Source organism: Cydia strobilella, chromosome 9, assembly GCF_947568885.1.
Source record: "Cydia strobilella chromosome 9, ilCydStro3.1, whole genome shotgun sequence".
Classification (NCBI taxonomy): Eukaryota; Metazoa; Arthropoda; class Insecta; order Lepidoptera; family Tortricidae; genus Cydia; species Cydia strobilella.
The window spans coordinates 11,501,013-11,620,013 of record NC_086049.1 but is presented as its reverse complement, the minus strand read 5'-3'; the positions used below and the strand labels follow the sequence as shown (position 1 = coordinate 11,620,013).

General features: G+C 37.4%; 3 protein-coding genes and 1 long non-coding RNA gene across 5 annotated transcripts; 3 read left to right on the top strand and 1 right to left on the bottom strand.

The window, feature by feature from the left end:
* Positions 1-11,882: 11,882 nt before the first annotated feature.
* LOC134743900 (large ribosomal subunit protein mL62) lies at positions 11,883-14,732 on the top strand. Its single transcript, XM_063677533.1, has 5 exons — positions 11,883-12,146; positions 12,434-12,535; positions 12,796-12,879; positions 13,417-13,586; positions 14,161-14,732. The coding sequence occupies exons 1-5, from the start codon at positions 11,991-11,993 to the stop codon at positions 14,252-14,254; spliced, it is 606 nt and encodes a 201-aa protein (XP_063533603.1). The 5' UTR covers positions 11,883-11,990; the 3' UTR covers positions 14,255-14,732.
* Positions 14,733-15,604: 872 nt separating this feature from the next.
* On the top strand, positions 15,605-22,732 carry LOC134743899 (clusterin-associated protein 1). The gene is made up of 12 exons (XM_063677532.1): positions 15,605-15,672; positions 16,351-16,547; positions 17,201-17,368; positions 17,563-17,658; positions 17,827-17,895; positions 18,123-18,271; positions 19,275-19,407; positions 19,558-19,642; positions 20,043-20,138; positions 20,447-20,566; positions 21,666-21,764; positions 22,600-22,732. Exons 1-12 carry the CDS (start codon positions 15,651-15,653, stop codon positions 22,719-22,721), a joined length of 1,356 nt encoding a protein of 451 aa, XP_063533602.1. The 5' UTR covers positions 15,605-15,650; the 3' UTR covers positions 22,722-22,732.
* Positions 22,733-26,969: 4,237 nt separating this feature from the next.
* On the bottom strand, positions 26,970-112,184 carry LOC134744300 (uncharacterized). 2 transcript variants are annotated; one of them, XM_063678073.1, is made up of 7 exons: positions 111,707-112,184; positions 93,734-93,875; positions 81,370-81,666; positions 79,952-80,143; positions 27,775-27,882; positions 27,345-27,514; positions 26,970-27,177 (listed from the first exon to the last, which is right to left on the bottom strand). In XM_063678073.1, the coding sequence occupies exons 1-7, from the start codon at positions 112,105-112,107 to the stop codon at positions 27,054-27,056; spliced, it is 1,434 nt and encodes a 477-aa protein (XP_063534143.1). In that variant the 5' UTR covers positions 112,108-112,184; the 3' UTR covers positions 26,970-27,053. The 2 variants fall into 2 exon arrangements, with proteins under 2 accessions (XP_063534143.1, XP_063534142.1); XM_063678072.1 differs by having other exon boundaries at positions 26,971-27,177; positions 79,952-80,146.
* Positions 112,185-114,013: 1,829 nt separating this feature from the next.
* LOC134743926 (uncharacterized) lies at positions 114,014-117,997 on the top strand. The gene is made up of 3 exons (XR_010128059.1): positions 114,014-114,082; positions 117,489-117,536; positions 117,912-117,997. It is a non-coding gene; the product is annotated as an uncharacterized LOC134743926 (long non-coding RNA).
* The last annotated feature ends 1,004 nt before the right edge of the window (positions 117,998-119,001 follow it).

The window sequence follows — 119,001 nt, the reverse complement described above, 5'->3', positions numbered from 1 at the left end:
ATAAAATCGTTCGTCAGCAATTGAACTGTGGACCAAATATACAGGCGACCGTAGAAGAGCTGGCCTTTGATTTTTTTAAAGGCTCCGCGGAGCACACTTTAAATAGAAGTTATAGAAGCTTAGCTAAATAACTAAATAGCGCTTCGAATGAAACATTTTTCTTAGTAATTCTTGTTTCATACAGTTTTGTTTACGAATTACACAAGAAATCGCGCTACCTATAAAGAGTTTCCTTGGGATTGTGATTGTGACATGCTCTGTATTGAGGGGAGCTTTTACTGATAGTGATAAGTCAAAAACATCAAATATCATACAATTGAAAGCGCGCGGTCAAATGCGACGATAATGTATTTGCCAATATGGGAGAATACAAAATACGTATAAAGGATGACTCACGTTAGACCGGGCCGTGTCCGGGCCGGAGCTTCCGGCGCTTACTTTTCTATGACATGACAGGTGATCACGTGGTGCTTTCCATAGAAAACGAAGCGCCGGAAGCTCCGGCCCGGACACGGCCCGGTCTAACGTGAGTCATCCTTAAGTATACTAACACCAGTCCAACTATAGACAAAGACTATAATGACTTCAATATCTATCATACATAGTAGCGTTAGTCTGTCCGTCTGTCCGCTTTCCATCCAACGGTACGCGCAATTTGTATTGTTGCAGTAATTTATTCGCTCCTTAGTGCCTCATTGACTTCTGGGAAAACTAGAAAATGTTAGCATAAGCACACATTGTACTGAATCCAACGCCACGGGGAGCCCGTTGGCAACGTAAGGTGCTTTCCATGGCTTGTGACTGTTATCATTTACCATGGGCGCCGGCAGCAGAGCCATCAGGTAGTGCACTTTCACCCCCGACATGACATTATATAGGTAGTTTAAGTTGGCTCATTTATATTAGTCAATATTATATTGTGTACCTATATGCAGATACGCCTTCCTGAAAGTAATTAATCCTGACGGCGTCTAACTACTCTAACTTTGTTTACCATTTTGTAATAAATTAATAATATGTAGATACATACTATACCAACGGCCCACGGTGAGGTGACTTTTTCAGGTCGCTTGAAAACGAAACCTTACACTGTACTTACCTACCTTGTTAGTTTTTATTCGCGAGTAGTTTTATTCCTCTAATCACCACTAGCAGGGCCAATAAGTGGACATCAAGTTAAAATTAAAAGAAATAGCTAGGTATATTATATAGCAATATAGCTGTGTCTTTAAACTTGATGTCAACTTCTACTTAAATATCATTGAGAGATTTGAGAGGCTATGAAATGGAATGTGCACAGTGCACAATGATGATACCTAATGACAGGCAATACTTACGTTAAATGCAAAAAGCTTATTACGAATGGTTATAAGCACAAAAAATATTTATAAGTATTATTCATCGAGTAGGTATACAAACAGACAGAGGCTGTTTTGCGTGGTTCGTCTGATTCATGTAAGTACAGCGTGCTACTTCATTACACACTACTTGACGCGCGTGCCTCCGCACAGACTAATGAACTACCATTGCTAACCAAGCCCAGTCGAACATTGTAGCTGTTTGTTACTTGTATGTTACTAAAAACTAAAAGTAAACTGACTATCAGTCCGCCGGACGATATCGGCCTGTCAGTTGTTCGGAACATAATTTTTTTAGGGTTCCGTACCCAAAGGGTAAAAACGGGACCCTATTACTAAGACTCCGCTGTCCGTCTGTCCGTCTGTCTGTCTGTCACCAGGCTGTATCTCATGAACCGTGATAGCTAGACAGTTGAAATTTTCACAGATGATGTATTTCTGTTGCCGCTATACTAAAAATAGAATAACATAAATATTTCAATGGGGCTCCCATACAACAAACGTGATTTTTTTTGCTGTTTTTTTCCGTAATGGCACGGAACCCTTCGTGCGCGAGTCCGACTCGCACTTGGCCGGTTTTTCTAACTGACAGGGAACGCGAAGCGAAGCGGCGCGGCGGGCCCATGGCGTTTGCGTTCGCAACCAGACCGCCCACGTACTAAGACACTTCTATTCTATGTATCAAAAGGATAGATTCACCCCGCTCCGTGCCGGTGCCGCTTCGCGTTCGCGTGTTGTTCGCATTGCGATGGATGGATTCGACTCTCCGTACTTTGTGCAAGCAATTGAAACACGAGCAGAATAAGTAATCGGTACACCGGTAGGATGATAGTAGTGATGGTTCATGTCTTCATGACTACAAACCATTAACGGAGGATCGTCACGCACTACTGACATGTCTAATATATTATATCTTGAATCAGATCTTGAAGCTCACGTCAATGTGACAAATTCTACAAATAGGGGTGTCATGAACATGAAACATGATATATTTTTAATTCGTAAAACACTACAAGTACAAAATTATCTTCTTGTATCATGGTCACGCGATAATTTGTATATGTCATTCAGACCGCTGAACGCCACATGCGTGCAATACATTGTAGATGTAGGTAGGTAAGTAGATAGAGTTAGACCAAGATAAGTCTACAACGATTATGATAGCACAGTGCGTTTTTTATACATCATAATTTCATAGAAGTTTGAACTTTGACGTTTATAATAACACTTGCACTGCGTGCGCTATCAAAATCGTTGCAGGCTTATCTTGGTCTTTCTAGTCTCTACACATTTTTGCTTCGACTATGAATAATAATAATAAAGTTAGGTACTTATAAAATATTAGCTACGGTTCATACTCATGTAATAATAGACTAGGTACCTACGTATAGCAATGTTGGATGGTTTTAAGGGCATGGTCGAGTGGAGCAAAATTAATAGTTGTGCTCGAGCGGCGGGCGCGGCTCATTGCTTCTGTTTTCAGCACGCATAGCACACCTTTTTGCTGACTGTAAATTTTGTATCTGTTTTTTTTTTCGGAAATCAAAATCCTAGTAAGTATAGTTAAATAATTTAAACCGAAAAAGAGTGAAAAGGTTTTCTTTTTGTAATAGGGTCTTTTGCCGGGTAACGTTGAACCCACCAAAGAATTGAATTGATCGTTCAAAAAGCGCAATGTTTAAAAAATCGCATGCGGTTATCGTTGAGGTGAGTTGAAGCCCTTAGAGTACTTTTATTGTTATACTAAGTATCTAAGTAAACATAAGGTTTTTTTTAGTAGGGCAACACTTGCGTCTATATGATCGGGATTTACGTCTTGTCGAAACTACGAGATAATCACAGCACAAAAAAAAATCTTTAGACCTTCCGATCTCACTTTTTTCAGTCAGAACCTATAAGAAAGGAAAACGGTAAGTATCATAATACTTTTCAATCTGCTTCTATGGCAACAAAGTAAGAAGTAATTACATGTAATTACCAAAGCACTCTAGTAGTAAAACCCGTCCTCAAGCAACTCTGCACTCAGAACAAAAACAGTAGCATGCAACAGATCATCGAATATATAATTAACCTCATTTGCATGCCCAAGCGCATATCTCGCGGCAATTATTCTCAGAGTTATCTACGCAAGCCGAGCGAAAGGCGATGCGCCGGCGCCGATACCAGGTAATTGTTTGATTGGAGTCATTTAACACTTAGTTTGTGGTGTTGCTAAATTTTATTGTACCTATTGGCTATTCAGGGTTGCTTTGTTTATTTACTGCGTAAATTTGTGTGCTATTGGCTACACTTATTGATGGTCTGATTACTCTGAAGAGAATTAGTATTAGGCAAGTAGGTAAGCTGCAAAGATAATTGACCCCCCCCGCATAGGAAATTATTTGCATGGGATCAGTTATATCTGCAGCTTACTGCACTTATAGGTACTAGTAAATAAGGGGAGATATATCCTCAATTTTTGCTTAACGCCTTAAGCAAATGTTGGACGTGGATTCAGGTTCTTCTATTTCTCTCACTTGAACGTAAGCGTGAGCGGGATGGCTTATTTGGGTGCCTGGGATCGCGGATATCATGTTTCAGACTTTCATGTTTTAATTTATTGTAAGTTTTAACAAAAAAAAGTAATCTATGCATTTGACAAAAAAAAATGTGCGTTATAGAAGTAATTTTCGACGAAGTTACTAAAGAAAGGCCCTAAATTGCTAATTAAATTTTGGGCAACTGTATTGTGATGTAAAAAAATTGCACGATTTTTCAACAAGTTCAACAACTCTGCTGACTGAACATAATGCACCTCAATAATTAAATTTTACTTCTACTACTTATAAATAGGAATAATACAAACATACTAAATTATAATATTACAAAATTAAAACTAAAGTTAAACCTAGAAATAGAATAAAAACACAAACTATAAAATATAAGTACTTACCTATAAAAACAAAAGCAATTACAAAGAGAATCAACTAAAACTAAAACTAAAATTATAATATGAGGAAAAAACCTACTTAAGAGGATACATTATAGTGGCCATTTTTCCATAGTTCTCAACATTTTCCTCTCTGGACTTTAGCCCTAGATGAATATTTATTTCTATATGAGTTCAATATTACCAGTACCTACCCCGTCAGCGCGACGGAGATATTTCCTCTATACCCACGACGACAAATAAACTTATATGTTTGCTAAATCTTCATTTGTTTTTGATAATTTGTTTGTACCAATTTAGCAAGGCATTGTAAAGATGGACACATTGAATGGTCGATGACATACATTTGACAATGCAATCAATGCAATTATTTAAGTAGGTAGCATGCGTTGTGTGACACAACTTATTGTGTCACAAGTGTGAATGGTGAAGTTTTATTGTCCAGAATAAATAATTTCGTGAATTAAAATAAATAAATAAATATTATATCAAAATTTTACACTGATCGACCTCATTCCACAATAAGCTCAATGTGCTGTTGGTACTAGACAACGATATATAGGGCGTATAGACGTATAGACGACGATAGCTGCGAGGCATATCATCTCATCTATGAAGAAATACTGATCTATACTTACTGTTAGAATGATTTTTCAGCGTAGCCCTAGAAAGACATCACATCACGACCTTATCCTCAGGGACAGCGGAGTACATTGATATTATTATTGGCAATGTGCAGACTGCAGAACGTACCATCAACGCACCGTAATGACTGTAAATCAATCTTAATCAAGGATACGAAGGAAAACATCACATACGAATGTTAACGGCCTGAAAGTCTCTTGCATTAACCAATTAGCAATCTCCGCCTACCGTTAAAACCATAAAATGTGGCATTTTAATTTAATCTTACATCATTACCAAGCTAAGAAGAGCCTTCCCTGTTTTACCATACCCTAAGATCTGGGTCTAGGTACGCTGGTAATTAAATTATAGGCCAAAGAAGAAGAGCGTGAAGCTGCGAGCACAGCAGTGTATTAATAACAATTTTTGGCTGCAAACGATTTAATTAAGAAATTTTATAGCGTGCTATTTGAATTTTATATGTGTGCTTTCACTGAGTATGAAATAAATATACCTTCACACATCCACCAACCGTGGAGAGGAACATTTTGTCCATGGTTCTTGGTTACATCAATGTTACACGTGTGCTTTCACATGGAATGTACCGTCACACTTCCACCAACCGTGGAGAGGAACATTTTGTCCATGGTTCTTGGTTACATCAATGTTACACGTGTACTTTCACATGAAATATACCTTCACACATCCACCAACCGTGGAGAGGAACATTTTGTCCATGGTTCTTGGTTACATCAATGTTACACGTGTGCTTTCACATGGAATGTACCTTCACACTTCCACCAACCGTGGAGAGGAACATTTTGTCCATGGTTCTTGGTTACATCAATGTTACACGTGTACTTTCACATGAAATATACCTTCACACATCCACCAACCGTGGAGAGGAACATTTTGTTCATGGTTCTTGGTTACATCAATGTTACACGTGTGCTTTCACATGGAATATACCTTCACACATCCACCAACCGTGGAGAGGAACATTTTGTCCATGGTTCTTGGTTACACGTAACTTACAGTTGTGAGGAAAATATAGAAGTTGAAATACCTTATCTAAGTATAGGTAGGTACCGTTAATTTTGAAAAGAACTTACCTATGAGTTTCACGCGCTCTTAAAAATATTTATTTAAACATACTGAAACCCAAAAGAAAATAAGAAATGTCTAGTACCTCATCAAATATACGTTTAAAAGCTCCGTTTTAAATAGCTTGAACCAATTAGCCCCAGTTATCAACAAATCTAATATTACAGTGATTTTCTCGGCCGTTTATCGATCAACTGCGTTGAAGCGTTGTTATCGGCGCAGATTGAATCTCTCGATCACAGCTCTCGATCGAATCAGCGAAAGTTTCTACGTGATTGAATTGCTGTGAAACGGGCCAGGTAATATTTAACGGTCCTTTCGGAACAAGAAGCCGAGATGCACATACCATTCAGTGCGGGACTAATCGCGTTCAGAGAAGTTATTTATATACACCGGCAATCTGTACAGTACGATTCGTACTCTTACACACGCATAACGCAGCGTACTACGTTGGCGAACAATACGCGAAGGCAAAGCGAAGCGATGCGGCGCGGGGTGAATCAATCCTTTGATACCTATAGATGTGTCCTACGTTGGGCGATCTCGTTGCGAACGCGAACGCCGTGTGCCCGCCGCGCCGCTTCGCTTCGCGTTCGCGAGTTGTTCGCTTACGTTTTACGTAAGACGCAGCGTTAGCCTCTGAAGTTCGTAAGATTCTTAGTTGTGCTTTTATAGTCAAGAAAATTAGGTTCCACATTGGGATAAAAACAGTAAGACTCCCCTTTGTGATCCGGTCCTCTGAATCTTTGACTAATGCATCATAAAACTGCTAAAACTATAAAGCCTCACAAACATCACACACACACAAACATCACAGCTAATCCATGGTGTGATATTGGTCCCATCCTTGGCTACTACTTCGAAGCCCGAGTGAGCTTTTAAGCATTATCTCATCCACTTCTCATGATTTGGCATAGCATGGTATTTATAACATAGGGCAATCTTTGAGGCCTTAGCCTTGGCAACCTATTGCTCTACGATGAAACAGGAAAGCGCTAAGATTTAGAGAATCTCTTCATATAAGGAAAAATAAGTCAGAAATATAACTAAGACGTTGATTTAAACTGTTTCACGTCTGAGTGATGTGTAACACTGTTTCTTGCGGAGCAGGTGCACCGAATGCGGGGAATTCGGAAAGCCGACATACTCGTGTGGCGTGCGCCGCGACGCATTATCATAATTGATGAAAGCAGCCTATCCATGTGGCGATTTAGTTTTATGTAGTATGCGCTAAATGCACAGTCTATTATTAATATGAATAACATGGCTGGTGGTCGATAATTAACCAAATTTTATTTTGTAAGTATCATTACATGCAAAAAATGTGCGACAGAGACAGAGAAGAAATAAATTAATTAAATGGTATATCAAGGAGATCGTTCATCGTTCACTTGGGTATGTGAACTACCTACTTCAGAAATAGGTAATACAATAATACATATATATAAGGAGCAGAGAGAGGATACACATAGGAGAGAATAATATATATTTGTTACACCTACTAAAGAAGGCAGCACAGGACCGTGGAGTGGCTAATGGAAATCTATTCTGAGAGCCCTATGCCCTATGTCCTGTCTAAAGTTGGATAACATACCTACTTATTTATGCAAATAAGTTAACTAGATAAATACCTAAGTTTTCAACAAAATTCGTCTACCAGTGTATCGGAAATTGTTTAACTTCAAATCTTAACTGCTGATTTTTAAACTGAAAGGGAGTGTTGAGGTTTCATCATAGGTCCTGTCTTGTCCGAACTTTACATAGACTAAAAAAAGGAGACAAGTGCGGGACAAGGGTATTTTTATCTGCCAATTGAACAGATACTACAGTAACACTAATCATCGACAACAACAGAAGGCGCGGCTTTCAGGTTGGTCAACAAAAACCAAACAATTCTTAGTAAAACCCACGAATTCTGAGAAAAACCGGCAAATCACGTTTCTACTTAAGTACTGCAATAGGTACATTTATTGTCAACGTATGCTGAAGTATCACGTCACATCACGTAAACCGTCTACTATATTTCTTTGATGTCAAGATTTGAGTGTGTCTCGTTGAGACATTGCTTTTGAGTGACCAGTGACCATGAATTCGCTTCGCCGTGTTTCAGTCATTTATATCTTGTCTTTATTAGGGGAAGTAACATTCTTGGGCATAAGTAAGTTGGACTTCTAACTAGCTTCGGGCACGCACCAGTCACTATGTAAGTGTATCACTCGTAAAATCAACAATTCTTCTTTCTTCATTTTGAGCACATCGATGCCAAATTCTGAATAAAAAGCGATTAACTGTGTACAGGCGGGTACTATATGCACAGATAATCCTACTGCGAAATCGAAGTATCGTTTCTGCCTCACTTATATACTTACGATACTCTTTGGCCTCACTTTAACGCTCTTCTTGCATATTATATTTGAGAGACAGATAAAGAAGTTTAGATTTTTGTTTTCCCTGGTAGCGCTTGATCCAGATTCTCATTTTTTGGCACCATAGTATTGAAATTTGGGATTCCGAGATATCAGAAAGATAACTTGGAGAAAACTCTCTTCTCTCATCAGAAGATATAGTCCGACATATAGTCAACATATAGTCCGACAAGAAAGTGTAGAAAATGATTGAGGGCGCCACTTCCTACGTAACTGTCACTTTTTTGACGTAAAATGCTTAAATATGGCAACAATTTACCTAGTATGGAAAATTTTTAGTTCCATTTTATTTTATTTCACTATAGTACATACCAAAGTCAATACCAAAGCAAGAAATATGATGTGCAGACAGCCAGATATGACCACACAGCGTGCTCATAAAGTCACACTATCGCTCCGCTCAATTACTTAATTAATAACCAATAACAATCCACAAGATAATACAATAACAGGCATTATGCGATGCAAAAAACGTTTTCTAAAACTGCTCCACACAATGTTGCTGACGATGTACTTAATTGAAATGTTAATCGGTATTGTACTGTTTCTCTGTGTTTATCTGATGTGGCAACACTGATTGGGGGCTGGACCTGATTATTTATTGCCAGGCAATTGAATACGGCGCAGAGCAAAGGATTTTGCTAGCCGCTCTAACATTACTTACTGTCTTTAGATATCCTAAGAAGTGATAAGTGGACGCCCCTGTTGCGTTCCCATACACAACCAATACGTGACATAACAATTATGTCAATAATCGACTTTTCGGTCTCTTAGAACCTTGTCATTGTAACAATACCTAGACTATGGATGGTATAGAAAGGATGCCAATCTCTTATGAGTCTTATGGCAGAATTGTTGCAAAAGTGACCGCTTTCAGCTTGAAATAATAGTTCCTAATCTCTCCGGTGGCGCTAGTTAGGCTCTGGAACATGAGTATAACATGAACCATATAAGGCAACAAATAACCCGACCAAATTACGTAGGTTGTTTTTGGTAGTATTTCGGTGTATGGTGGCGCCGCCTAATTACTGTTTTTTGATGGACACGTTTCATACATAGAGATTTGGCTCCTTTATATAGTCTCCATGACCTAAACTAGCATAAAATTTCGAACAACTTTCAAATGTCACCATGACAACTTCAACATGCCCAACGAGTGTTTTTTTTAAAAATAACATTTAGTGTGTTATTTCTACATTAAGGCAATGTTTACAAGAGTTAGCTAATTTTAATTAATGTTGTCAAAACCGATTGAATTATTTGTCTGGAGCGGAGCAACGGTAGATGGCGCTGCGGTGCAGAACGGTCCTAATTAAACCAACTGGAGCGTGAAGAACCGTCTTCGCTCGCTGCGGGTACGGTGTAAGTATTATTCGCAGTACTGCGAATAATACTTCATTGCATTGATGGTTAACTTAGTTATTTTTAACTAAGTATCCGCAGCGAGCGAAGACGGTTAACTAAGTTAACCATCAATGCAGACATACGAGTCACCGTAACGTATTAGGCCGACTGACGGGAGCCGGGATATAAGATTGTATTCTGATCGCGGATCATGTATGTAAGTACCACCGCTAACTCGTTTAAAAAGGGTGCTTTTTACAAGAGAACGAATGAAACAAAACAATATTTACATTCCCGACCCTTATAATATACACCCGATAAGAATTTCGTTTCGTTAGCGAGATGACGCGGTCAGATCAGGGCCATCTGGCGTTATATTCGATAAACCTTTCTTGTATTAAGTTATTATACCGACGCGAACAGAGGGCCTACCGCGAACCACGTTCGACGTGTTGCCTCCCTGTCACACTTACGTACGAATTTACAAGTGCGATAGGGAGGCAACACGTCGCACGTGGTTCGCGGTAGGCCCTCAGATCATATTGCCATTCGGACGAGTTTAAACATTAGATATGACTTATACACCTATACCTATGCTAGTTTTGTTTGGGTAGTTACATGCGCGTATTATTTCCTATAGGTTATGGGCCCAGCACGCTTTGACTCCTCTTCACGATTACTACCACTCACTGGTCGTTTAGCATAATTGGTTTTGTTAATTAAATAATATCTTTGAATAAATATGATAACATTGATAACTGTAGATCGTATAACCTAAAACTTACAAAGTATTATACAAACAAATTAACTAAACTAAATTCAGAATCTAAGAATGGACTCTAAGAATGGACCACAGTATAAATGTATCCAAATTTTTAATAAAATCCCTAATGCTATCAAATACGAACTAAATGAGAAAACTTTTAACTCTAAACTGATGGTGCCTTTCTTACGACATAATTTGCTAGTTGGGTGAAAAGCCTATTAATAGAAAATTGTTATTACACAGTCGAATCATTCCTGGAAGATAATACGTTAGATAAATATGACACCGAATTAGTGTAAGACTGTTAACTTGACATATTGCTGCCATCACTTTAATATTAATTGACATTCATTAAATAAATAATAATTATAATAATTTGACAAGTTAATTCAATCAGACATTATTATATCGGTGCATTGTTGACGTTGCTATTGTTGAAGTTACTAAATTAATTTATGAGACTAACTAATAGGTTACTAAACCACTGATACGCTAATATGTTAATTTTATTATGTTACCTTAATTACAATATGTAGATTAGAATTAATAGAATAGAAAAACTGTACTATTGTGTGCCCTTACAGGGTGTCATATGAACTGGCTATATAAAATGTAACACCTTATTATGTACATGACAAAATGCAATATTGAATAAATGACTAAATGACATCTATTCAAGATGAAATACTGGGAAGCATATTTTAGTTTAGTGTTGATTACAATCAGCGTGTTAAACTGACCACAAAAAAATAGAGTTTTAAAAAGTTGCATATTCATTCGCACTCGTAGTTTATCTGGCGTTGTCATGAAAAATATCTGGAGATTTTCGTAAAATTATTTTTAGTTTCCCTTTCTGCATATTAACTAAGTAAAAATCTGTAGATCAGATTCTTCATTATCATACACAATAACCGTACATTGATTGATAATACTTTTCTTGGTCTAACTCTAACTAATTAGTGATTTAAGTACATATGTACTTAAATGACTAACATATTATTTGGTTATGCACCTTCCAGAATTAATACACATTAAATACCTATTGTGTAACATCCTGTACGAAAGTGGAAAACTAATCACAAAAATACAAGTAAATGTAGGCGCGAAGGGTTATCGTACCATAGAAAATTTTAATTTCGCGCCTTTTTCTACTAACAAATTTGTTTGATCGGCTATATGTTGTTTACATTCTGATCGTGTGTAATATCCCTTATTCTGATTATTGGGGAATAGCTATAAAATCGCGAAGTTTTTACTGTTAACTCAAACAGCGCACTTGACAGCTGAGGAGCTGACTGACATTGACGTTTCATTTTTAAGGTTATAATTAAATGTCGCTTTGAATCGGTAATCAATAAATTTCAATTTATGCTTAGTTTTAATTAGAATTAGTATAAGACACAGTAAACACAATCAATAGTTTGTGTTATTTCGGCATTATGGCGTTCACCCCGTTGAGAGTGGGTTTTATACAAAAAATTGTTCAGAATGCATTCTATACTACTATGATGAGACGACCGATGGCTTACAAAAGCGCTATTTCTTTGGAGACATTGTACCCCAACAGTTCTCTAAAACTCAGCACTCCGTCGTTTGTAAGTAGTCTTATTATTATAGATTAATCTAGCATTATTAAACTATCTTACAATACCGCCACGCAATAACCTCTAGTTAGCTAAAGTGGTTGTAATGGGTAATAGCATAGATTAATTTACTTTATTTCTTTATTTAAGACAGTTGCCTTTTCTTTTGCGCAGAATAGTATACATATAAAAGTCTTTTCTTATTTATTTATTTCTTTGTCAGTTTATATAGCATACCTTCTCTGTGACTGTATATATTAGTCAGTGTGATTATATTTGGGTCATCCAATGAATTCCAGAATGCTGACCCAAAGGAGAAGTTTACTGGTTTCATCCCCATGGAGAAACTGGACATCAAATACAGTGCCAGCTCCGGACCGGGGGGACAGAATGTAAACAAAGTGAGTAACATACAATCATTGTAGGCATCTTACACTGGGTTACTAAAGGCTTCTTTAGACAGTGTAACTGGCAGTGCATGCCAGTTTTGTTATATTCCAGTATTTAATAGATTGACGGAATTTGTTGTCAGCAATGTAAATATACTTGCACCAGTAAGTACAATAATAAGATTGATGACAGCTCCTGTGTTCCCGCCATGTATCTATCTATCATAATTAACCCCAGGTGATTTTATTTGGTGTCTTTATTATTTGTTCAGGTGCACACCAAGGTTGACCTGAGATTCAAGCTGAGTGAAGCGGACTGGCTGCACCCAGAAGTGAAGGAAAAGATGATTGAACTGGTTAGTGTTCATTTATTAGGGTTCCATAGTTCCAAACTAGGAACCCTTATTAATAATTCCAGATGTTTATTCCCCATTATTTTGGCTCTTGTGATTCTAGAACACAAGCAATCAAGATCTATTAAGAGATTAAATATAATCAATACTGCAGTGCATTAGAATGTACACTCCATTTCAATCATTAATCATTTTATCATTGCTTTCTTTAAACAAACAGTTGTGGTTTGTTATAACTATAAAGTAGCCTAACTTCCAAACTGTGTATGTGTGATTTGTGAATGTTATGTGTATCATTGGACAGCTTGATGTTGCATTATAATAACATTAACTGGAATTCTCAAAGCTTATTGCATTGTCAGTTAAGTGTATCCAATAGTTCTACACTCTGCACATGGGCTCCCAGGAACTGTAGCAAAGCAATTGTGTGGCATCTCCTCGCCTTGGTTTCTTGGCTCATAAATGCACAGAGCTTGTGCTTAGGAATATGCGTTGCATTGTGATTTATGTTTACAGGTAAATCTTTTTCATATATTTCAGCATGAGAAGAAACTATCCAAGGAAGGGTACCTGATTATCCGCTCGGACGCTACGCGCTCGCAGCAGCTCAACTTAGCAGACTGTCTCCAGAAACTTCGTACTCTTCTGAGAGATGCCGCTGTCACGCAGCGAACGCCTTCGCCGGAGACACTCGAGAAAGTTAGGCAGAGGTATGTTTCAAGTTTTTCTATTCCGTTGGTTGGTTGGTTTTTCTAAAAGAAATACATTTTGTTGTTGTAACCTTATTCTAGAGAAGGCAGAGGAGCAACACATGAAAATTGCTCCATCGACAAGAGTCTTACTCTTAAATATATGATGATGAACCTTATTCTAAATATTTTGTGCATACATATTTAAATTCATATTAATAAACGCCTGTACTAATTTAACGAGCAATTTTTTACAATTGTTACATTCATATTTCGTTCAACAGACGTAACTTATACGTCTCATGTCAGTAAAGGGTCCCTTGCAAAAACCGATTGTAACCAAAATTGTTATGATTATAACCTGACGCGATCGCTCATGATTTTGCTCCTATGGTACTCCTGTGGTACAGAGGGCCTTTACACCACGCCACGTCTCTCCATACCCAGCAACGATTCTAATATAACTCCGGAAATGTCAACTTAGAATTTTTATTGATATCAATAAGAATTCTAAGGCAATCAAACCATGGGGTTTGATTGCTGTGTGTGTAGGTATCCATCTTTCTTCTAATTATTGACAATATTTTATTGACAGACACCTGAAAGCAGCGCGTATGCGAGTGTCACTGAAGCGAGAGGACGCAGTGAAGCGCGCGCAGAGGCAACCGCCGACCGTCGTCGACTTATGATTCTTCCACTAATTGGCCGCGTTGCCCTAGGCTGCAGTATTTTATGACAATGGACTAACACATCTGATATTAATTGTGTTGTGTATGTATATGTAATCAGACGCCTAGCAAAAGCTGCTGAGGATAGAATCCCATGTTCTTTATGAGAGGATCAGAAAACTGGGTAAGAGGGGACTGAAGACTTCTCTTTAAATGTTCTATTTAGTGTTGTCCATTGCCATTCCGTCTGTAGGTCAGTGTCCAAGAAAACCCTCAGCTATTTTGAAATTCGCATTGCGGTCCCTAGAGAAGAGAAGAAGTCCGTTAAAATACCAGAAAAGTGGCAAAATGACTGTCAAAATACTTGAGAATTGGTGGCAGTCAGCCTGTTTTTGGCTGCCAAACGCGTCCAGTTACCAGTACCTTTAGTTCTTTTACTTTGAACGTAATGTATTTAGATTTTAGATATAATATTATTAATAAAGTTAAAAATTGTTTATTTGTACTGTTTTACTTTTTTAAGGTTGGTATATTCCACCTGTGCCATTTCTTGGTCCAATGTGCATTGCGTCATTTGCGTCTCACTCTCTCACTAAGCAAAATGTGAGACGCAAATACACATTGGACAAGACAAGTGGAATTCCACCATAAAAGATTGGTTTTCTAAAACGAATGTACTTATGTTTATGTATCTAAAATAAAATCAAGCCTTAAAATACTTCAAATACAATTCAGAAAGCTTTGCCTCACACATTCCGATTGATCAGTTGTCTCACGAACGTCTGTTTCACTCTCTCCCGCAAATGTCAATGGCAAATTCATAATCTGATTCGCGTGTGTGTGCTCGTCGCTCTTAAACGACTCCAGTTATTAAATGCTATAAGTTACAGAGGAGGAATATGGGAGAGGCCTATGCCAAGGGCAACCAGACAAGACGTCTGCGGAGAAAGGTTAGCAGTAAATATAAGTTACAGATCGACCTGAGAAATTCATAATCTAAAAAAATCAATGTGTGTTTGTATAGAATTCCGGACTTTCTGAATTCAGTTGATTTCGAGAGACATTCCGGACGTGTGTGGCCGGCCTAACGCACCTTGGACTTAACCGACCCAATGTGGCCAAATTAACAGTAACCATTGGTTACCATGGCAACGCATGAAAACAAACAGTGAGTTCAGAGCATATAATCACTACTAGACTTATATTGACCGGAATATAGACCGTGATTACCTTTTGTATTATTTGTGAGCTCTCACGGTCTATATCCCGTATAAGTCTAGTGAAACTAACCGTGAATCATTCAAAACTCTAATTATTATCACTACGTTCTAAGTGAGTTGTCATTTGCAAGTGGGGAGGATAATCTGGCAATCAACCGAATTTAATTGCAGTAATTTTGCTATTTATAAGTGTTATAATGTCGTATAGAGATCTAAGAAGTAAGTATTTAAGATTTAAGGAATTATTATGTTTAAGGTTACCTAAAAATATACTTAAATGTAAGAATTTGGTTTAATATAGCACCGATAAATTTAATTTGTTTTCGTCTTACAGTACTTTACCTATTTATAGCTTAAAGTACCTACCTAAGGTAAGTAGTACCTACTTATCTGACAGATCGGATTTATATTATAATTTATATACTTACTATTACAGACGTGCACTGCATAATAAAATGGTTTTCCATCGTATTTTCTCGGAAACGATCGTATTTTGTCATGTTACTTCACTTATTTCAGTCAACCTCAGTACTCTTTACCGAGACTAACTGAAATAGCAAGACACGTTCATACGTTTCCGTTAAAATACGATGGAAAATTATTATGCACTTATGCACTACATCTGTTCCTACTACTATTCGGTTAAGTGTAAGGCCTGAGTGGACGCTCGAGTTGAGCGTGCAGCGGGGCGGGGCGTGCGGCGTGCATGTTAAACAAATGCAAACGTATAAGAGCGGCCTTATAGTGCACGCTGCTCAAATCACTTGTGAGCCCGACGCCACGCTGCACGCCCCCCTGAACGCTCCGCTTTGAGCGTCCACTTAGGCCTTACACTAAAACTTCAAAGGGCATTTGCAAATTCACATCGACTACCGGTTACCGTGTTAAAAAACTTAGATTTCAGCGAAGCCATGCGCGCTCTCGGCTACCCCCGCCAAATCAACATGGAGAGTTTCCGCAACCCCAACTGGGAGGCGGTTGAGGAGTGCACTCGCTGGTTGGCGGCCAGGGTTGAACCTGATGTAGAGCTTCGTGGTGGCCGCGCCGATGCCGAGCAGCGGGTCGCGCTCGTCACACATGCAATAGCACTCTTCGTAAGTTGTACAGTCGAGGTCAAAGATATGCTTACACTTTTGCACCTTCCTCCTTTGTAATAAGGCGAAAAATGTAAACATATCTGTGACGTCGACTGTACTTAGAAACCTACTATCTACAAGTCTTATTAAAGTTGGTTCCATAGCCCACGGGTTCAATTGGTTAAACTGGTGGTTGGTTCAACTGGGAGGGGGTCGAAGAATACACGCATGTGGGTAAGTATGTTATTGAATATGTAGGTGTCTGTATGTGTTAGTCAACTCCCCACAGCCTCCTGGGAGCATAGCCATTATGACAATCGTTAGACGAACGAAATGCGTAACTGTCACTGTCGCACTAATATGGAAGAGTGATAAAGACACAAAGCATTTCGTTGTCGTAGCGCAAGCGATTGTCACCTTGGCTAGGCACCCTGATCCAATTAGTTAACATGTGAAGCTTTGGCAACCCCTATTGGGAGGCAATTGAAGAATGCCTACACACTGTGTGGCCACCGCGCAAGTTTGGAACTTTTTCTTGTCAACCACGGCTTTTCTTTTGTGTCGTGAATTTTCATTTCATTTTAAACCGAATGACACAAATGGTGTGTAAACCTGTGGAGCTTAATCCATCGTTACCTAATTATCTGTTTACTTTCGTTTCTTTCTCCTAGCATTCCCGAGCGAACCTAAAGTTGAATGGCAAGCGCCTGTACGGTGCTGACGGCTGGGCGGTGCGCGAGCTGCTCAAAGTGGCGTCTCTGCTTCGCGACGCCCTGCAGGCGCCGCCGCCCGACGAACAGCGCCCTGACGTACCCTTGACTTATGACGTCACGAGTCGGGTAAGCCATCCATAGCTGTTTTACTACCATTTTGTGTAATGTTAAAAATCCATGTTGGAATTAGGCCACGTTCAATTGAGGAATTAATCCTAGGTCTACGGTTGACGCCATGTACCTCTTCACTTTCAGTAGGAAATGTTGTTGTTACAATAATGAAATATATAAGTAAGTATCTAATATTGTTTCTGTTACAGCTAGGCGAAATCAAACAAGCAAGAGCTCTAGCAACTGACATCACAGCTCAAGGATCGTTTTTATTTGACCTGCTTGGTAAAGAAGCAGAACGTAAGGTGAGTCTAACTTGGTTTTAACTCATTAAATTATATGTCACTAAGTCTTTTGCGATATAAGTACACTCCATACTTAAACTATGTTACTCGTAGTTTCCATTCCCATTCCTGCTCGTTCTAGCAATTTCATTTTCATATAGGTTATTAATGATAACAATTGGTTCACAGGAGCAACGTGAACAGGCCCTCGCTCGTCCGCTGGACATGTCGGCCATGGAAGCATGTCTTCGCCGTGCGGTAAGTGCTACCGATGTAGCAGTTGATAATGATAGCTCATCTCAATACGATTAATTAAAGCGTGTTGGTGTTCAGTGTATAAAAATATTTAGAATCTTCGACAACCCCCTAAAGAATCTCAATTTGGGTGCACGGCGCGCATTCTAAGTGGGTGGGTAATATGATCAGTGGAAGAAGTCTAGATGTCTCATGAATTCTTTACTTTTATATCTTAATGCAATATTTAGGTGGAGACAGCGGCAGCACGAGTGACTGACGCGCGCGAACGTATCGACAATGTGGCGGCCTCCGAAGCAGCACTGGACGCGAAACTGGAGCGCAGGCGAGCGGAGCTGCAGCGTGCCGAGAAGCGCCTGCTTACCGTGCAGAAGATTAAGTAAGTGTTTCTGTGAATAGGTCAGTTTGTGCAAGTACCTACCTATAGGGCGCGAGTTAGATGGCAATGCGGCGTTCGGCAACACACCAGACCTTGTCGGGGTTCTTGCTCGTGAGGCTGTTTTCTGACTTAACGATAAGGATTCGGGGAGACGACAGTACTGCGGCTTAAATTGGCGCGGACAGAAAAAATACGGAGCACTATACCGATTCCGTACTATTAAGTTAGCAAAGGACCTAAGGCGCAAGTTTTAGCAGTTGAGAACGGCAACAAACTAAGTACGGTAGGTATAGTAGTGTGAATAGGAAGGGTGCCAAAAAGCACCTAAATACGGCTATATATTGAGCATTCTACAAATACTGTTCTAATTATGAGGACTGGCAATGATGGTAATGTTGACCGGTCAGATTTAATGGTTTTTTTCTATAGTAATACTTCATTACAATTATTTTTAATGTGTCACTAGTAACGTATTATCAATGAGGATATAATAAGATAGAGCGGTACTGTCATAGTACATTTTGTAACCACTGTAAATTCACTGCCATCTATCGACATACTTTAAAACTAAAAATGAAGATTTAAAAAAATACGTTAAAATGTATTTAAATATGGATAAATTATTTTTTGATTTGCATTAATTATTTTTATATGATTTTGACCCATGTTCTTACACTGGTATGCGCTAAAATTATAAATAACAAACGAAACAGTCAACGCCCTCTATACGAGTGTAGGCCAAAACTAGTGGCGCCATCTGATCGAGAGTCAAATTTTCGTGATTTTCGAGGCACGTTTTTTCCTTAGACTGTATCCATCTATTACGGAGTTATATCTATCTTTGGTATTATTAAGTCGAATAAACGGTCGACATGTTATGATGCGTTTTCGAGGTTCTTCGATTGGGTGTGGTGCTCCTCATCCTCCCGTTTAAACTAATTTTAATATGTTCGATTCTCATTGTTGTTTTATAGTTATAATTAATACTTCGCTTGTTCTGCAGGCCAGCGTATCAGGGCGAATTGACAGCTCTGGAAACCGAGATCGAGCAACTATGGGACCAGTACGTGTTGCGCTACCGCTGTGTTGAAGCGCTCAAACACCAGTTGAGCGTGCTGGAGACCGCTCAAGCTGAGGTCAGTTAATGATGGCGTGCAATAAGAGTAATTTTATAACGTTTTAGAGCGGCATTAAGACTTAAAGAGCCCTTGAACTTTAGGCTTATTCAATGTTCAATGTGACGCAGAAATTATTTGTCTTACAAAAATTATTATAATTTGTTCCAGGCGGCTGAAGAGCAGCAGGCGGCTATTATGCAGCTCATACACAAATACGAAGCGGAAGATGTGCTGGGGAAACTTAGCGAATCAGGTGCAAAACATTAAATTCATTAAATAATGCCTTTGTATTTTTACAATGGCGGTGCAAGACCAAAATTTTATGTGGGTAAGGTACAGATTTAGCTGCAGAGATGGTTGACTCCCCTGCAAACAAATTTTTAACCGGGGGGTCAGTTAACTCTGCAGCTGACTGTACATTTTGCGACGCCCTCTTGTGTCCGAATTATGCGTAAACCATTGGGGCGCGAGGCCACTCGGACCGCGAGGCCGTAGGCTGTGGCCCACATCGCCTACGCCTAACACCGCCCCTGTTAATCTTTATTGGTAAAATAAACACAAATTGGGAATACCCATGTAAAAAGAATGACTGAATTGTTCATCAAATATGATCAAATCACACAAAATTGTTTTATATTTATTTTTATAATCAGATGAGCTGTATTCAAGCGACGACGCAAAAGAGTTTGAAGCGAAGCAGCCACGGCCGGCCACGAGACCCAAGACACGTCTGCGTATTAAAACTGCAGGTCAGTTCAGTATACCTAATACCTGCCAATGTGGTGTTTTCTCAAAACATTGTACCTACCACTGGTACCAGGGAGGTAATGTTGGGTACGTCAATGTACTTATTTTTCACTGCTTTTCGTTTCTACTCAGAGAAGTGGGTGAAGCGGAGACGTCTTGCTAGTGCTGGCAGTTTGGGAAAGTGACGAGTTTAGAGAACAACGCCCCCAAAGTGGAATCAATGCAATAGCCACGATCAATTTGCCGAGATAAGAAAAGTCGAAAAGCAAAGACAGACAACTTAATTATATAAATTTGTTATTGTTTGCAGGTACAGGTGCCGCGGAGGCTCGGCGGGCATTCGGCAATATGGCGGGCCGCGACTCGCTCGACGAAGTGCGGGATGAGGACGACTCGCGATCAGACTCCGATTCGGACCGCGCGCTCTACGGTAAGACTAAACACATACACACTATACACTGACGAAAAGCAGTCTGTCAGTCTAATGTTGTACGATAAGATCGATAAGTATCAGAAAAAAACCGGACAAGTGCGAGTCGGACTCGCCCACCGAGGGTTCCGTACTTTTAAGTATTTGCTGTTATAGCGGTAACAGATATACATGATCTTCAACTGTATAGCTATCACGGTTCATGAGATACAGCCAGACGGACAGTGGAGTCTTAGTAATAGGGTCCCGTTTATACCCTTTGGGTACAGAACCCTAAAAAGTTTCATGTACTTTTTACTCATTCAATGCAAAGCTACGGTCGTAGCGCTACGTCGTAGCCGGTATTTAGCGTAAACACGTCGTAGAGGTGAAACCACATTCGATAATGTGCGTTTTTGCTGTTCGTTATGGTTCGGTATGTCAGCATCAAAAAGGTAGTGGCCACATATGTATATCGTAACCACCTTTGTTATCATAGAAACGAGGATGTGTTCCTATTATAATTGACCACTTTGGCCGTCACTATGTAAATGATGCTTACTGCATCTGTAACCTATGGCGGCCAGACCAAGGGCGTTCGCTAGCTGGCGCGGTTGCACGAAGCGGGTGAGCGGGTTAACAAAAAATAGTATGAGCAACGCTAACTGGCGCGGACGCGTGCGACGAATTTTACCTACAATGGCACCCGCGTGCGTGCGCCCTCTCCACGCACCCGCGCCAGCTTGCGGACGTTGTTAAATGTAGGTACCTACTTACTTATGATAACTGTGATAATAAGGAATATTACGCGAAACTCTGCGCAGGGGGCGCCACTACCACAATCTGAGGGTCTACCGCGAAACAAGAGAGTCGAAATCTTGTTATTTAACTCCTCTATCACTTGCATATTCCAGCGATAAAGACGAGTTTAAATTTTCGCGTTTCCCGGCAGGCCAAAACAAACGCCTTGATGCATCAATGTCATATTTTATTGTCTGTGAAAACTTGTCAAAAATTAGTTTGGCACAGTATGTATAAGTTACTCTATGGCTTATGGGTGCTAGTGCTGCACTCTGGCGGCAGAACATTGCAGTAATACCCTCTATTGTGGTATGCTTAGGTCACGATCACGATGAGCCGGCGTCGCGCTGGTCGCGCCCGCGCCCCGCCACGCGCACCATTGCCGCAGAAGACGATGATTTCGCTGATTTCATTGAAGGTGAGCTATTAACATATTGTGACTAGGTACACCACTAGGTACTTTGAAAAAAAAAAACTCGTATCTCGTTCTGTCAATCAAAAGAAAAATATGGTAACTATAACGTTGTAACTTTGAGTAGCAGTGCGAGATACGAGATATTTTCAAAGTAGTGACGATATACCTAAGTACCTATATTATCACCGCTGCGGCAATGAATTAACTTCGTAAATTAAGCTTACTTACGTGGGGTGACGTGGTCGAATCCACCCTGGTGAGCTTCAACAAAACTTGTCTGTTTGGTTTGGAACTATAGAGAAGCAAATAAGTAAACGAACTTATTGGAACGAACGTATTGGTTCGAAGTTACCCTTTGTACTTTGTACCTCAGCGAACGTGACATCAACATCTTCCTTCCTCGCGTTGTCCCGGCATTTTGCCACGGCTCATAGGAGCTTGGAGTCCGCTTGGCAACTAATCTCAAGAATTGGCGTAGGTAATAGTTTTTACGAAAGCGACTGCCATCTGACCTTCCAACCCAGAGGGTAAACTAGGCCTCATCAGGATTAGTAGTAGTAGTAGTAAATCACTTTATTGTACAAAACAAAAATTGTTAACATGAATTGAATTGTTACATGATTAGTCCGGTTTCCTCACGATGTTTTCCTTTACCGGAAAGCGAGTGATAAATATCAAATTATATTTCGAACATAAGTTCCGAAAAACTCATTGGTACGAGCCAGGGTTTGATCCCGCGACCTCCAGATTGAAAGTCGCATGCCCTTACCGCTAGGCCACCAGCGCTTCACGTGGCATCAACATATCAAACTATTTAAAAAAAAAAAAGTTTTTTTAGGAGTTGACGGCGGCGAGGGTGGCTCGCTCAGCAGTTCTTCTGAAAGCGAGCTGCGACTGACAAGCGCGCGACCCACTGCTGCACCCGGCCGCGCTTCTGTGCTCAGCGACAATGAATTTTGAATTCTGATTTGTAATATCCATATGGTATAATATAGACATTAAAGGATTGGTTGTGTTTGTTTGGGGGCACTAATTCGGGTCTCTATTGTTTGACATAATTATTGAAAGTCATAATGTAATGATTGGCATATTATCATTAGTCATAATTTGGTTTTTCTCAGAAACGCGTAACTTTTCATGATTGCCATTAAACAAACCTAACCTAACCTATCTATAGGATAACCCGAGGTTATGACTTTCAATAATTATGTCAAACAATAGAGACCCCTTATTACCAACTGTCTCAGTTAAACGGTAAACCTTTGCCTTTTCCTGGCACAGAACGATTTATCGACCACATACGCACCAATAGAATTTCGACTTTAGTAACCCGATTTAAGGTTCAAATGGATCTTCAAAGCAAAATGCATGTGGATTTTATTGAGAAAACTGTGTGTATTGGTGCGGCTTGGAAATCGGTTTAAAGAATACCTACCGCGCTTGGATTGGCTTTTTGCCCAAGATTTTTTGTAGTAGGTGTATTAATCATATAAAACAAGCATATTTATTACGAATTTGTATTAATGTCGATTTACACGTGGCAATATACCCAATTAAATAATTTCGTACCTATAAATAAATATTAATTAGTCTCAATTAATTACAAAATAATTATAACTTTGACTCCAGTAACACTACTATTACGTTGTGCAGTAAATAAGTATCTACTGGAATAACTAGTAAAAAATAATATAGACAAATTGTATGATTTACAAGGTATTTACACAATCTACTTATGCTAAACTAAAATATTGATCTAAGTATCTAAGTACATATTTAAAAAAGATAGGTAATCTATGAGTATTCTACTTATATTTTAAACAAGGGTGAATTTAAGAAAATGAAATAAAAATAAAAAAATTACTTAAATTATATAGTACTGCAAATTATGTAGTATGTAGTAAATTATATAATATGCGAGTTACAAAGCTGAAGACTGTGGTTAAGTGTTAAGGTGACGGAATTTTTGAAAGATTCTCGTACAAAGGGAAATACGGAACTATAACAATATTACATACTCTCCCGGTTGCAAAAAGGCTAAATCTAAACTTAGATGTAAGTGTAATAATACAATACAGTAATAATGGTAACAGTACAACAACGTTAAACTTATACCTAAGGTCTTGTTGATTTATCAACAAAATATGTATCCTTAGCACGAACAAGCCGCGAGAATTCTCAAGAAAACTAAATCGTTAACTAAGGGCTCATTTAGACGGTGCGAAGGCTGCTGCTGAAGACGGTGCTGGTAGAACTCGCATGCGTCTGCAGTCTTATTACATTGCAATATTTGATCGGTCGGCTTAAATGAGTGTAACCTCAATAGCCCGCAATGTACCTAACTATAATCGCATGCGAGTTCGCGCGCCGTCTAATGAGCCCTGAGTAGGTATATTGTCCTTATGTCTTTCTTTTTTGATGTCAAGCAAATACATTCGTTTAAAAGAAGAACTATGAACAATATGTTCCAGCCATAGTTCATTCTCGAAGCTCGCTCGCGGCTGAAATTCAGCTGACAAGTCAGTTTATGCTATTGCATATGTTTGTCGATATTTCATAACCTCTTCAGTGGAAAACGACAGAAGATGTCAATAATATAAGCTGACTTACGCTAATTACTATATTTAATAAACCTTAGTAATAAGAGTAAAATCTAGAGCAAACGCAGACGAATTGAGCAAATTTAGACGCACTGTATATATATATTGTATATACAGATACAGACCGATTGCTCTGTGCAATTTGGCACCGCTTAGGTACATAGGACTTCAGTTGAAATATACAAAATAACATTAAATTGATTGTTAGAGATATCCTTGATTAAGTAAGATAGGTATGCTAATTGAAATAGTTTATTTTATTGAATTTTTATTCGCTTAGAAAACAAACACCAAGTACCTACTTGGTTTGGTTTGAAGCTATTATGTATCATATCGCAATGCTAAAAGCAGGGCGTTGTTGTTTGTGGAATACGATGTGGAAACTATTAAGTATGCAGAAGTCACCTGATTGATGAAGCGTCTCTTTTCTAGCAGCTGCTTAAACAGCTGCCAGCAAGCGATCTAATATAAATAACTACATTATTTTGCTTAGCTATTAGTCCTTAGTTAGGTTTCAGCAGGTCCTCTGACTAAATAACATAAATTTAAACGCTGACAATAATAAAAGGTTCCGTAGGTATCTTAATGCGTGGCGGTCATTAATGGTTTATTGGTCATATAATAGCATTCAGTCTTAGTTATCAATCTAAAATATCTCTATCAATCAATGTGTAACTACGAGCTAGATAAATAAGACTTAAATATAAGTATCGTATAACACAGACTTTTGACGAATACACACAAGTATATAAGTATTGTGCGCTTGTTAGTAAATCGAGGCATAGATCCCATCATGAGTTTACCAAGGTAATGTATTTATTTAGATAACGCATGAAATTTCAATTTAGGTATCTAGTGCAAAAAATTAAAAAAACATATTATGCTATCAAAGTTTTATTGATAAATACTTAAATAGCTGGCAACATTAAATTAATTCATATCGTTTGCTGCTGTTGATAAAGATAATTATGCATCATTTTGCACTCGCATAACTTGTTTGTATTCGGATGGCGGATGTTTTTTAACGATAAAAATGCTAGATTTTAAAGACAGGATCTTTGACACAGTGTGTGTGTTAGTGTGGTGCGTCAATGAATACATAATGTCATCGCAGAATATTATTATAAATAACGTCTCAGTAAAATGTATCCAAATGGGTAACTTTTGTTTTGTCCACACGAAAAACGCCAGTTTTCCCGAACGTTTTTGACACGCATTTAAGTTTGTCTCCGATGATAATCTATTTCACGTAGGTAGCCGTACCCAATGTAGAATTCTAATGAACGTAAACCTGCTAGGAAGGTTATTCTACGATGACAGATTAATCGTTTATACTATGTAGTTTAGTGATGTGTAGTTAGTAACATTATATGTACAGTCGTAAAGCTATCGGGTTTAGTTTGGTATGATATGTATCGCAAAGGTTACGCAAATTTTTGAGTATAACAAACAATAATTCTTCTACATCTAATGACAATTTATATATTGTCACTTTAACTGTGTCAGCACGAACAGGCACAAACCATAACTGTAAAGGTGCTACGAAATATACAGATATTATTTCAAATAAAAAAGATCTATTTACAATTTTTTTGAAAAAATTGGGTGTGAGTGATCTCGAGGAAAAAAATCCCCAACAAAATTATTTATACTGTTAATTGACAGGCACTTCGAGAGAAAATTATGGTAAATAACAATGTATATAACTCAATTTATATGTGTAAGAATTATCAAATGAGTATTTTAAAAGACATTTACAAAGTTAACATTTAAACTAAGTAGTTACTAACGTAAGTACAAAACCAAAATTAAATACTTTTACCCTGTCGCGAATTTGGAATTCTTTCAATTTTTAAATAGTAAAGAGTATTGTAAATCAAATTAATACCTATAATTTTAGTACTGGAGTCGTAATAATTATCAAAATTACAACTTTTTTTGTCAGATCTAACTTTCCACAACTCGTTCGTTATTTAACTTTAAGATACAGCAAAATAATTACATTACTCTACGATATAAATGTTGCGCCTTGAGCACCTAGGTAATGCCTAGGTTAAGTATTAGTTTCGTCATGTTGTAAAAAAGGAACGATTTGATAAGAATAAAAAAAATACCAAGGCACAAAATTTAAACCGTATCCTCTTTTGTAGAGATTTCAGAAAGTTACCGAACCTTGTCAGAAACTCTTGAGACCGTAAATGCCGCAAATAAACGCTTAATCTTAATCAAATAACAAAATTAAAGGACACCTTGTAAGAACAATCGATAAAGGTATAGAAATTGTTTTAAATACATATTAATCAATCCCAACACCAGGCCAGGGCCAACAGTTGGCTAAGCCATTTAGGGCATTTTCTATCTATTACGGGTCATATATATAATCACTCACGCCAATCGAAAAGTATATAGTATATGATATTTTCCATTTGACTGAAGTCACCAAAGCAACATACAAAATAGATGTAGTAAACTCGGATTCCATAATAAAAAGTCGTCAGTAGACAACGACAACTCACTAACGTATTTGTTACAACACTTAAAAACCTCTTCGTATTACCGTATCTACTAAAATAATTGAGATACGCGATTTTAACACTCATCGAGTATTACTTAAATGTTCGTCCCATTCGTCTTGTGGCGTCAACGCAACGAACAATACACACTTGTGCTCGTGTTACGCTACTGGTGCTCGCTACATGGATTCTCTGTGGGAATGAGATTGGCTGGAGTCGCTGGTGGTGCTGGGCAGCGAGTCGTGTCGCTCGCCGGCCTGACGGCTCTCGTCGCACACGGCGATGAACTGCTCGGCGTATGCCCTGGACACATATATAGAAAATTTTATAGCTATGCAATTTTTCCTGGACCAGCAAACCTAATATAGGCGATTGTCTTTTTTTTTTCAAAGTCCAATAAAAATATAGAATTCTAAAAGCTACTCATTGACTGGCTGATCGTGAAGTCTCGCTTGCAGCAGTAAACTCACCTATCGAGCCCGGTGTATGTCCTCTTCAGTTGCTCGTCGGAGACGCGGTCGCGCTCAGCTCGTCTCTTGCGATGAATGCGCTCGAGTGAGCGAGTCAGCTGGCTGTCTCGGTCTCGCTCGCGCCGCCTGCGCTCGCGCGGGTCGCGAGGCGAGCGTCGTCGTCGGAATCGCTGGAATAAGTGATTGAACATTAATAGTCATATCAGCCGAAAGACGTCTACTACTGGGTAATTGCCTTCCCAAGGATCTCATCATTCATCATCATCAACGATCGGTCAGGCGCTGATTGTCCAGTTGTTTTCTGCGATATAGAACAGAACGTCGGTCTGCATTGTCAATAACTCGACTATCTCCCTACCTACCTCTACTAGCTAGCGTGGAGCACTTGCGGCTGCTATAGCTGAAGAGTTTGAAGACGTAGTGTACCTACCGCGTCGTGTACGGGGTAGAACAGCGGCGCGGCAGCGTAAGGTGCTGGAGGAAGCGGTAGCGTGGCGTAGCGCGGAGGCACCATCACGCTCACTGGCATGCGGCCCAGCTGTGGACAAAGAGATAATGATGGTTATTAAACTATAATAATGATAAATAAATATAATAAATTTTATGTCCAACTCTTTCGCCGTTGAGGCAATCCGTCTCTGGAATTCCCTCCCTCTCTCGATTCGACAAGCCCCAAGCAAACCTGGCCGCGTAGCCAACATGCCAATCGCTTATGCTCCGTAGCGATCGAACCGCAACTGTCACTGTCGCACTAATATGGAAGAGTGAGAGACACAAAGCGTTTCGTTGTCGTTTGTCGTAGCGAATTAGCGATAGCGATTGTCACCTTGGCTAGGCCGGCTGTTTTTCTAAGCGACTACTCCGCAAGCATCTTGTGTTAGAAGAATTTAAATAATGTTCTCCATCTTGTATCTAATGTAGTAATATGTATTACTTTATCTTTTGTATATTATATAAATAAGTATTAGTATTTACTCATAATTTTGTAGGTTTATTATATTAAATATGTTTATATGTATATAGTATTTTGACTTTTTTGGTTCAATTTCTCGTTATAATTTATGAATCTCTCCAGCACCAACATTTATGTCTCGGTTTGACCCAATGGTTGACTGGTAGAGAATGCCTTTTGGCATTAAGTCCGCCATTTGTACATTTTTCTTTGTTTGAGCAATAAATAAGTAAATAGGACAATGTTACACAAATCGACTTCCCCCACAGTAACCTCCTAAGTCCCAGCTTTTTTTTGTACCGAAATATGTACTATCGGTGTTTATTACTATAGTAACTTACTTAATGCTGGGACTGAAGGGTGAATTTTATTATGTACAAAATTTGGTACCGCACTTCTTAGGAGGGTAAGCTCAATAAGGCTTGTATTGTGAGTACTAAACGACGATTTAGATATAAGTATAAGTACAGATAAATACATAGAGAACATCCAAGACTCAGGAACAAATATCTGTGACGTAAACAAACAAATAAACCCCTTACCAGGATTTGAGCCCGTACCCAGGTTTGAATTCGTAGGCAGGGCCGCTACCGACTAGGCTATTAGGAGGCCATTATGCCTCGTAGCGAAATGTATTTTTCGGTTATCCTAAGAGTCTAGAAGTTCCTATAGATTTTTTAAGTCAAACATCGAAATTTATTGAAATTTATACTTTGGTATAAATCGATTGGCGTAGAAAATGAATTTATTCTTCGCCAGTATTCTATGTACATATATAGAAACCAAAGTGTTATTGCCCATTTAGCTTCAAAGTGCTGCGTAAAAGCATCTAGAACAATGATCTGATAGCAATTTTAGCGACAGGAGGCGTCCAAAACCATTGTTCAAGCCTAGCTAATTAAAGTACACATTCACTTTCAAGATATTCGGCTGAGAAGCGTGTCTGTGTGTCAGTAGGAAGTGCCCTCCATTCAAATGTGCCTGACGAGCATTTTAAGTTCTTGGATAGAGATTAAAGTCTGACAGTGCCAGGCTGCATACGTAAGTAAATCTCCCAGATGTCACGCCAGTTCAGAGGCACCGTTAGGCATTAGAATAGAACTTAGACGGAATTTGAAATTGTTTTTCGCTCCGCAACTCTTGAGAAGTTGATTTTTGTTTTGATCATTCGATTTAGCGCACTGATTATCAGTGCGCCGGACGACATCAGACTGTCAGTTAGAACAAAAAGTTTACAGTTCCGAACAACTGACAGGCCGATATCGTCCGGTGGACTGGTAATCAGTGGGCCCCATTATGGTGTCTAGGTATTTCATTTTCTAAAATTAAGGAAAGAGGTTGGAACGCGAATATGTAGGCGAATACGGCGATATAATACATAAGGCCAGCCCGCGTCAATGACGGTTATCGCGATTAAAATGTATAAAAATTTAATGCTACAGTATTACTTACAGCAAAGAGGATATACCTAATAAGATAGAGCGGTACTGTCATAGTAAATTTTGTAACCACTGTAAATTCACTGCCATCTATCGACATACTTTGAAACTAAAAATAAAGATTTATAAAAATACGTTAAAATGTATTTAAATATCGATAAATGTTTTTTTTTATTTGCATTCATTATTTTTATATGATTTTGACCCATGATCTTTCACTGATATGCGTTAAAATTATAAATAACAAACAAAACCGTCAACGCCCTCTATACGAGAGTAGGCCAAAACTAGTGGCGCCATCTGATCGAGAATCAAATTTTCGTGATTCTCTAGGCACGTTTTTTCCTTAGACTGTATCCATCTATAATCATCTATTACGGAGTTATATCTATCTTTGCTTACAGAAATCATTTGTCGTGTAACAGTGGTGTGACAAGTTATGCTATTCCATTTTCAGACTAAACTATTTGGAACATGACACTTATCCAGCCGGCTCTGACATCACATCATTCACAGCAGATCGTGACCGTTGCCGTAACAAGGCAATTTGCAAGCACAACAACTATTGGGAATGTAGGATTTCGCCAATCTCACTCGCATGGTTTAAATTATTTAAGCTTGCCACGAGTTTGTTGTTTACGAAACGCTAATTGTAGGTAGTTTAATATTTAGAACATGTTAGTAATTGGTCAATCATCCCTTTCATTTAGCCAAAGATAGATATAACTCCGTAATAGATGGATACAGTCTAAGGAAAAAACGTGCCTCGAAAATCACGATAATTTGATTCTCGATCAGATGGCGCCACTAGTTTTGGCCTACACTCGTATAGAGGGCGTTGACTGTTTCGTTTGTTATTTATAATTTTAACGCATACCAGTGAAAGAACATGGGTCAAAAACATATAAAAATAATTAATGCAAATAAAAAAATCATTTATCCATATTTAAATACATTTTATCGTATTTTTATAAATATTTATTTTTAGTTTTAAAGTGTGTCGACAGATGGCAGTGAATTTACTGGGGTTACAAAATTTACTATGACAGTACCGCTCTAGTATAAGTTACTCTATGATTTAGCCAATAAGTAGGTAGTAGTAGTAGGCAGACGCTAATTTTATGTGGGCCCCTTTTAAGAAATGAGAGCAAGGGTATATAATTTCCAAATACTTTCTAGGCCTCCTTGCTGTCTCTACCAACCCCTAATTAGCATTATGCTGAGTTGGGTCCATTTCGTGATGCACACTTGATGATCTCTTCTTTTCTTGCTGTTGTTGTCTGTACATGTTCGTACTTGTGTTGTGATCGTCACGAATAAATGTCTTTTATCTTTATCTTTTATCTTTAATTCACAGGATAAACGGCTTAACAGCTCAAATGGATTGTCAGTCTTAAATCGGCTTAATCAATTTAATCATGACATGACATAACTGTTAGTCACTACTTTCTGCATTCAATCGCATGTCATCGGAACTCCCGATGTCTTTCCAATTCAACTCATAGGTCGTTAGTTCATGTCGTGCCGGCGGTCATCGATTTCTATTTGATCTTAACATTATCATTACTTTATCATCCCATCCGTATTTGAAACCATTGCATCCTACGGTGAGCTGTCAACCAATGGATGACAGCTGATTTATGCCGACTTTACATTTTCAAGGAGATCGCATTATGCCGGCTAGGGAGGGGACACGTCCGTCACTTCTGTCACTAGTGATGCGCCGTCTTATGCTAATACTGTTGTGTCACTTTAATTTGCTGCATAAATTGGCATGGCTAAACTTCCGGGTTGTTCGTTTATTTGTTTAAATTTCAGTAGTTGTATAACTGCCGCATAACAGTTTTTAAAAACATTAATGCCATTAATGTTAATAATCATGAAAGGCAATTATTAGCAAGTTTCGTAACTTTCACCGTAACAATGGCCAGGGAATGGAATCTTACAAAATATAGTGTTTTTGTAGAAACAGAATAAAAGTTACAAATCAACAATAGTTTAATTTAAAGTTACTAAATGGATTTGGTGAGTACGAAACTGTCAGAATTGATTGACAGACGATAGTTCATTCGTTGATTTGTGCCCCCCCCCCCCCATGATTAGCTCTGGGTCTCAATTTCTTGTCAACCAGTCGAATCAGTAATAATTTCTCAAGACTATTTGAAGTAAAAAAATAAACAGGTTATAAGTATTTTACGTTGCTGCGTTGTGCATGTTTTTTTTTGCAGTATCTCTGATTGTAAATTAAATATACCTTCGCACTCTTGTAAACTTTAGAATGTTAACCTGAATTATAAATAAATTACTTAATTATGAATAATGATGAACAAAAACATTTATGTAACCTATTTCCAACATAAGCTTTAGAGTGTTTGGTCATCGATGTTTAATGTACTATGCAATGTCTTAAGAAGTTGACCTTAACATTGCTTCGCACAACCACATTCTCTTTAAGATTATTATTTTAAACTAGCTTTATTTACAAAACAGATCAAATAACGATTAACCTTCATGGGAAAGATTAGATAAATATTGCGAAACATGAGGTTAAATGATTCTAAGAATTGTTGGAGCGATTGGTATTGGGAAAGCGAGAACACAAGCTTAATTCTTTGTTTTAGTTTAAATATGATATGACTTTTGAATTTTGATCATGATTAATTATCTGATACGTATAGCCTACATGTAGGTACATAATTGCAAAAGTACTTTGAGACTTGCATACAATCGTAACAAGTAAACAAACAAGCACTCTATGTACAAACAGCGGTGCATAATTATTAGAAAAGTTATCAGTGTTGTTTAAGTAATAAATTATAAACTGTCCTAACATTGGCGTAGCCAAAGGGGGATGAGAAAGGCAGCTACCCCTAAAATAATAATAATAAATTTAAAATTGAAGCCAAAGGAAACCATTAAACATATTGTTATGATTATTTTTGGATTTCCCTGTCCTGAAATAAACCTACCTAATTGTGACAAGGCGACTATGGCCACTGTTCAAAGATTTACTTATTTGAGAATGTTTCGATACAACTATATAATCTGTGATACAACTTACTTGGAGCAAATATAATTTCGCGTTTCTTTTGTTTTTCTTTAACGGCAATAATTTTCGGAAACCTAACTAGTAAGTTATGTGTCTGAAAAACTCGACCGTAAAGTAAGTTACAGGCCTGAAAAGTCGAATGTTGACTTTGCGCAACAAGATGCGCAATGTTTTGGCATTGCATAACCGGAGTGTTTGTCTAGTTCTAATGGCATGTACCTGCGCCGGCTCTCGAACGTTCGTGCTAGAACCGAACTGCCTTGATACGAATACGGGCGTTATTCAGCTAAATACCAAACCCGTTCGCGACATTAGACTGGTAATCGGATGGTATAAGCGGGTTTAGACTTTAGGTACGAATTAGGTAACTAAACATAACCAAAGAACTCGTCAATTAGGTAGCTGATCTTTTCATACCCATACTATTTCAGATACCTATCTACTTTACAAAGCGTACATCGTGTTTTTTGCTAAAAGGTGGTTGGTTTTGGCAAAAGGAAGGTTCTTGTTTTATCTACACGAATTCTTAGTTAAAACAGTATTAATGTCGACAACTAAAATATTTTCCTTAATTCAAAGAAATAGGTATCGCTATTGCTTCCTCATACGACTACCTACCAAATCACCCGAAGGAATTTTCATTATTTTCCTAGCCACGCCTACGGCATTCCTGCTGTTGTGGTTCGTACTTTAGACAGGCAGTGTATGCGTTAAGATACTAGAAACAATGGAATCGCTCCGCTTATCTCTATGTACCCTTGTTTGTATTAGAACTGTAGCAACCTTGACGCAAGGCGGACCGCCGGAGACGCCCTACCCTACCCGGCCAGCAACAATAGGCACACCGGGCACACCACAAAAGTAAAAGGGCATTGTACATTTTCCCTTGTATGGCTTGTACGTCTTTCTGATCCTGGGCTACAGGACTGCATTCACAACTCCGTAATCGTTCAATCAGGCTGTTTGTTCTTTGTTCGATTGACTAAACAGCTTAACAGGTTTAAATCTATGAATGCACAATTAAGGAAGTTTTTTTCTAGATATGTAGTGTAGTTTAGAACTCCTGCTGTAGTCACTTTAGCTAATGATAAATAATATGTCGACTGTAATGTGAATGCCATTGTGTGTGTGTGGGGGGGGGGCTTATAAGATCTAAATACATATACATAATTATGCAAACTACTGTAGCCAACCTGAGGTCATCGACCTGCCTGCCACTTGACCCTAAAGGCTAAATTGCAAGATTAGTGCACAAGTTAGTTCTAGACCGAGCCAGTTGTACCTACATACATGGAATTAATAAATAATCTTATCTTGATATCGTATTTTTTGTGCGTAGGTACCTAATTCATGCAAAATATTGAACTCAGTGGATCAATGTTCTGAATGATTATTTTACCGGAACAGAGCCACTGAAAGAAAAAGTTCTTTTATACGTAACTAAGCTATACGAAGAGCTTTCGTAGAATACCTACTTACTAATTAAAATATTTTGCGTATACGAACACTGCGGGAAACTTTTTTTAGATTTTATAACACTTACAGCATGGTAAGTTGCTAATCCAACATTCATTTGTAATTGTAAATTGCTGCGCGATAATTTGGGCATCTAAGCTTTCTCCTCCCTGCGTAAGCATTGATCATGACTCATGACAATTACAAACGGCCATCTAATTAGTAATTAGTAATCCCATCTCGTTTCCTCTTATTGTCTCATCAGGAAAGCGACCCGCTTTCCGGCTGACCTTGTGCTCGTGCGCACATTTACTTGCGATTTTATTTCCCACATGCATAACAAACAAATTTCAACGTTCAATGAATGTGAATAAAGTTTATTTTAGGTCGACTGCAGCTTGTATATTCTTAGATGTACAAGATAATTAATGCCTTTGTACGGCGATTAGCGTAGTAACTTTTTCGGTTACGTACTTAAATTAGAACCGTTTGTTTAATAGCGTCAAAGTTCATTGCAGGATTATAATTGGGAGAAATTATGAATTTGTTATAGATTTTCACGTGTCTTGAGCGAGTGTGGTTCTTTGTACTTGTAGGTAATTAATTTTATTGATAAACATAGTTAATAGTTATTTACGATACAAGTGCGGAAAAGAGGAAATTCGACACGAGTTTCGAATTACCTATTCGCACGTGTATCGTACAACGTTTTACAGTACATATGGCCCTTTAAACTTTCGACATATGAACGAAAAGTGCTATTTTACGCACTAGTGTAGATATCTTCGTTAACAAGGTCAGTAGACAATCATTTACTCTTAGTTACGAGACCTTACGGGTCACAATTATAATAGGTTTGCTAAATAAATTAATAGATTTATCTATATATGTCGCGTTTTCAACCAAAAGGTACCACATTGTCGCTTATCGATAAGGTTGATTTCTAATTGAAGCTATATGGAAATAGCGCCTTACTGACAAGCGACAAAAAGTACCCTTTTGGTTGAAAATGGCACATATGCCTGTGGTTATTACATGTTTCAAAAGTTATATTTATTTGAGAATATCTCTTTAATATGCCAGTAAACGCTAGTCAATAAACATAATTTAGCCTATATAGGCTATACTAGCAGCAGTGGTGTGTATACAGGGTGGCAAAAAAATAAGTGCATTCCCGTTGCCAGGGAGGTTTTGGGATTATACTGAGCAACTTTTACTATGTGGGACCAACCACGAAACCGCGAAAAATTTTTTTACCCTCCCATAGAAAAGGACCAGTCAAAATGCATGAAACAGCCTAAGTTTTTTTCGCGATTTCGGGATTGGTCCCATAGTAAAAGTTGCTCACTATAATCCCAAAACCTCCCTGGTAACTGGAATGCACTTATTTTTAAGCCAACCTGTATACACACCACCTCACTGCTGGGCACAGACTTCCTTTCATTCACAAGAAATATATACATAAATAATATACTTTTATTGTTTTCCATAATTGACGTAGTGGGGTAAAGTAAGTACTATAAATATTATATGAAATTTCACAAAATATTATAACGGTTGACTAGTAGAGGGTAGAGAACGCCTTCTGGTATTAGCAAAGAGGATATAATATTATAGAGCGGTACTGTCATAGTAAATTTTGTAACCACAGTAAATTCACTGCCATCTATCGACACACTTTAAAAATAAAAATTAAGATTTATAAAAATACGATAAAATGTATTTAAATATGGATAAATGATTTTTTTATTTGCATTAATTATTTTTATGTTTTTGACCCATGTTCTTTCACTGATATGCGTTAAAATTGTTAAATAACAAACGAAACCGTCAACGCCCTCTATACGAGAGTAGGCCAAAGGTACTGGCGCCATCTGATCGAGAGTCAAATTTTCGTGATTTTCGAGGCACGTTTTTTCCTTAGACCGTATCCATCTATTACGGAGTTATATCTATCTTTGGTATTAGTAAAGATTAACCCCCTTATTCATAAAACTTTACGGGACTGATTTAGTTAAAATATGTTGTATCCCTTTCTCCAACAAATACAAGTCAAAATTACAGATAAAGACAAACGATTCATAGTTAATTCAGGCTTGTAACGCGTTTATGAATAACGCCATAAATAAATAAAGTAACGAATGATTGAAACAGTAATTTATATCAACGTTATAAATGACTCCATTATAATAACATTAGAATAGGCCTTATGATTTATTCACATAGCATGGACAAAGTCTGCGTGGGGTTCGGTTCCCGGCATTAGCACACGAGGCGGGACAGCTGATTTATGAATGGCTCGATTTGACAGACACTTGACAGAGTCGCATTTACATTTGTTCCAACTGTACTCCCTTCCCTTTACAAAATAAAATCAGATCTTGTCAGTGTAGTTAGTTAACTTTAATATATAGGTAATACAAAATGCAACGTACAGTCGTACGGTCGAGGAATTAAATTTCAGTACCATGTCGTACTTTGTCACAGTGACAATAGTATGAGGTCACTAGCGACTTTCATATTGCTTGTCACTGTGACAAGGTACAAAATGGTACTGAAATTAAGGGTCCCGGGCAAGCTCCGTTCTCCATACAAACGTAGTAACGCTCTCATTTTAAAACGAGTAGGTAGTTTGCTCTGAAACTATTTACAATAGGATAAAAGGTATATCTATGTCTGTAATTTGTTTATGTAGCTTCAGATACCATAGTCAAAAAATACAGCGTTTTTAAGTTTTTCATACAAAACTTGTTTTTGCTCTATTTCGGTTGTTTTATAAACTGGAGCTATATAAACTAATTTCAGACCTAGATATACCTCATATCATTGTATGTGCAAAGTTTCATTACAATCCAACACGTAGTATCAGAATAAGGATCCAGGTCGCCCAAACGTTTCTCAGACAAACCAAAGGCCCTACATTACATTATTATACCTTTTAATGCTTATTAGACAAAACTTATGTACAAAACTTTTCGCTCAAATAAAGCGAGTATAAGACGCACCTAAAACCCCTTCATAAATTCTTCAGTTTTCTTGCAGAGAAATAAAATTTTCAGTACACCAGCTGGTAAAGGCCCTCTTGATTGTTCAAAAACTAATGAGAACGTTGCATTTTATCCACAAGTGTGGCAAAGTAATCAAATGCAAATTTTGAGTTGTTTCCTTATAGCTGGCTACCTTATTGCTGGTAGAATTGACTTTTAAATGATGATTTTGAATGTTAAATATTTTATAAGAGTTTGTGAAGTTTGGGCTTGTAAATTTAGAAGCTTGGCTCTACAAGAGATCTGATAACAGTGCGGTCAGTGCGAGCCTTAAGGGACCCACTGACTATCAGTCCGCCGGACGATATCGGCCTGTCAGTTGTTCGCGGAACTGTCAAATTTTTGTTCTAACTGACAGGCCGATATCGTCCGTCGGACTGATAGTCAGTGGGCCCCTTTATGGTTTCGTCTTGGCAACATTTTACATGAAAATGTTTTTGGTGGGATCAATATTAGCACGAGAGGTTAAACAATAATTTTGCCCTCTTGTAAAACAAATAACTATTAGTAAGTTTACGACAACACAGGTGATCCTGCTACGGCGTAGGCGACGTAAAGGCGACGTAGCATTAAGCGTAGCGCCAACGATAAATATGCCCTTACAAGTATTGTGATGTGATGCAGGATAAATATGCCAGTTAATTCATTGATAATTTTACGCATAGTTCTTTTATAAACAGTAGTAGGCACAATATTTACAGCTTCTAAAAACATAAGTCAAATTTTATAAGGTTTCGAAAAATTAAACTACTTATGTATTAAAATTTCAACATTTCTGACTTAATTAAAACTAACAACCCAAAACTTGTATTAAAAATATTGTAAATGGCAGATTTCATTGTTCTAGTGACTGACTGATTACACATTACACAAGCAAACAGCACCACCGTCTACACTTAACAAATAATTCGAAAAGATAATTGCAAAAATATAAGGTCCCAATAATACTAATGGGTAAATAAAGATTGTTGCTGTTATTACCTAAGCGATGCACGTCAAATAACCTCTAGCGTTCCATATCGTCCCCTAATGCTACGAGTAAATAACCTCTAGCGTCCCATATCGTCCCCAAATGCTACGAGTAAATAACCTCTAGCATCCCATATCGTCCCCAAATGCTACGAGTAGTACTAAAATCACCTACAATTAAATTATTAGTTATTTACGATACAAGTGCGGAATGTCGAAAATTCGCAACGAGAGGCGAATTACCTATTCGCACGTGTATCGTACAACGTTTTACAGTACATATGACCCTTTAAATATTTTCGACATAGGCGCGAAAAGTGCTTATTCCCGCACTAGTGCGTGAAAGTAGCACCATATGTAGTTCGTTCGATTTTAAAATAAAAGAAATCCAATTCTATTTTCTAATACCATTGATTTAAAATTAACTGCCAATTTTTTTGTACGGTGGGCCGCTAGAGGATAAAATAAGTGTGTGAATGTTTACCATGAAAAATAGCGAATGACTGACACCTGAAAGTAACGGTTAGATACGCGCTAGCTATTGTCTAAATCTCTTGCTTGACGTTCTTCTCTCGGGCTGATGTCCATTGTCCAATGCCAATAATGAATAAGGTAATTAGTATTGAGATATTGGTACAATGAGCTACTCGTAGGAGATTTTATTTGTAAATGAAGGCCTTCACACGTCTTTGCATGAATAGATTCACATGTCATAACCTTATTATGCTATAAAATATTTGAAATTCATTGAAGTAGCTCTATTTTTTTGTAAAATTCTGAGACATATAGGCTAGATAGCAGTGAAATGCTTAGGAAAAATGTTAAAAAAACAAGCTGTAAAATTTGTAACATTCGATGTTTTCTGAATTGATATTACATATACAAAACATATTTTTAAAATAAAATAAAACCGTAATAATTATTTTATTGTTAGTATGTCTCACGACAGTTTAAATTCGGGTATTGTTTTCCTTTTAATCAGGTACTTGCAAAATTGCAAAACGCAGTGGCGTTGTGGCCACATGGATCGTGTAGTTATCCACTCTTGCGCAACACGTCCGGTTGCGTCGCTTTCTTCCCCCGACCTGTCAATTAGATAACAACACGACGCCGATCAAGTGTTAATCGTGACTTGGAACCCCCGCTTCAGAACGCAAACGCGAACGCTCGTCACGCTATCGAAAGAAAAGGGTGTGTAAATTTTTGAAGAGGGTGTTTCTTCGACATTTGTATGGAAATTTTTATTTTCGGAAATTCATATTTATAATTATCGTTTTAGGAAGGGTTATATAAATATAGTGTACGAGGCACCACTACTTTTTACAGTTAGCTTTTTATATGGACGTTTCCATATCGACATTTATATGGCACTATTCAGTAGGGTGTCCCGAATTTTTTTTTTTAGTTTTCACTAACGCAAGACCTCTCAAAAGTTGCGTAATTAAATGTAGATTACAAAAATATACTTAAAAATGGTATACAAGTACGGCATTAGGGTTCTACAGACGTTCAAAGTTTTGAAAAAATTGCATTTTTTATTCTATATGAAATGTTTAATCTTTAGCTAATTTTTCAAAACAAATAACCTTTTGTGTTATTTAGTTGTATAGCATACCTGATATTATGATTTGCGTGAAATGAAATGTTACCAATGCATTAGCATTTGTCAGGTTTTAACTTAAAACTACCCTCAAATTTCAACTTTTGTCTAGTACGTTTATGACTTGACTCGCGAGTGTTTTCTTTCTGTCGAAGTTATTATTTGTGTTATAAAAGTACAGTTGTGTTCATTAGTTTCGATTTATAAGTATAAGTTCAAAACGTAGTGGCACTAAATGTGCTATATTGGCATCTTTCAAAGAACTTGATGCGCGACAGCTACCAACCATAAAGGACGTCATTCGATTTATTTTGTTTGTCAAAAATAACCTGAAATCGAACTGTAATGGAAAAGATTCATCAAATTCAGATGTATATGCGATTGTTTCTGAAGAGATCCATAATATTTGGACCAAAGCTTCGGTTCCAACTGTCACGAAGGAACGAGTTATTCAATTACTGAAACACTATTTCGTAAAATACTAAAATTTGAAAAGATATCCCAAAATCAATCAAAATGAAGTTTTAAAAGCAGTTTTAAAGATATGTTTAATCATCTGTGAAGCTTTTTGATGTTGCTGCTTGTAAATGCACTTCATTTGAATCTCTTACTACTCTTAATCCATCCGAAGAATTGAAATTGCTTGTCAACTTCTCGGTTAAAGTATACGCACCTATTTAGTTCCTAATAAAGAAAAATCCGTCTTTTATAGATGGATCCAAACATATTTTTCAAATAGTTATTTATTCTCGATTTTTTTCCCGAAAATCTGAGATTTGTTGTGGATTCATTCTTTCAGTCACATTCGGGACCTTGCATTGCAAAGAATACTAAATGCCAGAGAAGCTGAAAATGGCACTAAACGCAGGATATTTAGACCACCTAAAATAAACTTTTCTGTTACTGTTTACACCGATATTATTATATGGCGAGTGTAATGTTTCAGCACCACCAGTTCTTCGACATGTCTCTAACGAGGATCTTAAGATCATGACGAAAGATAAGTTTACTTAAGCAGTTGACTTTTCTTGTCATACAAAATCTGTAGAAAGATGTATTAAAGTGGTAACAGAGGTCTCACAAAGTGTAACAGACGCTACTTCTAGAGATGGCTTAATCAGAAACAAGTTGCTGTCTCGTGCAGAAATGCCTCATTCTGGACACAAAAATTAGTCTAAATTCTAAGGGTTTGTCATTGATTATAATAGCCATTTTGTTTATTTCTGTTACTTTTGACAATTCAATACCCTTTGACCATTCTTTTGTATTATTTTAGACGTACGGTATATTTATGTGAAATCGAAAAAATAATAAATATTCAAAGGCGGGTAGAGCCCTCAAGATAACACGTAATTCAATTTTTTTTAAAATTTTCGGAATGTTTGTAAATTTACGCACACACCTCTTGCATTAGTATACGACAATTTTTTTTTTTATACAACGTCGGGACACCCTACTATTCAGCCATTTGTAAGGCGCTTTTGACATGTAAATGTAATTTTTTCGACATTCTATGGCAGTATCAAAATTATTATGCCACCATTTATTATTTTTGTGGCATTTGTAAAACCCTGACAACATTTGTATTTGTATGGCACCTTTTCGAAACTTGAATGGCACTATGTCGACATTTGTATGCCACATTCGACATTTGTATGGTCAAAGTAGCCGTATATGTAGCCATTCAAATGTCGACAAACATGTTTTTTGGCCATCTTTCGTCCATTATGTACCCGATTCACGTATTTAATAATCACAATATTCTTCCACCATATTGCCAACTGTTATTATAAGGAAACACATTTTTATGTCAATTGTATATCAATAAATAAGAGCCCATACAAATATCGTAGCGACCGTACCAAAATTCGTAGTTCAAGAAAATTAATTCTTTATCGATCAAAAATACCGTCATGGCGTCCACTACTGTTGGAGATCGAAGCCGAAGTAATGTTCTATTGTATCGTTAATTAAAATGTAATGATAGATAAATAGACAAACCAGATTTAGGGAGGTATCCTTGAGTCATAACAAAAACAGTGTCGCGTGGGACAATCACAAAAAGGCTTTCCTGGTTTTAATAAATAACGCATTATTTTTTATAAATAATAAGTAGATCGGCTCTCTAAATAATTCTCTACTTAAGTAAAGGTATCAAGCACTTGATGATACGTTGCCTATTACATCCAAACTTATGATTTTTTTGTGGACCCAAACCGCACGTGGTACACGCGAAATAGCGGTACATTTCGCCGATTTTAGGGTTTGAAATTCGATTTTATTACAAACGATACATGCATACTTAAGGAACATTACAACATTAGCATATTTCTTATATACAATGAAAATTTACCCATAGCAATACTGAACAGTGTAATATTGAACGAACGTTCAATGTATATTGAATTATAGCCTTGGGAGAGGAAAAAATGCTCATTTGAACCGAGTACAGTACGAAGTGTACATTTTACGAACATATGGTGCTTATACCTACTGGTAGATACATCACTTACCTACTAGAAAACGAGACATTATTGAAATGTCTAAAAACTATTTACGTTCATACTATCTACGCCAATTACCTAGTCGGCTCATAAGTTCTGTCACTGGCCTTTAAAATTTAAATTTGGAACTCCTAAAACAAAAACCGTTCTGCATTTGAATTTCGAATCTTTATTAAATATTTGAGTAGTATAATTTTGCAATTTTCTGCTTTCTTCAACATGGAGTGGACGCTTAAAGATAGCCGTACCGCAATAATTGCACTATATCGTTGTTGTCACTCGCCGACTAAATTTTTTAAGCTACTTGAAAATTTAAAATTCTCTCTAAGATTTGTGTATCGTACCATAAAAAGATACAGTGAGGTCTCTAGTTTAAATGACAAGAAAAGAAGCGGTCGTCCGCGTACAGCTAGGACTCCAGCGGTTGTACAAGCAATTAGGGCACGCATTGCCAGAAATCCCGCTAGGAAACAAAAAGTTATGGCCCTCCAGATGGGTTTGAGCAAAAACACGGTGAAAAGAGTGCTTAATCAAGATCTGAGACTTCGTGGTTATAAACGAAAAACTGGCCATCTTCTCAATGGTCGGCTTAAAGCTTTAAGGCTTAAAAGATCTAAAGCTTTATTGAAGAAGTACGCTAAAAATAAGCACCGTTGTATACTGTTTTCGGACGAGAAAATTTTTAGAAGAAAACTGTAATAAACAAAATGATAGAGTGTACGCTCGCAATAGTAAAGAAGCGTCTAATAGCATTCCCCGTATTCAAAGAGGTCATCACCCTTCATCTGTGATGGTTTGGCTGGGAGTTTCTTATGCGGGCGTCACTAGTATGCATTTTTGTGAGAAAGGAGTAAAAACTAGTGCCAAAGTGTACCAAGACACGGTGTTGACTAATATTGTGAAACCACTATCCCATACGATGTTTCTAAACCAGCATTGGGTTTTCCAGCAGGACTCTGCTCCAGCCCATAAGGCAAAGTCTACACAAGCCTGGCTCGCCTCCAATACAATCGACTTTATACGGCATGAAGATTGGCCCTCCTCTAGCCCAGATCTTAATCCTTTAGACTATAAAATATGGCAGTATTTAGAGGAAAAGGTGTGCTCAAAACCTCATGCAAATCTAGACTCGCTGAAAAAATCTCTTGCTACGGCAGTGGCCAATATCGACATGAAAGTGGTGCGTGAATCCATTGACGACTGGCCACGAAGACTTCAAGCCTGTGTAGATAATCATGGCGGTCATTTTGAATAAATGTTATACATTTAGATTCTCTAGTTTATAAGCTTTCAAACGCTGTACAAATTATACGGAATAAACTTAAACTTTTGATTTTATTTGATACTATGTATATGACAGAACTTATGAGCCGACTAGGTAGTTTTCGTGCTTTTCCGTATGTCCTTATACAAGTATGAGAAATCATTGGCATATTTTATACTGAAGTATGTTGATGACCGGAACCGGAACTGACATGGCTATGATCCCCAGTGACGATTAAAAAGAGACTACTTAAACAGTAAGAAACGTCACAACACTTTAGTAATTGAAAATAGTACATTATTGTCGAGGCTCGGAAGTAGCTACTTGCTGGCTGAGGATTCGTTTTAAACGGACGACCTTGGGAGTCCGTTTAATTTAATCCGAAGCCAGCAAGTAGCCTTCCAGCCAAGTCATATATAGTGCTTTTCTCAAAAATGGCGCAATAATAACAAATATAATATAAATATTTTACAGAAGCAACGTCCTTATCTATACATTTTCACAGATAAAAGTAAAAAGATTTGCTTTGCCGCCGTTTTATTTTTTTGTAATTAAAAATAGAAGTGTATTTTTCTGCTGAAAATACGCCAACCTATTTGAGACACCTAAATAGTCGCGGTACCAACATTATAATAATAAGTACTGATCATCTGTTTGGTTGTTTAATGGACCTATGCCTTCATTTGATATGGCCACTTCAACTTTTAAAAAGTTTGGAACTCTACAAATAATGGAATTTGTATGCAACATTGCAGTCCCGAAATCGACACTGCAATGTTTTTAACTTTTTAATTTTTTGACGGACCATAAACTACGCACTTCGCGACCTACTTTTTAACCGACAACGTCGACTTTGCCGTCCATTTTTGAGAAAAATATATTCATTGACTTATTTTCCAGAGCTTACGACTATAATGATCAAATGATCATATATTAAAAAATAGCGACTCAACATTGGACACAGAATAAAGTGAAACAATTAGGTATGCTTTACACCACGAAAGCCTTACATTGATTTTGCTGGGAATTACGAACATAGCTCGAAGAGCAGGTAATTGTTACAACACATGTGATAAGTTGATAACTTTTAACGAAATTCAAATTTGCTCTTACGTCTGTTTCGGATTCGGATAAGGTAGTCAGTCGCTCGAGGCGGAAAGAAAGTTGTGAATTAGTGATACCTACAACCAGCTTGCGGTGACCGCTGACCGCACGACGCGACCTCACAAAACACAACCGGTTGATAAGTCTATTCTAATGAGGAGTGATATTACAATCGCCTAAGCGGGCGAGGTAAAGACAGACAAACCAGTAGAAGTGCATCTTTGGAGAAGGTTGTTACGGATCTAGAAGTTCGTTACACTGGTTCGCAAAAGAATTGGGCACGTACAAAGCGAGACTAATGAAAATACAAGGCAAGCTCTTACCGGAAGATTGTCAATTATTCGACATTAATGTATTGCGAATAATATGCAACAAAATAGAAAGATCTCAGTTTGGCGCATTTCTCTCTCGCACAAGGAGAAATAAAAGTCAATAATCGAGAGTGCCATACTAATCAACCATTTAATTAATTAATCCAAAAATGTTTTCCGAAGTAGCTAGTGACTGACGGTATACATGAAATAATACTATATAGTGCCTACATAAACCTACCTACCTATTAGTAGGTAGGTACATAAATAACTGGAAAATTTTCAAATATCTTTGTCTAGATTTAGCATACTTTGCAGCCCAAACTTCTTGAAGGATTTGGATTTAGCTTATGTCACTTAAAACGTCGATCGTTTCCATCGTCTCATTGGTGGAAGTAACGTGTAGTTGCTTCTCTGAGATAGGGACGTTACCAATACTCTTCAAGTAAATAAATTCTTAGTTCCCCGACATAATGTAAATGTAGGTCATGATCATTCTTGGCAAAAAAACTATTCAGCTACTGTAGCACATGTTGAATACCGAGCAGATTGTCTGCGGTACAGTCGGCGCCGTTTACCAGAACGTTTACATAAATTCTAGTTTTCTCTGCAACGACTGATGATGTTGTATGTATGAGCTTTCTCCGCGGATTCCTCGCCGAGACTTGCCCGACGCGTCCGCAATGATTGAGATGTCGGAACATCGGCATTTATAATGTCGCAAATCCTTTTACAATAAGTAATCGCTCAAATTTATGATGGATATTTGTTTTTCTTTTACGACCAAAAACTAATAAAAAGACAGAAAAAAGACATTACCTACAACTTTTTTACACGTTGCTAATCCGGTAATGGCCCTTCAAAAGACTATGACTTATCTTCCTGGCATTCTTCGGCTTATTGCCACGGCTCATGGGAGCCTGGGGTCCACTTCGTAACTAATCCCAAGAAGTGGTGTGGGCACTAGTTTTTACGAAAGCGTCTTCCATCTGACCTCCCAACCTAAAGGGGAAACTAGGCCAGTTTCCTCATGATGTTTTCCTTCACCGATAATAAGTCCCGAAAAACTCATTGGTAGGCACGCGAGCCAGGGTTCGATCTCCGGATTGAAAGTCGCACGCTCTTACCGCTAGCTAGGCTACCAACGTTTACATTCAAAAGTAAGTAAAACATCCATCATAATCATGACTGTATTGATAAATCATCGTATATGTTCTCGTCCTTCTTTTCACGATTTGTACCTATATAAATTAGAACCGTGTAACTCACACACATCGCAAAATGCGCTTGCGTCAGTCTTACTTCACCGTTGACAGGCCGTGCATCAGATGCGTGCGTGCATCGGCAACGTTTGCGCAACGACACTCGGACGAGGCTTCAACTTTAGCCTCAAATTATTTACCTATCATTATACAAGCGAAGACATGCAGAACTGCACATTGCAAGACCTTAGCGTGGTAGTAAAACTTGCGATCGGTTTCAACTGTGTCGTCGATTGTTCTGTTCTATAATGTAATATACCTAATAGGTACGTAATGTGATACTAGGTACATATAAAATATCATTTTATGGGCATAACAAATATCTAATGCCGGTTGAATTATAATGTATAATACCTATAGGCCAGTTGCTACAACGGCCCCTAATATGAGGCAAAGAGGGTAATGAAAGTTAAGAGTCACTTCCACTTGGGTACATTTTTTCTATGTATCTGTCTGTCTAAAGGAGTTCCTCATCTTCATAATGTGCCTTTCTTTGTTTTCAAAATATGCACGATTTCCCCCACTGACCTTACTACAATAATAAACAGTGATGATATATGAATTATATTCTATGCTCTATGTTCATCAATCATTCCCACAATGAAGGCTATGAGGTTATGACCAATGTTTTGACCGTTTGTAATAATGAAAGAACCATCATTACATTTGTGTGGCGGCCATGTCGTGGAGGCAATGCTGTGTAGGTAATTTATTTGAATTGATAAGTAAAAAAAATACCATATCCTCTCACTCTCACCCGCTGATTACATGTAATATTGTCTAGTAACTCAATTTGCCGCTGACATGACGTGCTGCGGAGGTACAGGGACAAATGGGACAATACTTACAATACCAATAAAATCGTCGTCACTACCACATAGAGTTTTTTATATTTACAAATTATGCTATGAATTTCACAATGACACGAATTATGATATGAATATGTAGATTGCTAAATATTAGAGTTATTATAATTTTGCGTGGATGTTTCTCGAATTTATATTAGATATACGTTCTGCTTTTGTTCATTTTGCAATAGATTAAGCCAGGTTTTTGGCCAGGTTGTTTTTACTGGCAGCTAATTTGCAATCTTAAGATTGTAAAGTAATCCTATTAGTACCTATCTCAAAAGACAATCCAACAATATCCAGTATTATGGTATCTATATACTTATACACATCTTCAATGAAAGTAGTATCAAACATAAGCGCCTGTCGTACAAATAAATAGCAATCCTTAAATTAAAGGCTTTTTGAAAGCAGGACCGTTAGCCTAATAGAGCACCACTAGCAGCTAGGCTTAGGCTTTTGGCAGTTAGGCTCTAAGTAATTAGATATTGGCCTAATCGTTACAACTGCAATAAATTGCCGTACTAGAATTGTATTGTTTTCGTAGCCGGACAGATGAATGACCTTTGCAGAATGTGCGCACCGCGTTGCGCAAACCAATCTCGCGCAAGTGATCCCCGCGGCGGTGGTTAGAGGCCGGACACTGCGTGTTCTGATATATTGCCACCTGATAATATTTGGCAGGTGGTTGGCCAATGTATGGCCTAAATGTCTGTCGTACAACTCGTACACAAGTACGAAACTACAAAGTTTTAATGGTTTTTATGGCCGTCAAGAGACCGTAGGTAAGTATCTACAAGGTATAAAATAGTAAAATATTTAATAGTGATTATAAAATGAGATTAAATGTTTATTTTTCCTATGTATGAAATGCAAAGTAATGTGTAATTGTTTTTGGGGTCATGTGATGTGAGATGTGATGTAAAATCGTTGAAAATATTAGACGTAGGTACATAAATATCTCTTTTACCTTAAACATTTCCCTACTGTCCCTATTTCTTTATAATCTTTGTTTAACAAAAGCTACTTAAGTCTCAACATAAGTACACATAATTTAGGTCTCAACAATTAGGTTACTAAGTAAGCTAACGCTACTTAACAGTAGGCAACTTTAAAAGACGAGACTAAAGATATAGTTTGCTAATTTAATAGTTTAATCGTAGGCTATTACAAAATTACGGCATGTAGTTATGCATGTTGAAATATTTAGGTCGTCCCAGGTCTGGCATATACAGGTTGATTTTGTTATGTCTGACCATACTCTGAGGGCGTGATGTGGATATGTAGATCATACTGAACAACTTTTAAATACTAAGGGGCCAACCCCGAAATCGCGAAAAAACTAATCTGCTGTTCCATAGAAAACATTGACATGTAACTCTTTGAAATGTATGAGACGGCAGATTTTTTTCGCCATTTCGGGGTTGATCCTATAGTAAAAGTTGTTAAGTATGACCCACATATGCACCCCATGGTCAGACATAACAAAATCAGCCTGTACATCTATAGGTGGACGCCCGGTTTATAGGTAGGTAGTCCCTATAGTCACCCAATATGAACTTACACATACATGCACATGCACGAATTAATAAATTAGTGTACATGGCTATATGATTATGATACTTACGTGGAATATAATATTTAATATACCTATAACTAGTACATTTTTAAGTGGGTACATACTTAAGTATGAAAAATACTGCTCTGAAAGTAAGTTTTACACAGTAGTCTAAAGGAGCCCACTGACTATCAGTCCGCCGGACGATATCGGCCTGTCAGTTGTTCGGACTGTCAAATTTTTGTTCTAACTGACAGGTCGATATCTTCCGGCGAACTGATAGTCAGTGGGCCCCTTAACAGCTGATAGGTTTAAGCGATAAATTGGTAAGACAATTGACTTTTGTCAGTTTATTAGAATTGACTTTTGTCAGTAATATTTGAATGAAAGAAACCATTTTTTAGTGTTCCGTGCAAAACTTTGTTTTGACAAACGGAACACTTATGGGATCATTTCGGTCCTGCAAATCAGTTAAATGCGTTTTTATTGTTTAATGTGTGAGTAGCACTTATTTCTTTTTGGTGAAACGTCAACTAGCGATCTTGGCTTTACAGTATAAATCTGATAAATAGTAAAATTAGGTGTAAATATCTAAGCGGAACAGATTGAGTGCAGTGCAAGCGTGCAGCGTGTGACCGGCTAATAGGCGACCTTTTTCTGTTGTTTCAAAACCAAGTTGCACAAACTATAGCGAGCAGCGTCAGCAACAACAAGACAGGCTAGAATGGGTTACATTTTTACGCTGTAGTGTTATTGGTGGTAATAAAATAAATATCAAAATAGGTGACACCATTTAAAATCATATTTTAAAGGAGATCTATGTTAACCGTCATATGTAATCCTTTTATGTCACATCTTCAAACTCGAATAACTTTTTAAATTAAAATTTATTAAATTATTTATACCTACAACACAATCCACACATTGTAATTATCTATTGCCAATATTTTGTGACTTTTTTGTTAGTAGTGCCTAGTAATAGCTAGTTAGCACCACCCACAATCGCTCTGCTTTGCCTTAAGTTTGACTGGTAGAGAATGCCTTTTAGTATTAAGTCCGCCTTTTGTACAATAAGTTTTCTTTTGTGCAATAAAGTTTAAATAAATAAATGAATAATATTTTTGTTAATGCAAATTTTTCAACAATAAATAATGAAATGAAATAAAAATCTTTATCTTCAATTCTATTGGCAAATAGATAAATATGTACCTCAAAACTAGCATACATATTATTATAAAACATATCCTAAAATTAAAAAAAAAAACACTCAATTATGGCTGCGATGCAGTTCGCAACCCCGCAGTGCCAGGGAGCTGACCGCGGAACCGCCGGAACTTGAAACCCTTCGGCCAAAACTCCTCCTTAGTGAAGGTCGCAAGGTGTTCAGTCGGAACGCTCACCACAAAAGAATTAAAATTCACATTGTGTCGAAATTCCAACTTCGCGACCCTCAGGACGAATCCGGACTTGACTCGTATATAACATACTTTACGATCTCCTCGACATTCGTAAGGTAGTGTAATCGGGACACAGAGCATAGGTATCGCTGTATGTGTCAACATTAAAATATTGACATTCAATACAATTTCAGGCAAGGTTGTAAATTTTCATATTCTTGTCGATAAAGTACAATTAATTTGCCGCCGTTACTTCGCGTGAGATAATCGAATCGCCGCAGCGCCCGCGCCGTGCTTGCAAATATCTCATTAAAACAAACTGTTTCCTTCATGTTACACACTTTTATACGTGCACTATTATTTTATTATCGTTGAGAGCTCGTTATACCTACAGCAATAGTGCTCCATTAGTTTGATAAAGGATATAAACTTCAACCATGCTACGTTTGGTCACGTGTAAGCTGCTGTACGCAAAAAAAAAAACCGGAAATCGATGTACAGTTTAGCCGTTTGGCACACGTATACAAAACAAAATTTTTGACCAGCAGTTCTTAAAAAAAATCCCTTAGGAGGGGAGTGCTGGGGCATTTTTTTATGGTATGGCAAAAAAGTCTTTTTCAGAAACCTATCGTGTGTGGTATCATATGAAAGGGCTTTTTGGGCCGATTCTAAAAATATACCACATCATTACATTTCAGCAATTTATTTTTTATTAAAACAAATATATTTCTCTAAACAGCCAAGCGTGGGCTCCTCCTCCAGACGCGATATGGCTGTACAATATACCACAAATGATACGAGATACCCTCATATCTAACCCCAAGACAGCAATTTTGAAAATAATTCCATTTAGTTTTTTTTTAGTATATTTAAGTGACACTGTGCTACTTCAGTACCTATTTTACGAGACTTATGGAACTGTACTGCAGATACGGTACATATTTATTGCAAAATGATACGTAATAACCATATATCCAACGAGGAATACGTTTTTAACCCTTTAACTGCGCCTTTTCATCAGTTGAGATTGTTGTTTTTCATATTTTTTTCCCATACAAGAAAAAACAAATTACTCAGCACTCCCCCTCCTAAGGGATTTTTTTTAAGAACTGCGGGGCAAAAATTTAGTTTCGACCTCTCGTATGCGTGTGCCAAATGGCTAAACTGTACATCGATTTGCGGTTTTCCTTTGAAATTGAGCTCGTACGGCTTCCACTATTGGCAGTGACAACGCATACATGTCGTATAGGAACATTAGGAACGCCATAGGTACTTGACATATGGTCGGGGAGCCCAAGACAGGGGATTTTTGGAGTCAATCGAGCGCGTCAGATTAAGATATGGGCGATATCTTGCATTCTGTCGAGTACCTCCACCAAGTATGCGTCCTTGACAACGAGCAGGGAGTCAAGGACAGCCCCTCAGAATAGTAAAAAAAAATATCGCCATCTTGAAATACTCGAGCGCGTCAGATTAAGATATGGTGGATTAATTACTTGTTAAATAGTCCACATTTTAATAATCTGACGATTTTAGCGATCCGTAAGCGAGTGGCAGGGTCTTGACTTACTTGAGCGCGTCCAATTTATTTTATTTTAAAGGGAATAATGCAAGATTAACTAAATAAAAATATCTGCCGATTTGAGCAAGCAGAAGTGTCAAAAATCGTTTATGAAGTTTAGTGCACCCTGTTTTTTTTTTCCTTTAACTTTTTCGCTATCCCTGACTCCTATATGTAAATTAAGCTCTTTTATAAATTTTATCTAGGTTAAGTTTAACTTACTGGTGTACTGTGAAATTTAATTATTTATATTTTGAGTTATTTTTAGCAATATTTTTTTTCTCTCTCTCTCTCTCGCACAGTCTCCATATAGCCCTCCGTTGTTAACGAAATAATTAAACAATATTAATAACAGGGGAGCCCAAGATGCTAAATTTGAAGTAACACGAGCTTTAAAAAATTCGTTAGTGAAGTAACTATAAGGGCTTGTAGTTTGTAATTGAAATGCCCGAACTGCAATCAAGCCGGCAACTAAACTGCGCTGTAAACGGTTGCAACACTTAATTGCCGATATGTGGCCCTAGACTGCCCGTATATGGCACCTAAGGCTGGGGCTAACAGATAACGGCTTTGCTGTTACACAAGTACTTTGTAGTCATATTCCAGTCGAAAACCTGCTCCTTCATTAAATCTGCTAACCAATAAAAAACCACAGAAAGATTATCTTAAACCCACTTCGTGCATTAACACCATTGAATGTCGATAGTTAATGTGGTTTTTTTTAGAAATTTCATACTTTCAGCACATTTTTCGTTGATTATGTCAAATTTCCTTTCTCTTGCCCCGAAAGTGCCAAGTTGAAAAGTCGAGATGTTTTCCGCTTCCCGCTTCATTCAAGCCACAGCTTCATAACGCCGTCGGTCTAGAATGCGCCCGCGTGGTGAAAGGGACGGCCCTTCGCCTCGACCATTGAAGTGCTAATCACTATTATCTATTCAAAATACAATTTACCATAACAATGTAAGTATTTCGAGATCACAGGGGATCATATTGGCTTCGCCCTGTTCAACTGATGTTTCTTTTTTTTATTTGATCGAGATAGTCAAGATGCATCTATTCTCACGAAGCTCTAGTCCAGGGTACTTTCATCACTTGTTATTATGCGTGCAGCGTGGGTCAAAGTTGGATTTTCTCCAGAAAATTCATTATGCCCTAGGGCTCCTGACCTCACACTTAAGGCAGCCAGACATAGGCTGTACAGCCCCTAGGTTAGGCGCAGCTAAAGTCAGTGTCTTCCCATCAGCCCATCGCAGTGGCTTCTATGGGATATTATGTACTCTTTTGCGTAGTTAGAGCTTGAAAACTGGGCTCTTGAATTTAATATTTTTCTGAGTACATGCTTAAGTACTTTATGCATAATATAGTTTTCAGACAGACTTACATTTATATGCTAGTATTAATTTATTCATTTTGTTTTTCGATCCTTTGCTTGAACAAAAAACAATGACAAGGTTAACTCCCTATGATTGTACTAATCAAGTTTTAAATAACATAATAATGAAGAATCACATAATATCATGGCCATGATGCTCATTACCCAAAGGTTGGCTAACTGTGGGAACATATAATTAATATGTGTTATTCGAGGATGTATCAACGGTGAGTCATAAATTAACTATCCATGCTGGCTAACCGCCTGACTTCTCGTGGCAATCGTATCTATTGATGCCTTTTGCAATTGCGATTGTATGTAACTCTAAAGGGCCTTTTAACCATCTGATAGAAAAACAATAAATATGTTAATTGTGAGAATTGTAAAACCAAAATCAGAAAATCATAGTAGAAATATTTATTAATGTAGTAAATGAGAATAAGTAAGTAGTATTTGTTCCAGTCTGCAAATTGGGTGCGGGCTTGAGTATTTTTGGAGTAGCTTCACGATCAAAACCAGATACATCATAGATCACAGTTCGAGGTCGCGCTGCTATAATCAAATGGTATTAAAGACATGTTAGATTTCGTTATCATACGTCGTTTTAGTTGGACGGCCTCAGCACAGGTGCGCCGAGAGTTGCGCAGGCGGCTAAAGTTCTCGTCCGGCGCGGGCGCCGTAGGCCCGTAGCTAATCAAGTAATCATTCATAACTATAAGCTGAATCTTACGTTAGGTTAAGACATGCGCCTACAAATTCGTAAAATATAATACCACTTTGATATCGAATTCAACATGTTGCGCTTGCACTCCAGACCTGCTAGCATGAGTTGCGTTCTCGCGCGCGACTTCAAGTATGGACTCGCGCGCGAGAAAGCAACTCATGCTAGACTGCTAGACGGTCTGTATTTGCGATGTAGGCCATGTACCTAGGTATTGTAGGTAAATACATACAGCGGAAGAGTTAAGAAGAAAAACAATAAAAGTCCTTTCTTTTTAAATATGTTTGGCCATTCATTGACCGTTTCGTATATAATAATAACACCTTTTATTCAAGAAATAAGTAGGATAATTTAAATTTCTTTCCTTTTTCTTGCCTCTTTTAAATATTATGGTACAGTGTGTTGGACGTACAGTCGAGTTCATTAATATGTATACATTTTTTCACCTTATTGCAATGGATTAAGGTAAAGAAATGTATACATATTTATGAACTCGACTGTACCTACTGTTGAGCTACTTTTTATGCTGACTGTACTCAGTGGAGTAGATAACAGGTCATTGGCTTGTGAAAAAAATAAGTGTACCTACTTGTAGTCATAATATGTACTTACATTAATGGAGTCTTACAAAAAGAAACCAAAAAAAAACGCCAGTCAGATGGTTTATTCAATAATCGTGACTGCTTCCCGTTTACCGTACTAAACTTTTATATACATACCCATGTTACTTGTCATGCTTATTGTGTGTCGCCGATTCATCAATGGTGCAATCATTGATGTTTCTGTTATTGTAACGGCATCGTATTGAAAATAAAACTTGTGCAAAGTGTCGGTTTGTCACGTTTGAAGCCTAAAGATTCGTAGGTAATTTTGTCTGTAAAATTCGTGTTCAGTACAAGCTTCTACCGCCGACTGTACATTTCGTCAGACAGTTATTGGTACAGTCAGCAGCAGAAGTAGCTAAGCGGATGAGATGTTCAAAATAATCTACACAAGCTCTTATTTTCTTCAACTGCTGCTGCTGAATTAATACTCTTTATGACGATTCTAACAAAACTGAACATAATTAGGCTGCTTTATTTTATTAAAAAGTTCCTAAAGACACTACGCCGAAACTAGTAGTAGATATGAAAAATTTCAGCTCAAGCGGATGCCGAAGAATGAGATGTGCATGTATTTCCTAATATTTGACAGTTGCATTAGAAGGGAACCAACCTGATTAGTGATTATGTTTTCATGACACGAGTTCTGAGTCCTATTGCCGGATCGGATCGCATTGCAGCGCTCTCGGGTTGCGACGTGTCATTACCCAACTGTTGTGGGAAGTATCGGTATATTCCATTATTTTACTATATTTCTTACTAGTTACTCGCAACGTTTTCCGTGTGAAGTTTATCTCATGTTGATTTCACAAGTGGTTTTCGACGTGACATTTAAATAATGAGTCTAGATTGTTGAAAGTGGCAGACACTATGATATTTTTGGAGAAACTAGAAATGATTCATCTTATTTACACGGTTACATATTATGTAGCTTACAATATTAAGTTAAGCTACATTATGCTACATTATTAGGTGGTCACGATTAACTCTAACATGCATATCTCGAATATATCTGACGCCTAATGTATGAGATTTTTTGCTTGCTCAGGGAAAAATTCTGAGCTGTTATTTATGTTTTACCTTATAGTAGGGTAGACTAGGGACAATTGAAACACTTTATGTTTCACCGCCTGTAACTATTTTATTTTTACAGTTAGAAGGGTGTGTGCCTGTATTATTAAAGGTTATTTATTTAATTTTTAATAAAAATGTGTTTGAAAAGCCTATTGGCCATGAATTAAAAAGAATGTGGAAGAGTGGTTTAATTGACCCTATAGGTGCATTAATTAAAACACTATGTGGTGACGTTTGAAACACGTTACTATATTTGGCAAAGATAATTCGTTATTTTTAATCTTTTTTAAATAACTATCACGGTATATTATCAACTAAAGTTCGCAAAGAAATGATAATTATTTCACAATTTATCTGCGTCTGAAGATCTTGATCAAAGAAAGGGATGCAAAAATAAATTGTAAGACTTTTTCTTGTGATTACTTTAATTGATTTCTTTTCTATTGATCACATATAGCTTAATCAAATGTGTTGTGCAACAACAAGATATGACGATAAGGAATTTTAGTAAAAATGCGTAATTTTGTTTCATACAAAAGCTTATTTCAATTGTAACAATGTTTCAATCATATCCATAACAAATATACAAAAAGTATACAAATACTACCATACTTTTAGTCGGTTATATGTGGGGACGATTGAAACGTTCCCCGTGTTTCAATCGTCTCCAAGTAAGTACGTTGTTTTTACCGTCCCCACATCACATGTTTTACTTCAAGGACCAATATTCTTTACAAAAAAACACTTTATCGCTGTTTAATGGCAGTTAAAAGATTCCATAATTCCTATCCAAAATACCAAACGAATTCAACTAATCAAATTACGTAAGTAAAAAAAAATTAGGAAAAAGTATGCGAGCACAGGTATTTGACTATAAGCCAAGAAATTTTTTAAGTCACCGCGTTGCTCGCGCGCTCGATCGCTATTGCTCCAGGATTTAAGAATGACCGACCGCATAGACTGAGTACTGCGTCACATGCATAGGTGTTGTAGTTTCAAGAAATTTGGCTTGTTTCAATCATAACGTGTTTCAATTGTCCCCGTTCTACCCTACCAATTCTACTGCTGTTAATCAGGAATTTAGACTTTACAATTTCACCAGCAAAACTATTGCAACCTGTGTCGAAACGTCGAAAATAGAGGTAGGTAAACAAAACAAATTCGTGATAGACCTCTTGCAATTTATGATTTAGTATTAATTCAAATTTGTTTTAGAATTCAAATGCCAGAATTTAACAAATGTCTTTCCATTCACCTAGTTATTATTTAATTGCAGGAGTGACAGTGCAATCCTGTGGTCGGTTGCGCCATGACCTGACGAAAGCGGCCCAGGCGCATGGTGCACTGTTGCATAGCAATGCTTTTTACACTAGTCGCGTAGGTATTCAAATTATTATATGCAATTCGTGCTAACACCATTTGTCATTGAATGAGAACTACGGGCCTATTGCATTAGTAACAATTGAATTAGGAATGATCGCATTCGCATTTGAAGTAAAGTCAGGTCTCGTCCTGAGGGTCGCGAAGTTAGAATCTCGACACAATGCGAGTTTTTATTATTTTGTGGTGAGCGTTCCGACTGAACGTCTAGCGACCTTCACCAAGGAGGAGTTTTGGCCGAAGGGTGTCAAGTTCCGGCGCGTCCGCGGCCGGTTCCCTGATACTGCGGGGTTGCGTAAAACAACGCAATCATTATGGGTTTTGCAGTTTTTAGTAATATATTGCTTGTAATATTTATGTATGCAAGTTTTAATGTATTTATTTATGGGCCACTAAATAGTTGTATGAAATAAAGTTATTTCATTTCATTATCTAAGTTATTAGTACAGCTATTTACATAATTTGATTACTGCCCCTAAAGAAATGTGGCACACTTACATAGATAACTTATCTTATAAACACTTGCCTACCATAACCGATAGTGGAAATATCTACCTATCTTATTTCTATGCAAACTACTAAGATATTATAAGGACAGATTCCTTTTCGCCAAACGAATAGTTCTTAGTTTTGTATCAACTAGATATAATATATGTGAATAGATGTGGATTTTAACTTTTGACTTACAAAATGACTGAACCGACCGTCCATATTTTCAATAGCAGAACTTACCTGAAATAAAAAAACAGTTTCTTAGTCTATTAATTCTATTATATCTTAAGTACGACCTACCATTGACAAAGTAATGACACTATTGATTCACACTATTGCGTGTCCTAATTAATCCCTACTAATATTATAAATGCAACAGCAACTTTGTCTGTCCGTCTGTCTGTTACCTCTTTACGCTTAAACCGCCGCTGAATCGATTTAGATGATGCCCACTGGTCCAGGGAAGGATTATAGGATAGTTTTTATCAATGAATTATACGCAGAAGAAGTCTATGGCGAAATTTTCTTGTACATTTAACGAGGATTTACCTCTACAGCAAGGCCCACCGCGCCTGATGTTAAAATTATTATTTTTTCCTGATGTTTCATGATCATCATCAACAATAACGCCGCCTCTCCAGCAGGTGCTAAATCGCGTCGCTAACTGCATTAAACCATTCATATGATATGAATCAAGTCTCGATGTAACGTTACTCGCGTGACGTAAGAAGTTGGTTTGTGGCGACAGGTCGGGCCACTCTCGCTGGCGAAACGGAAAGCGGACGGACGGGATGCCAGCCGACGACCGCGGCACACCGCGGTTCCTTTTTCCTTGCTAATATTTTATGGGCATGTAGATATGTTACCGACCAACGAAATTCGTACGGTGTATATGATAAAAGTAGGTATGATGAGGGTGCGACACATTAAAAACCTGGCAACAAAATAGGCTTTGCAGGCTTCTTAAGGGGCCCACTGACTATCAGTCCGCCGGGCGATATCGGCCTGTCAGTTGTTCGGAACTGTCAAATTTTTGTTCTAACTGACAGGTCGATATCGTCCGGCGGACTGATAGTCAGTGAGCCCCTTTATTTCGCAACGTCCTTTCATCTGTCTGTCAGCAGCTTAGATTAGACTGCTTAGAGACCCAACTAGAAAACTATAATTTGTCAATATACAGGTTGCGACATAATATAATAAGACTTTTAGGGTTAACAAACATTTTTAAATTACAAGCGAATAATCGGTCAATTTGATCAAATACATCAGTTAAAACGAAATGTTGCTTATTTCAAAGTTATATATTATCAAATAATATTCACTTTGTTTTCAATTGACTCTCAAATCTGAGCCCGGCCTATCCAAATGGGACATGGTTTAATTTTGGTTACCTAGTTGAAAACACGCACCGATACAATCAATCTAATCCATCAAAATGTAGGCAAAAAAACGCGGAGCCTGTGGTCGTTAGTTCCGCGTGCTAGCGGCGCGGCGCGGGCGCACGCAAGGGGAAACAGACGTTTTCAGTTACAATTACAAAACGTGTACTTCCTTAAAAAACATCAATTATAGGGCAAAACAGCCATTGATTAGAATGCAAAATACTGGCAATTGGCCCAGTTTTTATAAAATTTTATATATAGCGTTTATTTGTTTGTTTGCTGCAAATACACACAATTTAGAAATATCGACAAACAGAAAAATACACAATTAACAAACTACACAATCAATTAAAACAAAATACAAAATCTTATAAATATTAGAGACATAACACCAACAGGAATAGCGGAAAGACTTGCACTGTGCAAGCTATACGCTTCACTCTTTCGAGCAAGGCACTGATATTCTGCCGGAACCCAGATCACGTGATGAGTGTGATGTAAAAGTGTGTATAAAGTGGTAATATATATATATATATGATGCAGATGTTCAGAGATATAATTTTCTAAATAATATAAAAGTGAAATAGTACGTAACGGGAAATAAAAGTGACCAAAAAGGGAAAATATCTAAAAGTGTGTAGGTTCGGTGTAATGTCTCCTAGAAATCCTCCGAAGTACCTATTATATTCTGAAATCCGCAACCTATATAGCCGTATGGTATCCCCGATTTTTGTTTTGCAAGTAATAACTTTTTAAAGTTTTGTTTGAAAGTTTGCTTACTATTGAGCCGTCTTATAAGTTTGAGGGATATCATTCCAGCATTTGGTTGCAAGATATCGGAAACAACCGGTAAAAGCAACCGTTCTATGAAGGTGCATTTCTAGTAGGCAACGCCGAGTAGTTCTAGTGCCGTGACGGGTGTGAAAGGATGAGATATTTATCTTAGAAAAGAGATATACCGGTGATTTATCCTTTATAACACCAAAGAGAAGACATGCTCGGTGTAAATGTCTCCGAGAAGACATGTTCAGAATAGATGATTTGTTTAAATACGGCGTGATATGGCTTCTCGGGGGTATCGAGTAACAAAACCTGTAACACGCATTATGTACTCTCTGGATTAGGATTAAGCGACGAGTCTTTTGTTGCAAACGTGGTCCATAGACGATATTCATACTATAGGTAGACACATTTTCCGGGACACTGTAACAAAGGTATGCTACCTAGTAGGTATACTATAGTACACTTATTTGGCCACCTTGGCGACACTATCTAATTATATATTTTACGCTGACTGTAAACTTTTTAATCGTTTAAACCTACCTACTAATATAAGAGACATAAACCAGACATTATATTCAAAACAACTTTAAGCATGCAATAATTAAATAAGCGGCCTTAGGTTTTTTTTGGGAAGAAATACACAGAACGACAAGAGGTTTAGAATTGCATTTCCAATTTATTCTTGCGCGTGTATGAGATTTGGCAAGTTGTCGCGCATTGCGCACTGAATATCAACATCTATCTGAATCACAAAACCATTTAACCGACTGCGTGTTTCTAATAGTATAACTTTACCTAGAGATTCGCAACAAACATGCGTATTTAAAGATCACATTTATACTGGTTTTCCAGGCCATGTGCTTGTTGAGTGTTGTAAATATCATCCATCCAGGTTTTGACCCGGACTTAGGTTTGTGAGAAAACTACACAAACGAGGTTTAAGTAGGTATATCTATTAGGTATTCGGGTTCTTTACCTGACCCGTAGCTTTACTGGACAGTTGGCAAATTGTTTACGCCTGACCTCAAAGGGCTAGTAAACAGTTGCGAAAGGGATAGGGGTAAAACGTAGATAAAACTCTTCTTGAATGTAGTCGTGTACAGTTCACAAAAATACATGTAACTCACATATTACTTTACATTTACAACGAGCATAAGAGGTTAATCATACCAAACACGATAGTAAAATTACTAAGAATCAATGTTTATCCGGCCCTTTCCACTATAAGCTAGCAGTTTTACGTATCATTAGACTTATATTGACCGAGATATGGACCGTGATTATAAGTCAATATAAGTGTAGTGAAACTAACCGTGAATCATTCAAAACTCTTATTAGTTTTGACGTATGTTTTTTTAGAAACCCTGGATATTTAGACACCTGACAAATTTAATGCAACAAAGTAATACAATACAGAAAAAAGTTGAGAAGATGGAAAAAACAGTAAATATAACCTAGAAACATTTCTTGTCACATAAGTAATACCTATTAACGAAAAGCAGGTTAAGACGACGTAGACCATAGTAAATAAACGTATAATTACAACATCGTTTCATAATAACTGGTATAAGCTATCGGAACTGCGTTTCCTATGGAGCCGTGCCGTCGCGCCCGTCGCGGGCGGTCCGCTTTGCTCTCTTTGCACCAGCCGCCTGTTATTTGTAACACTTGTGCTGTGCCACAAGAATCACAAGATAAGTATTCCAGTCCAGTTAATTGACTTCACACAGACCATATCAGCGACTATAAAAATATAACTAGAATTTAAATACATAAAAAAACTCCGACATGTTTCTACCAGAGATATGTCGAAGGAGATATGTTCGATATATAAAAAAAACTTACGAAACCACAGACATACATAGTTTAACTGATAAAACCCCTCTTTTAGCGTTTTTAGTTAGATGATAATCTTTCACGGCAGATTTTCATTTCTATAGTAACTATTGTTGTAAGGATTGTTGGCAACCTGGCATCGCGGGACATGCACCGCGTAAACTTCAACTACTCAAGTGATAACAAGCTTACCAATACCATTATAGTATTTTTCACATAGCTTAGGTTCGGTGCCAGCTGTCATCTCAAAACATATTTTGCGTATTTAGTTTTAAAGTTATAAATTGTATGGAGATGACAGCTGTCATCCTACCCAAGCTATATGAAAAATACTATTTATTATCGATAACCAACTCAATACAACTCTGACTAGCTATTGTTTCTATAAGTAATCTACTTTTGTACTGATATCTTTTACTACTTTAACAAATATAAAATGTATTATTTTGTTAGTCATTCACCGATAGTCAATATACTGCCTGTAATATAGGGATTTTTGACTGGCGAGAGGAGGTGTGCACTCACAAAGGTTGTCATTTCGCTAATTAAATAATGCACGTTGCAGTTACATCATCGCGTATTCCCAAAGAGACCGGAATGTAAACTTATGTAACTATTACATAAGATTGTTTATTGATACTAAATATATATATAATATATAGGTACTATATACTATATCCGATTACAGTATACTAATGGTTACTCTTATTAAGAATACCTACAGATAAATTAAATCTAAAGAATAAGAAGTTCAAAATAAGTATTTATAATAATAATAATGAATCAATTAGGTGATTCCGCGAGTATTATGAAAAATACATACATGTCAATACATGTAGGTACTAAGTAATACCAAGGGACCCATACACATAAGTAACTATTTCTTTTTAGTTTTTAGGGGTCCGTACCCAAAGGGTAAAAACGGGACCCTATTACTAAGACTTCGCTGTCCGTCTGTCCGTCTGTCTGTCTGTCACCAGGCTGTATCTCATGAACCGTGATAGCTAAACAGTTGAAATTTTCACAGATGATGTATTTCTGTTGCCGCTATAACAACAAATACTAAAAACAGAATAATATAAATATTTAAATGGGGCTCCCATACATCAAACGTGATTTTTTTGCTGTTTTTTTTTCGTAATGGTACGGAACCCTTCGTGCGCGAGTCCGACTCGCACTTGGCCGGTTTTTTTTATTCCGCTCCCATGTACTCGCGCAGGGTGCGATAAGCGTGTAACTAATAGTAAAGCGCAACTTCGCTAGTAATGCATAGCGTAGCGATTTTTTAACATGAGTTTTGCATCGTTGAGTATACGAATTTCACTAACTAGAAATTTCGTCGAAACATAATAATAAACTAGTCAGCACATCAAGTTATGAGAAATGTCGAGCAACGCCAAACATTTTAACAAGAGAAAACGTCCGTCACGTCAGAGCGATTCATCAGGAATTTACGACCGATTATTAGGTGTAGCCACACCTCGTGCTCATACAGCTTGTTACTAATGGATTTTATTAGTTTAATATGCTAAATACGAACCAGACACTCAAGGCCCAGAAGATACTTTAAAAGTGGCGTACATCCACCCTCCTAAAAAATAATTAGTATTTCAAAAGTTCTGACATAGACAAGGACAGGTAGTAGTTTGGGCTGTTCAAAATTCGAACTAGATGAGATAACATTCCACTTCTCTAGTCAGCATAACAATAATCAACAATCTATTTTTCCATTTCATGGAATTGCTTGTTCCTGAGTTAATGAGTTTAATGAAGTACGTTGTACCTACCTACTATTAACCCCTGCGCCTTCTTTTTACTTCTCTTAGGGCCACTTGCACCAGTCAATAACCCGAGGTTAACCGGTTAAAGCTGTAGTTATCATGGTTACCAGTACAATTTAACACTGGTTAACGGTTTAACCGGTTAACCCCTGGTTAGTGGGATGGTGCCAGTGGCAGTTAGAATTTTCCCTAATGGCGCAATTAACTTTCTTTCGATATGCCATAGAGTAACTTGTACTAGAGCGGTACTGTCATAGTAAATTTTGTAACCCCAGTAAATTTACTGCCATCTGTCGACACACTTTAAAGCTAAAAATGAAGATTTATAAAAATACGATAAAATGTATTTAAATATGGATAAATGATTTTTTTATTTGCATTAATTATTTTTATATGAATTTGACCCATGTTCTTTCACTGATATGCGATAAAATTATAAATAACAAACGAAACCGTCAACGCCCTCTATACGAGAGTAGGCCAAAACTAGTGGCGCCATCTGATCGAGAATAAAATTTTCGTGATTTTCGAGGTACGTTTTTTCCTTAGACTGTCCATCCATCGATTACGGAGTTATATCTATCTTTGGATATGCGTACTGAGGGTCGCATGTAACTATGATGCAACGAAACTTCTAAAGCAAATTTTCCGTTATCTTCTCCAATTAAAACAAATCGATGCAGTACCGGTACCGCTCGGTAAAGCGGCGCGGCGATTAGTTTTACATTAAATTCATTAAATGTCCATTCAAAGAAAGGAGAATTTTACAGTAACTGTCTGTTTCCGCCGATAACGACATAAAAATACTTTGGTTAACACAACCGTTATGTAGAAAATCGTAATTAGCCATTTGAGTACAAGTATCTACTTATCTAAGTGTGATTTGGGACTACTACAATTGACTAAGGTTACTGACCTTCTTGCGTCATTGGTATTATTAAATATATTCCATCAATTACTTGATTGGTTTTGTTAATTTATGTAATATTTTGCATACCTACCATTGCAACGGATGGAATTATGAAAATTTTTGAAAACTGGATGAGGACAAATTTAATGATTTAAGATTTTAGGGTGTACATCTTCTAAATCTCGACCCCCCATGTCCTGCAATAGTACATTTCGATGCTAGTGCGGAAAGTATGTCATTACTTCACGAGTACCGAGATAAACTCGGGACGAGTGAAGAATGACATTTCCGCACGTGTATCGAACGACGGTTTTTAATACAGTTGCGAAAAAATAAGAAAAGCAACAAGTAAGGATTGGAATTCGAAACTTTTATATTATTAATTCTGTGACATCATTGAAATTGACATTATAAAGAAGTGTTTTTCTAGCTTTTATTCGACTAGAATAGATTTTGTTATTATTATTGAACCCACTTCAATGAGTTTTTTTTTTCAAATGCATGTTCTATAAGACAGAAACAATTGTAAATATTAAAACATTGTACTATTATTACCTAAATATCGTTATTTATGATTATTTGTGTATCGTATATTTATAAAAACAATATCGAATGTTGCCTTTGGAAACTTAAAACATTCTTGCAGTAAGAAAATACGCCTCTTCTTTGACAGGCGTTCCGTTCCATTCAGACAACTTATTAAGAACGGTTTTTCAACATTAAAAAATAAACGTGTTATAATACTTATAATGATGAAGTTAAGTAATAAAATATGAAATATGCATATTTTTGGTATTCTTATATTAACAGTAGGTTTTTATGTTGATTACGACGTTTAAAGGAAACTAATATTAACACTCATCAATAAGTAGTCATGAATTGGAACAAGTAAAAATTTAAAAAATTTAGAAAAGTAAAAAGCACTAGTTCGCGAAAACCAACTTTCCGCACGCTAAACAGCCATGAAAAGTAGCACTTTTTGAGCAACTGTATTAAAATAGTAGATTGTTAACCAAGGGATGAAAGGCACTCATTCCTGCCGAGGTATTTTGGCGCTCGAACGCAGTGAGAGCGCCAAGAGTCTGAGGCAGAAATGATGCCTTTCAGCCGAGTTAAACACTCTACTTTTCATTTCGAATACGAGAAAAGTAAAATGCATGGGTTTTTTAAAAAACATGACTAAGTATACATTTTTATAGTATTTCTTGAGGGTACTTTGAATTAACAATTCAGGCAAAAGTATCGTTATTTATGGAATGGAGAGTCAAATACTAGAATGGAAATTGTATAACAAATCCATTTAAACTTAAATTTCAATTGCTTATTGTAAACAAATTAATAAAATCGTACATCGAACGTAAAATGCTCTAGTGCAGACACGTATCATTTTCTGCACACCTTTTAGAACAACAATGACCCTCTTTCAGAGCATGAGAAATGAAAAATATTTTTTCCTCCTAAAGCTACGCGGCTCGCAGTTTTAACCTGGATTTTTTGGTTTTGAGTGCCCTGCGTTAAAAACTCTGTTTTAAGTACATTGCATGATGATGATACTGATAATGTATGGACAACTTCAGTAGGTATCTTCTTTTGTAGTGCTATATCTTTCTCGTGTATGAGTAATGTCAATCAGCAGGCGGTATCGGTAGCGCGGCTATGAGAGCGGAACGGGCAGCAAAAACGCTAGCATGCGGCGGAACTTACTGTAGTTCTGCATACAACTGCGTACGCTTGTGGTCTATCAACAGTCAATTATTTTAATTAATAGCTTTTATTTATAATATAATAAAATATTCTCTAGCTTGCCATATAGACGAGTCCCCGTCTCCTCTAATTCTTTCTCATGTCCTAGTCATAAGCAATCTCCCAATGTTCTTCTTCTACTTTTCCGATATCTTAATGACAGGCGTCAACAGCATCTTGCTGGTTCCTTCGAGATCTATCATCTACATATTATGTTTATGAACTTGACTCCTTTGATTGTACAATGATCAATTCTCCGTTGGCTTTGAATTGTCTAGAACAAGAGATGTAAAGACTGAAAATTGTCCTGTTGTTCTTTATCATCTTGCCACTGAATTTATAACTTTAAAACTATTTTGAAGTGCTTAAGAGTATAATTATCAGTCAGAGTTATAATCTGATAATCACAAATTAGTACGTAAAGTAATGTCACTTCTTGTTAACTGTTTCATGAGATCTCGTATCAGACTATCAAGCTTTTGAACTTTTGTTGCCCTGACAATAGGTAGTCTAAAATTGAAAAATGTCGATAGCACCTCGAAATACCAGTGTTAAAGTGTAAGAAAGCAGATACCATCAGCGTGGTTTATGAGTTTCATGACGCTTTCGAGCGTTGACCCATCCTTGTCCCGCATACCGTGAGTGTGGCGTTTGAGAAGCCAAGGCATGCCACAAACTCACGTGTTTTCTGAATACTAAGTGGTCGCCTGGCCTTTCATCTTTTTGCGGAGGAAACGATATTAGTCCATGTTTTCTCTGCATTTGTGTAGACTTAGACGGAAAAGCTAAAAGATACGAGTACAAAACATTACGATGACAGAGTCCGCTAATCGGAGTCCACTCGTGGAGGTCCATAAGTGTTCACACGATGATTAAGCGATTATCGCGCCTTGCCTGTGACGAAATTTAAAGAAAATGGTTACTCTTGGAGGTATAAGGATAGAGTATCCCTACTAACTAATATTATACCTAAACACGATAGTAACACTGTGTATCTGTCTGACTTTTACCTCTTTACGTTTAAACCGCCGAACCATTTTTGAAATTTTGTAATAAAAGTAGTTAGTAGTAGAGTGCCGGGAAAGGACATCATAATCATAAGTAAGATAGTTTTTATCCCGAAAATCATCCTGAGCTCTGACACTTTTAATTACTTGTTTAACATCAAACGTGATGCTGATGTTTACGATGATGATCGTGATAGTGATGGTGATGGTGATGGTAGTATCGTTGTCTTCACTAGGAAATTCTTAAATTGTATTAATGTGTAAGTTTAAGTTTGACATCCTCTCCTCAGTTTAATTTAATTTATGTGTAATATTTGTTAATTTGACCTGACCTTATTTGATTGTTTTTGTTTTGTTTTAATGTTTTAGTTTTTAGACTATGCTTAATTCTGATTGCATGTATTTTCTAAAGACAAATCTCTACCGCATAAGCGTTTTGGCATCCTTAGCTGTAATGCTGGCACCACACTTCGTTATGTGTTATGCGTTATGCGCGTTATTCGTCCGAACAAGACGAAGTGTATTTATTCGTCTGTATTTGCCTTATTCGCACGCATAACGCATAAGCGCAAATAGCAAATACGCGTATCCGTTCACTTGTCGGTTTTTTGACACACTTCAAAGGACACGATAAAGACGCAGCACAATTATTCGCCAAATACGGTGACGTGTGATACCCCAATTTGGTGTTCGCTTCACATAAACATATATTTAGGCAAATACAGCGAAGCCGCATAATAGTACAGCGGCCAGGTGGCCTAAAACACCATTCGATGTGACTGGACAGTATTCTACCGACAAGTGGTATCTCTAACAAATTATTAGAAAATAATCAAAAATTTCACAAATCAGAGTTGACTTTAAACTGCTCTAAATTAAGTATGGCTGAATGGATTAGTCCAAATATTATACAATATGACTGAATATCATGTCTAAAAATAGTTAACCAGATATATCCAAAAGTAAGAAAAGAACATCAAGTTGAATAACACTATAATTTTCTGTTATACTATACCAAAATAAATACATACATTAGACCAGAAAATTATACTGATATTCAACTTTATGTACTTTTCTTATTTTTGGATATATCTGTTTAATTATTTTTAGATATAATATAGAGGATATTCACAGTCATTGTGTATAAATTTTGGCTAATCCATTCAGCCATTTTCAATTTAGAGCAGTTCAAAATCAACTCAGGATTGTGAAATTTTGTTAGACCAAGTAGTGAAAATGTTAGACTATCTACATTTGTAATCTACTCACAATGCCCTTTCATTTGGTACCCCACATGGTATGTTTAAATGAAAAAAGTTAAAAACTTTGTACTGCCGATTTTGCGACGTCACAGTTATCCCCCCCACGCTCTTAGAAAGTAACAAGTTCTTATTTCGTACTCAGTAGACTCTACCGAACACAACGATACCACTTGTCGGTAGAATACTGTCCAGTCACATCGAATGGTGTTTTAGGCCATCTGGCCGCTATACTATAACGTTTAACACAATAACGAAGTGTGGTGCCAGCATAAGTTTATGCATGTGATTGGAATAAAGAAATAAGAAAAGGGGGGAGAAATATGCTGTGGAAGAGGGATATGGAAGTACTTATTTTACGCAGGCGATTCCCGGATAGAATCTTATCTTATCTTATAATTTCGGGAGCCCTTAATGTGGATACACTTCGACCCATAGGGATGTTTTGTGCAATTACCCCCCTAAGAATGATCCGTCGACTACTCAAGAGCTATGATAGAGCTCATGGGTAGCGTTTTGAATTCCCTTGGTTCCAGCCAGATAGCCTGCTGCAAAGTCCTTCATTCTTTGTTTGGCGAGGGCGTAACATTTAGGTATACATTAGGACTCTCTTTTCCATACTCCAATTGGACTCTACTTTTTGCATAAAGAGCTTTGAGTGTTTTAGACCCGTCAGATTGTCTCATTTTTTTTGATGTTTGGTCCGGTTATGGTCTTTGATAGCTGTTATACCTAATGATGTGAGAGTCCCACGAATGGTTCCGGACCTATAAGGTTGCTTATAGGTCCGGCTTTGGCAAGTTAATCTGCATTTTCATTGTCTATGAATCAGTCTTGGATAGAAGCTACGAGTAGTTATACATAGAATACTAAAAATCAACTCTTTGGTTTATGCTTACTTATCTCCTCATGTAAAACATTACCCTCACCAAGTAAGAGTTTTACGCGGCCTTAAACGCTAGCGACTGTGTCAGCTCAAACGCAGTGCAACTCGCTTGCACCAATGTAGTACGAAGGAGATGCATAGTGAGTTAGTTTACACAGTTGTTAGCGAATATGTCAGTGTCAAACGCGTGGTAAAGTCCGATGATATTTACTTGTCATGTAGCAATTTTAATTTTGGGTCATTATTTTTTCCCTTGGCCTTAATTATTAATTTTTCTAAGTAGGTATAGATCAATACAAACCCTCCATGTACAGCGCGCTGCAGAATTCAATGGACACATGGTGAATGAAATTCATCCATAAAGTGGCCATTCTTGCAGCTAAGTGTACCAAACAACCAAATTCTAGTTATGACACAATCTTATCATCAAAGTTAGAGATAAACACGTAAAAACGTTTCCGTTATTCATAATTGAATAATAGAAAACTGGAGCATTATACGCACGCGCGCGTCACGTTCCATTATCTCGTCTCTTATTTACTGTCATCTTTTCTTTATGTACCTTTATTTAAGATCCATTTCAGAACGGCTGACTTGTTTTAATATCACGTCTCTTATGTACACTTAAATAAAGTCTAATTTGTCTGACTTGGACGTATCGGAATATTTGGAATGCATCCAAGATTTGCACGTAGGAATTAGAGCGAGATAAAGTTTGATAGAGATAAAGTCGTGATTTACCATTAATCATGAATGTTATGTTACTTATGATACATTTTATAATATAACACTTTATTTTATTGTTTTATTCTATTTAAAAACTGCACTCAAGGATATACTTATCATAAAAAATGTTTTTAAAACAAAAACACGTCAGCAAGTCCCTATAAGTAATAGGCGTTGCTTTTGTTATTATAAGGTAGTGCCTCTCTAGATTTCTTTAGGATGTAAGCTGAAAAGTACTAAGTAGTGACGAAAGTGGAAATAATTACTTAACATATAATTTTTAAAATTATCAAGGTATTTCTGATTTTAAAAAAAAGTAGAATCCTACTTTCACTCCAAGAACCTAGATGCAGTAAGTACTTACATCTATAATAACCGAACAATTAAGTCAGCCGTCGCAGGCTGTCTAGATTCCATAGAGCATAGACTAATGGCGTAATGGCTTCCGGTGCGAACGCTTCAAACGCGCCGCGCCGAGAATAGTGATGTATCACGAGATTCGCGAGAATAATCCTTTATTCCCGGAAATATCCTATAAAGTACTATAAACAGGCATATCTGTTAAATGGGGTTTTTAAATTTGAGCTTTTACAAGCAAGATTCTTATATAATGAACACACACAGTTACAGTAGGCATGTATTAATTTGTATGATTTGATGATTGTTTAGGTCTTACTTTATTAAATAGGCCTTACTTTTACCTGCATACTTCGCAAAACGTAAACAAGTGGTTCTGGATCGATTTTGTAGTGAGTATTTTTTTATGTTTTTAACTGATAAGTGATACGTGTATCACCTCGAGATACTAAAAGTAGGGTGGTGAATAGGTAGCTTATAGGTAACTCAAAACCTATCCTGTGCTGGCTGTGCTCAGCAATTGGAGCTATGTAAACTGTTGATTGACGCAGTACCTGTTAATGATAATTAGCAATAATCTCTGTATTTTTATAACTGCTATCTTTGTTATTATATGCGGTTGTTATTATTAAAATAGGTAAAAAAAATGGTATTTTTCAGTCGTTCAGTAATCTACGAGAGGGTTTTCTTCGAGACATTGGCAGTTATTATCGGGAATAAACACGAGTTTTTCTTAGAAGACTGAGACTGAATATATGTCTCGGCCTGGTAAACAATACTTACAACTTATAAGCTTTTTTTATTTAATGAAATTATTTTAACTCTATTAATATTTCCCTGTGCTTAAGATACATCACTAGGCAAACGATGCGAAAACTTTCCGCATTAGTTCGAAAACGGACTAACTCTACAAACCAGCAGGTTTCAATCTCAAGCGTGTCTCTTCCTTTATAAAGACAAAATTAAAGAGATACAATATTTTCAATGTTGCCCTTTTGCTTGCCGTGGACGTAAATAGCGTGAACATAAGATTTTGATGGAAAGATGCACCGAGCAATCTCATGGGAACGTATACAACCATCGAGCTCCGGGCAATCCTTGTCATTCGTTCAGGATTATTTCACATTTTTGCTGGATTAAGTTCTATTTTTAAAGTCGAGCTCAAAAACAGTGTTCAATGAAACTAATGGACTAAGAACTTAAGAGTCGGAGCAGAGTTTACAGATTAATAAGGATTAATAGTTGCTTAGGAGCGGCGTGTGTTCAAAAAACACTATAGTTCAAGCATACCTACTTATTGATTAAAATGTCAACTCCATATGATTTTTCATTAAATATTGACACAGATTAGGAGACGCTGATGGTTGTTTCATTCTTTATCCAGAGGCTAAAATCAAACTACCTATATGTGACAAACTCGTATTAATGTCAACATTCTCAACCTATTCAAAATGTTATTTACTTTTTAGTCCACCGAATAAAAATATAAGAGCAGCTAACCATCTTTATTTATAAGTGCGTAGAGCAGATGCTCATAAAAGGAAACGTGAATAAATACATAAGAATGGAGCATATTATGTGAACAATCTGCTAAGCGTATGCGGGTAAGGGCTGCTTTCTCCGATTACAATTTATAATTGTGCTCTCCGGCCGGCACGCGATCGTTAGATAAGCAGGTTTTTTGACAAGACTATTTGAGTTTTACCTACTGAAGAAGGGAAGGATATTTTTCAATTCTAATATGTATCTATGATTTTAAAGTACAAAATGTCAGTTGTAAACCCGGGAGTAAGACGCAGTAAAACTTACGAATATAGGTGTCACAGTGCTCGGGCCTAGCAGCATCTAGTGTTTTTTAAATAAAAATATAACAGAAACCACAAAGTTTCTTAGAAAGTCAATCTTCCCATCTCCATACTCGTTATATTCAGCACTGAATGAAAAATCCACCACAAACTGAATATAAAATTCATAAAAGACACAAACAAAACAAAAACACAGGAGAAATTGGATCCGTTTGTTTATTTGTACGTTCGATAACAAGAGAGTAATCGGCGCGCGAGTTGCGTCACTTAGGGTTGTCGAAAAAATTAATTTAATTACCTAGAGTCAAACAAAGAAAAGTCTGCAGAGATTTTGACAGCACACGCAGTGCAGGTGTTATTTTAAACGTCAAACTTCTATGAAAATATGACGTATAAATAACACTGGCACTGCGTGTGCTGTCAAAATCTCTGCAGACTTTTCTTGGTCTAACTCTACCCAGCTTACCTACTTCATCTTAACATTTTTTCATCAGGGATCGAACGCCGTTATTTTTTTAATACAATCGGTATCTTAATTGTTAATATACATGTAAGTGCATATATTTTTAAATTTTACTTAGCTAATTAGTTAATTTATTTTTATTTTTTATATACTAAGTATCATAAATTTACCAAATAATAATTGTATTGTATTGTATTCATTTAATTCAAGCAACATGGCTCATAAAAGCTTTGAAACATAAAAATCTATTAAAATTAAAATACAAACTTAAAAATTAAAATATGTATTACTAAAATATTAACTTAGTTACTGGAAACATGTCAAAAATAAAAGAATAAAAATTAACTAATAAATAAAACATGATTCATGTAGAATTTCAAATAAACTAACTTTAAATAGAATGTCTTACAAAAATCATAGTCGCGTAAAAATAAGTAACATGTCCCTCATAAATTAATACAGAAAAATGTATAAGAATAATAAAAATACAGGACGATATGTAGATTTTAAGCTGTGTCGTGAAGATTCTCATTTCCTTGCTATAGGTATCTTAGGTTCAAGGCGTATAATATTATGTGAATATCAAAACTAACTGTTCAAATCTTAAATGATAAATTTTATTAATAAAGAGCGCAGGAAGTAAAGGTCTTTAATAATAGGAAAAATGCTATAAAACTCAGGTAAAATCTTCGCGCCCACATTTTTTAAATTTGCCGCCTTTTTCTACTGACAAGATTTGCTTGACCAACTATAGATATAATTTTGATGTCAAAATGTACGTTCGAATATGTATTAATCGTCAGTAGGATGTACCTATTGTTAGACATTTCAGAATACGAGCCAATAATGTGCCAGCCCTAAGCGCGCGCCCACCGGCGCCCGCGCCGCCCGAACCGTGCTCAAAAACGAAACGCGAGACTCCAGCGCACCGTTATTAGGGGGTTCCGTTACGACGTCTTAGATTATTAGCCCATATTTTTTATACAGTCTAGCCTTGCCTTTGTATTTGGCCTTTGCCCAGACAGCACAATTTCTAGGTTATGAAAAAAATCTTAAAATAGTGTTATTTTTTTCTTCGTGACTCCGCTACTTTAAATTGTACTGCGCTGCGTCTTTAATTTAATTGTATTTACAGTAATAAGGTATAAAATACTTAAATATATATAATATATTGCCAATACCTACGTAAAAATGTAATTTGTGCCTTACCCATCATTAGACGTACCGACACTAGTCACAGAAGATGACTATTATACGATATGTGTACACACAGTTGGACCACAACGTGCAAAATCTGACTAAAACCAGTTGTAACCACTTCACTAATTAGAAACTTAGAAACCCAGCCCTTCCATTTAGGCACGGAACCTTAAAAACTAGCCCCGGCGAGAGGTAATTGCGGTACTTTCTCTGCGCGAGAAATCGCCGGCATGCTCCTGCGCATGAGGTCTCTACACACCCAAAAGGGTACATAAGCCATAGACTTTAAAAGATTTACGCCTTTTAGATTAGACCGCCATTAGATTAAGTCCGGGGTGCAGTACCTACTTATTGCTAGTACAATATGTTACATCATCTTCGTGTTTACTAAAATATAGAAAAATATGTCTTAAATGACCATACGTTTCCCAATAACTGTACGAAGTTGGAGCGCGAACGCACCTCAGATATGGAATTAAGATTCTCGCGACAAATAATTGGCACTGTCATGGGAATATGAAAAAAAAAACACTTGAGTTAACGACGGCGGTCGCCGGAAGGGAGATAGATTTGTTATGATTAGGTAAAAATCCGGAAAAAAAATTCTTTTTCAAATCTGATTGACGTTTTTCGGTTTCTTTTTAGTATGATATCTTGTTAATTTATGAATTTTATGATACTATATCATTCATATATTCGCGATCGCAATCTGGCTACAACCCACATAGTACAACATACCATTCCAGTTTACATGGCACTGATTTATAATGTAGCAAATCCCATTGCAATAAGTAGTATATTTATTGCAGCTCCCGGTTTTTGCCACATCAATCATGTCTTGAACCAATAGTTAAGCCCGCGATAATAATCGTATAGGTTGCGCGGACGCAGCGTAAACAAACAAACGAACCAACAATAATAAACAATACACAGGTTGTCGACCGCGACCGGCTGGGAAAGCCTTCGCTTAAGGTGACCACGCTTCTGGGACTTTCTGAGGCTTTTGTATTAAAGTAAACATAAAATCAATGAAATCGGGACGCTTTGTGGAAATATCAATAGAAAAATGTTTCACTTTTCACAGCTTTTGGGCGTATTAGGTGCCTATTAAATAATATAATTCTCATAAGAAGTATTTGTTCCGTGTATGTAGAACAAAACCGAATATTTTTTTCAATAGAGGATATAAAAAGTTTTAAAAAAGATAGAGTGAAGGAGTTTGATGTTTTGTAAATATATTCCTGAAATATTGAAATTTTAAAAATTGTTTACTATCTACATAATTTCTATAAGATTATTAAAATAACAAATAATGGTATCTTTTTATGCATATTTATTTAGCACTAAATCGTGCTGGGATTGTTTGACCTTCAGAACAAACAAATCGATACAGAATTAAAGGCAGGTAGTAATCTTTCAAAACTACTAATGTTTCCGCATACCAAAATATCATAAAACAGACATGTGAAGTTGCGCCCAGATTGTGCAGCTAAATTTAAATATGACCTTGATTTAATAAGCTAATACAATATCTAAGGAAAACAGTCATTGTTAGTTTGATATAAATCTCGTGCTAAATAGTTATTTGATGTTAAATGTTAAGAACTTGGGCACAATAGTACATTATGGTAGGGGAGCTCAAGAGGGGATTTTTGTACTTACTTTACTCGAGCGAGTCAGATTAAGATGTGGGTGATATCTTGCTATTCGTGCTGGAGTCTACCCTTTAGTGGGTAACGGCAAGATATTTGCCGTCAGAGAACTCAGAATATATTTTTTTCTAAATGAACGCGTTGTTAGTTATTATAAAATTTATTTCGCGTCGGAGAATATAATTTTACCAATCTACGAAAAAAAAGGAGAGCGGATAAAAGTTTTTCCTTCTCTTGTAAAATGTTAATTCTTTGGCAAGATCTTACATATTTTGATATTGCCTTCTTTTGAACAAAAATATCTATGAACAAAATTGGTTACGCTTGATTTTGTTGATAATCATAATTCACATAGGTACTTCAAAATTAAAATTAATGCTTATAAACAATAAAATCACTTATTTTATAAAATATGTTAAAAATTGCCTACGATGTTTCAGTCGCACTATGAAAATGGATACTTTATGACATTGATTGATCAACAATAGCAAACATATTGCCGTCTTGTAACTTGGAAATGACAGCAGAAGGAATGAAATGAATAAGTTTCACTTTAAAAAATAATTATCGCTTAAAATTTATAAAACGTAGATAGTAAGTACGTGCTTGCAAACTTTTAAATTATTGCTTAAAAAAAATATTGGTTAAGGGTTAACCACTTTTAGACGTCTATCTTAGTCCGTTAGTTGGGCGGGGGTTGGTGGGCATTTAAAAAAATCGTAGTAGATTGTGGATTTTGTTAGTTTGGTCCACGTAAATGCTATAATTGTGCTAATACTTAATCTGACTTTTAAATTTGCAAATTAAAACTAGAGTATCTACGTCTCCTGATGCCGTAAATAGTCCTAGGCAGATTGAGAAGCCTGGTCGCCCTACAGCCTCGTTTTTGCGCACGCTCGCGACGCCCGCGCAGCCGCGCTCGCACAAAGGGTCCGCCGCAAAAACCCGTTCACACGCGCATTGTCTACCGGCAGGGACACAGGTTGGTTACCGACACCATTATCACGTTATCTCCTTTTCTATAGTTCGACAAGAAATTGTAGAAATTAAAAAGTGGCAATTGTAGTGTCGTTCCGTTTTCTTAGATTGATTTTAAAGGGACGACACTACAGCATTGCCGCTTTTTAATTTCTACAATTTCTTGTCAGGCTGTAACTGTATGCATCTATCACTAAGTTATTGGAAATTGGAATACATATTGATATTGTCTTTGATTTCAAGAATATGTAGCGCTTGCTTTTCACACTAACGAAGCGTGTTCTAGTACAATCCAAAATAACCAGACACACGCGCGTTACACACAGAAACACACACATATCCCAAAAATCAGACACACATAATACTCACACACGCGCGCGTACATACACATAATCATAGTCTCAAATGTTCACTTCTTTCTCTAATTTAAATATTGTTAAAATTATATTATAGAATGTCTAACATTGTAACCACACGCTTGTAATCGGGAAGGAACTGGCTCTTGAGACACAGGGAAACCTACTTTGAGAGCCAGGAACCAATGTTAAGTAATAATTATTTAACAGAAAGTAAGCGATAGACCTAATATATAATTTATATTAAAGCACTCGAAAAGTCGAAACCAGGAAACATGCAAAGGCTGATGTATGTTACAGTGAAACCAGGTATTAAATTGGGAAAATGGATAAACTTCAATAATAGGGATGTTGACATGAATAACGAATTTATAAAAAGTTATGTTTTTACCATAACAGGGAATATTAGAATGCCGAAAATCATATTTTGTAAGTGTTACATCCCAAGTTACATACAAGTTTGAGGATGATGGTAAAGATGAAACTAGTAAACACAGCAGACTTCTAACGGTTCTATAATCTATATATCTTCAGACTCGTGTTCACGAACTGATTTGTGCTCGACTGTGATTCCTTCCTCCGTTTAGTAATCCCTGGATTCGTATTATTTATGTGTGACCCGAGGTCAGACAAAACTGGTTCGTCCGTAGCTACTAGCTACTCGGTAATAATTTGTGAATGTGAAAAGCAGTCTAGCACTCACGCTCAAGCACCTTGTTTGAGCAAACGACTGCACATTACTGTATGAGGTTAGTTGTTACATAACTATAACTATAATACATTATTTTTCCCCTCACTAGCTCGGAAAGTTGTCTTTTATCCTTCAAAACAAGCGGGGAAAAACGCGTTTTATCCACTAGTGGCGAAAGTTATTTGACCTTGGATGGAGCGTGTTTAAGTAGCTTGACAGATAACAAAACGTAGAACGCTCATAATAATGGTTCGTTAGATATCAATTATCATGAAATAAATGGTTTAAGAATCTAATAAAAATACCAAATTTAGCTTTATTTAATGATTTTAAGTCATAAACCTTAAAATTCCATAAGAAACGTTTGTTTTTATAATGATGTTAAATATAATTCTGAACGCAAAAGTTGAGTCGATGCAATTTCAAAACGCATCGTTGACATTTCATACGTCAGAACAGTCAACATTGTCAACAAATTTTTTTACTTAAAAACTTTTCTCACCGACTCGCGTAAAAATACACAACTTCCAGTTTTCTGTTATAAGTAATATCGTAAAAATATGAGTGATTCCAGTGATGAAGATGATATTGCCTGTGGATATTGCACTTTCCTCGCTATAGTGAGGCGAAAAGTTTTGTGTTACACACGGGTGCAAATGTATTTTACTTCCGTGTGTTGAAACACTCGCTACGCTCAGGATTCTACTTCAGAACCACTCGTTTCTCTCGTGGTTCAACTATATAATCCTTTCGCTTGCTCGTGTTTCAATTCCACACTCGGGGGTAAAATACAACTTTGCACCCTTGTATAACAAATAACTATTGCTGACGCCTCCTTAGGTTGTTAACACTGCAATAAGTTAGGTAATCCGATGAACACGTTTTGAATGTAGTCTACCATACTCGTAAAAACACGCCTTAATGCGGATGTTAACAACTTAGAATTACTCCTTCGTCAGTTTGCAATAAAAGTGTGAACTATATTAATGTACATATAAGAAGACACATTGTGCATGGGCACAAAAATGATTAGTAGTGCTTTAGGTCTAATGCGGCTTGATGGCTGACTTTCCAGGCTCTCCAGTGAAGCAGAGATAAACTTGGAGACGTGCGGGAATCAACCGATAGCATCGGTTGTAATTTTGTAAATGTTGTAATCCATATCTCTTCTCCGCTCCGCTGGATTACAATCAATGCTATTAATCCTGCACGTCTCCATCATCATCTCCGTCTCCGCCTCAGTGAAAAGGCAGCCCATAATTTATGGTCACACTGACGAGTCAAATATAGCTCTAAATCATACCTCCAACCTATACCTTGTTAACTTAGTAAATGGGACATGTTCAAATACTCAAATCAACACGACTTCACAAAGGTACCTGCTCGTATTCGTATCGTCGCATACAGATTTCATTAAACTTAAGTAGGTAGTAGTAGGTAGAGTTATTTTAACCGTAACATTATCTATGTTACATAAACACAATTAATTCGATCTTACAATCAAAACAATTCGGGTCGGACACTTCAAACCAAATATTGCAATAGAAAGCAATAACATGCATTAACTCTTACTGCATACTTCTCTATTGTATTGGCATGTAGTGTTACGAAATAGCAATTTTTCGCCTTCGCGTGGGAATCTCCGATAAAATGCTTTCTAATATGCGATTGTTATCAGAATTTGTGTTGTAGTAGACTTTGGCGCGTTATTTATGTTTTACTCGTTCGTTATATAAATTATTTTGTAACTACGCCATCTATTTGCTGTTGTGATATCATTCCATCACGAATCACGACACTATTTTGTGAAGCTAAAAATTACTATTTTTTGTCTCCTGAAAAGTAGCTTAAAAATACATGGCGATTTTTACTCGCACTGACGATATGTATGTTACAAATATTGTGAATATGGTGGTAATCATGAAATATAAGCATTTTTATTATTGCCATATCCGTTTTGTGAGTAAATGTTAAACGTACAATGTATCACATGAGTCATCATACAAAGCCGTTAACCACTATACGAGTTATCGCCCGGGAGGCGATTGGTCATGGAAATCTGTTCCTGGCTCGCGGTCCATTAGGTTTGGCTTAAAATTACTAGGCTTAAAAAAGAGAGAATTAAATTATAGTTGCAAGTGACACGAATCTTGTGACAGCGATGCTGTCAAATGTCACGCGCGCCGGCGCACGTCCCATACACAAACAAAATAATAGAATCAGTATCACGACTACAGTTTGAAATAATAGAAAAATATCAAATATCGAAAGTGACCCACCAGTGATTTAGGGTTAAAATTAAAAGAAGCAGGCAGCACGTCAATCTTTTTAAAGTTTAAATACTGAGTTGGTTTAACACTTTTCTCCGTGCCCGATGTCGTACTACAACGATTAAATGATATTTTTTATGGTCTCTTGCGACCCGTGACCCGGGATATTCGTTCCTAATAACTCTCATTTAAATCTTTGTTGGGTCATTGCTTTATGTTTCGTACATGAGAAACATTTCGTTGCATCTAAATTCGCATACATATCGTTATAGTTATAGCCCGTGGATATTCAATGTGATATTGCATCAATAAAATTGTGGGGTAATATTTGGAGACCTTTACGATGATAATAGGTAATTAATGCCGCATGGAAAATTCCTAAATAAAAGAAGGACAGACATAGGGCTCCATTATAGGCGATGTCACATTTTTTAATAAAGATAAAGAGCACAAATGTACCTATATATTACGTTACTCTTTTTTGGGGGTCATCACTGGCATGAGTATCATTGGTTCGATAAAATTTGAAGAACAAGTGTAAAGGGGGAAAGTGTCACTTACCGTGCTGGCGGGATGTGCGGGCAGCAGCAGCAGCTGCGGCGGTCGCTTGCGCACGCCGCGCGCTCGGCGCCCGCGCGTGGGCACCACTGGTGCCACGGGCGCCGCGGGTGCCACAGCCGGTGCCTGCCGACCTAACCAGTGCGACACTAGCTTCTCCTTGCTGTTGGCGCTGCCGAACTCGGGGGATTCGACCTGCTAAAAAGTAATATACAGGATTATTAAGCAAATAATTTTTTGAATGGCAAAATTTCCAAAGTCCTGTCAAATGGGCTCTATAGGTTGTTGTACATATATTATGTACTTTTATAACAGGCTTGAAATCACGCCCATAGAATAAATAATTTGCTTTTCAGCCAGAATTCTTACTCTGGATATAAATCGGCCAATCTACGCTACGAAACTATAATATGTTCATGTAAACGTAGCGCAGCTAAACTTTGGTGGAAACGCAGGAAAACAACCTTTCCATAGGCGTAGGCGTTGTATTGTAAATTGTAACGTAAATAATATTGATATTTTTGTTGATTTTAAATTTCAACCTTTTGTGGCTCTTGTTACTCAATTGTACATTTCGATGCTAGTGCGGAAAGTATGTCATTACTTCACGAGTACCGAGATATCTTGCCACGAGCCGTAGGCGAGTGGCAAGACTCGGGACGAGTGAAGAATGACATATCCGCACGTGTATCGAACGACGTTTTTTAATACAGTTGCGAAAAAATAAGAAAAGCAACAAGGAATGGAATTTTAAACTTTTATATTATTAATTCTGTGACACTGATATCATTGACATTGACATTATGAAGAGGTGTTTTTCTAGCTTTTATTCGACCAGAATAGATTTTGTTATTATTATTGAACCCACTTCAATGAAAGTTTTTTTTTCAAGTGCATGTTCTATAAGACAGAAACAATTGTAAATATTAAAACATTGTACTATTATTACCTAAATATCGTTATTTACGATTATTTGTGTATCGTATATTTTTTTTAAAACAATATCGAATGTTGCCTTTGTAAACTTAAAACATTCTTGCAGTAAGAAAATACGCCTCTTCTTTGACAGGCGTTCCGTTCCATTCAGACAACTTATTAAGAACGGTTTTTCAACATTAAAAAATAAACGTGTTATAATACTTATAATGATGAAGAGGTAAGTAATAAAATATATAATATGCATATTTTTCGTATTCTTACATTAACAGTAGGTTTTTATGTTGATTACGACGTTTTAAGGAAACTAATATTAACACTCATCAATAAGTAGTCATGAATTGGAACAAGTTAAAATTTAAAAAAATTGGAAAAGTAAAAAGCACTAGTTCGCGAAACTTTCCGCACGCTATACAGCCACGAAAAGTAGCACTTTTTGAGCAACTGTATTAAAAAAATTGTATCCGACTCGAAGCCTAAATTACCTTTTTCTTCTTCAACGACTCTCCTTGCAGCTTGCTCTCCAACTCCTTGCACAGTTCATGTCCCTTCTCCCTCTCCCTCTCTCTATCTCCTTTCTCTTTCTTCTCGTCCACATGCACCACGAAAGGCTTGAAGCCCGGATCGAACTGGTTGTGGTCGTAGGCCTGCTTGGGCCGGAAACAGGGGCACACACGCTTGGACAAGTGGTAGATGCTGACGATGCAGACGAGGCAGTGGACGGAGGCGATGATAAGAACCGCGATGTTCGTGAGGACGGGCGTCCATGCTTCCATTTCATCCTGGGGACAAAAGGGGAATTCAGTTGGGTCATATGTCGAAGTCCCGACTTAATGGAAGTATGTTTAGCTGTACAGCAGCTCTGCAAGTCTGCACTGTCATACTAGGTATAAGTAAAAACAACGAAGTCCTTAGGTCATATTATGATTGTTGGATAAATTATATGGTGTTTTGGTGTTACGTTTCAGAAAATAGATGAAGACTAATTAAGACGTTTTCTTACGAATAATTATCTATATCATAACAAAACCTCTCGCGTCCTGCCAGAGAGATTTCCGTCGGCACATTTATGTAATGATCTCAAATAGTATAATCAGAAACATGCTAACCACTGCCATCGTACAGGATGGAAAGCTCGTCTTCGTTTCTCATTTACTCTAATTATTATTAGCAACATGCAGACTTGGAAATTATGGTACTGCGATTTCCACGCTAATAATTGGTAACTGAGCAAAATCTGACTGTCAATATCATGTGTATATCACATATTGGTGGTGCTACTGCGCCAAATTCGTTTTCGGCATAACCTCTTTTGCATAAAAACTAAGGTGACTTCTGGTTTCTGGCCACCGAGACAGGACACTGACATAGTGACAAACTGACAACTGACTTCACAAATAAATTAATTATCGCAAGCTACACAGCGAAACGCGAAACCACATATATTATATTGATCTTCATCATTTTCATTCGGTTCGAAGGAACAAAATGATGAAGATTGTCGTAAAGACAAAGTTTTAAGGATTGAACTGGATAATCACGGGAGCTGGAGCCGATACTGCGGTGTGTCAAAGTCTAGTCTAAATATAAATTTTGTACTCGCAGCTGACTTACCCCGTTAGTCCGTAGTCCTCGTCTATTATTCCAAAACTTAATCTTCTAAGCGGATGTTTAATATTCTTCGATATGCGGCGGCGATGCGTTGATAGTTGATATAGGTAAAGGTTAGCGGAATCAATATAATATACGTGCAGGTTTCGCTGCGTAGCTTGCGATAATTAATTTATTTGTGAAGTCAGTTGTCAGTTTGCCAATATGTCAGTGTCCTGTCTCGGCTCGGTGGCCAGAAGTCACCTTAGAGTTTTTATGTAAAAGAGGTTATGTCGAAAAGGAATTTGGCGCAGTAGCGCCAGCACATATATTAATTAATTGTATTTCATTAAGAAAAAACTCTTTAAATATAAATTATAAGTTAAGTAATTAAAGTGCATAAATAAATTACACCCTCCTACAGTTCGTCGTCAATAGAACTTGAAAATAATGTAAACTAACCATTTTACCTTCATTACTTCTTCGTAATCTCGCTCTTAAAAAGGACAACCACGACCTTATCGACAGTCTATATACTTAAATTAATAATTTTGGTTAATTTTATTGCTTGTAAAAATTGACATGTAAAAGTGCCCCTGTTTTATTTTATTGCATTTATTTATTTAAGAAACAAACAGTCTTTTATAGTTATACATAACACTGGAAATTTTCTTAAAGCTAGACTTATAGTTTCCTTAATGAAAATATTTTAACATCATGTTTAATAAAGTTTCTACATAGTAAAACAGAGCTATTTGTGCAAACAAGAACAAAAACAATAACAACAATAATGAAAAAAAAAATGCGAGAGTATCAGGGTGTTAACAATACTAAAAACTGAATACTAAAAAGGTTTTGTTATTCTTATTACTTATTAACGTTCAATACTGAGATTTTTTCCTAATAGCGCCAAATTAATGATTTGGGTTATTACACTGCATAGATAGTGTTTTAAATCTATTAAGTTTCTCGCAGGAAATATCGAGATTCAGAAATTTTTCGTTGTACAACCTGCATGCCCTTCTAACAAAACTATTTTTCGCGTAAGCAGTCCGACTACGGGGGATGTAAAAGAGGCTGTTGTGGCCTATTTGCTGAATAAATGTTTGATGTTTGAAATATTTTATTTATATAATTTTTAGTTAAATTAAATGTTAATTATTAATATTTCAGGGAAAATACCTTCGTAAAAATGTTAGGTTATATATCAAACGCTAACAAAATCTGTCATATTTGTTTACATTATTTGTAAGTTTTACTGACGACGACTTTACTAACCTAGCTTAACACAAATAGAGTCACTGCTTCATTTTAGTCTCCAGCAGTTTCCAAGACAATTGTTTTAACCCGTCATTTACTAAAGAGCAATTTACAACTTTTAAACTGATTTGTAGGTGTCAGAACTGACTTCTAACCAGCCTGGGATTGTAATAAAATAAAAACATGACGGAGATCTGACGGAATTTCTGTTTTATTTATTACGATTCTCTGTGCTTGACCGCATGATTGCTTTTTTATCAATTCCTTGTTTTAGATCACATAATTACAGTAACCTGAACAGGCAGGCTTAGAATAACTGTTCGCAATACGTGCAAAACAAAACCTAAATTACTACTATGACATGACTATGACTATCTCGAAATGTCAATTACGTTTTATGTGTGTACTTCATTTGTGCCAGACACAATTTTAGATGTAGACTATAGGTACTCACTGCATTTCGTAGTTATCAGTTCGGTGTACGTTTATTAAACTAACGATATTATCCTGCGCTCAAACAATATTTAAGAACTGCAATAAAACAGTAAGAGCGTGAAAAGGCTGAGAGATACTTGCATTAGTTTGATTTGCATTTCTAGAAAGTTTTAGGCCAACATTGGTAGGTAGTTTAGTTACCCGCTTACTCAATTTTAATGTTTACAAACAAAGCTGTGCCATGGATGAGAAAATGTTAACAGTGCCTCCTCTGTAGTATTTTATGGTTCGTAACTAAATAATTTCCCAATTGAAGAGGTTTTAACGACAGCTCGTAACGTAATATGCCATCACTGAAGACTCATAATTTTTTTTTATGGATAAAGAGAAAATTATATAGAAAAAATCTTGATGCTGTAGATACATAATGTCATAATAGAATAGGAAGTATTATGAGTAAACCTTGAACCCTGGTTTGTGTTTGTTCAGACTGTATATTTTTATTTTTAACATATCTAAATATGCCTCCATTAGGCCAATTTTGAGTTTAAAACCTTAACCAGATTTGTAATTGTTATGATACGACCTTTACACGACTCACAGTACACTCTCTCACATAAAAGCTTGTAGATGTAGCATATCAATATCGAACTATAATATACATGTATTTTTATATCTGAATATGCCACCTACACACAGGCCAATTCAAGTTTTAGTTATTCGTTCTGTTTCCGACATGATATTGATCTATCAGTGTCAAAAGTGATGTTTTTGATTGAAGACATGTCACTTTTGACACTGACAGATCAGTATCACATCGGTAACAGATCGAATAACTAAAACTCGAATTAGCCTGTTAGTTAAGTCGACCGGATGCGCACACGCAGGTCAAGGCGCCGCGCCGCGGTGACCGATCATCGCCGCGTGAAGTAATACCGCCAGCACGATTATCATGACATCGGGTAAAGAGTTATCTTAATAATTATCTGTAATCGCCTGTGAACGTGAAGACGAACATAATTGTTTATGGTGATGTAACAGTCGTATACTTACATTCATAATTGTAAAAAAATATTTTAGAGTTGGTACGTGAAAGATACGATCTCTAGCGAGGAAATAAATTGACATTGTCCCTGCAGGCAACCTAACGTTTTTTTATTTTTTATTAGAAAAAGGTAAGCATTTGACCGCAATCTCACCTGATGATAAGTGCTGATGCAGTCTAGGATATAACATGCTTACCTAAAAGATGTCTATTCACTCTCGATTTAAAAAGATCCAAGTTTTAGTGGATTGGGAACACATTTACAGGAAGTGAATTCCACTCCTTAGCCGTTCGCATGATAAAGCTGGATGCATAGCGTTTAGTACGAATCAGTGGCAGAGTAACGACGTAAGGGCGAAACGCAAGCCCGGTGGCAGAACGGAGATGGGGGGACTAGATTCTTTGATTGAATTATCAGCTATTGCGTGTGTTTCTTTACTCTTCTCTTTGAGTGTTCTCTTCGAATGTTTTAAAACATTTAGTAGTCTGGTTTTCTGATATAATTCAGCTTCAACTAATTATTGGCCCAATTCAAACAAGGCTTATAAGATGACACAGCGATACGATACCGATCTGTGAGTGTCAAAATTGACATTTCTTTAACCAAAAACGTCACTTTTGACACTGACAGATCGGTATCGTATCGCCGTGACATCTTATAAGCATTGTTCGAATTAGGTCGTACGTCGCTTTGTTAGAAATAAGTCGTAAGGTTGTAACACGTCTAGAGTTAGACCAAGAAAAGTCTGCAACGATTTTGATAGCATACGCAGTGCAAGTGTTATTTATACGTCATAATTTCAAAGAAGATCTTGCACTGCGTGTGCTATAAAACATAAAAATAAAGAAAACAGCTAGTCTCTGGATTTTATAATGAAAAACTAGATAATATCTAACTTTGAAAGCAAATGCTATCATATAATCATAGATGTCAATGTCATGTCAAAAACTGCAGTCAGATAATTTTCCGTAAATATTTATTTATTGAATTCAAATGAGATTTTAACAGTTTATTGTGTGCATATTTTCATAAAAGAACGTCATGGATAGCAACGTTTCGATCTTCAGTGATTCTTTAAAGTACTACAGCTATTAGTGGTTATATGGTGGCGATGAATGGTGTCATCATCATCAATCACTATTGAGTGATTTGTGGTTCGTAATTACGGAGTGCAGTATGGTCTAGTATTGATATGGTGATAGCTCCGAGGAAGATAGCTTCCACCAGGTACAATGTTGTTCCATCAGAAGTACAAAAAGAAAAACAAAGCATGGACGACAGATTTCAATGCAATTACGATAATGATATCATAGCATTTGCGAAGATACTGTGGTTTCATCTACAATTATGGTTCGTAATTACGGAGTGCAGTATGGTCTAGTTGATATGGTGACAGTTCCGAGGAAGATAGCTTCCACCTGGTGCAATGTTATTCCATCAGAAGTACAAAAAGAAAAACAAAGCATGGACGACAGATTTTAATGCAAATAAAATAATGATATCATAGCATTTGCGAAGATACTGTGATCTACAATTATGGTGTTTCCCCTCTAGTGGTAATACACCGCATTAACATACTACCTTGCTTTTTGCATGCAACCGCGTAAGTTGACTAACCAGACTGTTTCCCAGCCGCGCTTCATCATACATGAATGACGCTTATTGTGTACAGTGACTGCCGTGTGTTTTTATTATCGTTAATAATAATTATAATTTTAGGTATCTACTATATTTACAATAACTTTTATATGCCACCTGTACAAAACCTTTTAAATGCCGCCCCTAACCCGACGCCTGCACCAATCCCGACCGATTGCCCTTACTGCCCCCAAAGCCGCCAATTTAAGGGACAAAAAGGTCTGAACATCCACATCAGCCGTGTCCACGCTGACTTGGCCATCGAGAACAGGCCGTCTGTATGTCCCAATCCCAACTTGATAGTAAACCCCGTAGGAGCAACGATCTCGGCAACTACCCCTGATCCAACTTCAAAATTAGAAGATTTACCTGCCCTAAAAGCTAATGTGCGTGTACTGAAACATATACCCAAGGGAGCCAGGAACCTTGCCGCTGGTAAGCTTTGCGATATAATAGGCAACTGTTTACGTACAAACTGTGTTGAAGATTGGTTTTCCTTTCTCTCATTTTCATTCTCAGCCCTAAGAGTACCTGAGAGCGAGGGAAGCAAATCTTTGACAACCAAAGTAAAGGAAAATATCGTCACTATCAACAGTATCAACAGTTCAATCAATTCAATCATATATTTCCCTGAATGCATAAACCATAAATTACGCCCGAAATACAGAACTATTGAAACTAAAGTCCATGACGGTGATTTCAGGGGCGCAGTCCGTATACTTCTGTCCGACTCTGCACTAGCCCCTTCAAATGAGGCCACACTTACCACACTACATGAAAAGCATCCCTCACCCTCAAGACAACTTCATTTACCTCCTGAACCAAACCGTAATAGCGCCTTTCTATCGGTGACCGTAGCTGACGTATCCAAAGCGCTGAACTCTTTCTATAATGGCTCCGCAGTTGGATTAGACGGTTTGCGCCCACAACATCTCAAAGAACTCACTTCACAATCTGCGGGTAATAATGGAATTAGATTATTAGAGTCCTTAACCGACATGTGCAATTTCTTATTAAAGGGTATGCTTAACCTCCAAGTAAGGCCCTACCTATATGGCGCAAATTTATGTGCGTTATTAAAGAAGGATGGTGGCATAAGGCCCATAGCGGTGGGTACTGTTATCCGACGTCTCACTGCCAAATTGTGCTGTTACGCTGTCAGGGATGATATATCAAAATACCTGCAGCCAAAGCAGATTGGATTTGGGACAGCTAGAGGTTGTGAGGCAGCAATTCATGCCACTCGGTCTTTTGTTTTAAAAAATGAAAACACAGACAACGCACTCATCAAAATTGACCTTAAAAACGCATTCAACTGTGTCGAAAGAGACAGCATATTAAAGGAGGTCCTCGACCTGGCACCACGTCTCTACCCTTTTTTATATCAGTGCTATTCTGATGCCACTAATCTTTACTTTAAAGATAATACAGTGTTGTCCCAAATCGGAGCCCAACAGGGCGATCCTTTAGGGCCTCTGCTCTTTTGCTTGGCCATACATAAGTCCATCATTACATTAAATTCTCCGCTCAATGTATGGTACCTTGACGACGGAGTCATCGGCGGAAGACCCGAGGCAATAATCGAAGACCTGAAGAACCTCATACCCGCTTTCAAAGAACTTGGGCTAAAAGTAAATCCCACGAAGTGCGAGCTCTTCTCCTGTGGGTCAATGTCTGAATCCTCCTCTTTGGCTCTGCAATCATTCTTGCCGGGAATCAAAAGAGTTGACAAAGCAGCTCTCTCTCTATTAGGTGCGCCCATCTTCCCCGAGGGTGTTCGTGCCGCCCTTCGAACTAAAAAGGATGCTCTTGTGGCAGCTCGGAACCACTTGACCAATCTTTCATCTCACGTGTCTATGACACTACTACGTCATTGCTTCGCCACACCCCGGATGACCTACATCTTAAGGACATCTCCCTCATGGCTATTCCCTGAAACAGCAAAAGAAATAGATCAAGAGTTGAAGTCGACCCTACAACTCATTCTAAACGTCGATCTAACCGACATACAGTGGATCCAGGCGACCCTTCCCATACGATATGGCGGCCTTGGAATTCGTCGCGTCGAAGACATAGGACTCATTGCCTTTTTAGCATCTGTGAATGGAACTGTGGATCTTGTCACTCGAATATTAGCTCTTAATGGTGGCAACTCCCCGGTTCCATTTATCTCAGAGGCCATGGCAAAGTGGTCCACATCTACGCCGGGCGACGCACGGCCTGACGACCCCGCCGTACAAAGACAATGGGACGACATCTGGAGCAGAGGTGTGTATAACTCGTTGATTTCTGGCGCCTTGGGTGTCGATCTCGCGCGCCTTAAAGCTCTTGCACAGCCAGAGTCAGGGGCCTGGATGCATGCACTGCCCTCACCCCAGCTTGGTACATTGCTAGATAACGACTCCTTAAGAATAGCAGTGGCACTCCGATTGGGGACCAGTGTGTGCGAGGCTCATCGCTGCAGATGCGGAGCAATGGTAGAAGCCAACGGACACCATGGTTTGAGCTGCCAAAGGTGCGCGGGGCGATTTCCTAGGCACCAATCCATCAACGAGTTAATACGAAGGGCAATGGTGTCGGCTAGCGTGCCATGCATATTGGAGCCCCCTGGCTTGAGCCGTACGGACGGGAAAAGGCCGGACGGACTGACCTTGATTCCATGGCGGAGGGGGCGTTGTCTCTTGTGGGACGCGACTTGTGTAAGCACCTTTGCCGCGTCCCACCTGAGGCAAACCTCACGGTGTGCTGGCTCGGCGGCGGTATCCGCCGCTAAGCTAAAGCACACCAAATACTCCGCCCTGGAATCAAGCTATGACTTCGTGCCGGTGGCAATAGAAACCGCGGGGCCCTGGGGCTCTGAGGCTCGGCGTCTGATTGGTGAACTGGGGAGGCGTCTACGGGAGAGGGGCTGCGACCAGGCATCATGGGGACTTTTGAGCCGGGTACGATGCAGGGTGGAGGCGCATATTAGACCTTTAGTTTATTAGTTTTAGATTATTAGTTTTAATTATTGTTTGTAAATGGATTATATTGGTTAAATTATTAGAATAAGTGTAAGTAGATAAATAATTAAAAGGCTCCCTTTTATTAACTTGTTGTTATATGCTTCTTTTCAAGTCGACTCTCTTTAATTTCTTTTGGATTTACATTGTTAAATTTATTTTATCCTCGAATATTCTTCCCACCCATCGTAAATATACCTACCAATGTATATAAAATTGGCCACAAACCTTTGATTGATCGAGCCTTAGAGATATTAGAGGGCTGGCATCTTTTAGTAGTTCTGACACGAGTGCCGAAAATTAGTGCAAACCGCCATTGCATAATTTTTTACAAAAACATGCAACTTCCTTATCGTTTCTAAAGCTCGATCAATTGCAGATTTTTGGGCAATTTTCAATCAGCATTGTGAACGATGGCATTTTATGGATAAGAAACCAACAATTCTAAATAATTAAAATTAATGGTAAAAAAACAGTCTTGAAAATTTACTTAAATGTTGTTCAGTCCAAAGCATGATACGGAAGGTTAGAAAACAGTTACGAGAAATCGAAGGTGGAGGACTTTATTTTATAATATTATGTTTTCTTTATATCAAATATGCTCTAGTTTGTCATTATAAAATCCAGAGACCAATAGCTATTATCTTTATTTTTGTGTTTTCGAAAATAAAAATTCACACTACTTTAAGCCAACCCATTATTCATTGAAAATTTAATGTAGATAATTAATGTAGACGTGACTAAAGAGATATTTTTAATAGTTTTCGAGATACAGGCAAAATACTGAAAAAATATACCTTTTCCCCCTCCCCGACCGCCTGCTCGTCTCCCATTCCCACCCTTGGGGACTTTTAGTAAGTTCACCTGGGCACCTTAAAGAGAAACTGTACCAATTTTCAAAACACCACGAATTATTCGGTCTGAGCGACGATTTTTCAGAATTTTTTCTACTAATACATTGTATGTTTTACGTATGATGTCAACGGATATGGGAAGTTGTTTTATAGGTACAACAGTGGCACTAACTAGTATTATTACTCCCTCATATTTATGCATGATAATGGCTACAATGCCCCCTCGTTAATAGAGCAAATACTTAGTATTACAGAACCATTGGGCCGTAACGGCTGTCAATCTGGAAACGAACGAAGCAGAACTGTCATCAGATCCGATAGTGTCGCACACGCACCGCCTTATGCTAATTATATGGCAAGTCGATAACTCGGTCACGAATACTCGAATTATATCGATGCTAAGTTTGATATGGAGGCGTATTCTGATTATAATAATAGGTAATGATTATGAATTTGATCAGGATATGCTATGGATATGATTTGTCAGTGTCACAAATGATATATTTTCAACCACAAATGATAACAAATCCAGATCAAATTCATAACCTGTTTTTATATTCAGGATAACCTCATGGAGCGATTTCTTATTTGGGTATTAAGGGCGCGTTTATGTCGTTTACTTGTGATGATTAGTATCGGTGTGATTCTTGGTTTAGAAACCCATAGGAAAGTATTCGCTTTGGTTTTAAAATCTTTAAACATTTTGTTTAACTTCGTAAGTGTCTAGTTGCTTATAGAACTAATACCGGAAACATGGAATATTATTTATGATTATTTTTAGCCGCGTACCTGCGCTGAAGACGTCGGTTCAATTCCGGTCTCGGCCACCGGTGGACTTGGTCACTTTTTCTTTAGTACATGACATCTATGTCAGTTTATATTATTTTAAAGTTGTTACAAACAAAGTAAACAATCTTGCAATAGCAGCGAAGGAAATTTCCATCTACCACCTACTTGACCTACTACAGTAGTGGCAAATAATCTTAATAATCTATCATATTTTTTCAGATACATTTGCATATCTTTTTTGGTAATTCCTCAAAAACGGCTACACCGATTTCGATGAAATTTACAATATAGGGGCGTATGAGAACGACAATTCGATCAAACTAGGGTAAATTTTTTTAATAATTAGTTTGCCCGAGTTTTCGCGGTAGCTCGGTGGGTATTAAATTGTAAAGTAATGATTAGATTTTATTTTTAAACCAGAGGCTAACGAGGGCGAAAAATCGATCCATCTAGGTTTTATTGTTGGTAAGAGTAGTTTTTGAGTGTTTTCAAATAAGAAATTCAATCATCATTTCATATATCATCATCAATATTTATAACATACGTTAATTGGTGTGTGTCTAAGTCCCCAATCCGCATTTTGCTAACGTGGCTGTCTACGTTGCCACGTGCAGTGAGACGTAAGTATATGGTCGTGATAATGATACAATCATTATTTACATGATACGAGTATAAAGCCTTAATTTCACGAATTTTCGAATGAATGCCTGCAAAAAAAGCAATTCTGCTTTTTGCATATTTGTTCGGTTCTTATTCTAATTCTAATTTGAATATTCTATCTAATCGTGGTTAGTATTGCAAAGCAGGGACTGATTTATCGCACTACAAATACAGGCAATATGGTAATTAACCGTGTGATTTGGTCACACCGCGCGCGCCCGGGCAGAACCGACTAATGCAACTCCAATAATATCCACTTCCCAGGTTTAATATCTCTGGCATGCTCTAAAATATGCAATTTATTTACACTGGGTGCATTTTGCAAAAAGATTTGGTAACTTATCAACCAAGTTACGCTTTACCCGCTTTGCGTTTTACTTTGTAAGTGTTGTGTAAACCGTGGTGAACAATTTTATTTTACAAAGTAATCTTAGGAGGGTTGCCTACTTAATTTGTGTCGATTCTATGGGGATTTTTTGGTACACAGTATAAAGCTTATAAGAAGGGCCATTTGCTTGCTGGACCATGCAAAAAGATTCCGTACACCTCTTATCACAATAAGATCAGAAAAATTCTTGAACACTTAAATAAGGTTCATGACATCGCTGATAGATAGACGAACGAACACACAAAGAAGGCTCGGTAATATGACCACATTATCACTATTGTGTATGTAAATTACAATTGAAATAAATTACCTAACTACAAGTAATTAAAATCAACTCTACCTATTTATAATTTAATTACTAGTGTAAAATTGCACACATAACGAAAACGATAAAAAATGGAAAGTCTAATTTTATGGCACATTAGGTCCCATATTTCAGATGACTATTGACCAATTCTACTGATCAGCATTAAATCATAATGATATGCTGACATGTCACGACAATGCAAGTCGTTAGGCACTACGCCGCGCCCCGGCCCCGGCGTTGCCTCACCCGTTACTGGTGCATGGATAATCGGTTACCAAGGGTTACGGCGGTCGGCAACGATCTGGGCCAGTGGGTAACTGATGGCCTTAATCAAATGTCTTTGGAGTCTGTGGCTTTGAAGATGTCCTGTGATGGGACTAATTTAGGCAGTCTTTTAATGAGTCAGTGTTGTAATTGTTGAGAACAAATTTAATATTAGGGAATTATTAAGTTGTAAGGCCTTTGATGATTTTTATGGAAAAATATAATTATGCTTTATGGGTGAACAGACGCTAGTATTCTCAAATATTAGAGAGATTATATACTTGAAACTTCAAAATTATGGTACATTATTTTTTAATATTTACTATATATTTATTTAAGTATGTATTGTCGCAGTAAAAATATTATTGTGTTTCCATTTCCAGAAAATGTGACGCTGTACGCAATAACTACGTTATTATGAAGGCCTAAGTAGAGTTTGCACGACGGATCTGAAATGTAGATTCGGATAATTTCATACATTTCGGATCCGGATTGCAAACCCTAGGCCTAACAAGAACGGAGATCGAAACTCTATTAAAATATTGATAAACAAAGTCCCTTATGAGCTCTAATGAATTGATCTGTGTATTAAATGACAATAAGGTACGCAATTTACCTGAAAGCTGGCATTAGGTCCAGTTGCCGGCAGAGCCCTAGACGAGGCCCTCTGCAGGCCCGTGGCGGCGAGAACGGCCGCGCAGTTGCCGCACGCCAAGCATAGCAGCGACAGCGCCAAGAACGCCGTCAGGAGACCACTCCTGCGAAAATACATAACATAAATCAACAAAAATACAATATAAATCAAGTACTTAGGTACTAATGGTACATTATTGCAGAGGCCGCAAAACGGCAACATAGTGTTTTTCTTCAACATACGAGGAAAGAAGGTAAAAGCATCAACATCACTCGTGCACTTGGATTTTAACCATGGAGACTATATAAAGGAGCCAAATCTCTATGTATGAAAAGTGTCCATCAAAAAACAATAATTAGGCGGCGCCACCATACACCGAAATACTACCAAAAACAACCTACGTAATTTGGTCGGGTTATTTGTTGCCTTATATGGTTCATGTTATACATGTGTTATACTCACGTCCCAGAGCCTAACTAGCGCCACCGGAGAGATTAGGAACTATTATTTAAAGCTGAAAGCGGTCACTTTTTCAACAATTCTGCCATAAGAGATCCTTTCTATACCATCCATAATTTTAACATTAAAAACGTCAAAAACTATTATATCTTCCCTCCTTAAAACTTTTTTAAACAAAAAAGGAAAATTATAAAAGTTTAATTGTTGATCGCTGTTTTTGGAAACCTGTAACCTTAAAAAAAATGGTTATATGGTCTTGGTCTATGATTACTATTAAGCAATATTCGCACGATCTTACAAAATAGTCCTGCAAGAACGAGACATGTCTCCCTATCTCCTTCTATCCACACATGTATCCACAGTTTGAAATGATAGCTTTACCGTACCGGGCCGTGTGGATGCGGCTTTAATAATTGTTTGTTGGTTTCTTCTGAGTTGTAACATGCTTTTAAAGGTTAAAAACAATATATAGGTACTCTGTCAAGGCATTTGCGTCAGTAGAAAAGAGCGGCAAATTTAGTAAATGTAGGCGCGAAGGGTTATCGTCCCATAGAAAATTAGAATTTCGCTCCTTTTTCTACTGACAAACTTGTTTGACCTATAGTAGTTAATGAACTTCCCGCTCGCTAAAACAGTACAACAATTTATTTTATTTTATTTGAGTTTGACTTTAATGAAGAGCTTCCCGTAATATTTTTTGCTACAATAAGACGAAAGTTATATAATCATAAGCATATCGGAGAAAACAATATTTGATTATGGTTAAAAATTAGGTGGTAAAATGCATATAGCCGGTCAAACGACTTTGTCAGTACAAACGACTTTGTCAGTAGAAAAGGCGCAAAATTCAATTTTTTTATGGGTCGATAGTCGATAACCCTTCGCGCCTACATTTTTTTAAATTTGCCGCTTTTTTCTTATGACGGAAATGGCTTGACAGACTATAGTTTGTAGTCACTAGTCAGTTAAAAATTAAAAATGCCGACCCTAAATAATGGGAAAAGGACAAGGAGAAGAAGTCAACCAAGAAGAAAAAAAAAAGGAGAAGAAGACTTTATTTAGGCAACAAAAATGTCGCATCCGAACTCCATTATTATCCAGGCCATAAATGTTAAAACAAAAAAAACTCCATTATTAGTCGCGGTCCAAACTTTTAAAATAGTTGAAACGCCCATTTAAAAAGTAGACTTAAGTGCTATTCAACCAACAATGTTAATCAATAGCAAATCTTTTATTTGTGTTTGAAATTTAAATGTTTCAGGCCGAAAATTGCACTTTCAATTTTTTGAGGCGGAATATCTTGAACTAATTATGAAGCGAAACAAATACAAATACCTGTATAAGTATTTTAACATATTATAATTATAACATATTTTTATCATTGAATGGTATGATTTGAGGGAAATTAGCAGGTAATATCGATCACAAAGAAGTCGATAAGCCTTAAGTTAATCGTTGCATGTAACAGTAAGTAGTTAAGTACTAGTAGGTGACAAAGGTGACTAAATTCAGACGTGACGTATGTGTGTTGCTGTAGCGTGGACACATTACGAGTATTCAATAGCTGAATCTGCTGACTCCATGTTTTACAACACAATATTTACAATGTGTTTGTTTTCATTGTTCGTAAATGATTATGATTATCCGCAGCGTCAACAATGAAGACGTTTAGTAGGTACTTAATTGTTTGTTGTTTGGCTTATTTGTTCTGCTTTTTGCTCTATAAAAAAAAGTTAAATGCCCATCTATGTATATTTGTTACTATTAACGACACGACACTGTACCGTTTTTCCACATATAATACGTAGGATAAGTACTACTATATATACTTAATAAATCAAAGAAGAAATTTAGATACTACCTACTCGACTGCCAGAGAAGTGAGGACATTTAATAATGTGTTTGTTTCTATTATTACTATTCCATTGTCACGTCCTTTAGCCGAACGGGCTCGATTTCGAGGTGTGTACCTAATAGGAACGTCGTCGGCTTACATTTTTCCAGTGTTTTATTCACATTTGGGTTTTGAGTTTAAGAAAATACTTGTAAATATTTAGAGTATTTACTTAAGTACTTAGAGTGCTAATTGGAACAAAATAGAAATGGCCATCCGATGATTACGCACCCGTGCGAGCTTCTTTGGATCTTTGCTCATCTCTCCACACTTTTAAAAAATTTAGAAGAAATAGAACGTATCTGCTAATCAGAACAACGCTGAAATAGAAAGCTTAAATTGTAAGTGCGTTCGTATAGTGAATAGCTCACTGAGTACAAAACTGCCTGTCAAAACATTGAGAAGAAGAGGCGCGGCGCGGCGGAGCGAAAAAATATAGATAATTACGTATTAGGTACTCGTACATACTCACGAATATATACCCTGAAAACATTAAGGGAAGAAACACTACTTTTTTGGCAGCCCTGTATCAAAAAACAAGTACGTATATGTCTGGATTTCATTCGATGGTTAAATGCTTAATTGAATTTCATCCCACCTACTTTTAAGTTGTGATCGACATACTTTTCTAATTGCCTTTATTTATTGAAAATCTTAAATTGTCTATAAGTTGCTTGAAATTCTAAATGTCTTGATTAGAATATTGCGTTGAACTCTTTATTTACATAAAAGATATACAGAGGTAAACTAAACTAGATACCTACTAAACTAAATTAATAACTAGCTCAAAACTAAAATAGGCCCTTGAGGCATTGTACAATACAATACAATACAAATACTCTTTATTGCACACCTCAATAAAAGAAATCAATACAAAAGAAAACAGAAACACAAGCGGAGGTAAACAACAGGCGGTCTTATCGCCAAGGATGCTGGCGGCACTTCCTCAATGCAGCTTGTACCTTTGGGTACAATGCTGATACGTTGTGCGAGAAAGCCAGCTCTTCGGTCTCCGTTTCACCAGTTACATCAACTAGACGCTTCGCGATTTTTGCAAAAAACTTGTGCGCGCTGGGACTGCCTGATGGGACCCCTATCCGTGGACCTAGAGTTTCAACGCCAAATGGTACACAATGGTACTCTCTTCTACCGAGGCTCTTCTATTTATTTATTTTGATTATTCCGATTTTTTAATTATTAGGTATAAGAGTTAGAAGCTTCCCCAAAGTATAGAATTTATCATCCGCTCCTAACTCAAACGAAGGAAGGAAAGTCAAACGAAGGTGATTAAGCCAGCGTGGGGCCTGTAGCAAATTCTATAGTGGGGCCCATGGATTGTTTTAATTTTGTCGGACGAAGTGAACGAAGTGAAACTTAGGTTTTTTCACCTCAGCAGCTCGAACAAGCCTACTTTCGTCACTCCCTGGAGTGAGGAAAGTGCGACTTTCCTCACTCCAGGGAGTGAAACAATGTTGCTTTTTAATTTAGTGAAGGCCATGAACTTCATACTTTTATTAAATTTTTTTTATGGTACGGTACGGTACGGTACGGTCCGGTCCGGTCCGGTCTCGTCTCGTATCGTATCGTATCGTATCGTATCTTATCGTATCGTACATATTATAATACTTTTTTTTCTGTTTATTCTGTGTAATTCAAAATACATTTTAACCTTTAATATGTTCTCACTACTGAGGTGAAAAATTATGTGTGCAACACAAGAGCAAAGTTATTTTACATCTCGTGTTTTTGAGTCCCTCGCTACGCTCAAGATTCTACCTTAGAATCTTTCGCTTTCTCGGGACTCAAAATAAACACTCGCAAGAAAAACCAACTTTCCTCTCTTGTTGCACAAATAACTATTTACGGCGACAATGCGAAGGTGCGCGGGGCCCCCAAACGCGCGGGGCCCGTGGCATTTGCTACTTTTGCCACGTGGCTAATCCGCCACTGTTAATAAACATCAAATTGTGTGAAAATACTTCCCATAATGTCAATATCCAGAAAGGAATGGGAACTACGTTTGTATGGAGAAGCGGTCGTCCACTATCCTCTTAAATACTGTTTATATATTTTATTTTAACTCTTAAACAATACTTATTTACACATTCTATCACAAAAATTTCAACCTAAAATTAAGAGTATGGGCTAACGAGCTGTAAGGTAGAACATACACACAGCATAATAACCTTTTCACCTCTTTTGCTTTTCTATGCCTAAGATATATATCAAATACAAAACAGGCACTAAAATACTTGGGCAAATACGGCCAAGTAAGTTAAGCCGCATAAGAACCGGGTAAATTCGCCCGGCTACTAAGTTCCGCTTGCTAAAATAAACCATGATAGACAAGACAGCGTTACGCTCACTTGCGCACGAGATAAGAACCGTACTGTTCGCTGAGCACCTTAATCTCTAATAAAATATATTTCATGTTAATAAAATCACGACTTATTCAAGCATCCACCAACTATTATATGAAAGAGATAGGTACGTGACGTGGGTTCCTACGTTAGTCAATATCGTATGGGTTCCGCGTACAAGTAGGTAACATTCTTGTCGTAGTTTTTAGTGGTTTTTTCCAATAAAAATGGTCAAATAATGCACTATACTATTTATTTAAACTATATAGAACACTACACAGTACATATAAGGAATATTAGAGAAAAAGACAAATAATTAGCAAATTAACGTCCGTTCGGTATGACTCGCAAATCTCGCAATCGGATCTCGTTGGTGGGGTCATCCCCGCCCCGCGCGCCCTCACCCCGAGCGGCGCTCGGTACTCGTCGGCAACATCCTCCACCCCAGTGCTCTGCCGTGTCAGACGTATCTCTGCTATCTCAAAAAACATAGTTTTGAGTAAATCGACTTTAAAGTTTTTGGTGAGCGTGAAAACTAATAAACTCATATATTTCGTGAGTTTATTGAGTTAAGTCATTTTTAATATGTGTTTTGTGTTTCAATAGACGTGAAGAATAATATTTCTTTACTTTTTTTTTGTAAAAGTACATAGTTTTTGAAATAAACGCATAAACATAGTTTGGCGTAACCACTGTTTCATACATTTGGTGGTTGCGCGTAACTATGTTAACTTAAAGTTAGACGAGTTCGTTGTATGAGCGCTCATACTATTTCGCGTGGCCACGGCTCGCGGGCTTATTGCGGTTTTCGTTTATCTAAAGTTAGAAGACTACATTGTATCAACTTCTAGTAAAACGTGTAACCAGGGCATGGGGAATATTGAGGTGGTCACGCGTAGTTCTTTTATCTTAAGTTGTAAGAGTTCGTTGTTGTTCGTCGATTTTATATTGTCCTAACTCACATTACATACAAGGAGCCCGATTTCCATCAGTCCTTACATCATTGGTTATAAAGTGTGTGTGTGTGTGTGTGTGTGTGTGTGTGTGTGTGTGTGTGTGTGTGTGTGTGTGTGTGTGTGTGTGTGTGTGTGTGTGTGTGTGTGTGTGTGTGTGTGTGTGTGTGTGTGTGTGTGTGTGTGTGTGTGTGTGTGTGTGTGTGTGTGTGTGTGTGTGTGTGTGTGTGTGTGTGTGTGTGTGTGTGTGTGTGTGTGTGTGTGTGTGTGTGTGTGTGTGTGTGTGTGTGTGTGTGTGTGTGTGTGTGTGTGTGTGTGTGTGTGTGTGTGTGTGTGTGTGTGTGTGTGTGTGTGTGTGTGTGTGTGTGTGTGTGTGTGTGTGTGTGTGTGTGTGTGTGTGTGTGTGTGTGTGTGTGTGTGTGTGTGTGTGTGTGTGTGTGTGTGTGTGTGTGTGTGTGTGTGTGTGTGTGTGTGTGTGTGTGTGTGTGTGTGTGTGTGTGTGTGTGTGTGTGTGTGTGTGTGTGTGTGTGTGTGTGTGTGTGTGTGTGTGTGTGTGTGTGTGTGTGTGTGTGTGTGTGTGTGTGTGTGTGTGTGTGTGTGTGTGTGTGTGTGTGTGTGTGTGTGTGTGTGTGTGTGTGTGTGTGTGTGTGTGTGTGTGTGTGTGTGTGTGTGTGTGTGTGTGTGTGTGTGTGTGTGTGTGTGTGTGTGTGTGTGTGTGTGTGTGTGTGTGTGTGTGTGTGTGTGTGTGTGTGTGTGTGTGTGTGTGTGTGTGTGTGTGTGTGTGTGTGTGTGTGTGTGTGTGTGTGTGTGTGTGTGTGTGTGTGTGTGTGTGTGTGTGTGTGTGTGTGTGTGTGTGTGTGTGTGTGTGTGTGTGTGTGTGTGTGTGTGTGTGTGTGTGTATGTACTTTATTTAATATTTAATCCCAGTAAGTGTAAAAGGCGGAATTAACGGCAGAAGGTCAGTTACTCCACAAATTTTAACCGCCTTAAAAAAAGGTTCTCAGTTTGACCCGTATGTTTGTCCGAGATTATCTCGCGTTTGGCTGAACCGAGTTTGATGCGGTATTCAGAAAAATGTTTGTTACATTTTGGAGAAGGTTTTAGTATACATAGATCTGAGCTGATGCTGAACCCTGGCTGTACCTGGTGGAACTCAGGTTTGGTGCAACATAGGCACACGCTGTTTTGGTCATCCAACACGTCTTAATGAGTAGTTGGGGGAGCAGTACCCAAGATAAAGCTGATGCTGAACCCTGGCTGTAACTAGTGGAACTCAGGTTTGGTGCAACGTAGACAAACGCTGTTTTGGTCATCCGACACGCCTTGATGAGCACTTGGGAGAGCAGTACCTAATAGTGGAACTTAGGTTTGGTGCAACGTAGGCAAACGCTGTTTTGGTCATCCGACACGCCTTGATGAGCACTTGGGAGAGCAGTACCCAAGATAGAGCTGATGCTGAACCCCGGTTGTACCTAATGGAACTCAGGTTTGGTGTAACATAGACACACGCTGTTTTGGTCATCCAACACGTCTTAATGAGCACTTGGGAGAGCAGTACCCAAGATAAAGCTGATACTGAACCCTGGTAGTACCTAGTGGAACTCAGGTTTGGTGCAACGTAGGCAAACGCTGTTTTGGTCATCCGACACGCCTTGATGAGCACTTGGGAGAGCAGTATCCAAGATAGAGCTGATGATGAACCCCGGCTGTACCTAGTGGAACTCAGGTTTTGGTTCAGGTTTGGTGTAAATTTATTGTGGGTATTAGAAGATATATAGTAAAAATATTAAGGTCAGTTACTCCAAAAAATTTATTCAGAATCAGAATCATTAACTATACGTTTCTATGTATTACAAAATAAGACACTCCAGCGATCCAAATATATGTTTAAACTAATATTTTGCCTCTACTGACACTGTTTGAACCTTTTTCTTGCTTTTAGTAATAAAAATGAAAAGAAGAGTAAAAAATATGTTTTATAAATTATGTTCATAACTTTACTTATTAGTAATCATCTACAGAAGAAAGAAACTACTACAGAAGTATGTAACAAGATAGTACTCGTGCATTACTTATATTATATTGTCAGTTATTTCAATTAATTTTGTGTTTGTCATTTTTTATTTTTTATTTACGTTAAGATTTTTGTAAGTAGGTACCTGTCGGGGCTTCTAACCTCCGTGGCGACCTGACATAGACCGACTGACTGACTGGCTGACTGACATACATATTTGGAATATTGGAACATTTGGAACGACCGACATTTAAATTCAAAATTAGACATGACAATCACAATACCAGTTGACGACTAGTTCATGACAGACAGCGGACGACGATAAATAGTTCAGTACCTATGTAGGTTATCTTAAGATTTAAAAAAAAACGAAATAGTTTAGTTTTTCACAGGGTTTTCAGCAATGATTACAAAGTGAAATTAGCTAAGATAATTAGTCGCACAACCTTTGTTTTCTACCACATTTCTATCACTACACATTCGTAACAAGGCTTTACTTCGTAAAAAACTCATTTCAAAGACTAATTTATCATATTTTGAACAAACAACATAAAAAAACACCGGAACGCTAACTTAACCGGGTCAATATTACGTAAGTACGTAATGAAATGTAAATGTGACGTTTTCAATCAAAAGGTACCACATTGTCGCTTACCATAAGGACGAAAATTGCTTGTATCTTTATACGAAAAACCTGTCAGAATGTCCTTATGATAAGCGACAATGTGGTACCTTTTGTTTGAAAACGACACAAATAAACAAATACACGTGGCAAGGAGCGACGAGCCGCTCCCTCCGCGCCCCGCCCCCCGCCTCACCGAGAGCCGCCTATCGCCGTACTACCTGCGTGTAGTTACGCGAAACTATGATAACTCGAGATAGTAGATATCCAGTTTGCCGTAAAAAAACTGCGAAGAGTTACGCATAATTATTCTAACTTGAGTTAGAAGAGATACGCATAACTCAATGTCCAAAAATTCGAAAACGTCTATCTTAAAACATGAAATATCTCAGTAACTAAAGACATTTTTTGAAATTTTGTTTAAGTATTATATAAAGCATAGTATCTAGTTTCATTTTGCACTGGTTAGGCGTATCTCTGCTATCTAAAGATAGCAGAGATACGTCTGACACGGCAGTGCTGCTTAGCAGCACTCACCATCTATTGGTATGCGGGCTACGCGTGCAGCCGATCGGGTAAGTACACCACTCTTGGTTTTAATCCTAACGGCTCTTACTCGGCCATCTTTGCCTGGCAACAGCTGTTCTACTAAACCTTTTGGCCAGGCGCAGCGAGGTCCCTCTGGGTCTACAATCAAGACGAGGTCTCCCACTTGTAAGGGCCTCACTTCTTGTGTCCATTTTTTACGTGGTAGCAGGTCCGGGAGGATTTCTTTCACCCATCTTCTCCAGTATAAGTCGGCCAGTCGTTGGGCAGTTTATTCCTCCTAACGTGCTAAATGACGTGTTAATGGTCGCTGGACTCATAGAATCGCTATAGAATTGCTCGAATATGCAAGAATGATAGAGAGGCTGATAACGAAATTTCGATTTTCATGTTTCGCGGTAGGCCCTCCGGTAAGGGCGTTCGTGTCATGGATGTAAGTAAAGGGAGGTAGATATGGCACCAGGCGCTCTTTCGTGAGCCATCAAATATATAGGTAGGTTCCAGAACCTATATTGAGTAAGTCGTACGGCTGACGCCAATCTATTGTCACAATCATCTACTATATTGCCTGCATTTTAGTTTTGTCAACTATGAACGTCACGCGTCACGCGTCTATTATTTATAAAAGGTAATTGGTTCGTGTATCAATTATCAATATCAATCAAAACACACCCGTGTAATATGTATCAATCGTAACAGTTTAATTAGGCCGATATATAGTATGGTTTCGAGGATAGTAAAAAATTTCTAGAAAATCTCGATGATTAGATAACCGCACTAGGTTGCACCTGTATCGCGGGGAACCAGTTACATTTGTACAACAGAATTTCGTAAATAATATATATGAATATGAATATCGTGAATATGTTTAAATAATCGTAACACAAGATAGACGACCGGCCATTCAATCACTAACCCACAAAATCATAACAAACAGCCAGATTCGTAAGCAGATACATCATCTTAATTACTACATTCCATCCATGTCCAATACAAGGCACTATACTCTTCTAAAAAAGTCTTTGTATCTGTAAAGTTAAGGTTTATTTTCCCACGTTTAGTGTCGGTAATGGATGGAGTATAGGAGAAAGCCTGAACGCGCTACTTACTCGGATATTTATTAAAAATCGCTATTTAATTTCCGAGGAGGTATGTGTTGTTAGCAATGTACATTATAGTACATTATTAGAATAATCTGTATTTGGATAAAACCGTACAGGGACAGGTACATACGTCCATAACACACACGTACCTAATACATAACATAAAATCTAAGACGTTCAAGGTTTGTCCCTTTTAATTTTATTTTAATACCATTAAAGATTGACTCTAAACCAGAAGGGCAATCGATAAAAATAAGACATAATTATTATGCCTAAGTTTGTAGGTGCGTTGTGCTGATTTGAAAAATACTGAACCTCTTAAAGGTCCCTCATAAACACCCTGGGTTCTGTGGAGGACACATTGACAATAGTCAGCCATAAAAATGATTAAAACCGATAACCCTTTGCTATCCGCGACAATCTGATATTAATCTAGAACTAAGTAGTTTGTTAGTTGTGAGTTAGTAAAAAACATTCAATTGTAATCAATGTAAATACACTAAATAAAATAAGTATATCGAGATTGATGTGAGATTAAACTCAACAGTTATCGCGTAGTTGAAAGCTATATCTTCGGCCCTAGTTTAGATAAGTCACGTTACGAGACTGCAGCCAGCATAGCACGTATTTACTATTTACTACTCACTCAAGCACTAGATTACATTTTAATTAATTTATGTTACGCGTATGACATTAGTTCATTGTGGCATTGGCATTTGACCATGCAGTTCGAGCTGTTATATAAGAACTAATTACTAATTATGCAAGTACTAATCCCTGTAAACTGTACATCCACAAACGAAAATACGCCACGGCACGTACATTATTATACATTTTAGCAACCGAATTATCATGGGTACTTTTTGTGATGACTCTTAATTGCATTTTGTGAGTATCAATTAGCGTTAGCGGCTCATCAGAATCGGTCTCCATGAAATAAGTATTTAATCTGACACAACACAATAACATACTAAGCATACTTGTGCTATCTAGTACACATCACAATGCTCGTACAGTACACCGCGATACCATCTCACTAATCACGACGGTTACATCTCCGACTGATCTACAATGCTCTAATCTGTGGCATAAAGCTGCAGGTACAGTTAGTGCATCGCGACAAAGGCAAGGGAAGTATATCTACGTACAGTCAGCAACGTACTTCTTTAGCTTTAAGTTGAACCACGTAGAAAAATGGTAGTAGGTAAGTAAGATGTCAATCATGACCTCTATAAAGTCCCTTTTACGTTATAAAGTTTATTGAAGTGGTACTAATTTAGGATACACTATATGAGTAATTAGTGAGCTAATTGGCTGCTTAACAGCTGTCTAGGTTTTTGTGAAAATGTTATTTTTCAACTTTTATCGCCAGGACGGCGCCATTGTAAGTACTCAGTAAGACGGTCCTATCAAACCCATAATTTAATGAGTATGCGACGCGTTCTTGTATTACAGACTTCCTATGACCAAATTCGGTCTTCATTATTAGATCTGCTTGGTGGTACTATAACATTGCGTTGTCTTCAAAGTTGCTTAAATTTAACTTGTTAGATTAGAATACAATACAAACAAACAGACATCACAAGACAAGTGAAACTTGAAAAAAGTTCATAAAACCGCTGCGGATTATTCGTTCACTTGTACTCCCTATGGACTAAACTACAGACATTATTATTGCTATAATTCTGACGGCCCTGACTGCTGTTTGTGCACACAGGTTGACAATAATAGCATCGAGGGTAATTTGCTGGACAGATATCAAACTAATGTTATTCCATGCGTAATCAATGGGAGTCTGACTTCCGCTTCTGACTGTACTGGGTCTGTGGTGTACGTTCAGTTACCGCTGTGCACTCGATTACGGGCGATTATTGTTATAATTCAGCTGGCCCTGATTGCTGCGTGTGCACACAGGTTGACAATGCAGAAGCGTAATTTGCGTGGACAGAGATCAGAGTAGCGTTACTACGCGCTAAGAGCGCTGGCACACGCACCTATATAAATAAGATCAAGATAAACCCCAAAACAGCTTAGTGTTATTTTTAGGGTTCCGTACCCAAAGGATAAAAACGGGTCCCTATTACTAAGACTCCTCTGTCCGTCTGTCTGTCACCAGGCTGTATCTCATCAACCGTGATAGCTAGACAGCTGAAATTTTCACAGATGATGTATTTCTGTTGCCGCTATAACAACAAGTACTAAAAAATACGGAACCCTCGGTGGGTGAGTCCGACTCGCACTTGTCCGGTTTTTATTACTGATTACCTACACATTGCACAGCCCACAACTACATCTAGATAGAAATAGCTATAGAAATAGTAAAGAAACGAGCCTATTTTGTTATTTTCGAAACTTTCGGACGAATAAATATGTTATGCAAAATTGATTACGGACAAGAATGTTTCGTTCAGCAGTGAACATATATTCTAGTTGAAATTAAATAAAAACTGTAATTAAATAAACAGTGCACGTCAATTAGTACTTACATAAAATATCGCATGACTAGATGTCGTAATCATAATAAAATAAATCAGTTTTTGAGTCAGTATGGTGTCATTACTGTCATTAGTATTCTTTTTTTAATAATTTTTTAGGGTTTCGTAGTCACTTAGAAACCCTTATAGTTTTGACATGTCTGTCTGTCCGAGGCTTTGCTCCCTGCTAGAAAGCTGCAATTTGGCATGGACCGCATGGATGCATAAATCATACATTGCGATAAAAAACTATAATTTTTTTTTAGGCTACATACAATTTTTTTTATTTTTTTTACTTTGTCCCAATAGTGTGGGATATCGTTGGATAGGTCTTTCAAAACGAATAAGGGTCTCCAAAAAACATTTTTTCATGTAGTTAATATTTTCGGAAATAATCGCTGCGAAAGAAGAAAAAATATGTGTCCCCCCGCTCTAACTTTTGAACCATGAGTTCTGTTCCATGAGAAAATCGTGAAACAAAAGCTTAATAAATACTTTCAATGAAAACTATAGCGAACATCGGTCCAGTTGTTATTGAGTTATTGCAAAGCGCTGCAAAGGTACTCCCTTAGATTTAGATTTATTTATTTCATAATATTAAATTACATTATAAATTATTTTAGCTTAATCTATACGAATTTATATTATGATCGTCACTGAGCTGAGCTTATACTTACTAATAGCCCCCGTTTGGCCTATTTTGACAGAATGGTAACTAGAGTTGTGCATGCTCGTTCACTGAAAAGATCGCTCCCGACTAGTACAATTTCACAACTGTACTAACTAGTTCGGTATTTTAGTACAGTAGTAGTACACAGAGAGAGTCGACGTTTAGTTTTCAATTCAATTCAATTATTTATTTAATTCGAATCATTTTGATCCATATAGTGTTAGTAAGTACAACAAAACTTAAAATGAATTAAGGTTAGTGACATACAATTACAATTCACAAAACACACACATAAATTATAAAATAAAATACAATAACAAATAGAATAAAATCTAGGCAATCTAGATGCACCATTTCTCAACATCTCGGTTCGGTTTTAGTTCGGTCGGATGAGTAGGATCACTCGAATCGCTTTGCTGTCATTGTCACTCCTCGGTCCTCGCTCCCATTCTGTTTCGTGCGCGTGTAGTGTACCAAAACGTACTAAGAGCAGAATCATTAGGGAATAGTTCGGTCTAGTACAGTGGAGGGAATCGTGTCTTTTTGATTTTAGTACAAGCCTAATGGTAACTACGAAACCCTACACTGAGCATGGCCCGACATGCTGTTGATAAATTTTTTGATATGCTTCCTTCCCCGCGTATATGCACGTCGTCGAGGGGAAATGTGAAAGAAACGTAAGAGTGCGCTTGTGCAGCGGAACGGCGTGCCGACCGCGCGGAACGTCTTGCGTGGACAAAATGGCCCACGGAATGTTTTATGTTTTGTCAAATATTTCCAACTAGTACGTTTTTACAAACTTTTATTAAGCACTGTCACTTCGCTGTGCTGTGTGCCTTAAATTTCTTTTTCTACTCTTCGACTGTAATGGTTGAATTAAGGTTTCGTATTATTCGTGTTTCATGTATGGGCTCCCAACTCAACTATAATATTCATTACGAAACGGTTTAGTCAACTATAATGAAATTGATCAATCACAGCTCGCCGCGGTTAAGAGGACGAAACAAAACTATAGCTCAAATTAATTATTTATTTTAGGTTGTAACGTAGAAACAAATTGCTTCATAAGTCAGAAACGCGCATGTGATACCCTTAATATAATAACATACATAGACTACGAAAACCGCTTAACGTTGCTTGTTAGTCTCCAGGCTACGGCGGTGGCCAAAATCGAGAAAGAAACTGTCTAAACATTGAATTTAGCAAGAAGCAAGTACTTACCAGGGCCTCATGAGTTACGAGAAGGTTTCGTTGATTAACCCGCCGGGGCCCGACGGCCGGGGCGCATTTCGAGTATGAAGGTATTGCGGCTGCTCAGCGCTCGCGTATCTTAGCTTTATCTGTATACTTTTGGTTTGTTTATCTTTATGATTCTACTAGTTTAAAGAAGGTATTATTTTTGTTGACTCGTAGAAAAAGTATTGTTTACAATAGTGATATATTATACACTATCCTTTCAGCTCAGTCTCTAGAAATGTTCCATCCTGTATACTTATCCTTATGCAAATGTGACATGTGAAACTAAAATTTGGCGATACGAAATTGCGTTGTGGTTACGTATTTCAACTCTTAGAAACGGAGCGAAACATATTTCTTTTGCATAACATGATAATATGATATTGATGTATTATTTTCAAGCACTTCATCCGTCGCAATATCCGCTGACAGTGACGAAAAAAAATGTGTCGGTAAGTAATTTTTACAGAATATTCACTTGATTACGTAGTTAAGTAGTTTAAGTACCTATAACGTCATTCTAGATAATATTACGTAGACTCTAGAAGATGACAAACAAGATCAGAGATTTCAAACCTTTTCTGTGAAGTTGTAATACTATTTTTATTATAGTATCTTTGTGCTCATTACAGTATCTTTGTACCTACCTAAAAGTTAACCAAATTATAAAATATGACGACCAGTCTGGCCTAGTCGGTAATGACCCTGCCTATGAAGGCGATGGTCCTGGGTTCGAATCCCGGTAAGGGCATGTATTTGTGTGATGTACACAGATATTTGTTCCTGAGTCATGGATGTTTTCTATGTAAGTATATATCGTCGCCTGGTACCCATAGTACAAGCTTTGCTTAGTTTGGGGCTAGGTCGATATGTGCAAGATGTCCCTAATATTTATTTATTTATGACAGTCTTCATTTTATACAATGTTTATGGACATTTTCGTAAAGATTAGGAATTATTATTTCTGAAAATAATCCTAAATTGTTATTTCAGACACCATATTCGTTATAAGACGCCTATACGAGTACCTACCACACATTTTAGCGTTGAAGCAAAAAAATATCATCCTCACAGTTCAATTAAAACATGTACTGGAGGTACCATATACCTGTCTAATATTTATTTTACCACTCTGTCGGTGTAATTGAAAAAAAAATACCCATGTTAAATTTCATCTTTCTATAATACCTACTTATGTCTCTAAGATAAGCCGCCGACGGGCAGACGAACAAACAGACAGTGCAGTGAGGCGAAACTACTTATAAGGTTTCCTAGTTGGTTAAAAAATACTCATATTGTTAAGAATCATGGCATTCATTTTCTTGCGACCAGTTGTTTACCTCTGCCTCTTTAGGTATTTAATACGGAAACTTTATTTATTTATTTATTGTAAACTGCAATGATATTTTTGTATTAATACCCGTACCATGAGTTACTGACAGTGTCAAAACTGACATATACTCTAACGTCTACGTAATTTACTTTCTATACATCTCACTCGTACTAATATGTCAGTACGAGCGAGATGCATAGAAAGTAAGTTACGTTCACGATAGCGTTTATGTCAGTGCCGAACTGATGGTAGCCGTATAGGTATTTACAAATTATTATGATATGAAAATACATGCGTGAGAGTGCGTTATGAAAGTCGTGCGCGAGATGCGCATCGTACCAAGACGATCGGCAAGGTCGTATCATAACCAGATTTAAACCGTTACAAGTTGTTTATTCTGAATCTCAGGGCTCAAGACGCCAATTCAAACTTACATTTTGACAACATGATTTCTAATAATATGTCATTTTGTTATCATTCGCATATTGGTAATTGGTACGAACTAGAACCCGGGACCTCCGGATTGACGCTCTTACCCCTAGGCTAATACCAACGCTTTTGATACCTATAGCCTATAGGTATAACCATTTAATCTTAAAAATATAAGATTACAGCTAAGAATATTGTAATGCTTGTTCTGTATGAAAAATAAACAGTTTCAATTTAAAAAAAATATTTTTATTTAAATAAAATAAGCTTTGTTAAAAAAAATAATTTTTAGTACAAGCTTTTATCGCTGACTGTACTTTTCTTTCCACAGGCAACTAATACTCATCGAGACAATTCTAAAAACCCCAAACACAATTAGGTTGCGTTGTTTTATCACAGAGTTTCTATGGCCACCTCCTGTCTTCATCATCAGATCAGCTCGATGGTAATGATGCAAATTTTCAGCTTCATCGGAAACCGGGAAGTTGGTCAAATTTAACTTGCAAGATTTGACCCGTACAAACAGTAAAAAGCTTGTAAAAAAGGGCTGACTAATGAATTCATGACTATTGTGTTTTGATCAAAATTACTTTTCGTTATTTAACCACTTTTAATTTAATTGTACGCCTTATGGCATCGTTTGCAGACGATTCTGCTTAATACAAAGTAAGTTCGTTATTTATCGGTTATTTCGTTATTTATCCAAGTCTAGCTACCTTCCTTCAGCCGTCTTGCCTCATGTTTGTTTGCGGATGCGGTGCGGTAACAACGCTGGCATTTCATCTGTCGAAACTGTAATAATCAAATATTTTCACCGTCGACTTTAATTGGTTAATTTATATGGTATTCTTTCAAAAATGTTATTTGTTTTTGCCTTATCAATTCTTTCGGAATACATTTTATTGTAGAGATAACAAATATTAAGTGCTGAAATCAAATGCTTATGGGCATCATCATCGGGCAGTCGTCAGGATAAACTCAGTGGGGAAATTTAACAGAAAATTATAATTTAACTGAAATAAATAATAAGTACGTACATATAAACAAATGTTTATAGAGAAAATCAATGCAAACTTGAAACATTGTAATATAATATAGCTCTTAATGGTTTGAATTAAGAGTTATCAATAATGTAAAGTTTAACCACATAATGTGTGCACAAGCCGATACCGGAACAATGGCAATTAATCGGCCATTATGCAAGCCCCGTTACGGGAACCGATACGCGTCTAGTACCTACGGTAAGAGCCTAAGAGCATGTCGGCATTGTAGTCTGGAGAAAATGTAACACTAGGTAGGTACCTACTACCTACACTAATATCTGCACATGTTCAGAAATTTGAAAACATCACTAATGATTATAGATCTCAATCAAAATAAAATGTTGCTGATCCGAGCTCAATAAACCTTATTAAGATTATTTTATCGTATTTAGATAATTTACTAACCTTAAGGTTATTGGTAGACATTGCTGTAGAACGTAGGAACAAAGTGTACAAACGTACGTGTCCACGTAGGTACAAATAGTATTTTAGATTTTTGCCCGTTCTTCAATAAATATTTTATATTATTCGAGTATTTTCAGTATTTCATAGGCGCGTTTATGTCTAATACTCGTACATAGCTTGAGAAATTATTTTTCTCCACATTCGACTCGACGTCGATTTAATAATAGTTAGTATATGATGGGAAGATTACAGGAACCTTTCTATGATCCTTTATGGTCAGCTATAAAAAGTTACGAAGGTTTTTAATGAGCAATTCCTAGCATTTTCCATGTTTGATGCTGTTTACATATAATTTTTATTTCTCACAACGTTGTAATCGCATATATATTTTTACTAAAATGATGGTCGACATACCCGTTGTTGACTCCATTCAGTCCATAGCAGTCATTAATCCCGGCCAGCAGGCCGACGACGCCGGCTACCACGGCCACACAGCCCGCCCACAGACCGGCGCCCACCCGGGACAGCGCAGCCCCCTTCACCACTGCCAGCGCCCCCGCCCCCACAAGAAGCGCCCCCAGAATAACCTGCCCCAACCCCAAAAACACAACCAATTTCTTCTTCGTTGCCCTTACACTACCGGCTTCGACACTTTTCGAGCTAACACTCTGTTTATCCTTCTTAACATTTTTCACTTTTTCTTGTGGTGTTTTGCATATCAACTGTTCTGTGGAATCCTCGGATTTGAGAGAGGAGACCGTAGCGGTCGGGCGCGGGAAGTCGGCCTCCGCGGATCGCGCGCGGTCGTCCGTCATGGCGCTGACATCTGCGCTTGCGTCGAGCTAGGCTCGCGGCGCGGGGCACACTGGCGCGAGTGACGCGGGTGAAAGTCGCTCTTCCGAACCTGCAGGGTTCGGAAAAGGGCAGGCAGGTGATAGAGCCGGCGGTGATAAGCGTGATACACTGTAATACTGCGGTGATAATGCCGTACGTGACCATATCTGCATGTGACTACTTGGATTCTCGATAGTAGGTCAGCGTTCAGTGGGTAGTGGTAGCGCGATTTAATTTCATTAGACGGAAGACTGACGTCTCAGAAAAATGTCAATTGAGATATTGGATATTGCTAAACAACACTAAACTACCCGACATTAGTTTATATAAATGTTCGGGGTATTATCTACCTGTTTCTGTTTAATATTTATTGTCCACGGCACGATACGCAACACTAACAATATCCGCACACTGGTCCGAAGATCCCTTGGTTTCATTCAACATCGAATCACTGGTCCCCAAGTTGACGATAATTTGTACCTACCCAGTCTTCTCTGTTGAAATTTTTCGGGTGTTTTTTTTAAATTTCGATAGCTTCTCTTACGATCCGAGGATAATAGTGACGCTCGGTGGAGCGGACTTTGGTTTTGTGTAGCTCACTCCAGTGATTATTTTCAGTTGTCAGCAAGTGCTCAGCTATTGCGGATTTGTGTACTTGGCGATTTTTAACAGCCGCTATGTGTTCCTTCACCCTCTCTTGAACGCTACGCTTAGTCTGGCCAATATACGCACTTCCACAACTGCATTCTATCTTGTAGACACCGGGATTCTGGTACGGAATGACATCCTTTGGGCTGCGTAAAAGACTGAGAAAGAGAAGTATTTATTTTAATATTCATAATGTAAATTTAAATAAATATAAACCGTAACAAATTCAACACAGATTATGATGAAACTTTCTGTCAATTCTGTCAAAAAGTCAAAATCCATTCAAAATCTGTCACACCTCACCACTCTAGCATATCAGAAACAATATACCTATTGTTGCAATTCTAATAACAAAACTTCCGTGAGACACAGACATATTAAACATAATAATAACGGGTCACTCACGTATTTACGTATACGTGAGTGACCCGTTATTATTATGTTTAATATATTGTTGCACTCACAGACCTAAAATTTATGCTTGCACTCACAGACCTAAAATTTATGTGGTTGCACTTGATTGATTGGAAGATGAAGGGTGAAGTGCATCTCTCTCACACTAAAGTGGTTTATCCTGGTGAAAGGATGGAAAAGTAGATAGATAGTTAGGTTTTCCTTTCATAAATATTTTGAATGTTCTTTTATTGAATCATAGGTAATAACTAAAACAAACAGTGTCAATACAGTTCATGGAAGAGGTCCGAGGGAAGTGAAATTGGTGGTCCCCAAACCTATCCTGTCGTCCAGCCTCCATTCTCAAACACCGAATTCATGAACCTCCTCGTTGCTTAAAAACTGCCACAGACAAAGTTAAAGGTTATTGGTTAATTAATAAATAATTATGTAAGTATATACATATACCGGGTGTTTCCTGTAACAGGTGCAATAAATTAAGCTGTAGGCTGTACTCCTCAAACTGACCAACATTAGTTCAGCAACTTTAAAAAAAACTTGTGTTTTGATTTTTATTACACTTTAAAGTTTATTCTAAGACTCAATGTATTGCAAAAATTAAAGGGTGACAAGCAACGTCAAACACACAGATGGCAGCGTACATTAAAAATAATATTTAATTAGTATGAAAAAGGTATAATCTAAAAATTTCATAATTTTAAAAAGTTGCTGAACAAATGTTAGTCAGTTTGAGGCGTACAGCCTCCAGTTAAATTTATTGCTCCTGTTACAGGAAACACCGTGTATATGCTGTTACTGAGTATACATGGAGTGGACCATCTCCGCTAGTGGCGACGCGGCGGTGAAAGCGGCTGTCGAACTATCTCCGGCCAGCGCGGACGCATCTCCGCCGCTGTACTTACATCAATGTATAGGTATATATCTCTGACATTTGTATCTCAGTTATATTAGCATCGATTAGCAGTCTCATAGTTTATTATTGTTCCTACATGAATATGTTATATAAGTATTTTTGTGTGTAAAAATTTCAGATATCAGAATCGGAATCAGAACATTATTTTGCTTTATAATGGGTAGGTACATACATGCAAAATCTCGCAATCAGTGTGTAAATTGGCTATTTAGAGAGCACAGGTAAGAGCGTGTAACTAAAAAACATAGGCCCCATTGGCCGGTTCTTATGTTTTTGTGCGAGCAGAGCCGCTGGCAAAAGCTGGAAAATAAGTCTGTTTTACTAATGCACCCTTTCACCATCACTGAGTAATGACTAATGTGTCAATCAACATGTAAATAAAGCATCGCGACGCATCGCACGTATCCCGGTCACGTTACGTTGTCGTTGCGTCGTCGTCCGTAGCCCGTACTAGGGGCGAAACTGCTTAACTAACTTTTGACGTAATAGTCGTAATACCAGGGGTTCGATTTCGATACTCCTCGCTTCGGGCAAACTCGGCTCCGGTTGTCTCAGCATTGTCCGAGCAAGTATTAAGGTTGGCACAAGTTGACGTCCCTTTGCGTGCACGACCACAGTTAAGATAATGACTTGAATTTTGACAACCCTAAATAGCCGAAAGGGATAGTGCCATATATTAGAAAGGGATAGCATGATTCGACCCGAGTTCTACCCTGAACCGCTGTCAAACTTCGATTTTGTAGGAGGTTTCCTTTCTGTACGGTAGTACTATAAATTACTTATTCTGCGGTAATACGCAAATTCAGCTCCCGTCATAAAGCGGCCGTCTCCATACAAAATAATAGGGCTATGCTAAATATGGATGGAGTAGTAATTATTTTGTATGGAGACGGCCACTATATGACGGCACCGCTATCCTAGGGAAACGGAGCTATAGACGAAGTCTGAATTTTTAACCCTTAAATGCATGATTTAAAAATTACTACTACTACTTGGCGTTTGGTTTAAAGGTGCGTTCAGAAACTTAAGCTTTTTTCTGTTGAATCTGTGAGCTGTCCAATGCTTTGTATACATTTGGCAACAATATGCATTTAAGAGTTAATATGAGTTAATATGATATTATGATATTAACTAAAAATTAATTATTTAAAATAGATTGCAAATTGTTGAAAATACTCTTGCTAGTAGTCCGCCTAAGCTAACTTTGCAACGACTTTAATAGAACAATTTGAGGTAGTGTTATTTTAAAGGTCTTTGTCATAGAAATTTGACATTGCCACACTTTGTTATTTCAAAGCAAATGCCATGCAGTTAGCGTGGTCCAACTCTAGGAATAAAATAAATTTAAGTATTTCATACATGGTGAAATTTTAACCACCATCAGACATATTCTGCGTAGTGACTTTATAGGTCATACTAGACAACTTTTACTACGTAGAGAATGGCAGGTGATTAAAATTTCACACTGTATATAAACATTATATCCACGGTGTATCCATGAATCATTTGACTTTTTGCTAAAGAAGTAAGCAAAAAGTTATCGACGGACATGATAACTTGATAACATTGATAACCTGTATGCAATAATTACTTTTCAAGAAGGCGTAAATGTTCTTAAAACAAAATAATGTCATACATGGTGCGTCAAACTTGTAAGCTCTTGATTTAGAATATTCAATCAGAGTATAATATATTATCGAATATAGTATATTATTTTATGAACAAGCTGTAAGTATTATTTATACGATTACTTTTGAATAATTTATATAATTTATTTAATTAATATAATTTATTGTTTTGGGTTTAATATAATAGGTAGTCAAAAAATACTCGTCATTTTAGATCCAACAATGATACATTATATTTCAAAAGGGTATTTTTAATTTAATATTATTAAATGTCTGGTGCAGTGTTCAGAATAAAAAATTCAATGTTTATCTAACCTTTTCCTATTCACCAATAATCAAGACGATAATTTTCGAGCTAGTTAATAGCACCGAAATCGATATAAAATTATATATATATAGAGACCAAGCACACATCACGCCGTTGACGCCGCCGTGAAGACAAATCCATATCTCTTTAACCTGCGTACTCATCCTTTTTACCTGTGTTTGTCTCTTTAAGGTCAATGTGGTGAAGACCGGCATATAAAATTTATTGCTGGGAAAACCATTGGAGGGCAAAAACTCTCATATACATATTTGTATTTGTATACGTACGTCGCTCAGACACAGTCAGAAAGGAAGAGCTTCACTCCTTCTACTCTACAGTACTGACCTTCTGTAAGTGGAGTATGTGTACAAACGCAAGGGTTTTATTTAAAGCGATGAAGGAGCTTGTAGAAGAGGGTTTTCTTTCCCTTATTAATAGACAGTCTTCTTCACACTGACCTTATTCATAAATTTCATACTATATGTCCAAATCGCGTATATATAAGACACATATATTATATGTATTAGCAAGCTACAATATCAAGTACTAATCAGTATTTTGGATCCAGATGGCCCCGAATCAACTCGTGCCCCTTTATATTGGCACTGGCATATTTGCCGGATTGTTCATATTTGTACCATGTTTTATAAGAAAAGGGCCTAACCAAGGGTAAGTGGAAATTAGTAAATAAATACTATTTTAGGATGTCCCATAAAGAGGAAAAGTATGGATTAATTTCGGATTGGAGGGCAGAAAGTAAAAAAATACAATAACAATATTCAGTTTTTAAATCTACATGTTGGCAGTATGGAGATGTATTTTACGATAGGTAGTTATTTGTTTGATAAACAAGGTTGAAGCCATGGTGTCGAAACTCGCTGTTAGTTACGTTGGTAACTCTATGTAGATGGTACTTGTACCATCACCGAAATATGAGGAACTCAATAACGCAATTAGGTATAGTTATTTTTTAGGGTTTCGTACCCAAAAGGTAAAAACGGAACCCTATTACTAAGACTCCACTCTCCGTCTCCGTCTGTCTGTCTGTCTGTCTGTCTGACTGTCTGTCTGTCTGTCTGTCTGTATTGCCGTCCGTCCGTCCGTCTGTTTGTTTGTTTGTTTGTTTGTCTGTCTGTCTGTCTGTCTGTCCGTCTGTCTGTCACCGGGCTGTATCTCATGAACCGTGATAGCTAGACAGTTGAAATTTTCACAGATGATTTATTTCTGTTGCCGCTATAACAACAACTACTAAAAACAGAATAATATAAATATTTAAATGGGGCTCCCATACAACAAAAGTGATTTTTTTGCTGTTTTTTCCGTAATGGTACGGAACCCTTCGTGCGCGAGTCCGACTCGCACTTGGCCCTTTTTTTTATTTTAATATGCTATGCATGGTGCGATTGATGCGTCAGTTTTTTCTAAATACCTATAAATCATTCTGTTTTTCAGGATCATACGATGCAGCGTTTTGCTGTCTATATTCTCAATGTGGATATTGTAAGTAGCCAAACTATTAGCCTATAAGTATAACTATGTAGCCCTAGCAATGCAATCTCATGCTCTCTGGCAACATTGCGTTTTGATATTTTTATAATTATACGAGGATTAAATACACAATTGGCACATCATGTTTACTTATTTGAAATGGATGTACGAGTATAGTTTGGGAGTACAGGCCCGATGAAGTGGGGTTGCTATAGAGCATCTCTCCAGCAACCCCTAATTTGTAGTTTTGGCTCTGTGCTGATGAGTCAGTCAGTCAGGATTGCATCGCATGAGTTTATGTATTATATAGATTAGTTTTAGGTGTCAGATACTTTTGGCGCGTTGTTCTATCCGCTACTATTGATTCTGACTGTACACATGTTGCAGCTGGGCCACCGTGTATATCGCACAGATGAATCCTGTAGTCGGACCGCGCCACCTCAACTCCACACTCATCTGGAAGAAGCATTTGGTGACTAATTAGCCCATTTATTATCGATATTGCATTTTAACAATGGCTGTCTGGTTTTTAGAAAAAAAGAAAAATACATTTATTTAACGCTACAAGGTGTATACAGAAAAAGAATAATGCGCGCGGTAATTCGTGGTCCTGAATTTGAGTGGGGACTTTACCTAAAGCTATCTACGAATTATTTTGCACAGACAATAAGCATTGCCATACAATCCGCCTCCGCCTTCTGGGGACACTGCTTAACGGCAGCGATTTAGATGCATTTTTTAGGTGTAAATTATGTTGTTATTTCTTTTATTTAAAAAATAAATAGTTACTTTTATCTGAACAGAGCTCTTTTTATCCACAGTCTTCGTTCACTGCAATCTAAAATAGGTATCCTTCTCAATAAATTGGGATTGGATGTGGTTTTCCTGCCTGAAGTCTTCCACTAAAGCTAAAGTATAGGTACATTTCAGTCCAAGTGTGTTGATGTTGATATACGCGTAATGTTCCGCCGCCATCTGATTGTTCTGTGCGCCATCTGTGACGACTGACGAATGAAATGCTATGGCAATGTCATATGTATAATTATATATAATTATGATTACACTGCTTCTTTAATTATACAATTACAGGATGGTGCGAAACCTGAAGGTAAGAAACCTGGAGGTGAAACCCCGGAGGCTGAAACACTTGACGAAGGTACCGACAATAGAAGATCAGACCGGACCAGAAGGTTCGGTCATTGTCATGAACAACCATTCAACGTAAGCATTTTGTAACCTAAAGCACACATGCATTTGTGGTATGTATGTGTATTGTGTACTAATGGTATATCAACAATTTCAATATAATTTTTAATGTTTCTAGTTAAAAATAACACAAACGAAAATACTTCATAAAGTAGTAATTTATAGTTTAATATTATTATTTATTTATTTAATAAAATACAGTGGTATTCTTAAATATGGTCATAGCCCCGCAAAACCCGACAATGAGTTTGACTGTGGGGTCTCTAGTTAT

What these genes read in the sequence shown, in the direction of transcription:
- LOC134743900 (XM_063677533.1), top strand. Translation starts at nt 11,991, where the DNA reads ATGGCGTTCACCCCGTTGAGAGTGGGTTTTATACAAAAAATTGTTCAG. An exon ending in AACTCAGCACTCCGTCGTTT is followed by an intron (nt 12,147 to 12,433) that starts GTAAGTAGTCTT and finishes AATGAATTCCAG; the next exon opens with AATGCTGACCCAAAGGAGAA. An exon ending in AGGAAAAGATGATTGAACTG is followed by an intron (nt 12,880 to 13,416) that starts GTTAGTGTTCAT and finishes CATATATTTCAG; the next exon opens with CATGAGAAGAAACTATCCAA.
- LOC134743899 (XM_063677532.1), top strand. Translation starts at nt 15,651, where the DNA reads ATGTCGTATAGAGATCTAAGAA. An exon ending in TCTGCGTATTAAAACTGCAG is followed by an intron (nt 20,139 to 20,446) that starts GTCAGTTCAGTA and finishes TATTGTTTGCAG; the next exon opens with GTACAGGTGCCGCGGAGGCT. An exon ending in TTTCGCTGATTTCATTGAAG is followed by an intron (nt 21,765 to 22,599) that starts GTGAGCTATTAA and finishes AAGTTTTTTTAG; the next exon opens with GAGTTGACGGCGGCGAGGGT.
- LOC134744300 (XM_063678072.1), bottom strand. Translation starts at nt 112,107, where the DNA reads ATGACGGACGACCGCGCGCGATCCGCGGAGGCCGACTTCCCGCGCCCG. An exon ending in CTGAATGGAGTCAACAACGG is followed by an intron (nt 93,876 to 111,706) that starts GTATGTCGACCA and finishes GTATTTTCGCAG; the next exon opens with GAGTGGTCTCCTGACGGCGT. An exon ending in GACCTAATGCCAGCTTTCAG is followed by an intron (nt 81,667 to 93,733) that starts GTAAATTGCGTA and finishes TTTTGTCCCCAG; the next exon opens with GATGAAATGGAAGCATGGAC.